At 32.8% G+C, this 134678-nt stretch overlaps 4 protein-coding genes across 4 annotated transcripts; 2 read left to right on the plus strand and 2 right to left on the minus strand.

Annotated features, from left to right (window-relative positions):
- Positions 1-26565: 26565 nt before the first annotated feature.
- Positions 26566-82969, plus strand: spz3 (Spaetzle domain-containing protein 3). The gene is made up of 7 exons (XM_077444370.1): positions 26566-26857; positions 49611-50531; positions 62881-63011; positions 79364-79488; positions 79629-79913; positions 81183-81308; positions 81441-82969. Exons 2-7 carry the CDS (start codon positions 49811-49813, stop codon positions 81595-81597), a joined length of 1545 nt encoding a protein of 514 aa, XP_077300496.1. The 5' UTR covers positions 26566-26857; positions 49611-49810; the 3' UTR covers positions 81598-82969.
- Positions 82970-84276: 1307 nt separating this feature from the next.
- Positions 84277-88363, plus strand: LOC143921703 (protein artemis-like). Its single transcript, XM_077445053.1, has 3 exons — positions 84277-84934; positions 85010-85460; positions 86521-88363. The coding sequence occupies exons 1-3, from the start codon at positions 84688-84690 to the stop codon at positions 87098-87100; spliced, it is 1278 nt and encodes a 425-aa protein (XP_077301179.1). The 5' UTR covers positions 84277-84687; the 3' UTR covers positions 87101-88363.
- On the minus strand, positions 87430-90043 carry LOC143921704 (NFU1 iron-sulfur cluster scaffold homolog, mitochondrial-like). Its single transcript, XM_077445054.1, has 5 exons — positions 89897-90043; positions 89199-89437; positions 88849-89034; positions 88582-88769; positions 87430-88474 (listed from the first exon to the last, which is right to left on the minus strand). The coding sequence occupies exons 1-5, from the start codon at positions 89944-89946 to the stop codon at positions 88352-88354; spliced, it is 786 nt and encodes a 261-aa protein (XP_077301180.1). The 5' UTR covers positions 89947-90043; the 3' UTR covers positions 87430-88351.
- Positions 90044-91022: 979 nt separating this feature from the next.
- Positions 91023-104671, minus strand: Thor (eukaryotic translation initiation factor 4E binding protein thor). Its single transcript, XM_077444389.1, has 2 exons — positions 103307-104671; positions 91023-93414 (listed from the first exon to the last, which is right to left on the minus strand). The coding sequence occupies exons 1-2, from the start codon at positions 103446-103448 to the stop codon at positions 93209-93211; spliced, it is 348 nt and encodes a 115-aa protein (XP_077300515.1). The 5' UTR covers positions 103449-104671; the 3' UTR covers positions 91023-93208.
- Between the last annotated feature and the right edge of the window lie 30007 nt (positions 104672-134678).

Here is a 134678-nt window from a genome sequence, read left to right on the forward strand (position 1 = left end):
ATCACACAACAAAATAAGTACCCCAAACCCAAGTTATTGTTCAATTTGGGTTCGACGCACTCTTGTTATTTGGGAGATGCTAGTATTGCGTCACAGAGCGTCACTGCAAATACATATATTGGGTCATCGGAGGAAGAAAGAGGGCCCCTCCAACCCTCCATGGGGGTATCCACATGGTATCCATGGTTACCCCGACCGCGACATAGTGGCGCCACAATTCCCATTCCCCGTCGCCGACTAAATTGCTTCCCCGGGGATAAAGAGGTCGTGGACACCGATTCAAATTTCCCGTAAATCAAAGTCGAAACAATCAAGTGTTCTATCATGTTGCAATGGCAGCTCGAAGCTACGCCCATTTAACACGTGTTGGGTTCATGTGATCAAAATAATGTGTGTATCAAAAATCAAAATCCTTGATAATGTGAAAAAATACAGCGATAGTGGCGTAATCCATCTCTTTCGGTTGGGAGATAAGGATGATTTGCTCTCATCGGTTTTTAGATACGTACGTTTATTTATAACTGAGGTGAGAGACCCATTAGTGGAAAATTATCTGATTTGATTTTGAAGAAGAAATCAATGTACGATTACTGTTAGTGGGTTTAGTGTTCAAATATTACTTACAATATTAGCACTCACTCATCGAACGAGGAAATGTTTTCCAATTGAAGCAAATTGAAATTCGGAATTTTCGTTTACTTATTTGCTTTTATGGTGTATGTTGTTGTGTTTAAGTTCCTGAAAATATTGATATTTTGAAATACTGTATGGAAAAATTCAAATTTTCCACGAAACTTTCTTTTTATACATAAGCAATAAGAAAGAAATCGAAATTCAGAATTTTCATTTACTTATTTACTTTTACAGTTTATGTTGTTTTGTTTAAGTCCCTGAAAATATTTATATTTTGAAATACTGTATGGAAAAATTCAAATTTTCCACGAAATTTTCTTATTATAAGTTGATAATAAAATTTTTGTATCGTTATTATTTATTAGTTACAACTGCCAATGAGCTCAAATAAATAGTCAGTAACGATATACAAATTTGTCAGTTCATTTGTCAATCTGCGCAGTAAATATGTACGATTTTATTACATATGCATGTCCATTCGTACATAATATGTATGTATGTATGTGCCATGGCAAGAATAAAACCAAAGTGACACATATGATTGGGCTATTTTTATACATAAGTTATGATATTTTTTCAAACATAACAACCAGCAGCGTGGTCTAGTGGTGAATGTTGAATTATTTCGTACTTGATGTTACGAGTTCGATTCCCGCTAAGTCTCGCTGTTGGCCAGACCTTGGTTTTGTCAAGATCAATCGTTTCTTATCAGAATTTGCCAATATTTCTAATTTTCATTGAAACGATTCCTGTAAAAATTGGCGTTTCCTTCCCAATTTTCTGTTGCGAACCTTTAGTTATTGTTATATCTTAGGTTTCGCCATATTGCTCACCATAGATGTCTCTGTGGTTGTTTATCAAATATAAAAATTCGTATTGTTACATGAAAGTTATTCATTGTTATTTATCGTATTAATACGATGTTTGTAATATCTGACCATAGATGTCAGATATTGTTTAGATTTACATGTACATATGTATCTATGTAATAATTATGTAGACCAAGAAGGCGCATTTGGGGTTTACATGTTAAGCCTTCCTGGTATATTTGTAAAATAAATAAACACACGAAAATATCAATAAAAAATGTGTTACACAGCAAATTTGTGAAAAAATCATTATGTAGGTAGCATTTTATGAGATTCAACAAACTCAAGATGTTAATAACTTGAATTTAAGAGTAACAGAGGGGGAGGATACCAATCAACAAATCAAATAAAGTAACAGAGGGGGAGGATGGATCGGTCGCAAAAATTAAGCTAAAAAAAATCGGAAAATTCTATCAGATCTGTGTTTTTTTTCACTAACTGCAATAACAGGCCAGCATCGTATTCAACTGGATTTGAACCCACGGCCTATGTATCTACTGGTATGTAATAGCTCTACAAGTGCTCTACGCTGTGGCTAATTGGATTAATCAATACTTTCATTCATGAAATTCGAAAAACATCCGCAAGTTTTCGTCTTCATTAGTATACATAAGAGCACTATGTAAATGTATATTACCTCAAAACAAAGACAGTTGGTTTATAAAAAATTCAAATAACAAACCAAAATAGGATTAAACTGACAACGTAACTAACTGGTTAAACAATTGGTTACCCGTAGAGAAAGATCAAGGGTTCAAATCCCGACCGGAATCAAGTAATTATTCGATATATGTATGTATATATGTAGGTATATTGTGCTGGAAAGATTCGAATAGTTATTAAATCCAGATCAATTGTCTCCTGTTAGAGTTTGCTAATTTATCTAACTAAATTTTTGTAACGGATCCAATAAAAACGGCATCCCCATCCATTTCTAACAAATTCGTCGCAAATCTGAATTGTTTGATTGCTAAATATACTTTCATTTTAGAATGCGCCAAGTATGTATGTACAAATTTAGCCATAGGCATCGCTTTGAAGCAACTTGTTATGACACCTATGGTTAAAATAAAATATATGTACATATGTACATACATAGATGGTGTATTACACATGTTCTTGCGAGTATCTGTATAATTCATACACAATTCATTTTGAATACAGATGCAATAATCATTTTAGTAAATAAGTAAATTATCGTGAAATTCCCCGAGTTATCATATAATTCATCAATTTATCCAGATCACATTATCACAATAATATATAAATGCATATACGGAAGTTTGAAACAATTTATGAATTATTCGGTATGTGTCAAAAGATATTATTTCCATTTAGATTTTAATATAATTCTACGAAATAAAATGAAAATACGGCTATCGACCAACAATCTTAAAAGAAATTGATTTCAAATAAGTGTAAAAAATATAATTGGATGAAGTCATAGTGTTATTGTATGTAATAAATTTAAAAACGAATAAAAAAATTTCCACAATGATTATTACGTTTCCTGTCTAACTTTCGTTGAATTGAAACAATGGATTATATTAAGCGTAATAGAGATTATATATGTATACAGTAATTGCACATTGTGGTGAAATCGTGTTGTAAATGACGAATCTAACAAATTAGATCGCATTGTTTCGTTTTATAAATTGTCATTTTGATGAAAAAAAATTTTCACTTATCTCTTTTTCAAATGTATGAAATGTAATATGTTGAATTTTAGATCTCGGTATGTATACCTATACATGTAGGAGTGTATATTAGCTCGGTAAAAAACAACGTTATCAAAATGAGTAAAAACTCGGTGAAATTGCTATTAAAAAATTACTGAAAAACATTAACCACATAATTCAAAAACAGTTGTTTTTATATCACAAATGCGGTGCGCAATCAATAAAGAATTGCTCAAGTAAAATCAAAAATGCTTGTATACCAATCCTTCAATTTGATGGTTGTATATTTTTTATAATGAAAAATATCTAAATAAATATATGCATGCATGTACAATATATAGATATAACAAATAAATCCAAAAATAAATTATTATAAACATGTAAAGTCGGAAAATGCTGGAAAAACTATTAGTTAACACCAATAACGTAGTGACATCTACCGATATTTTAAAAATGCTAAAATATAACTCATTTTTTTTAAATACAATAGTTCAATATTTTTATATAGATGTCACGATAATTAATAAGCTATGGAATAATAAAAATAGTAATATCATACTTCAAAGAAAACCATAAAATATTAAAAATTAAGATTTGATATCTAATATATAATTTCGAAAGAGACTATATATGTACATATGTAACTATCGTTGGTTCGTTACACAGAATACATGACGTTAAATTTAATAAAAAACAAATTTATATTCAAATAAATTTGAATAAAATGTTTATTATTAAATTAGCCATGTTTAAGCGGTTTATATTACAAATACCAAGCGAAGCCAGGTAAAACCACTAGTACAAAATAAATAGAAATCGAACAATTAAGAAAAACATAAAAATTACTTTTGATTTGAAAATATACAATATTTATCTTGATTAATTATAACGAATATTTAGTGTAACCAAATACTTTAAAAATAGATTTATTTGTATTATTTCAATTTCAGAAAACAAAACTCGAAATCATACTAAAAATTTAATTTATAAAAAATGCTTTGTTTAAATTCATGTATTTAATTATTTGTTTTACTTTTTTAAACAAATTAATGGTAGACAAAAATAGCAAATAATATAAAAGATTTTTATTTATTTTATAATAATAAAAATATTTAACAGGCTCTAAAAATTTTAATACCATTCAATCTGTATACGGACTATTTCACACATGACAATCGCATATACGGAATATCTGGCATTCGAATTCTCGTTAGTGTGATAGTTCCGTGTCTCTATCACACTAACGAGACTCTCGGTGGGTGGAATTTTCGGAATAGCCCGTATACCGATTGACGTGTGCAAGATTGCCATGTGCGAAATAGTCACTTAAACAAATAGTCACTAAATCGTTATACGGTTAATATACAATGAGTTTTATTTATTTCTTAAAAACATAACTACATATACATATATGTACATATGAATAGGATAAAGGCTATTTTTAGAACCGACACTACATAATACAAAGCTTTAGTTTACTCCGAATTTCATTAGAACAGTTCCTGAATGCTTTTCATTCGAGAAGTAGAGGTCAAACTGCTCGAATAAAATGCGTGACCACTCAACAACAGTGACCCACCCAATACCGGAATTCGTTAGCAAAATTCCTACGATTAAAACAAAAAGTAGCATATTCATTACAACTATTGAACTGTCATTCGACTTGGAGTAGGTATATTGAATTTCTTTGAAGTGCAAAAGGTTGCATTCACCAGTGTAATCAGAGCATTAGGTATTCCAGAGCATCGTTTCAATATACGTACATACAAAAAAAAATAGGGTAAGCACACAAGCAATCTACAGTTTTGCAGTCACGATATGGAATAGAAAGGAGACGAGAAACCTTCGATCGCTGATAAAAGTCAGCGCTCTACATACGTCAGGGGTGCAAAATTGACGGTATGCGAATTCACCATTGTAACGCTCAAATCGCATTCTTATCAATTTGTATACAAGCCGAGTTGACGACCAATAAATATGTATTATTAATGCATCGATGTATATTATTACATATGCATAGAAGTAGACCCTGGATTAAATCGCTTGAGCGCCCCTGTCTTATAAGTACGTTCCCGTTCTTTGATTTAGCACCTCAAAGTGTGCTCGAGAATTCCATACACGTTGTCGACATCGACATGAAGGTCTTCAAGTGGGTACTTCGGCTGTACCTTTGTGTCCCTTTTGAATGTGACAAAGCACGCACTGATAAACGCATCATAAGTAGGTAAGATTAGATATTAAAGTAGAAATTCGGCAAATATTGGAGTGGAAAAAGTGGGTTATCAATCAATCCACCTAATCAAAATTAAATCACTACGATTAATACTTAATAATACCAATAATGAAGATATCACACGAGGGTTTTACAATTTTATGATAACATCTAAACGCATTCGATTATATATTTTTTGATTTTTTTAGATGCTTTTTATTATTACTAAATTATGTTTACAATGCATCTTTTATCTATTTTAATAGCTACTGATCTACTGATCATTTTCTATTTTACAATTATATTTTATTTACGTTAGTAATCATAGTATTATATTAGTTAAATGTTAATGTGAGCATAATAGGAAAAATAGCTCAAAAACCTATTTACAATTCTTATAAACAGAGGCCGGATAGCCAAGGGGCCGCGTATTATTCAAATGTTGTAAATGCATTGTTAAAGGTTTGCCGAACCTTTTTTACAAAGGATTTACAACAATGGAACAATGAGCGGCCCCTTGGCTATCCGGCCTCTACTTATAAATGCTCATCTTATACATATTGTTAACTTAAGACTCTCTAAAGTCGAATATGTACCTAAAGAGTACAGAAATTCTATTGTAATCACCGAAGCTCTTCACAAGTGTGTTAGTATGGTTATTAATGATTCTGTCATAGAATCTACTAGTTAGTTTGTTAGTAATGCCTGTGACTAACGGAATATTATTTATGGTATGCAGTTTTTCAGGTTAGTATACATGGGTGTGCTATAAATTATTTTTACGGATTTATTTTGTATAACATACTTGGAGTCACAAATATCCAAGTCTGACCAGCAGCACTGCAGAAATTCTTCCGAATAAATTATTTTCAATCGAGGTAAGACCAGGGCTCGAACTCGGCAACCTCTCGGTGGTTAAAATTAGCGCAAACACCAAGCTACACTGCTATATATGTACATACATAAGTGCAGGTTCATTTTACGAATATAACGAGATAATTTCACCGTGGCTATTATGTCAAATTTATGTCAATTAGAACGTAACATTATAACCTTGTTAGATTATCGCTGTTGTAAAACATTATTGTTTATTAACGACACTTAACTTTAATTTATCTACTAACGTAACAATCGAACTCACCGAAATCTTAACATGTACTACTTTTCTCTTATATAAAATTGCAAAACATCAAACACGTGTATAAAAAGGTACGACCTGTCTGAATAAATGAAGGTACAATATTTAGTGACAATGGTCAGAGGTGATAAATAAATAATGGAATAAAAAGTCAACAACAACAACACGATTATGATAAATCTATCGGTTGTCGGACCTTGATCTGGTCGGGCGTGTGCCGTAGATCAGTCACACTGATCTAGATCGTTCCTTGGTGGTTTTACTTCCGTTTGTATAAGAGAGCTGTTAAAAAAAAAACAATCACTCTAATGTCCGGCTACCATTGTTGCATACTTGTCTCTACAAGTCCTTTGTTTTGAGCGGTTTAAAATTTAATACAACATTGTTTTATTATATCATTACTCCAATGGTTCCAAACGAAACAATACAGAAGCAATTTCAATGAGCAGAGACACGTCAATGAACTATTTGCTCTGATTTGCATTCAGCGAGGGCGACCGGCGAACAACCGCCCACGTCTCCTTATTTATTTATTTATTTATTGCCAACAGCGGGAAGTCGGTTTTCCCATGATGACCGAACCTTTTTGACAATCGGGAATGAATGTTATCAACCATGGGGATAAATTCAACATCGATTCATTCGTGTGAATAGTTTAACAAAGGTATACACAAGCAAATTTCAATTCAGAGTACATAAATCAAAGTATTGAAGTAAAGTTCGATTTTTGTTTGTTTTCTATAAACTCAATATCAATAATGTTCAAATTAATTTTTACAACTTAAAGCTTATATCTTAAATTTTATAAAGTGTTCATTCGAGATTCTTATCTCGGATAGTTATTGTGCTACGATATTTCAACCGATATGTTCTTATATTATATATTTTACGACAGTAGGGACATGTTGATACGTGGGCGGAGTACTTTAATTGTATTGCGTATTTTGTAATGTGATTTTTAATTAAATCGACAATAATATTATCCATATGCTTGTTCATATCCTTGTTCTTATATGTGATATATTTATTATTGCAAATCATAATATCCTCATAAAAGCTTTAAATTTAAATTTTCCATTAATACCACTTTCACTTTTTTTCAATATTATTGTGTATAAATGATACGGACAAAAATCAAATTCAATTCCTTTCTAATCACATTATAAAAAAAAAATCGTCACAATAAATGTAGGTAAAATTATAATTAAAACACGAAAACCGGTAGCAAGAGTTTGCTAGTATATTTGTTAAAATTTAATTAGATATTTTAATGTATATTCCATTCATTATATGAAAATAGAGAATAATTACATTTTATTTAATAATAAAATATCCGTATCTAACGTGATAAAGGTAAAAAGGTAGAAAATTATTTTACCATGTTTTCATCACGAGATTGCCCCAAAGCGACATCTATGGCCAACATTTTACATAAATATATACTTTATACATGGATAAATTTATAATAGTATTATAAATTTAAAATTATATTCAAATAATGGTGACAAATGAGAGTAGGTCGGAAACGTTTCAACAATGAAATCAGATAAATTGACAAAGTATGATAGGACACAACCTGAATCATTGACCTGAAGCCACATACCTATATATCCAAGATCTGGCCAGCAACACTGGATTAGGGCTCGAGCCCGTGATCCCTCAGTTGTTAGCATTGTACGATAACTATTGAACTACGTTACTTATTATAATAGAATAGTTAAATACGGGAAATTAAATCATATGTTCGGCAATAAGGTAAAGTTAAAAGGTAAGAAAAATTTGGATAGACTACTTAGGAACGATTAAAGTCGGAAGAATAATGTTTTCTTCTGATTAAAAGAAAGAAATAAATACATAAAAATATGTATTTTATTTTATTTACAATTTTTCCATATTAACATTACAGAATAGCTCCAAGTCGACTCTATGGCTAAGCAAAATAATAAAAAATTAGATGTGACCAACCTACGACTTTATCTATGTATTTGAGGAATATGAGAATTACAAAAATCAAAATTTGACAATGAAGCATACATACACGTTCACACATACCGGCTATGAGAGCATATTCGATGACTGGAATTGATTTTATATAAAATCAACCTTATATTAGACAAAATCCTTTTTTTTGCCGTATCCTATGGTTTATTACTTCCCTCTATTCTCTTCTACAACATTTTTTTTTAATTTAAATTATTTATTTCGACATGCATAAAATCGAAAGTTTACTTTTCACACTCGACCGATTCATCTTCCGTCGACCTCGAATTACACGCCATTGAATTTGTTACCCTAACATCTTTGCTTTTATATTTATTTGCATAATTTATTCGATAAGTATATTTTTTTCCATTCGTGCAACACGACAAGAACATCTATTGTCGTGTCAAATTTTCTGACTTTCGCCCGGTGAATTTTTGATGTGTTAATTGACCTCGTAAAAATACCACTGACGGTTCGTCGTTGATCGATTGATGACAAATAAATTGAAAGAATTTCTTATCAAGTGACGTTACATGGAAACGATGCACAACGAGGATTTCCCCCATATACGTAGGTACATATGCAATGAATGCGGAAACAATAGGTAAAGCGAAACAATAATTGTTTTAGAAATATGCGGCACAGACTTCAAGGCTTAAAAATCTGTATGTAGTGCACTAATGCTATTTTTTTTAACATCGCATAATGTGCATAGTTCAGATATTAATAAGATGCATTCGGACCGTTTAGATAACACGCGCTGAAAATACTCAGATCAATGACATCAAAACACGTAATTAGTCACATGAAGGATTCTGTATCCACCCCAAGAGTTCTATACACAAAGTAATAGTCCCAGTCTTCATCACATCAAAGCAAATTTCGGTTGAGTATATCAACTTATCTTATGTAATTTGGAAAATTTTCTAGCCATCTGCTTATTAAACAAATATCATATTATATTATTTTTAATTTTATATTTACCACGATGCCATTGCGGGTGTTTACCTCAAGGCGACACCTATGGCCTAATTTGTACATATGTACTTAACATTATTATTATAAACTTATATTATATTCAAATAATGGTGCCAAATGAGGATAGGTTGCCAATTTGTTTGGAACCGTTTCAACAATAAACACAAATACATTGGCAAACTCTAATAGGAAACAATCGACCTGGAGTCACATATATCCATGGTCTGGTCAGCAACACCGGGCTAAGGATTGAACCCATACTCCCTCAGTTGAGAGCAATATACGCTAACCACTAAGATATCTTGCTAGTATTAGATATTATTTAATAACTCGATTTGAAGTATTTTAATTTGATTTTTTCAAAAAGTGCAAGAATTTCCGTATCCACGTCACTTAAAGTGCATAGTAGTCGTCGCGATATTGTACATTTTTTCGCCAATTGCATAATTCCACATTCAAATTTAATGATCCCAATCCACTAAAATACGTAGTTGAAATCTGAACCATTTTCATATAAAGTTTTTTCCGAACATTTTCTGAAATGTTAATGGTTCAAATTGCCGATTACTCCCATTTTCCACTATTTATTTACATTCATGTTACTTATGAAGTCCAAGAGCTTGATTATTGATTTAATTTTATACACATGGTATGCAATATATGTATATACGAGTTGAAATCAAATAACTTTATTTGAAATCGAAATGAAACATGACGGACTGTGCCACATACATACATATGTATGTCCCTACGCATTAATATTTTTGAATGAAAACATATTAGTTTTTTTTTATTATTTAGTCATTAAATAAGCTTTAACGAATAGGTTTAATATACCTATTCGTCAATATGTATGTAAAATATGTAAACCCTAATGAATCACGATATTTAAAAGAATACCAAAGCCAACTATGTAATTATAGAAATTCATACACATATATGTGTGTGCATACATATATTAACCAACTATAAAAATTGCATAAAAACATTGACTCGTTAACCGACACATTAACATTTATGTAATTTTATTTGACATTTAATTATAACGATTTTAACTAATATTAAATGTGACTTTTAAGCCGTAGCACATATTTATTTTGAGATTTGGATGTTACAAAGTTGCTTGTTGGTCACATTTTTTTTTTAATATTATTATTTCATGTGATATAACTGTCGAACAACAGACGTCCATTAACCTGCGATATATACGTCAGATATAAATAATTTATATTCATTTTTTTTTTCATTGATTTCTTTTTTTTTTCATTGTTATTCTTATGGTCTATTTGAAGGTTGTCATGTCCGGACAACAAAAGACCTTACAAATACATGCATATACAAATATACAAGTTATTTTATACCGGACAAAATGTTGCTCTTGGACAATGATAATTATCTTCATACCCAATCAACATTATGAATCAGTTTTGGAACATACGGAATGTATTTATTATGCATAATAATCTAATAGTGTCCTGTAGAGCAAACGATAAAAATATAAACATATGTACATATATAAAAAAAATGTAAATTTATTTAACAGTTGATCGACAGCCTCCGCTTCGATAAAACTCACACAAAATAATATTAGCTGGCATCTACATATGTACGTATGTGAAGAAGAAAGTTTGTGTATTTGGTCATTAGTTAGTCCCATACAAGGGAAAAATGTGTATAAAATATTTCTGCCTAGTTGCGTTCGTGTATTGAACACATTGGAGAGCTTTAAGCTTAAAAATATTTCATCGCAAAATAGAAAAACACGTTAATTGGAATGAAATTGTTTTATTTGACAGGTTACTAAATTTATTCAGCAATCTGTCATATGTATATGTAAAAAATATTGATCGCAATAGTGATATTATTTCCGTCACTCAATTTCCGTTTATACATCATCAAATCATACGAATACCAGATTTGGAATGCAAATGTACGATTGTCGATAATATATCGTCTTGTTGAAGTGTTGTGGCTGAGAATCTCGCCTCGACCTTTAACAAGGAGCGAACCGAACCGGTCGCAAAGGGGTTGAACAGTCGCGACAATGAACCGATAATAAACAAATTTTTTGATAAGCGATCACGGGTAAAACGAAAACCGGTCGTCGACGAAATGTGACGTCCGGCATGTGCGAAATGCGATATTTATCGCAGAGAAATCAGGGTCGAACGCGTCGAAACAGGACCTGACCGGTTCGCGTACACCCCTAAATTAAACTCGAAACTAGAGACCATTAAATGTAAAATTTGTACTTGACTAGAATATTTTCCTGTTTCCTTTTACTTTTTAATTAATTTTCCGAGTACCCTTACTAATACTGCTATGCGTGTAAAGCATGGCCAATTGTAACCTGGTCTTAATTAGAACCATTTCTAATTGACAAAATTTCTATACGGAGTGGAGACATGGACGGTACGAGCTTGAGAAAGGCAGAACATATGTACATATAATATGTAGATTTTGAGATGGAGACGGATTCCTAAAATCCCCTAGACAGTGAGAGGAGCCATTGCCTCCATCCTGCAAGAGCTGAGACGTGAGGAAAGCGATTGGAAAGAAGAAGAACTACTGTGATATTACACAAACCAGATTTACTAGTGTCATGTTATCATAATCCTAATTACATAGGTGCACAATCCCAAAGGTATTAATTAAAATTATCAAATATCCTAACAGTTCAAAGTTCAGAAAGTTTTGATTCCACAAATTTTAACCACAAATTTTCGTTAATAAACAAAATTTATTTTCCCATAGTTGCTTGAGCAAAACAAAAGCAGGTTTTTTTAAATCAAATTTGAATTCTATACTTTGATGTATCATAGTTGGTATTCTTTATTTTCCTCGTGAGGAAGTTAGCGATTTTATTTATCTAGGTGCTTTAATCTAAAGAAAAGGAGGATGCCAATCAGAAATCTGCAAAAGAATAAGAATGATCAGTCAAAAAACGACAATTATCAATCTGACAAAGATATGGAAAAACCGTTCTATAATGATAAAAACAAAAATCCGTCTAATGATCCATATTACATTGTATGAAGTTGAGACATGGACTCTAAAAAAGAGAGAAGGAACATGTTAAACGCACATCTTCATCCTCAAAGAGATGCCAGTTGCATCCTCAAAGAGACTCCACAACGTGTAAAAATAGGAAATTCTTTCCAACTTTGGCCATATTGCCAGGAAGGATGTGGAAAGTTGAGAAGCTGATAGTCATTGGGAAAACTAAAGGAAAGGCAAGCGAGAGGACGTTTTTCCCACAAGATGATCAGATCAAATTAAAGTACTGACGGGATCATCAACGCTACTTTCGCCTTGGCACAGTACTGGGAGGAGAGATAGCAAATCATCCATCGAATCCCAGATGATAGATATAACCACATGACTCAGCATTGAGTAAACGAGAAAAAAATGGTATTCTTTAAAATTTTCAAAATTTTGGCCTATTTCTTCTTTTGGTCATAGGAACAGTAAGAGAGATGGAACTTTAAACCACCCCTCCTAAAATGTATCCATTAGGTTACTAGTATTTGATGTATAGTAGCGGAGCTATTCAAATATTTTTACTTAAATTATCTGCAGTTTGATTTGTACAAGTAAAATAAATGTCGAAAATTGAATTAACATGTTACTGGAAATTTCCTAAATAACTACGTGAAATATTATTCGATGTCACCATAGAAAAATTAATTTTAATATATTGTAAAAAGTTTCTTTCGACATGTTAAAATTGGAATGTTGACATTTGTTGCCACCATGTTAAATATTCAAAAACATGACATTAACCTTGTTCATATAACGCTACCTATTACGTTTGTGTATCTTACACCCTCTTATAAAGCACTTGAACTACAACATCACATACATACAAACGAACGCATACGACATGAAGATACGTATGTACATATCTTCAGATATCCCTTTCGACCCCACATGACATTTAAATACACTTTTATTCATATAAAACCAAAAAAATCAAAACGCACAAGATTCAAAAGTGCAGTCGACAATACCGCCATCGGAATTTCGTTGCTTTCCGTCACAGATTACAATCTGATTTGACCTCGTTGCTGAGCAGACACTAAGCCGAACCGTTTGTTTTACGGTTCAACAACAACAATTATCCTATTTATACAATATCTACCTATATCTACGTATATATTGATAATATACTATCGTGACTTATGCACGATGCGGAATTACCACATTTACGACCGTAATATAATATATATATCATACGACTAGGTTCTAAACAACTAATGTCAAATTTATGACGAATTGAACGAGGCCATCGGAATATTATATTGCTCATCTCCATTTACACACGGCTTTTTGTTAGTTTTTCTGGCCGAGAAAAAGGTGGTCGTATGAGATTTTTTAAATTCAGAATAAGAAAATTATAGCATAAATTTGCTTTTTTTATATAACTTACGATACACATATATGCATATATAAATTAATATTCAAATTCTAGGGCTGGCCTAGAACTACTGTATACTAATGATCATCTCAAATACCAGACCTGCTCCTGAATGAAAACGTATCTTATATACAAAGATACCTACATACATATATGTGCATATGTATGTTTGTACCCACTCGTCTATCGGACGCACTTTTCCATGAAGATTCACCAGAAAATTCCCAGTTTCCTTCAATCCAATTCAGTATATTTTACATAAATACATATTTTATGTGTAATATTTTGGGTACCGCATAAATATTTTGACATTAATAATAATTTTTTAAACAATCCATCATGTGAGTAAAATGACATTTAATCTTTACGAGGTGTTATTATATGTATGTTCGTATAATTTTCGGCATACAAAATAATTATAGCAAACCGCTAATTAAAAAGAAGTTTAAATGTCGCGGGATTCATGCAACCTTATTACTCTAATATTTTCCATATTTAAATATCGGTGTTGTTTTTATTATAATATTATTACTATTATGACACGCAAGGTCACAATTTTATTTGTTTATTTAGACGATAACTTCCTCGTGCTTTCAAAAATACAACATTATATGTATATTAAATTATTATTAAATAAATTATAAGAGTTGCAAATGTATCAATCGATCTGTCATTAACAGTTCAAAGCCGTCGCCGAAACCTTGGATGACGAACTATAGATAAGATGATGAAATTGTTTCCTATTTTTGCTAACCCTAATTATGTATATATGAGGCAATTTGCAATTTTGACATTTAACTTTCAATTTTGACTTTCAGAATCAATTAAACGAGAATTTCAAATTACCAATATAATTATTTACACTAGATGAAAAATTACACTATTACATTGGATATCTTCTTGTGGTAAACATGGTTTTTCTGTACCCTAATGCATTTTAATGATTTTACGTAAATATTATGTTTCAAGATAATCAATAATTTAATGAAATATCTAAAGAAATAATTTTAAATATGATATTTTTTACGAATTTTCAAATTAAATTTAATTCTGCATGACCAAATTCTTAAGAATCTCATTTCAGTAAGCAAATTTGTATTGAAAACTCACGAAACCTACATGGACATGCCTATTTATGGATAGAATAAACTTTCATTAACTGTTTGACCATTTTTTCTCAATAAATACACACATCTTTCTCTCGATATTTAACATCGTCACCGCGCGCGTCAAATGAACCGACAACTGTCAACAAATCTCCAATGTTGGATGGAGCGAAAAAAAATTATATAGGTATGTTTGTATTGTTGGCTCTCTGTAAACACTTGGAGATGTCAATACCTCGAATCGGTTCCACGACATTTACAAAAAAATAAACGTGAAAAAGTCGATATTTATTCGCTCGACGAGCGTTTGTTCACTCACTTCTGCGACGAGAATAAATTAACGGTGCGAGACTTTGTCTCACGGCGAGACGCGAGTATGAATCACGAGAAATTCAGGGGTGTGCCTAAACGTCTATTACAATAAATCGACAAAGTTTTCGATCGGTGACACTTCAATATCGTCACATCAATGTCATAGTCCAACTTCCACAACGTAATACAAAACTACCTACATCTATAATTAAACTGGTACATATTTCATACGAATCGCCATACATAATGCACTACATAAAAAAATATATATTTATATTAACTATTTGCCTATGTACTATGTGCTTGTCGTATTTTCAACATACCAAAAAAACATTGTGAAGTACTCTTCAAATATGAAATAAATAAAAAGTGTAATAAAAAATGTATGATATTTAGCGAAACAACATTGCAATCAAAATGTGTAGAAAAAAGTCGTATTAAAATTCGATTCGATATTTCAAAGCGACATCGCGCCAATATTAATTATAATAATTCGTACTTAATTTATGACTTTATAATTTTTACTTTCGAATTGGTAAAAGCGACGTTCAAATATCTTAAATTTAAATATCAAATCATGGTGATGTCGATGATTATGATATATGCATACTTAAGTGCATTCGGATTTATATTTAATTTAATTATTATTCAAATAAACTTTCTGCCAGAATATTTTATATTTAAATAACTGCATCATTATTTGGGTTTGATATACAAACATCCGCTCGTTCATATCACTTGGAATTTTCAATGAAACTATGGACTATTTTTCTTGGAATATTTTTTCCGTATAGTTTGCGGTAAAAAATAAACATTATTATCCTTAACTCGAGATCAGTCCAGTTTCAGACTTTCCATGATTCAAATCAAACCCAACAAACAGTCAAATAGTGCAAAGTTTGGACTTTCCCGAACACTCGTGACGCACTGCATACATCGTATTAAACACGTCAGTCACGTCCAACCAAATCCAGCGTAATCACCCTTAAATCTTATTTATTTATTAGTATTGCGATTGTTTGGGCCAGTGTACGGAAATGTCAATGCGCCATTGATCCTCAAACAAAGCAGACGAATTTAAAAAAATCGTCCGCCGTTAATTGTCAAGTTCCGTCACACGCGACGTGTGACTAAAATTCAAAACGGACAACCACTTCGAATGGGTGACCATTTTTGGCAATTTTGAAAAACGAAACGGCCAAATTTCACTTCACTGGGATATACATACATGTAGATATTCGATTTTCCGCAACCTTTCACTTTCACCACCGCAGACGAATCTGTTTATAATAATAAACACCATAATATGATATTTTCATCATCTACCTTTCGCATAGTGTGTATTCTCTTCCATTTCATGGTAGATTTACACTGTCCTTTATTCTAAATTTTCTCAGGTATGATATGAGAACTTACACTTACTAATCTACCACATACTCTTATCCTTTATCGTACTGCAACTTTACCCTCTTCTCATCCACGTATTTCTACACTTGTCTTATTTGATGCAATCATTAAATTTTACTCCTAATTTAAGAATTCCATATTTTTTTTCAAATTAACAAATTTATAAAGAAACTTATTCAATAACTTTCAATGTGTGATATTAAATTCTATTTGCTTTATTTTTATATCGATATTGTTAAATCATAACATATTTTTAAAATATCCTTAAGCATTCTTCGTTGTAAATAGAAACACAACAAGTTGTCATTCTATTTATATTTGATTCAGCCTTGAAAATCATGCTTTTGATTCATTTTGTCCATTTCATTCATTTCTTTTGTCCATTATATCAATTTGTTCGCTATGCTCGTACAAATTTTATTACTATAATTTTTTGTATTTCTCAACAACTTTATTCACCAGAGAAAAAATTAATATGGCAATTGTAACGACGTTGATCCATTTTTTTCCCTTATTTTATGTTTTTAAAAATCGGTACTAAACGGCTTGATTTGCATGACAATGGCCAATTCCAAACTGCTAAAAAACGCAAAACAAAAAATACACACATAAAAATGTTTTGCTACCGAAAATTTCGTGATCACTACCAAAAAAAAAAAACGTAGAGGAATATTCAATTATTCCTTCGTAAACGTGTATATTAAGCGGATTAAAGCAAATATTAGAAATCCAGTCACTGTTCGATATTTTTTGCAGCGAGAGGACGAAAAATGCACAGGATGCACGAAACGCCAAACGTCAACTTAATCGACATTACATGTACAGTATATGTAGACAAAGGCATCATTTATGTAAATGAAACGGGTTAATACATACATATTTATGTCAACGCTTTATATTGTAGATTTAACCTGTCGAAATCTGAGCCGAGTTTCCCAGGTGTCTATGTATGTACCTATGTACATATATGCCTAAAAAGGTGTTTTCCAGACTTTACAATCTGATCGCAAAAAGTACAATACATACAATAAATGTATCAACAGATCGCACATACTCATATAATGTTTGAAATTGATAGTTCCGTTGAAAAACAATACAAATGTACACAAAAATCGTGCACTCACGTTTAAGACAGCATGCAAGAAACGTATAAATTCGTGACTTTTTTCAAAATTTTATTGCACCAATTCGATCGTGCGAATAAATTTCGCACACGGTGAATCATTCGAACCGAAGAACGTCAGATGAATATAAAACTACACAGCCGCGATATTATCACGAACGCGCTACCTACAATACCCATACATACTACAGTCTAATAACATTTTTTTCGGACGAAGCGTGATGACAATACATACGATCGACTTAACACTTGCTCTTCTGATCCAGTGAGTCATGGAATTCTCATCTTGCGACTTCCGGTTGTGACAACAACAACGCCGCGAAAATCCCAATAGGATCTGCTAAGGGTAATTACAATATTGTAAATTCTGCATTCTTTTTGTTCTATTCCGAGTGGCTAATCTTCATACTATAATTGGATCGTCAGGGGGATTTCTCACATCCTACTACCGGAAATGCCCAACGGATAGTTCACATTCTAAAGTTATTTCATTCTAAAAGGGTCAATGTCATCTAGATACAATAAAGATTCTGAATAATCAAAGCTGCAGATTCCAAATATTTATCAATCTACAAGTATTGTAAAAATTACAAACGAAACTACTATTAATTAATTATATTAATACATATTATATATACATATAAGGAATAAATACATACAACAAGAGAATAAATAAAAAATTCCATTCCTACTACAATTCCAGATTTCTTCACAACGATCGGTTTGTTTCCTTACAATCTAGGAGAAAAAATTATGATCTTGTTTTTTGTTTAAGTTTTTGAATTATATACATAATTAATAATCTTTATTTATTTAGCTAAATCCTATTCCAATATCCAATCAGGTCCCTCCACAATCTTTCATTATGTCACATCAATCCTTGTTCTACCAACTATTCCCATCATTACTTTTTTATATAGATCTTGCTCCTCTCTTACCAATATTCCTTTTCATATTGATACATTTTGTAGTTCATTTTCTTGTTTTAAATTTCTATTTTTTAGTAATTATTTTTAGTAACACATCGATGGCTTGGTACACAGATATTGGATGTCCATTTTTAAATTTGTATCGAATTTTAAGTTAATAGATGCTGGAATTATTCAGGTTTTTCCTAATTTATATAGTATACATAAATTACATTGAAAGGAAAAACCTGAATTATTCCAGCATATACAAACCTAAAATTCGATACAAATTCAAAAATGGACATCCAATATCTGTGCAGCAAGCCATCGACATATCCTACATCTACTATTATTCAATGATTTTCTTCCATATTTTATTTCATTGTTGTAATTTCTTTTTAGAAAAATAAATACATTGTGATGCTGTTTGTTTCTCTTATAAAATAAAATAAAATATCATATGCATCAGAAAAAAATAAGCATTTGGTCCAATCGACCATTGCTTTGTATTCTATAGTATAGATATTTTAGATAAATAGATATTTTAAATTTTATAAAAAATTCAGATAAATAGATATTTTAAAATCGTTTCTAAGCCACATTGGTTCTACATACATACATATGTACATATGTATATATGTATATAGTTGAAAATTCCAACTGACTACCAAAAGTTCAACAAAAAATATTCCTCCTTTAACTACATATATCTCTGCATGCGAATTTTTTTACGAATATTTCTCCTATTACAACATTCACAATCTCTCCGAACACTTATAACAAGTTCATAGATCATCAAATTTTCGCGGAACCCCGGCTAAAAACAACTAATCTAGAGAATCACTGACGTTACCTTCGTTAAACATTGTATAAAGTCTGAAATCGTTGCTATTTAACTTGAGAGGTCATCATTTGAATTTATTTGCGTATTTGGCGAGAGCAAAATGTTTTGTAATTGCAATTTTAAATGATGTTGAAAAAAAATTGAAGAGGAGTTAGCCAAAGATCGACCGCAATAAAGCTATCGAGTTGTTTAAAAATATTTTGAGTCTTTTTAAGACCTACATACATATGTAGTTTGTCATTAAGATAGACCATTACTATGACAAATTACTTAACTGATCACTGCGCGAAATCCTATCATTGGAATTATGATTTTGTTTATTTTGGTAAACAGCAAACATTAGAATACAGGTATTTCCTTTATTCTAACGTACTACCCTCTATTCTGTTTATATTTATATGTATGTACAATGAATGACACGTAAATGATATACATACATATGCGAATACACATATGTATGTAAATGTATATAGGAAGCATATTCAACATGTGAAATTATAAATTCACCTAAAACTCGACATTGGCCCTGTTGAAACCGACTCAAATCGACCGCAACTAAACAAAACAAAAAAAAAACGTAATTAAACAATACCGCACGCGTATTTGCTTTGAATAATTTGTCGAAATTCGACACGCATTTGGAAATAATAGTAAGGCGAGTATTATCCCGACATTTGTCTAAGTCGTTACTGGGGAAAACCCGACCTTGTGTAAATGTATGTACATATGTATGTATGTATATCTCGATCGCAAAGATTTGTCCGAAGAAGCTCGTATCAGAATCCGGCACACAGTGACATAAGCGTAATCATTGTTCGTCTCATGAAAAGCTCTAATTGCTCTATGTAACTAAAGGCTTCGATTTGATTCACCATTGAAAAATTACATACGCAAACATACGTGTGTATATCCTTGTGTGATATTATGTATTACATACCGTCGTATAACGATTAGAGAACGTGTTATCCAACAAAAATTATGGCAAGTGAAAACAGAGTTTGAAATAATGTTAGGTTAACTAAACAATAAATAAAATTGAGAATCGACAATTCTGAATAAAAATTGTAGACGTATGACAATATAATGGATATTTTCAGAGCTAGGACGCAGACACACAGTAGTACATATACATATGTATATGCGGCACGTGTTTTTTTTTTTACATACATAGATTGCTTTGCACATGTTGAAAAATATTAGCACGCCTGATCTATGCCAGGCAAAAACTTACTCTCTGAAGTATTTTCGGCGATATATTTTACTTGTATTGACAGTGATTGATAACGGTGATTCCCATTTTAAAAGAAATGTAGGATAAACTTGTCGAATTAATAAGAGTACGAATTAATAATGGCATAAGACACGCCTATTCACAGTTTGAGTATACCTAAACATACCGTGCCGTACGATTCTGTATGTCTACGCCTTTAGTCTCACTTGAGGATACTTTTCATAATTATTTGAGTCCGAAAAAATAAAAATAAATAAAAAAATCCGGATCTCATTTGATTCCGGCTCAAAATATCTACATACATATTACATGAAACAAAACGATTTTAACAGTTCAAAACATAAAAATTACTAGATGAATCTATTGCAGATTAAAGACCTACTAAATTATGTACATATGTATGTACATGTTCACGATCAATATTATTGACGATTCCTTACTATACTGAAAATAATATCGACCACGTTAGGTGTAAATATTATTTTTTATTGTAGAAATATTAATATGGATTATCATATATTGTACATTCATATATATGCAGATTGAAAAATATATATTGCATAAATGTCATATTTGATCTGAAACTTAAAATATATTGTTGCGTAGGGGTGGGTGGAGGATCCAAGTAAAAGGCCAACAGTCGTCTCACAGCATTTATTGATGATTAAGGAGATACACGCACTGACAGTGCTCAGTCCAGAATGACATGATATCGCCTAAGTATCGCCTTATAAGGGATAGATCTCTCAGGGCATCTTCGACGTTTTTTTTTTTTACCTATTGTTATGTTCACGTACGGATGTCTTCCCACAACGTTCGGTCCCACGGTACAGGTCAATTCTGAGAAAGGATTAATAACGGTTATTGTTTAGCCTATATGCACTTAGAGTCTAGATATAATCCTGGAAGTAAGTGCAAGCACTTAGTTAATCCGTTAACAGATAATCCTTGAACGGTCACATAGTCTCTGGGTTTCTATTCGCTTAATCCGCGGCGTACGTAACAATATCAAACTAATAATGCATTACAAAAGCAGAAATTACATTTACTCGTTATTATCTAAGAAACACTGATATCGTGATAATTAATATGACTGAATTTTAAACATTTCATTTGAGGAAAATGACTTTATTGTATTCATCCCTTTTATATAACACATTACGTGTTTACTGTACGTACATATGTATGTACATATTTACTTACATATGTAGTTCATATGGAGGGTGAAAAATCGTGGCGCTACCCAGATAGACACACAAATGCATACGTCACAGATTCAGAAAGATCGTGCAATCAGTTGGGCAATTTGTCACAAACTAGCATTGATATCATACAATTATTTTCAACCCCAATCAAGCATCTTTTCAATTATAATTTTTCTGGCAAATCTTGGCATCGGGATTAAACAACCATGACCCAAATTATTAACGGTAACTATACCAATCATCTTGTTTTACCAAATCACTTCCATCCCACATTCTACCTAGTATATATGAGATTCATCGGTCTTTAGATGCTCAAACGTGACGTAATTGCGCGCCGTGCTTCAAATTCACTTTCGTCAATGAAATGGAAAGTGTTACGACGACGTTCGAAGATGTGTTTATTTTTATTTATTTACACACATATTTTTTGCTAGCGGTCTCTTTGTCGAGTGCTGCTTCGATGGCCGCCAAGAAGCAGCAGACCTCAACAGCAGGTGACCTCTGCTAAATCGCACAGGTGAAGAATAACCATACAATAAATACAACCTGACCCGATACACAACAGTGTGTTGCGACACACTCTTCATTCACATCTACGCACATGGCCGTGATTAAATTCTTATCTAGGTCCATTTTAGAAGGTGGCCATTAAATTGTGGCACTCTAGAGTGTCGGTCTTTGTAGCTAGCTACCTATTGGTTTAAATTTATCGTTTTGCGCGTGCAAACCAATATGGAACAAACCGAACGAGAAAGGGAACCTTGAGACAATTGTTCCTTAATGTGTTCGAACGAAACTTTTTCCTTAACCACTCACTGTTACAATTAAATCTTTGTTGAACGAGCTGTAACGCTTAAAATATTTTACCTTTCATTTGTGGCAATTGTGCGTGCAGACTGATTTATGGCTCATGGTCGAAGCTCTAAGGGAGGAAAAGTCAATTTATAGACGTCGAATTATATCAATTTGATTATTCTTTTGATATTAAATACTTATGTACACTACTAACGCATCTACCTTATTTCTCCACACCCCATATTAAAATAGGAAACACTTGGTATGTCTTCAAATAGAAATATTCCAATAAGTTTAGATGAAATATTTGTAAATCTAATATTTCATTCGAAAGCGTTTTTTTAGTATGTCGGTTTTTTTATCAAAATGGCCGATATAAAAACATATTACGAAATTGGCATTATTATATTTATTCTTAGCTCATAAGTATGTACATATGTATATATGTGATCATTTTAACGCATTTTTTATAAGTATAATATAATAATTCATTAGTTTTAAAATGTTATTTGCATATATTATAAAAGTGTAATGGAAAAAATTGAAGATGATCATCAATGGGCTACATACAGCCTTGACCCAAAAAGATTTGCATAAAAAGAGAAGAGATGAATACTGAGAAGAGAATAAAAGATATGAAGATATGAAAGAATAAGTTAAAGAAGGAAATGGAGGATATACGTGGAATAAGCGGAATATTGAGGAAATTTCAAAGGAGATAAGAGAGCAAAAAAGGAGGAAGGAGGAAGAGACGAGTATACATACATACATATATGTATGATAAATTATTATTTTTTTAAATATAAACTTACATACATATGTAATTTATCATACCTATTACATATCTATATGCAAAAAATGTTTTGGTCCGATCTGTTGAGTGTCTTCGGAGATAATTAAATCTAAAAACTTAAACTAGAGGACGCTTATAAGGGGAGGTACCACTTCCGGTGAACTGAAAAATTTGAAAATAAAATTACTTCGTTTCGATTAGCATTTCAATAACTGATACAAAATTTCAGTTCAATCTGACGAGTGGTGTTCAAAAGAAACTCCAAAATACACAGACACACACATTTTTCATAAACCATGTAAACGTCATCAGTGATCGATTCTGAGTTCAAATCAGTCAAAATCTCGAATTTTCGAAAATCACAAAACTTTTTGTACATACAGGGCCGCCGAGAAGAATCCCGGGCCCTGGGAAAATAAATCCGGGCCCTATGACAAACAAAAAATAAAAAATCTTATAGATTCATTTTTAATATATGAAAAATCTATCAGAACTATTAGAACATACAAGGCCCTTTTAGTTATCCGGGCCCTGGAACTTTACCCCTCCTCCTCTCGTTGGCCCTGTGTACATACATATGTACATATATATGTAGATAGTGAAAATATGTGAAGATAGACAAAATGAAAAGTATATTTATTTATTTTTTATTTAATAGCAAATTTCTTATAAAAAAAACCAAAATTACACAGTTATTAGTGTGGGATGATATTACATATTGTATTATAACAATAACAATCGCACAATCAAAATGCTTTGTTTAAACTTTAACAGCTATATGAATAATTCTAATATGCATAAATGTATTAAAAATCTACTTTAGTTTCCAATATAAACTATAAACAGCCGGAATAAAAATCAGTGACTCAAGCTTTAAGTTTACATGCATGTATGTACATACAGTGGCGGACTGGCCATACAAGCGAACATGCCCGATGGCATGTGGGCCCCACTATCTGTTAGAAAATATGGGCCCTCAGTAAAATTAAATAACTTTTTAACTATTTCACGTGTGTAAAAATGTATAGGATATTGCAACTTTAGGACCTAAAGTTTGGGTATTTCAACAAAACAAATTTCTTACGATATACACAAATAACTAATACCTGCTTTAACAGCCCAAGGATCGGTTAACTTTTTTTATTAGGCTTGAAATGTAAGTTTCAACATTTGCGTGGGCCCTTTTGCCGGGCCTATTCCAACGTCAAGATTATGTATATACCAATACCTATGTAACAATTAACTACTGAAATAAAAATGAGAATAAACAAATTTTCGTGAATAATATAAACTGAACTGCTCAAAACAATTTTGATAGGACGATTCATCATCAACCAGCGATTTAAATTTACTTCATACTTTCAAAATAACATTTGATTATACTTCGATGATATAGTAAGATTTAAATACACAATTTTAAACAGTTTCCGAATATAAAATCTATTCCTAATCTAGACACATCCATGTAAATAGAAATATAGGATAGGGGCCCCCTCCCCAAAATCCCGATTTTCGATTAACATTAATTGAAAATATTATGCATTTTTTTCAGGGACGTAATTTGGGGGGGCCATAGGGGGGCACTCGCCTAAATTAAGGAATAGTGTGAATTTAGAAAATATTATGAATTTAATGATTAATGAGATACTATGGATCTATGAATGCTACGTGTATTTCTTATGTATGTTACTTTTGGGTAACTAATAAAATAATCGCTGCTATGTGCTTTGAAAAAAAACAAAACAAAACTTTATCTAATGTTATTACGTACATATATGTACATAGATAAAGTGACAAGACAGTCGGTAGAAATTAAGTTAATTGATAGTTTTTTGGAGAATCAGTTTGATGGTCGATTAATGTTGACTATGTAAAGATTGGTGGAAAAAAATTTTCGCCTGCGGCGCTTTTTTCTCTTTTTACATAATATTTTTTTATAATTACTTTTTCAAAAATAAGCTTACTTTTTTTTCATATTTTATAACTCAATAAGGTAAAGAATATTTTCCATTTTTATTCCAATATAAAAAAGATTTTTTGAAAAAAAATTCAATTTAACCAATCTTTGCCTGTCCTGCCCCCCAAAGAAAAAGCTGAAATGACGTCCCTGATTGTTTTCTACCGAAAGTAAAAGCCGCTTTTATGCCGCATTCTTTTATGATGCATTATATTTACCTAGGACAAGGGTTAAAACGAAATATACAATATAATTTATGGATCTATTTTGCTTTTGCCATTTTTCTTGTACCTAAATTTGTTTATTCCCAATTTTGAAAAAAAAAAAAATTTCCCTTGATTTTTAGCGTTATGGAAAGAAGAAAATTTTGTTATATGGGGGGGGGGGGGACAAATTATTTTAACCCTGGGTGGGGCCCCCTTTGACTCCTGGCATGCACTGATTTCAGTCCCAGTCCGCCACTGTGTACATATGTAGTATATATGTATGTATATCAACCCAGATTGGAAGATGATGTATCATTAACTTCCAGAGAAGGAAACTCCATAATAAATTCCTAGCAGTGGGCAGCAGCTCTACCAATAGAAGATCGAATGCGCTGCAGAAGGAAGTGGGAATCCACTGCAGTATTTTCCCAAGACAATTATGGAGACCGAAACGCCATCAGGAACGAGTGAAATCATTCAATCCAAATATTATTTCACTACTACATATTTCAAAATAGCGTCGAAGTAATTCTTAAATTTGACGCAAGCTCTACAAACAACATTGAAAATGAACTAAACAAACAAAAAAAAAAAAAATCAGCCAAATGAAAACCATCAATTAGCCACCGCAGTCTAACCATCGAACGAGAGCCACTGCCCACAAACGACCCGGAAAATGGCCAGAGCAAACACAGGGGTTGGAAAACACGTCCTCGCGCGACACGGCGTCCGGCAACAGTTGCGGAAATGTTTACACAGAACCAGATCCGCGTGTCTGAGAGAGGCTGCCGAACGCGAACGTGCAATATAGCCGGTCGCGTGCCACAACGCGCACCGGTTGGCCGACCGGTTCGCGACACTTGGACCACCAGTCGTCGTTCGCGAGAGCCGGAGACCACTCGTCTCGACACTTCTCGGACAATTATTGTCTCCGGAGTACTTAACAATCGCGATATTTTTACTATTAATCAAAATTTCACACACTTTTAGCCATACTAAAGTCAATAAGCCCGAAAGCGGACGCCACGCGATGTGACTTTTCCACAATAGATAAGCACACAGTAAGTACATTTTACATATCACGTCCTTATTGCTTGTTATCATTTTGAATATTTTTTCAATTTATAAAATGTCACTGTTTATATCAAAACGCTGCCAATTATAAGTGTATCCTTATACATTTTTCTTATCCTAATTATTTATTTATATTATAATTATAAATAAATAAATATTAAATACATACATATATCCTTACGTACTATAAGGATCTACGTGACGAGCCAGAATGTTAAATTACAGAAAACACAAATATCGGAAGGCAAAGATCGAAAATCGAAAGATCTTAAGTCGAAATCACAAAAAAGGGTGCATGGTAAGCGGTACATACTCACTTAATTTGCGCGAGCAGGATACAACAGGAACAAGAGGAACATGCTTTTCCTCCCGTATTCTGCGCGCGCAACATTAATACGGGAGGAAAAGCCTGTTCCTCTTGTTCCTGTTGTATCCTGCTCGCGCAAATTAAGTGAGTATGTACCGTTTACCATGCAACATTTTTTTTTGATCTTTCGACTTAAGATCTTTCGATTTTCGATCTTTGCCTTCCGATATTTGCGTTTTCTGTAATTTAACATTCTGTCTCGTCACGTAGACCCCTATATTTGTTATCGTATTGAAAATTATTTAAATTTATAAAATGCTACATATGTCAAAACACTGCCGATGAAAAGTATATTTTCGCAATGATTTTTGTCCTAATTTCGACTTAGTGTTGTATCGATGATTATTAGGCCTCGTTTAAATCGTATTTTTTATCGTATCGTCGGTGTTTTTTTTTTTTTTTTAATATATTCGATTATTTAGCAATTTAATAATATATTGCAATAATAAGACAGGGGTTTAAGTATGTTTTGAAATATATTTTATGGTCAAAATTTTGATTCTAACATATTTAAATAAATAATTGGTTGCAAAATGTGCGATTTTATCTTCGGCGTGATGCTAGTTATAAAATTGCGATTTCGTTGAATTTAACGCGGATCGTAATTATTCTGTTGAAATGTTAAAATATTTTAATAATAATAAATCGTACTTACATGCATTCAGCTAGAACGCAGGGTATGAAGAAAATCACACGGAAAATTCCGATCCAAAGATCTTCAACAGATTGTATAATAGACACAGACAACAATTAAAAGTTCAAAACTTTACAATTCAATTTTCTCAATTAGTTTTAACAGTTTTAAACTATATAAATATTACACAAGAATAAAACATTTAAATTTTAAATAAAAATTTTGGATATGTCACGTAAATTACACTCCGACACGAAAATGTGCAATGCCTACATACATATACAGTATTGCACAATATTCAGACTTCCAATATTTATTTTAACATTAGAACCGTGCGTAACTTTCGATGACTTTCGCCGTCATTCATCGTAAAAAATCTCTTCCGAATAAACATTAGCGATATTACCACGATCTCGTGTATGTATAGCACACCTCAATACTCTTGCCCACACATATACACATTTATTGCTATATATGCATACATATATGTATGTGGTTTTTTTTAGCTCGCATGTGTCATAACGCCAATGACCTTTAAGCGGTTTCCTTCACCCATTTTGGTCTAATCTTCATTCTTGGCTGAATTGCCGTTCAACCTTATTCCGGTACGTGATGGAATTGATTTTTTGACATTTAAAATCGTCTACCACCAGCAATATTAGTGCACATTTTTTTTTGTTATAAATCAAATCGAAAAAAAATAATGAAAACACGCCACTTCATAGACAGAGCATCGCATACTAAATGCACTCAAAACATCATCAAAAATTGTAAAATAATTATTTCAATATTGTAAATAAATATATTATATTCCACCTTGTTTGAATGATAAAAATTGTAAAATAACTATGAGAATGCAATTGGAAATATTATTGTAATAAAATCTAATAAGATTTCCAAATTTAAAATGCGTATTCAATAATCACAACATAGACTTACGAATATAATAAGAACTCACAATATATAAACACTATGGTTAATTATAAAAAACCAGCAACATAGCTCAGTGGTTAGCCTATCAACTGAGGGATCTCGGGTTCAATCCCTAGCCCAATGTTGCTGGCCCAACCTTGGATATATACGACCCCTGACCGATCGTTTCCTATCAGAGTTGCCAATTTATCCAATTTAATTGTTGAAATGGTTCCTACTAAATTGACAACCTATCCTCATTTGTCACCATTATTTGATTATAATTTCAAATTTTTAATAATAATATTATAAATTTATATAAAGCACCGATGTAAAAATTTGGCCTTGGAGCAAAAACCCGTAATGGCTCGATGGTAAATGTAAATTTAATAAATAAAAAATTAAATATGATGAAAAATCAATGAAAATTAAGAGTCTGTCCAATTTTTATTTTCTTAATCAACGCACAGCAGTGTGATTTAATTTACTCTCATATTATTCGTTCTCATATTATGTAGCACACTATGACATTAAAACTGCAAATTCGTCGATTTAAATAAACAAGCATGTAAATATTAATTATTTATTTATGATCATTAACATTAAAAATTTTAATATTGTTTGTATTAAATTGATCTAATTTACGTAACATAAACATGAAGCGAATGCTTATTGGATACATTAAGTCAGCGGTTTCCAAACTTTATGCTACTACGCCTCCCTAAAAAAAAATTTTTTTTGCCGCGCCTCCCCACCTTTTATTTTTTAATAGATATAATAATATAGACACGTTTTAAATAATAAACCTTTATTTAAAAAAAAAATACTTAACCCTACAATAGACAGAATAATAAAAAGGTTTTGCTATAACATAAATTTATACAAACACGTATATTTATTTTTATAATAAACTACATCTAACACATCAAAATTTAATGCGACGGATGTTGTTGTTTGTTGGCACAAAGTTTATCAAATCTTGGGGGCAATATGGAGAGTGCCACTCGTAACTCCTTTTCGACTATTAACCTGGCTCGATATTTGGTTTTCATTGCAGCTAGTGCCGAAAAGCCCGTTTCGCATAAATAAGATGTTACAAACGGTAGAAGCACTTGCATTGCTTTGCAATACAAAGATTCATACTCTCCACTAAGATTCATCCAAAATTTAATTATGGTTTCATTTTGAAACTTTTGTTTTAGTGAACTATCGCATGATAATTCTATCAATTTTTCATTTTCGATGGTTGTCAGCTCGAATTCGTCTTCTTCATTGTAATTAAATGGATTCTGTATCCACAAAACTTTGAGAAATCAAGGTCTTTGAAATAATTGGAAAAATGCAGCACTAAACCATCCAAGTGGTCAATAAAAAGATTTTTACTTGCTTCAATATTGGCTGTGGCCCAGAAATCTTTGGAAAGTGAAAACATATCCAACTCATTCTTTTGTAAATTTGATTTCCATAACTTCAACTTTTTAATGAAAGCTTTTACTTTGTCTTTTTGAACAAATGGATGTATTTGTGATCCCTGCATTGATTTATTTAAACCGCTCAATTTTCCAAAAATTTAAACCAACTAAGCAAGTTTAACAATAAAATTGTCGTTCGTCCACAAATGTGCCTCTTCATGTTGGTTTTCTTCGAGAAAGGTTGCTATTTCTTCTTTGAGTTCAAACACCCTTTGAATCATTTTTGCACGAGATAGCCAGCGAACTTCACAATAATACAAAAGTGAGGTATAATTAGCTTCCATATCAGCACACAGCTTTGCGAACAGCCTTGCTCTCAAAGGACTGTTCTTAGTGTAGTTTATAATTTTTATAACTTTTGTAAAAATGCTGTTCAGTTCCTCGCTCATATTTTTTGACACTAGAGCTGCTCTGTGAAGCATACAGTGCGTCCAGATAGCATGTGGTGCTTTCTTTTTGACCAATGCTTGAAGACCTGCTTTGTGTCCGGACATTGAGTGAGCTCCGTCGGTACACAGTCCAACGCAATTATTCCACTTTATGTCGTTTTCTTCAAAAAAACTGTCTATTATATTAAAAATTTCAATGGATGTGGTCTTCCCAAGAATGGGTTTGCAAAATAATATATCTTCTAATATATTATTATCCGCGACATATCGAACATATGCAATTAAATGGGCATCTTTAGCTATATCAGTTGCCTCATCTACTTGTATTGCGAATTTTGAAGTACAAAGCCGAGAAACTAATTGATCCCAAATATCTTCAGATATATCATTGATTCTCCTTCCGACTGTATTATCAGCTAGTGGAATTTGTCTCAACTGTTTTGCATACGATTCGCCGAACATTATTCGAACCATATCAACAGCTGCTGGTAAAAGTAGGGTTTCTCCTATTATATGTGCTTTCTTACATTTTGCGATTCGGTAAGAGACATGGTACGAAGCCAATAATGCGTTTGGTGTAACTGAAAGTATTTTTTTGAACGTTTGCTTCTGAATATTTATCTCATCCAATTTTCTTTGAAAAAATTATATGGGCTTTTCAACGTATTCAGAATGTAGAGTTTCTAGGTGCCGTTTTATACTATCTGAAATCTGTGGTCTCATATTATCTGAAGCCAAAACTTTCGAACACAACAAACACATTGGTTTTTCCAAACCATCTATAATAACACTTGTGAATCCTAATGATAAATACGATGAACTGTATAGTCTTTTCTTCGAAGCTTTATCTCCTTGTCCTTTTTTGATTTTATTTCCACTTGTATAAGCATCAGTATCTTCATTATTGTCGACTTTTCTCTTGTAACCACTCAAAAATTTATCCATTCAGCTGAAAAATATTTTATTGATATAATTTAAAATAAATAATAATGAAATGTAATTATAAAAATATATTAACTATTATTTCGATGAACTGTATCGTCTTTTCTTCAAAGCTTTATCTCCTTGTTCTTTTTTGCTTTTATTCCCACTTATATAAGCATCAGTATCTTCATTATTGTCGACTTTTCTCTTGTAATCACTCAAAAATTTATCCATTCGGCTAAAAAATATTTTATTGATATAATTTAAACAAATAATAATGAAATGTAATTATAAAAATATACTAACTATTATTTTCAGAAAGAAATCACGATAAAAACAATATCACATCCCGACAATACGCTTCAGTTGACACTTCAGCCACGAGTGACTTTTAAATTTGAGTTTATTGTTTCATGCAACTAGCGGTCGTTTTGTGCATTACCGAAAAAGAGTGTTTGCAAAGGCGCGATTTTTAAAATCTTCCTCTACGGATATTTTTTTATAGGAATTAAATGTAGATATAAAAATGAAAGAAAGATAAAAATAAACATTCATGCATTGAATTTTTACTGTTAAGCTACGATATGAAGTTTTATTTATTTGTAGATATTATGGTATGAAAAATATTTTTTATAAAAGTTTTGGCGCCTCCCCTGGCAATAGTCCGCGCCTCCCCAGGGAGGCGCGCCTCCCAGTTTGGAAACCGCTGCATTAAGTAGATAAAATGTGTTTTAATTATACACCTTGCCAAATGCATTGCATCATAATATTAAAAAATATCCATAAGACTGCGATTATTTTTTTATCACATAATTTTTTAAATAAATACGTCTTATTTTACTCATATTTTGTTATCATTTAATCAATTCCGGTTATTTTTCGGAATATTACATCGAAACCCATTATAAATATTATCTCTTAACGCATGCAGCGAATAAGTGCATAATCGCGTAACATTAACAACGTGCAAATTACTCAATATCGATCGCGATCGTGAGACTCGCAATTTAAGTACCGTACGTACATTATACAGGTACACACTTTATAACACTACATACGTAACGAAACGGCTCGTTATACGAAAACCTCGTATAACGTCACATACCCGTTGCGAATTAGTGTAACCCCAATTTTCAACCGACAAAAACAAAAGATGGAACAAAACAACGACAAAAAGGCACAAGTGTCTCTCCCCTAGTGTGACAAAAGATCAACCTCGAATAAGGTCGTTCCCGATTCACAAAGGGGCCTTGGCTATATTTCAATACGAGCTCAATTACACGGATATAACGAACGAACAAGCCGAGCTCAAAAGGAAAAACGCTAGGAGACTACGAAATTTTCACGGACGTGTCGCCTTTGATCGATTAAAGAGATTCAATTAAAATTCGCCGCGTATTCAATTACGTGTACGTTTTTCGACGTGTTTCTGGTTACGTTGTTTTTTAGTATACATATGTATGTATGTATGTATGTATGTACATACGTCGTAAACACTTTTTTTGCAATGAACGTATCCCAATATTCAACTCATCCCATTTTTTAACAACATTTCCTTGCATTTCGATAGACAATGGACAGTAAAAAGATCAATATATGTACATACATATACAAATATGTATATATATATATATATATATATATATATATATATATATATATATATATATATATATATATATATATATATATATATATATATATATATATATAGGTCATACAGTTTCACAAAAATATGCGAGTATTTGACCGCATACTACAAAATAAATACATTTGAATTTGGATAAAATAATAAAATTTCCAATATAAAAGTTTTACGCTATTTTTTTATATACATATAATTTTTTTATTGTTTGAAGAAACATCTTCATTGCCACTAATATAAACTATGTAGAATCGTAACCTCGAAAATGGAGATCGAATTCGGCATTATCATAAATGTCGCAGATTGTAAATCAATCTGAAATGGGAGATTTAGTTACGATCTCTTGTCATTGTTTGACCCGTCGCACGATTTAACTAAAATTTACGATTGTAATTTTATAGAAACTTACTCTGACTTCACCTTGAGAAATTCGATTTCTGAAAAAGCCATAAAGTTACATTTTACACCAATAAATACATATGTATGTATGTACATACATATATACCGAATTAAACCTTTGGAACTAATAATTTCATAGTACATATTTTTTAGACTCGATACTCGAGTTCAATACATTCAAATTAGTATCCTTGACTAAGCACATACTTATTCCAATTATCCCGACACTTAAAGAAGCTGTTCTAAAGATCATTTTCCAACAAATTACGTACCTAATATTATATATAAATGTATGCAACTCCTACCAAAAACTTGAGTGCACTTACTTTTCTATATTGCATTGAAAACGTTAAGTATTAAATCCATTTTTTTAATGTCGTCGAGTATAATTAACCTTTAAGCTCCAAAATAAAAATTAGGAATTTTAAATCGTGACACAAAAATGCAATGATCTTTGAAAACGTTACCTTCCAGATGAATTCCGCTGTTTATAGAAATTTAATTCAATGATTATTTTTTGTACTAGATTTAGTTAAAAAATCTCGATAAGTCGAACATTAATATTCTATGTAGATCTCGGAAAATCATAATAAAACTAACTTTTCTCTGATGTTAATTATTTTTATCATTATTTATTTATTTATCGACTACACTTAAGCCATAGTGACATTACAGATATACTCCAAGGCGTCACTATAGCTAAGCATACATACATGAAAAAACAATTAAAATATTCAAAAATTAAAATTAAATATCAAAATATAAATAAAACGTAAAAAATAATATAAAATATGAACAATTAAATGTGAGAACACATTTACGATCTCAAACTAAACAATCCCTCAACCAGATCAGAATATTTTAGATTGAACAAATCCAAATTAACAGAAATATGGTTTATGGGTTTAATGCCTCCAGCAACGGGTGAAGAAACCATCAAATTGGTTCGTGTCCCAGGAAAAGAGAACAAACTGTAACGATATTTACATGTTGATATCAAATTTAATATTTCTCAAGGAATAAAGAGGTGATTCTCCCCTAACAGTTTCAATATATTGAGTTTTTGTATAATTTTAATCGGTAGTGTAATCATGTACATTTAAATCTCAATATTGATTATCAATTTAATTTAGAAAACAGGTTACATTTGAAGTAAAGTAAATCAATGTATGATTTCATTAAATTCATATGTATATTAAACGTATACATTGTTGGTGAAAAAGGTCTCACTTCAGCGCAAGAGACAATGATAAATGATTGTGATTGTTCGTTCGCTTGGCCGACTCCTGCCAATTTTACATTACCTGTCACCGATTATTTGCCGCCAATTGACATTTAAACGTGTCATAAATACGATCATACTTCGCAAAAACGATGGCCGAAGGTTTCATCGAAGGCAGCTCAGTGCAGATAAATCGCAAGTGCAAAAAGGAACTTGACGTAAATGTCGATCGGAGGACGCACTTTTTGATAAGCTCTTTATACTGTGGATTCTGTTGAGAAAATATTCTTGGAATTAATATTAAATTATACGCACGTACTATCGAAAATAATAAATCTAAGTATTTATGTTAGCAATGAAGAGGTAATTCCATTTATGGCGGCCTAATCTCACTCCACGAACAAGATGAGTTGATATACATATTTTTAACTTATTTACATACATATGTACATGTATTCTCTTCTTTCAATTAACATTATCGCTCAAAACCAGAGCCGTGGAAAATATCAAATTCGTCGCCCCTTTAATATTTTTTCATTAAATTTAAAGAATTTATTTCTTTTAAAAAATACACATGTATTAAAATATTTAAATTAAACATTTTAAAATAAAATTACAAAAAAAACAATTATTATTAATATTATAATGTCCCACATTGACAATTTGACAATAAATATTATAAAAGGAATCGGTGCACTTAAAACACAACTAAAATTTCATAAAATTTTATTTTTTTGTCATTTATTTATCATTTATTTTAATTTTTATAAATGTTTGTTTTAAAAATTTTTTTCTTTATCTAAAACCATATAGCTGTCTTGACTGGTAACCGATAGCATTATTAACAACTTAACCATTACTTATTACAGATACAAAAAACTAAAGACGAATTTTCCGTGAATTTGGCGTTAGCAAAGTCTTTTATTCTATTATCAAAATTTATATTACTTACTAATCCAATTTCTATTGTTCTACATTTTTTATAATATTACACTTAGATATTTTTTATAGTTCAATTTAGTGCAATGTTCAGTAACTTTTACAAAAATTTCACCTAAATTATTTTCTATCGAGCCCCTGAATTAATATCGATGATCTATAAATATCCTGTTCTTTCTGCTGAAGTGCAATGTTAAACCTTATTACATTTATCAAGTATGAGATTCCATATATTTAAAAATTCAAGAAACTTATAATTGTACATTTGAAAGTGAATGTGAATTAGCAAAATTATAATCGTATTTTATGATGTTTAAAACTGAAAGTACATACATATGTATGTCTTCATATTGATCGTGAACTGCTTCCATTGCTTTCTATTTTGAACACCGTCTCGTATCCGAATGTTTTTTCAAGCTAATTATGATGAACGATTTTATTTTTTCCCATATATTAGTAGACGATGAAAAAAAATTAAAAAAGAGTTTGTAAGGTTTCGAAAATTTCGTTTTCATTCATTCAGTCAATTTCTCATAACTCAAAAGTATTAAAAGTAAAACATGCATAACTCTCCCTCGAACAAATTACATAATTGAAACATAATATGTACGTACATATAATATGTATGTATATACAAATGAGTATTTAAAAAAACGTTGAATTCTTCTTAAATTTAATTATTAAAAAATATAAATAAAATAGACGAGGGTCGCCTTCGGCGCCCCTCGCACCGAGTGCCCTTAGCACTCGCCCATTTGCCATAGCCTCGCTGTTTTTCTGCAAATATAGTGTTGAATTCGATTTATCATTTTTTTTTCATATGGCTATGAGTAAAGCCCGGACCCTGAGGGGGCTGTATATTATTCAAATGTTGTAAATGCATTGTTAAAGGTTTGCCGAACCTTTTTTACAAAGGATTTACAACAATTGAACAATAAACGGCACGCTTCCGGTCCTACCTCTAGCTATGAGCTATGAATTTAAAATAATTATCTTCAATGGTATAACCGTACCGCAAGTAGAACGGCGGCTATGGCAGTTAAATGCATCACACAGATGCCGCAACGTAAATTTACACTAGTGCCAACAATTCTCAATTGTATACCCCTCGAAACATCGCGATTTGACAAACGAAAGAAAGCGAAAGGTTAAACAGATAAAAATCCGAACCGGTGACGTGGCATTCCTGAGCTGTCATCAGCTCAAATTTTACACCGAAGACGTACGAAATCCAGTTATATACAAATCCGGTAAATGAACTTCAACCCGGGTGCCTCAACGACAATAAATTTCGTAGGTACAAATATATACATATCTACATACATACTTATGTATAGTATCCAAACTAACGGATCTTACTAGACAAGGTCGCATTTTTAGCATTTTTACATTGAACTTTTGAATTATAAAATAAAGTCAAAATTATCGATTCGAATGTGTCAACAGGAACTGAAGGCTCGACAGTAAAATGCAACCCAACTCTTGATTACTAAAATGCTTACATCATTTTATACACGATATTCAACAATATGTACATTGTTGGAGTTACAATCGCAACAAAGTCTCAAATGTGGGTAGGTTAGGGCATCCAATCCCGGCGTTTTCTGGTACCGTGAATTCCGGTGCTGAAACTAGTCTCAAGACTTACGGTGCTGACCGAAATTTATTTAAAAATATTAATTTAAAAAAAATAATATTTATAAAACATAAAACAACGTTATATTAGGTCATCTGCTCTAAAATTTTATTTTTTATACGGATTTTTTAGAATTAGTTGTGTTTTAACCTTTGGTCTGAACACGTGTTCTGGACGCATGCACTCTTCGTTGTAAACTTCAACATTATTTTGCTAATGAAAATATATTTTTTATTTTTCGTTTTCATAAAAAATATTATGAATTATTTTGTGCCGAACAAATATTGTGATACAGCGATTTTTTGAAGTTAAAAACTATATTTTAAAGTCATTGATTGATGAGGATTCACTCGTTTCATTTGAAGAGAAAGAATTTGAATTGATTCATGATTTGGTGAAAACGCTAGAATCTGTATATTAATATATTAATTATAATAATAATAATTAAATTTAGTACTATATAATAAAAACAACAAATTTAATAATATCTAAATACATAAATACTGTGTATTGCATTTTTTTTCGTTTTATTTTGTTATTTATACTTGTGTTTTATTATATACTAGTTTTCTGCCCATTGAAATTTCTTTTGTTGAGTATTTTTGTTTTATTTTATTATTTATATTAAGTCAAACTCTGTGGACTTATCGGCTTTGCCGACTTCCATGGGTATTCTAAATAAATAAATATTTAATGTTTTTTGGAAGAATATATGTATTTCAAACGGAAGATGTTAATTAATGGAAAAACGTTCCGTTTGATGTTTTTAGCATTTACTTCCATACTTAATTTATAAACATATTATACTAGTTGTTTTGCCCGGCTTTGCTCAGTATTTGTAATATAAAACAGCTTAAACATGGCGAATCTAAATAAATATTCGAAATCGAAAACTGATTTGTTTTCGATTACCAACCAACAATACTTACAAACTTACTTACAAAACCTCTTTCGAAATTATACATTAGATTAACACCATTATATTAGCTTGTGCTGAATATATTATTGCATTTATCAATAACATGGGTACAAAAGATACAGATTAGAATTATAAATATCATACTATAGAACAACTGGCTACGCAATTTATTAAACACATATATAATACAATATAAAAGTAAAGTCTAAGCATTACAATATCATATTATTATTATTAAACGGCGACAACAAGACACAGCTCACGATTTCGTACGTATACCTTATAATACCTAGAATGCGTCGAATGCTTTGTCGCCGTTGCTTTTGCTTTTGCTTTTTGAGGCGAATTTATTATAATATAAAGAAGTCGGAAAATCGAAATAGTAAAGGTCGTTGTGCAACGGCTTCGTACACAACTTCTATAAAATACAACGTTCGAGCGTTTTCTTTTGAGCAAATAAATAATCCGAACGTTTTGTGTAAATTATATTATGCATTATAATACATCGTTGTGCATTTGAAACGGTGGCGCAACTATTCTTGTATAGGTGTAATAATGTCGAGACACCAAAAGTCACGAATCGTAAAATTTATAAGCCTATCAATAGTTGATTTTAGCCTAATCAAGTGAACTGACGCCGTGATGATTCACATTTATAATATTAGACCGACACAGAAATATTTGTTCATCCTGACGCAAATTATATAAATTCTTCTTGCCAAACGATTCTCAACCATATTGTTTTGGGGGGTGGCAGGACCGCCCACGATCTTAGGTCAAAATGTATCGACTTCTCGAAATGAAATAATAAATTAACTTTTAAAAAGACAGTCAGCAAATTAATAAATTAACGTAAATAAATGCATTTTTTTATTTTTACACTTCAAGACATAAAAATTGAAGATCAATTTTGAGAATGTACTGCATGCTTTTTCAAAAGGGGTGACCGTGAAAAAGTCGAAAATATTCGTTTATCATGCATACATATGAAAAACGGTCAGTATATATCAGTGGCGTGCGGTAAAAGTCTCTCTCCCCCCGTCGTACATCCTCACTTAATTTGCGCGAGCAGCATATAACAGGAACAAGAGAAACAGGCTTTTCCTCCCGTATCCTGCGCGCGCACATTAAATTAAACAAGGCTGTATGACAAAAAGGGAGATAATTTTACCGCATGCCACTAATATATATTATATGTATATACATAGTACAGTTTACCATGCACCCTTTTTTTATCTTTTCACTTAAGAGGGCTGTACACCCGAAACCTTAATTTTGTTACCGTTCCTTTCTTCGATATATATATTGAGTATATGTATATATTGAGTGAATGCGACAATATATATATCAATATATATATTGAGTAAATGCGACAGTTGCGCTTCGACCAGATAAAACGTATTTTAAATTGACAAATTCGAGGTTTCGTATTCTCCTATTTTCTCCTCCAAAACTGGACCAATTTTTAAAAAAAAATCATCATCGGTATAAGGAAGATACTTTCTGTACATCTATCGGCGTATTTTTTTTTAAATCGAGCGTTAAATAATCACGCTGGACTCATTTCGTGGGTGTAAAAAAGAGGCGATTTTATAGATGTTTGGCGGCTCCTAGCTCCTATAAAAAATAATTAATCAAAAAAATAAAACGATAGATGCACCCCAATGGTAGATATCCATAGCATATTAAAAAATAATTTCTCTAGTGCCATAATTGAGGAAGGGAGAAGTATAGTACGTTTGTATGGACAAGGCGCTGCTGTCCAGCCCTCTTAAGATCTTTCGATCTTTGCCTTCCGATATTTGCTTTTTCGACCTTTTCACTTTCGGTCCCGTGAGGTAGACCCTTTCAAAAGATACCTGTCAAACTTATTTTTTTGTAATCTAATTTTATATTATCATATAAAAAATATACATATTACAAATCCATTTTCTAAGATTATGTATATAACCTTGAAATTAACTCCAAGTGCAAAGCTATAATTCACTTTTATCAGCAATACGCAACCTCCGATCTATGTAATAAAAATTAATCATAAGCACCGTATATTTTCAACGAAATATCATTTCCCCATAGACTAATGGTAATGTCGATCCGCCCCACTGTGCGACATTGCCATCGCGTGAGTAAACCGCTATACATCGTACATATACTGTACATTCAGGATCTCCGCATCCGCTTCGCTCCTTTTCACTTCAATGAAAAGCGCACACGTAAACAGTACATACTGGAAATAGTCAATTCGGCGAAATGAATCTAATGCAAAAGGCGACCTTCTCTCGAACGTAAGATACGCCTTCAGTAATACGCTTCGAATGTGACGCAAGTTACGCTCTTCACGCCGCAACATAACAAATCGGAGTCATTACTCGAGTTGTACGCGCGCGCGCGAGCAATGAAGCAATGACACGAGCTCCGCTTTGCACCGGTTATTTTATTTTTTTTAATGTGAAAAAAATATTCAATCGACCGCTAAAAACAGCATTTGTCAATTGCCGGGGTTTTGTCCGACTAATCGTATTTTTTTCTCCCTAATAGCTCATATGGTATACGCGAAGAGTGCTAATGAAAATCGTACTACATGGCGCCAAAATGGCGACGCACTATGTAAATAGGAAGAAAAAACATTAAATATATATTAACTAATAAATTATAATTCAAAAACCTACTAGATAAACTGCATGATTAAAATATGTATATGCATAAGTATACAATTAATATGAAACATCATTCATTATAAAGAAAATATTTAAAATCATGCTTACACATATCTCTGAAGAAGTTACATAATAATAACTTGCTTTTTTTAATTTCAAAGGTACGTTTCACTAAGGCTCACTAATCTTCAAAATTATATTGGAATTTTCATCGATAAAAATATCAATTAATTTAAAGTTAAACGTGATTGCGTTCGACTAATATACAAGTAGCAATTCGTATGTAATCGGAACAAAATTAAACGAGACACATAAAAATTTTGAATCAATACGAAATAGCATTAATAGCTTCTTGTTTATCACCGATGACGGTTCAAAAACAATTTCACTTTTAATGAAGTGTGTGCCATTGAAATATCTATTAAAGAAACCTTCTTGAATCTCTTTGTCGATGTAATCAAAATTGAACACAATTATAATAACAGTACCTATTGTTATCCTTATGTATAAGAAAATATTACAATTAATGTCAACTCAATGATATACATATTATTATATGTACATAAAGCTACATCTAGGACTTTCATAGGCAAAATTCGCTTCCATCCTGCTAATTCATTAATTTCGTCCATCCTCTAGATCATTTTCTATGTGATGTTTTTGCCATTACCAACTTCTTAAGACATTCCTTATATTTTCTGACAATGTGTATATCCAAAATAAGTAAAACCCGGTTTCGGGATGACATGGAGTTACCCTGATTACACTGAGCAACAAAAAATATATACCGGAGCAGATACTTATCAATATTTAATAAATTTGATCTTTTTGCCTTTTGCAATCATTAATTCAAATTCTAGGATTGTTGTGCCAAAAATGACTATTGAAATCAATAGTCAGAAATTTTTTCTATTATTTGTGATATTTAGTGCTTTGAAATACTTATAATATTACGGAAAAAATAGCATATTTTTGACTTTTCAAATCCGCTAGATAATTAATTATACATATTTTAAAGAAATAAAAATTATAATCTATAGAAAAAAACATGTGACTATTGATTCCAATACTCACTTTTGGTACAGCAATACTATATTTTGAATTAGACTGCAAAAGCCAAAAATCTTTAATAATTGCTGATTTTTTTGTAAATGCTCGTATCTCTTAAACGAGAGTAAGCCAACAACAATTATTGTTATATTCGAATTCAGTGGGTCAAATTTTAACCACAGCTGCTGGTTGGTTTTGGGAAAAAAAATCAGAGCGAAAAAGGATAATCGAGTAAGCATTTTTGGAATTTCACCAGGATATGATCGGTGTACCTTGTACCAGGATAATAACTCACTCGGGCTTCCGACTATGCTAAGGCAGTGGCGTAACTACTATGTAGCGGGGGTAAGCAATACTTACGGGCCCACGGAAATAGGGGGCCACAAATTGAAAAAATAACTGTTCAAATTAAGACGCGTTTTGCGGGAATCCAGGTATTTTTCGGTTTTCTTGAATCTAGAAAAATTATTAATATGACGGAAAAAGACATTCCAGACCATTGTTTGAATCTCAGAAAAAATATCCAGAAGTTTTCTCAGATCAATTCGAATCTCAATTTACACGTGTACTTTTATTAATAAAGAAACATCTTTCTGAAACAATAACCATAAGGCAATTTTCAGAAATACTTATAACCAACTACAGTTGTTTGGAGAGTGATTTTTCAAAAGTATACATATATAACGCATTCATGCTATTTTTTACTCTTCCGTTAACTGTGGCTAGTGTAGAAAGACCATTCAATAAATTAAAAATAATTAAAGATTACAAAATTAATTCGATCGGTCAAACCAGACTCAATGAACTACATTTTCTTACAATTGAGCACAAAGAAGCAGCCAAAATGGACCTCAAACAACTAATTCATGATTTTCCAAACAGTAAGGTTCGAAAGAAGAAATTTTAAAATAGAGTCGTTAAATTATATTATGTACCTTATTAACAATAATTATATTCACATATTATATTAATACTGCGTTGCAAAACTTTTGTTATTTCGATTTTAAATTTCAAGAGGGGGGGGGGGGGGCCTTGATGATTTTTTGCTCACGGGCCCAAAATTCCTAGTTACGCCACTGTGCTAAGGTTGTCCAATCTACGATCACATCACCTAACATTCTCTAGTTGGCTTTAGGCCTTTAGTCCTTATCAACCAAAACTGTAAGACACAAACCATTCGAGTCGAAAAACAAAAAAAAACTGACCACAATTCATAAAAAGTTCGATAGTGAACCATTTGCCGAACGGAGCAGGCGCAAGTAAAGCGACGTCAACATTGTGTACGAACGACGATCGTCAGGAGATGAGGATGTCGAAAACGAAAGCTTTCACCGGCTGCTTTCAAGATTTTCGACGGCCACTATGTAGAAAACGACGAGTGTGAGTCGTGTCGTGTCACACTTTTTCGTATTAGAAATTGACGCGTCAAGACCGCGTGTGTGACGCAAAAATTGGATGATGGCGTAACCATAAGGCGCATGACGTCTCTCACATGCAAAACGTGACTCGGCTACGATCGACTTTCTACAAAAATGGAATATTTATGTACATATATTCAAGCCCGACACTTATTCATACAAAACCTTAAAAACCACAAATACACACCGCACATTTTCGCGGAAACGAAAATTCAAATAGTAGATATGCACATAATATACTATGTACATACTATCACCTTCGAGTATTCTCTGAAACGGACGGGGTCACTGTGAGTGTCTCATCTAAGTTCGACCTTCGATTAATCGAAGGATGCGAAAATGTATAACGTTCAAGGTATGCATTCAATTTTATTCATATACATATGTATGTTTGTATACTATCATAGTTTCAATGCCCTATTTAATCTGACTGTCTGAGAAATGCCAATGTAGGTTTCAAATTATCTTTTACTTAAAAGTGGGCATTCACATAGAGATAAAGGTGCAAACATGCCTCTGTCTGTTTGCACCTTTATCACGTGCTTATTTTAAAGGTTTTATATTGGTTTAATAGTTTTGCACATACAAAAACGCCAGTGCACCTAATCTGGGTCTACGTGACGAGCCAGAATGTTAAATTACAGAAAACACAAATATCGGAAGGCAAAGATCGAAAATCGAAAGATCTTAAGTCGAAAGATCAAAAAAAAGGGTGCATGGTAAACGGTACATACTCACGTACATACTCACTTAATTTGCGCGAGCAGGGTACAACAGAAACAAGAGGAACAGGCTTTTCCTCCCGGATTCTGCGCGCGCACATTAATACGGGAGGAAAAGCCTGTTCCTCTTGTTTCTGTTGTACCCTGCTCGCGCAAATTAAGTGAGTATGTACGTGAGTATGTACCGTTTACCATGCACTTTTTTTTTTGATCTTTCGACTTAAGATCTTTCGATTTTCGATCTTTGCCTTCCGATATTTGTGTTTTCTGTAATTTAACATTCTGGATCGTCACGGAGACCGACCTAATCTATGCCGTAGTGATCTTTGGCAAAACTCACACCCGGAAGAGTTCATGGCGATATTTTATCCGGGTTAGCTACAAATCGTTGCAAACGACGCGGCTGCATGCATACATGCAGCGAAATCCGCGACTGTTTAAGCATGTACGAAAGACGAGATATTCATTAAGTTGCGCAGATGACATTTCGATGTGCATTATTAAAATTGAGTTGGATCTTTCTGACAAATTTAAAAAGGCAAAAGCCGAGACAAAAGTATGAAATGAGCATGCAGCCGCGTCGTTTGCAGCGATTTGTAGCGGAGCGATTTTATCCTTGTATTAACACAGGTTAGACAATGATCGATAGCGGTGATTCCCATATTTAAAGAAATGTAAGAGAAATTTGTCGAAATAATAAGATCGTACGAATTAAAAATGACATGAAGTGCCACACTTTTCAATGTGATCGAATACTAGCTAATACAGATATATAACACACTATCAAAAAAGGCACACATGTTCGTATATACATATGTACATATGTATACGTTGATATTATATTTAAATCGCCATGAAATTCGAAAGATATCTCAACGTGTTTGTACAAATGTGATCGTTATAAAGGAAATGTAAAGGCATAGACACCGAGAGAAAATTCGAACCGGGGGAAAAATTTAAATTTAATAAAATAGTAATTGTGTGATTAATAAGCACATATAAATACTTGACTCTTTTTTTGGCAAATTTTGTCGAAGAATTCGTCACCGCTGGGCAAACGGGAATGTGTAGACTTCACTTACTATTTCGGGGCGAGCCCTTAAAAGTATCCGAGTCCCGGGAATTTGTACCATTCCCCCCCCCCCCCTCTCCTTTGAAATAATAGGATCGTATGAATTAGCAATGATATGAAGATTTGTAGTATCTCATGAAAACATTAAGATTTAAAATAAACAATAAGTTTGGTCGTCACATGTCAAAAACGTATAAATTCAAGATGTTATATATTATATCCATAGTCGCAGTGGTGTCACCCTAATGGTTTCCATGGGTTTCCGGAAACCCGTTGTTAAAAATCAAAAATTTCCGGAAACCAGTTATTTAATCTAAAAATCCACATAATTTTTGTCAAAAATTATACAAATCTTGGAAATTTAATGAACTTTCATGCTTTGAACGAAAAAAAAATAATTTAATTCAAAAAAATTTGGAAACCCGTTGTCCCAAAGTTGGGGTGACACCACTCATTTTAAATACCCAGTTCTGCATGGAATATAGCCCAGTATTGACGACCATAAGACTTTCTTATGAAAAATAGATTAAATAATAAAAATAAAACGCTACTTCATATAATACATATAAACAATTGGATATGGAATCATTAAAACAAAAATGATATTTATACAGTTTAGGAACAAACGTGCATATTTGTATGTACATATGTATACATACTGGATGGTTAGATACTGACATTAAATTACAAATATAAATTTATGTAGTGAATATAACGAGGTCACGATCTTTCTAGGAAACTAACTAGCTGTGAGGTATATACATAGGTAGTACCGTTTAGAAAAGACATTTGCCAAAAAATTGGGTTTGGCCAAATCAAGGTGAACGTTCACGTGTAGGTAAGATAGATAAACATCTATCGTAAGTATCTATAAAAAAAATGTACAAATTTCACGCAAACTTAGCTTGTCTTGGGGGGTTCGAATAATTCACATGTCATTGACCAGCTCGTTAATGACAATCAAACGTGTCTCTAAATGTCATGTGAATTCCACATGTGATCGAACCGAAAACGACAGTTTCGATCGAAACACACAAAAATAAATAAAAAAAACGTGTACAATATGTAAAATTCGTCAATAAAGTTTGCGGTCGATTTCGCAAATTCGGAAAAAAATACACGTAGTGAACTAAAAGTATACATTTGTTTATTTAATTTCGATAAAAAAATCTAAAACGATATAAACATGATTGAATGATAGCCGATCCTTCAATTTTGATGGATGCAATTTGCATTAGCATTTTGTTTGCATTATATATTATATTAGACATCAAAGATATAAAGATACATCTATTATACGCCAAATAACAGTAGTTATTAATTTTTTTTAATCAAATGTCTACAATGATTTTGGGATAATTTTATAATTATTACAATGTATAGAGAATTTAAAAAAAATCAACAAGGTATAATAATAATTTAATTCATAATTCCATTTGAAATAACTATATATGAGCCGTTATATGTAATTGAAAGTAGCATAAGTCCACTTTTCTTCATTTAGGGAAATATTTCGCAAAACAATAAATATAATGTTTTGCGCTTAACAATATTTAAAAATACTGGTGCCTTTTTTCCGATTTCTGGACATATCGAAGTAAACAGAAATAGTGTTTTTGGAACTGAAAATAGGTATTCCGCTACTTTCAAATATATCGGCTCGTATGTATAAGTACACGTATAACTACATATGTACATATATGAGGTTACATTTCATCATCATCATTTACAGCCATTCGCCATCCACTTCTGGATAAATGCATCTCCAACACGCTTACAGTTTTCTCAGCTTTGGGCAACCTCATCCATCTAATTCCACACATTTTCCTAATTTCATCCACCCATCTCCCCTTACACCTTGATCTTGACTTCCTTCCACCATTTTACATTTACATTTATACCATCACATCGTCACCTTTTACATTGGCATCATTCAAGCACTTATTTCAGCAATCTATCGTCCGTTCTTCCAGCTACGTTACCCACCCACTGCCATGTCTTTTCTCTCACCATTATTAATTTAAGAAATCGAAATACTTTCATAACTTATCAATGCTTTAAATTTTAAATTCATACAAAACAAACTTGCAAATTTTTCATACCAGATTTTCGACCAATAATAAATAAATATTTTACATCAAACCAACAAACAAAATATCAAAAACCGAAAAAAATTAAACCGCATTGCGAAATCGAAAAGGTTACATACAACCGTCGTCGAAAGGATACAATTAAAAAATATTTAATCGCTATGTATATATAAAAATTTAATCTTCGATCTGATCTTGACATTTCAACGCGTTTCGTGCCTTTTTCCATAACTAATTTTTATTTCATATAAATAAATATCAGAGAATTCTCTGATATGAAAACGGAGAGAAACCATTCGTTTCGCTTTACCAAAAAAAAATTACCCATGCATTTACACCGACACGACCACTACAAAGCCACACATAACCTTGACCCTCGAAACAATAAAATCGAACAGTCGCCAAAAATCTGTTCCGCAACTGAAAAAAAATTGGAAAAACCCTCACCAAAGCGCGTAAATATAACACGTGTAAAATAATCTACAATTACCAACAAACTACATACATCCAAATGTACAATATGATATACATACTCACAGTGAAGATAAGTGAAGAAATTTAATTTATTGCAGTTCGTGTTTAGCACACCTTGATCGCCATTCATCGACGCTTTCTTCCAGGAATTGTAAATGACAAAACCGCGGTCCGATTACACAAGTTACGACCTTGTTATGCCTGGTACACCTTTCGCCAGCCAGTAAGTAACGGGCGTAACTTACGTTTCAGCGAACGTCTTCTACACGTGCAAAATGTATGTGTGTGTGTGTGTGTGTGTGTGTGCCGACGAATTTTCCGCGACGGACCGACAGACGGACATTTGCATACTCCACGTTACATAATTTTACGATACGAATACGAATCGGCGTGGAATGTAGTTACGTAGCATCATCACTAACCTAAAATTCTATATTTTACTACAAGCTTATTCTAATGTGAAAACCTATCAAACACGACACGAATTTGTGTGTACTTATTTTTTATATTTAAATTTTACAATCTAAAATGTACTAAGATAAGTTCCCAACGGAAAACAATTTAATTTATATACATACATACATACATATTACATATGTACCTACATTTGAAATAATAAAAACACATTTACAAAACTTTTAATATTCACATAATAAGAATCAAATCGCTTAGAAAACGAATGTGCCTATCAATTTTATAATGCATATTACAATGAAAGATTATACAATAAATAAGATAAGGTGAAAAATAAAAAATATCGTAAATAAAAGAGAAATTTTATTCATTGCAACATTAATACACTAATTTCAATTTTTCAATAACAATTTCGACGCGCTGATTTTCCAATCATTGTATTAATTTTTCAGAATTTAAATATGCATTCAGTCTTCTAATTTCTTTAAAAATACAATTGTTTATTTTAATGTCCGGTATTTCTTTAGATAAAAACACAAGAGTCAATAATATGTCCAATATAAAATGCCATAAAGTCAAAAAACACCATTGAAAACTGTTATTTCCCGTGGTGTTTGTGTAAGACTATTATTCGATATATACTGAAAACATGTTTGGAAAAAATTCTGCACTGCTTTAATAAACTTTTCCGTTATGCCCGGAGTCTGGCAATTTTCTTTATATATATGTAAAAAGTAAAAAAAATTTAAAATTTAATTAAAATTTTTGATAGTCATTCAAAATAAGACTAAAATAACTTCTGTAGCTTAAATGTATTCATCTTCAATCTTTTGAATCGTTTTCTGAAAAATACATCATGTTTAAAACACATTAATATCTCACATATTTCATTATTGAAACATGATTCCAGGATTTTAATAATAGACACTTATCGACGAAGGACAGAATTTACAATAAAAGGACTGTCCTCTCTAAAGGAGGACGATTGGTCACCTTAGTAAAGAGGACACGTTCATAATTGACTAATGCTATTAGTATGAATAAATAATACTATGTATGAGATCAAAAACGAATAAAACGAAAAATCTTGAGTGGTCACCATAGCAACAAATTACAATGCCAATGAACATTTTTAGTGTTATTAAAGTCCTTAAAATACTACTTTCAATATTAATAAAAATGACAGGCATGCTCTACATTCGTTAAAATAATTTCACAAATCTTTTAATTGGACGATGCAACATTCACTATATGCAAGTTTACGAAAACCGCCAAAGTCAATAAAGAACAACCACTTGTTATCATAAAAAGATTTCAATTTTACCAAAACGACTTACTTAATTTACACTAGTGATCTTATTTATTTTATTTTTTTTATTTTTCAGATAGTTAAACGCGAGTGAAATTGAGCCGGGAGATGAGAGTTGAAACAAAAACGTCACTATCACGCAGCAGGAATCGTTCGAAAATGTCCATACGACGGTAGCCGGCGCCTAGTGCCAAGTTACACCATAGTTCCTATACCAATTAGTGCTTTTTTTTTTTGTAATATTGTGAAATGCTGGTGATACCAAAATCGTGACCCATGACGTCGTCAACGGGCACATCGTTGTTTAAAACTTACCTGTTGGTGGCTTTCGTTTGCTGCGAGCTAACGATGGCACTTTCCAACTACAGCCTACCGTTCGGAGCCAGTGCCCCCTACCTGCAGCAGGCGCCCTTCGGGCCTACGCCCCAATTGGGGCCCCCACATCCGTCCCCCTTCGCTCCAGCACCGGGTCGAACTCCCTACAGCCCTCCCACATACCTACCACCAGACAACTACCGAGAATCGGGATACAGCGAAAGGACGGGAAGCTACTACGGAAACTACCAAGAAACGACAAAGCACACAGCAGACAGAAGTGGCAGCAGTGTCACCAGTGAATATTTTGGTAGCAGAACTAAACAGGAAGCCTCGAGAAAAGCAGGCGATTTTAGAACGTACGACAATAGAGAGCAGCAGCAGCAGCAGCAGCAACAGCAGCAGCAGCAGCAGCAACAACAGCAGCAGCAACAACCGCAGCAGCCGCAGCAGCAACCCCCACAACAACAACAACAACAGCCCCAACAGCAACAACAACAACCGCAGCAACCCCAACAGCAACAACAACAACAACAGCCCCAAAACTACCCAGGAAGACCGGCTGGTTTTACTCACGTCCAAGGTGGACAGAGTGGACAGGGTGGTAAAGCTCAACTGCATGCTGTGCTAGATTATGATGATGATTATTACGAAGATGATACGGATACTACCCAGACTGATGGTGAGTTTATTTATTTCGATTTTACATATGTACTCTAATTTACAACATTTAAATTAGTTATCATTGTATTAAAAAGCTATCGGATCCGTTCCTCTACTTTCGGTGTAAGTAATGAGCAAGACCAAGACAAGCCCATATTGAACGATTGTACAATCATGGCTTTGGAATGGTATGTCCCTTGTGTATGTAGATTATGTAAGTTCACTTTATCACTGCGTAGACAAGGCCGGTGATTAAAAAATAAATCGGTTAATTTTAAGCGCTACTTGCTACGCCGCCGTGTTATACGTAAATTAATCACCTTTCGTGCTACCACAATAAAGAACGCAATGCGGAATTGTTGTCTTGTCAAAATTGATAAATCTAAACGTTTGCAATAAATTAATAGTGGTAGATATCTCCTTTGCTTAATTGATTTTCTTAATTAAAAATTAATACTTTATGTTTCGAAAAAAATCAATTATCAACATACTACTATATTGATTAATTATTTAAACATTTAGCATTTGCCGACGCACACAAGGGCCAAATACCCGATTCCTTAGAAAAAAATATTTTATTGAACTTTTAATAAGGAAATTAATGAAAAAGCTAATTTATTTATTTGATTATTCATTTGCTTCAATTTATTTTACTTTTGCATTCAAAATTTTAAGTCGATTTATCAAGGCAGATTTTTTCATATTTTCTAATAATACATTTAGTTTTTAAACTTCATTTAAGCTTGGTTTTAAGAAAAATATTTTTTTATAGATTTGCTTCATTATTCTCCCTACTAAAGAAACTATAAGATCAAAAACCGCAAAAATCCACAGTATTTTTTATTCGGCAAGATAAATCAATAACCAAATGACTTTTTTTTTATATATTATCTTAGCTATCAAGCTAATTTTAATTAAAAATACATCTTGACTTGTCCTAAAATCACAGACATGTAAGGATATTCATCATATCGTAAGGTAGAACTTTAACCTAACATATGTAAGGTGGTAACTCTGTATGTAAGGTAGAACTTTAAAAATAAAATTCACCTATTTTTTAACACGTCAACTTTAAATAATTTAATACAATATATTGAAAATAATAAAATTCCTTTAATATTAAAAAATAATAACATAACCTATGTATAGGTGATAAAGCCACATTCAAATAATTCTACTTAAATAAAAAAGTAGAAAAAAGACAATAGATGTTTTTATGGGAGCGGGTATTCAACTATCGATTTCAATAAATAATAGTGCTTTTTAACTTCAATTTTTGATCAACAACCACGTCTATGTACGAGTACACACCACTTAATTTTCCTCACTTGATTCGTTCAAGACAAAATGTTATGAATCTGCATAATATATAGCTGACTTTGACTATGACTTTCTCAGATAATTCAGTTCCTGATTAATCCGATCCCAATAAATCAAAAGTGTACAAAACAAGCATATTTCATATGTATGTATTTATTTTATAGTTCATATTTGATTTATTTAATGTCATTTTTTACGAAGCGTTTGTTTTTTATTTCACATATTATATTTATTTAAACTAGAAACTAAAAAAACTTGTCACAATCATGTAATTTCAATTTTAGAAAAAATTACACAATTTTTTTAACTAATCGAGGGAAAGTTCTGTAGCAGGGTTAAAAAAGTATCAATACTCTGTCTATGTATTTCTAGATAAGTAAATAACAACACTTTTTCTTAAAGAGTAAAAAAAATCGATTCTGAGAAAACTGCTCATAGCATAATTCGTACAACACGAGTGTGTATGTGTGTGTGTAGTGACACTGAGGAAGGCCATCACTTACCGGTCAACCAACCGGTTACAGTGATGTCTCAATAGTTTGTTTAGCCATTTTACTTTACATGGTACATATCATCGAGCAACATGGGACACCCGCCCCCGCACGCTTCGCACAATTTCTCCGGCTGCTCTTTTATGGAGCTTCACACACACCCACTCGCCGATCTTTTTTATTTATTTGTTTATTTCTACTAATATTATTATTTAAATATTATCATAATGCCGTGTGCGCGCGTATGCTTTCTCCTTGCGATTTCCTCGCTTTTTCGTCAGTTTTTTTCTGTCGTACTCCGCGTTCAAATTTGGCCATTTGGCGATATTTTCGCGCGCTAACCGGATGCGAGTGTTGGGTAATGTTTGGTCGTTCGTATGCAAATCGACGACAATTAATGTAATATCACCGAATGTGGCGAATTTCGCGCGGCGAAATTTTTCACTACATGCTTTTTGTGCAAGGAATTTAACGATGTGAAAACAGACATAAACTTGTAAAAGGAATAATTTTTTTTATATTTCATATTTTTATATAGAAATGGGGTCGATTCTTTACATATATGTACATATGTATGTGCATAGATAGTGTTTATCAACATGTCCAGTGTACTCAATGAAACATGGAATGCTGTATGCTCGGCATAACGAGGAGAAATAGGAAACGGAATACGTGGGTGAGAATTATTCCGAGGGTAGTGGATATAGTGGAGAGAATGAAAATATTGAAATGACAATGGGCGAGTTATGTATGTACGTACATAGCTACCAGAATCGACGAAAGATAGACAAAAGAAGTGCTTGAATCAGAGAAATGTTATAATAATAGAAGCGGCTTTAGGCGTCATATTGTTGTCAGGTCAGAGTAGTCCACGAACCTTTTTTAATAATTTCCGCGGCAGTCGTGTTTGATATTTGGTATTCGATGTATGTCTGATAAACATTTCTCTGTTTGTTCATATTACTCGTAAGATGGGCAAGTGCATCGTTAAAAGTCGCACAATGCATTCGAAAACTCACAATAAACAACATGGAATAAATTTTTATAAGTAAATGAATCATTTTAGTAACATATTATTCAATTAACATCATAGTTTTACAGTTTGTCAAAATGTCATGGCGACCGCCGGCATTCTACATACGCTTTCAGGGATGGCACCAGAGAAATGTAAAAATTATTTTTTAAATAAATGTAAAAACATTTCTTTTGGCGGCGCCGAATACTCAATTATATTAATAATCAATTATTTAAGTTTAATTAATATAAACATCGTTAATTTTATATTATACATATTTTTGTTGAAAGTATATATTACACGCTAATTTAAGAGTTCCCAAAGACAGACACAAAAAAGTGGATAAAAAAAAAATCCGCCAATAAACGAATTGGCTACCAACACCCAACACCACCATATGCTCAAATTGCAAATAAATCTATATCAAAATAAAACACGTATCTACATATATTCTATTATCAAAAAGGACTTTTATTTATGTAGTGAATATACGATGATCCTGATTATATTCCGTGCGTGTAGTATTATTGTACGTGTAGTATTATTGTGTAATATTATTGTACTATTGTACGTGTAGTATTATTGTATGGAAAGGGAACGAGTATTATTTTCTGACACTGGCTATTTGTCGGAAAAGGTACTTCTATTATTGTTAAATTTCTCTTACTAGAATGATAAAAGGTGAAAGGATGGCCGCAAGGAAGATAGTTAGATAAAATTAGGAAAATGTGTGGGGTGAGATAGAAGAGAGTTGTGCAAAACCGAGACGAATAGAAGCGTGTTGATGTAGATGATGGTGATGATATATGTATGTACATAATATAATATTTCGCTTTAAATTGTTTTTTTTTTTTAATAAATGAATTATCAGTAGTTGTATTTTATATACAATAGTTGGAACTATTATGAAAACAAAATTAAATGACCTTCGGAACCAATATCGATCTTCACTATAATACATACATACATATATTACAGTTTTATTTATGTATTCAGAAAATTGAAACCGTCACTATAAATAAGACTTATCTACATATACATATATAAAAATGCATTTTCAATTCGACCAATCAATTATTTTGTACATAAAATAAAAAAATCTGTAGTTCGAATTTCCGTTACTTCGTACTACGTACATATATATGTAGATGAAGTATTTAAAGTATGTTACTACGTACATAGATACAGTAATACATATATAATGAGAAATATAGAATAAATGGTACATACCAAAAATCACCAGTAGATTCATAATTCCACCATTTTAATTTGAACATAATTCACTTGTTTTATTTTAATTTATTGTAATTACTAACAGATATTATTTTCATTCGAGTTTATTCAACGCGGTCGAAATGACGTACACACACGTGCTTGAAAAATTCAAAATCATCACCGAAAATAGTCACCGCTAATCAATCACCGCACTCGAACCGATCTCGAAGCACAAGATTAGTCGCGAAATTTAAATGCAAATCGAACGATATGTCTAGACATGAATGCGATGGATTATTGTAGCAGATTCGCGAACGTACCAGTGCGAGACGTCCAATGCACTTAATTGTAAGTATGCACCAATTATTTGAAATTTGTGAAACTTCGATTTGATCGATTCGCCTTAGCGTAGGTAATTTTTCAATTGTATCGCGATATTTTTTTACGCATGATAATTCGATTGTTTTTTTTTTTTGTAATGTAATTTTCAAATTTTAATTGAAATTATTATTTAAATTCAGCGTTTTAATTATAAACTTTTAATGTGAAATTAGTGTAAACATCTTCATCGATTAATATGAACAGGTGTTCAATCTGTTATCAATAGAAATATTGTTTTCGTCGAAAATATTACCATCGAGATTTTTATCGATGAATGCGTTTTTGTTTTTTAGAAAATGTATATTTTAAAAATAGTTCGAATATATCGAATCCTACTGTTTAGTTTTAAGATTTTTTAGAAATATTAAATCAACTGGAAGTGGCACGTTCTGTTTTTTCTTTGTTTTTTATTTCATTTTAACACTGTTGAATAAATGGAGCTTAAGGGCGAAATCACACTGATATACGTGATATATGTTTTTTTTTAGATTCTTTTAAACATGTGAAAAAACGCAGCACCCCAAGCCCATATACATATGTACATGGTACATGGTACACAGTCCCAAAAATCACCACCTGGAGTGTTTTCGGTGATATTTTATCCTTGTATTTATCCTTACTTGGCAGTGATCGATAGCGGTGAATCCCATATTTGAAGAAATGTAGGAGCAACTTGTTGGTTGCATATTATGGATATGCATACACGTGTGACCTTCCAAATATATGCATTCTGCACGTGCAACTACATCCGAATTCGGTTTGGGGAACACCCACTGTTTACGGTCACAGCGAGAGGGCAAGGACACGTGACGTCCCATACCACTCAGTGTGTTTTCGCCTTAAGCTTATTTATACATACATATGTATATGTTAGTCCATGTGTACATTTCGTTCGTTCATGAGCATAATAGTTTGTTCATACACGAACAATCTGTCCATTTATAGTGTACACAAAATAAGAAATTGATAAACGAACCAGTTTGTTCACGCACATACTATTTATTAGACATAAGTTTAATTATTCGCAATTGGATTAATGTCCCATCCTCTATGTATGCTTAACCTGGGTTGCAATATTTTAAAAATGACAGAAAGCGGGCATTATAGTATTGATTTTCACATCTCAAAATTTTTGATAGCTCAAAGGTTTTGATAGCTCAAAGTTTTGACAGCTAAAAGCTTCAAGCCACGCCTGGTGAGTCTAATTGAAGATAGCTTTTGACTGTTGGCATTTAAACTAAAACAAATGTACGAACTAAAATTAGTTCATGTACGAACAAACTAATATTTACATGAAAAAATCGGAGTGAAAATTTGGACTGTAACAAATGCATATGTAAATCAAATTTTATTTAAAATGTTTCTGGAAACAGTACATTTAGTCTGAAGTTTTCAGATTTTTCAGGTGTTTCGCAAATTTTGTTGATACTTACTGATTTTTTCATCTATAAATTTTAAGCTAAGATTACGTAATATAATAAATTTGGAGATTATCCACCAACCGAAAATAATTTTCTCTTTTATAGTTTAAAGTATTTTATGCATGAGTTTCACTCTCACGTGACAGCACCTATGATATTGGTTTCATGTTTTTGATAATCTTATATACCTAAAATATATATTATATACTTCAATAGATAAAGTTATATCTACATAGATTAAACAACTGGGTTCAATGATGCCCAAAATAAGAGCCCAGCTCTTATTTTGTACAATCTCAATGATTATTGTATAACTAATATGCGAACTTACTCATTCTCAAAAAACTTGTTAGAATGGTCCTAGATATTGGACATTACTAAGGCTCTTGCTATCCTTCAGCTTTCTTTAGTCTACCAAATTGAACGAGGGAGTGGTTCACTTACGTAAAATGCCTCCGGACATACATACATATGTATGTACATATTATATTTGGCCTTCACGACTTCTGAAGTTGGCCATTGTGCTAAAACGACTGAAATTGGACCAATTTGACGCAAACCAGACAAGCAACCAGGTGCGGTCACATGTGCGAATGTCAAGATTTTTTTTTCTTCACAGCTCTTTCAAGGTAAAGCAAAAGGCATGCATAGTTACGTAGGAGGCGACTTGTTCAGGATCGACGACTTCAGAGGGTCTGCGCAACCTGTATTCAAACCGTAGATATGACAATATGGATTGAATGTTTATTATAATAATACAAGAAAAAGAAACAGTCACCTGCACTCGTTCGTGTCGTGTCGTACATATATTTAAATAATAAATCGCCATAAATAAAGATTAAACGGTTTCAATTTTAATGTCGTCTGGTTTTAACCATGTTTGTGACATCATGGTATACTACATAACCCTGTAGGTATGTTGAATTATATGCTCATCTAAAATTCGCGTCACTTTCGAACGCGTCTCTGTGATGTACGATGTCGTGAACAAGTTTCGAAATTCGATTATAGATTTTTTTTTTCGGCTAGCCCATTCGTCTCTATCGTCTCTATAGTAAACAAATTACGATTTAAATTATATAGATATTTAATTTTTTGATACAACCGACGATTCAATAAGTAATTTTACCCTGAAAATATTCCGATTATGATGTAAAATCTAGTAAGTATTTTTTCGTTGTAAATTCTAACAGGATAAATTCAGCCTCCACAAAACTAGGAATGTTTCTGAAAAATACTGCCGTTTTTTCAATATTGTATTCTCATTTTATTTCGTAATAGTGAGTCACTTTTTTTTCCGATTGGTCACTATTAGTGACCAATCGGAAGAAAGTTCATAAGTATGCATATATGTACATATATGTAATATCTTATTCAGACATTCTTACAGTTAATTTCGATTTTCTAGATATCGTCATTCACCATCCACTTCTGGACGATGGCCTCTCCAGCAAGCTTCCATTCGTCTCTGTTTTGGGCAACTCTCATCCATCTCATCGCACACATTTTTTCTAATTTTATCCACCCATCTCCCATGTGGCCTTTCTTGCACCCTTTTACATTCTATCGGGTACCATTCGAGTACTTATTTTGTCCATCTATCGTCCGTTCTTTCAGCTACGTGACCCGTCCACTGCCATTTCAATATCTTTACTCTCATCGTTATTCATGTAAGAAATTTAAACACTTTCAAAAATTTGTGCTAAAGATTTATCATAACAGATTTTCGAACAATAACACATCATACATTCTCTCGGGTACAATTCTAGCACCACTTTTGTCCACTTTTCATCCATTCTTCTACATTGCTACGTATCTCGCCCATTGCTATTTCAATCTCTTTGCTCTCTCCACTATATCAAATACCTTTATCATACTTCTCACCCTCGTATTCCGTTTTCTATCTCTCCTCGTTATGCTGAGCATATGTACATCTTTCCGTATTTCATTGAGTGCATTGGACTTAATTTCTTAATATATTAAAGGTGTTTTATATAGATATATATATATATATATATATATATATATATATGTTTTTAGACAAATTTTCATATTAATTTACTCATATTTACTTGCACAAGCATCAGAAATAACTGATCTAACAATGATCAGGGTGATAGGCCAACCGTTTAACCAGTGACCTTAGCGTGAAAAAGCACTGCTGTGTTCACAGAATTCACAGAATCTTCCACAACTCGCGGTGAGATCACTCGGATAGATTTTGTGGGTTTTGCAGTTGAAAAACTTTTTTTTATATATTAGATACAAATATATAGTTGCGTCACTACCATTTTCGATCCGGAAGCCGAAGAAGCGTCGTCGTCTTCGTTCGAAAGAAATGTTATTTTTTTATATATACATATTTTTACAGTATTATTATTCTCGTAGTGCCTTAGCAATTAATTAAAATATTTTGAGATGATAAGGAACTGGTGATTTATTATACTGACTAACATAACTCAAGCTGCTCATTAACGCAACGCTCAAGGACGGGTCGTTATTTCTTTAGATAAAATTGTATTTAATATAAATTGTTGTAGGGGTTGTTAATTTCGAATGATTCGGACAGGAAGTTAACCAGTGAAAAATTCATGTATATTTGGTGATAAAGTTCATTGCGATGTTTAAACTATTGATCATCTTCTGAGGTGGTTGTGCAAACAAACTATGTAAAATTTGAATTTTTAAGTGTTTATAAAACACTGCAATTTCGAGTGCCGAATCTTGATTACACTCGAAAGTCCTTATGATATTTTATTCCTACTGTGTTTTTTTTCTATACCAATTTATTTTTATACGCTTACATAGGTTGATCGTTAATATAATAAAGTTCACTATAAAGCTAATTTCCTACTTGTTCATATAAATTTAATGGCATTTTCGGCACATTCATATATGTATGTATATTGACCTTGATAGGTCATTGTATTTGTTGTTGACATGTCCTTCACTTACCACTCCAATTTCGATGGAAAAGTACAAACAGTGGTTTAATTTCTTGCACCTACATACATACATACATATTTATGTTCATATGAGCCGTTATAATTGAAAGTGGCGTAAGTACATGTTTCTTCATTTCGATAAATATCTCGCAAAATATCAAATTTAATGTTTTGCGTTTACAATATTTAAAAATACTGGTGACTTGTAATACGTTTATGCTTCTTTTCCGAGATTCTGGACATATCGAATATAACAATTTGTGAATTACATAAGTCAAACAGAAATAGTGTTTTTGGAACTGAAAATTGGACTTCTGCTACTTTCAAATACAACGACTCAATTGTCGTTGGAACCTACAATGAAATGCTACAGATCAGTACAATAACTCTGGCTTATTCTAAAATTTGTTTTTTACATATTACATGTGAATAAATTGATCTTATTTAACTACATATACCATTCATCAATCTGAATTTTAAAAAAATTGCTCCTAATGACATTTCGTTCAACACTGGTTTTGTTTTTATAAAAAAAAATACCCACAGTGAGCTTTGGCTTTTACGATTGACGGGGTCTATACCTACGCTACAATGGCTACGGAAGTGTTACATATTCAATATACAGGGCGACTACCTACTATTGTTCCGAGACGAAATAAATATTACATCCAACGTATTTCTGTAACATTTATAACTGGTTGAATTCGTACCTTAACCGGTGGGCGTTCATTCGCGATCGCCTGGCAGCCGGTCTCGCAAATAAATCAGTGTATCAATGCGAACAACACGTGAACACCGAGTTTTAATTATTTCCTATCTACTCGAACCACACCCAAGTATACATACATATATCCATGTAACAAACGAAAAAACAAAATCAAAACCGCGCCGAATTCAAGGTGAGAAGTGTTTCCATTTTGACGACGAGATCAGTCAGTCTGGGGCGAAACGGTTTAATTCCCTTTCGGACCGATTGATTTTGAACCAATTTCTTCTTTCCGGTCGCTTTCCTCGTGTCTAAGGGTCGTGACTTTCCCATCTTCTAATTTCCATAATGCGCCCCGTCATGGGCTCCTCCAACCCTGTCGACAAACGTTTTCCCAGTGGCAGCCCTGACCTGGTCATGCCATCTTGTTGGAGATTTTCCTCTTTCTCTGCTTCCTTCAACGCTTCCCAAAACGACCGATATTTCCAGGTTGTCCTGGTCTCTCCTCGGGATGTGTCCAAAGAACTGGAGGATACGCCTAATGCATATGGAAGACAGCCCATCACCAACCCTCAGCTCTTGCAGGGTTGTAGTATTGGTTCTTCTCGCTGTCCAGGGGATTCTAAACATCCAATTAACCAATTTAGACGATATCAAATTAAATCGACGGACATATTATACAATTTCCACGAATACTAATTATGTATATTAAATTTAAATAATGCTTATTAAAATTTTGATTATTATACATATTGTAATTTTTCCCCATATTTAATTTGTGACTTTTAAGTTATTGTATAGTATAATACTTATTTATTTATGAATACTCGGGAAAGGGAATATATCCGATGGAACCAAGAGGTTTTTTAATACAAAAAATACGAATAAGATTTTTAAAAAATCGAAAAGAAATATAAAGCACAAGTAGCAAAAAAGCTCAAAATGGAGGAAAATGAAATAAAAAATAAACAATTAAAAAAAAGAAAAAAAAATACCAAAGAATAACCTGAAAAGGAAAAAGAACTACAAAATCTCATTAACTTTCATTAATCAGTTTATTTCCAAAACCACTTGTTAAAATATCAATGGACACAACACTAGTATTTAGAAATACATATGTATAATCGCATTGTTAATTATGAACACTGGGTTTTTATTATTTTTGTTTTTAAATGCTTTTTCACAATATGTACATCTTCTATTATAACAGCTACTGATCCAGTGATTATTATTTTAAGCATTATTGTTCACTAGTGGATCTAGAAAATGATCAAGTGGGGGGGGGGCATTCAAATTAAAAAATAATACATAAAAAAGATCTTGCTAAAAGCGATAGTCCGTATTGTAAGGACTTATTTTTTGCATAGATATTAACGTAAAAGGTTACTTTCTTCTTGCATTTAGATTAGTCCATTTACCTGGAAGGGTCGTAATAAAAAACATAGATAAAGTAAAAATAATCGTGCAATTTAAAATTCAAATGGAAAGAACTAAAATATATTTTTTACACAAATGAAATGTTGTGAATAATGTATTTAACTATGAAAAAAAAATTATATACATATGTATGTATATAAAAAATTAAATTCGTCCAAGGGGGAGCCATAGCACCCATGGCACCCCCCTTGGGTCAACCTATGCTATTTTTCTTATTAGTCCAGTCTTATTTTAATGTTAATGTATACAGTACAACAGGAAAAAAAAGCTGAAAGACCTATTTACAATTCTTATAATACATTAATAATACATTGTATACATATGTATATATTATTTTTAACTGAAGACACTGTCAACTTGAGTCGATGATCTAAAGTCAATTTTGTTTAGATAATCTGTATTTATACCTTAAATTTGTTGTTAGTAAAAACAAGATATATAAATATTATATTAAGTCATTCATACCTATGTACATATATATTGTAGTCGGAAAAGCTAACCTTAGAAGATGAACAAATAATATTCCAATATTCTAGATCAGCGTGCCCGTATTATTTTAAAAAGTTTGAGTCACCTTTGCTATAAATAATATTTTTAAAAATTACTGCCAAACATATGTTGTATGTAGATATAATACATACATAGTTAAATTTAATAATTTAAAAATTGTCATTGAATTATTGTGCATGTACAGAGGGTTCGTAAAGTATGTGCATACATATGTATATACTATGTATATTTATATTCGAATAATGCAATTTTGAAATGGTTACGAATATAATTCAACGTTTATCGGTGTCTAGGAAATGCGAACAAATTTATGGTGCAATTTCATAGCAAGGCTAAATAATATCATATATTTATTTAATAAAGACCCGGCGCTTTATATTTATATTTATTTGAACGGCTGTCATAACGCGAACCGAATTAATAAATTCCGCCAAAGAAGTACTAATTGACTCGAGTCAAAATAGCCACAGTTCGTAATTGTATTTGCATACTTTACCGTTCAATTTAGTCGATAGTGGTATTTTATTATTCGCAAATACTATCCTTGAACCGCTCCCAACCCTTAGAAAGCAATATTTATATTAACGAAATATATTTAAATGAAATATATTCCGTTGATAATAATGCACGTTGCAATCGACTATTTTTTCTTTGAAAAACATTGTTGTAAACATTATAATATGTATTAATAAAACCTGTATTATTTTTTCTTATGATAGTCAAGCATATCTTTGATGTATATTAAAACGAATAAAATGATCTCAATTTATTTTATCCTAATGATCTTTCGTTTAAAAAAGAAAATAAAACAACGTATTTCCTTTTGTACTGCACACTCCACATGTGTAAATCAAATTTGATCTTTAGATGTATTTTGTCATGTATTTTTATTTAAAAAGTTTCATTTTGGTTTGTTTCTAACATCAGGTGGAGGTAGTAGTGGTCGACAAGCAGCCACACCGATCCAGGGACCAATTTTCCTGAAAAACGGAAGTGTTCCAGTAGTACCTCTATACTCCTATCCTGTGCTCAGCAACGGAACTTTCATACAAATACCAGTAAGTTCACACAAACTTTATTAAAACTAAGGATCGGGACAATCTTAAAGACCAGATTAATTATAGCAAAAGGTGCCTCTAGCAAATCGTGACTAGAACAGCCTGTCCCTTACGCAAAAACCATTGGCACAATCAACACTACCACTTCTTATATCTACATGTACCTACTTACGTATGTATGTATGTATCTAATACGCAAACGATCCACTTTTTGTCTCGGCGTTTTGTTTTATGCAGATTAATTAGCATATTCTTCGGCTCACTGACCCAATCTATTGAGATCGGAATGCTTGTACTATTAGAATAGTGTCACAAGTTGTCACGATTGTTCGTATGTGCATATAAAAGATCTCTATCTCAGTTTGACAATAAATATTTGATAAGCCCGTGGCGTACGTTCTCCTTTCAAGGCTTCGATAGTGATAACAAATCGTCAAGTTTATACTATCAAATATCAAATCTACGTAAGTTCTCTTTCATAAGCTGTCTGCTTTCACATGGACAGCTTGTGGTCAGTTGTAAGAAAGCTTAGTATACTTTAAATGAGTTTTGTTAGTTGTTATGTGTGCAGATGCGAATCTGCAGATTATCGACGTCTGTGAGTCAATATATATGTGGTTTTCAATCATTATTGTTTCATTGGTACCGCATTTATGATACGCAACCATGACCCAGTATAGAGGCAATAAACTTGTGGAGCGGAAATTCCAATATCGAAACTTCTAAACTACTGTCGATTTTATTATTACATTAAATTTCGCTATGCGATTTTTGTCCTTGCTAGTTTTTACTACTCAAACGTTCAAATTTGCCACTCTCAATTTGGCCGATGTCAATCGTAAAGATCTCAACCGATCGTATGATAAATGGTGCAAGCGTTGAATATTATTTATAGTTAATTATTATACTGAGCGTCTCATAAGTCTCCTCTTCAATGTATTCGAAGAATATAAAAAGTATAAACAACAAAATTCGATAATGAAACATACATACACGTTTACACATACTGGCTATGAGAGCATTTTCAATACAAATTGAGCACAAATGTAGAGAAACTTACACAAGACAAAAGTTCTACTTCCGGTTATCGGATTATGTTCAATTTTTTTTATTACTTAAAATCACTATATTTATTATACACCAATAAAATAAAAATAATTTAAAATGTCAAAATAAAATAATGAAATACTGTTTTAAAAAAAATTACTTACAAATTCTGACCAAAACCATATCAACTCTAAATTAGTATATAAAAAATACAAATATAAATTTTCAGCTTGATACGTTCAGGGGTGTGGAAAAAATCGTGTCTTCACAATTTTTTTGACTTTTCAAAGTGGAAAAAATCCGACTTCCGATTTATTAAATTTAATGTTTTTTTTTTATTTTCATCACATTGATACAAGGATTATACGTGAATTTTCTCGTGAAGATCACACATATTTAAAGGGTCGAAAAAAATAAATATATAAAAGAAAAATCGAACAAGAGTAAACTGCTACTTCCGGTTGACGGGTGTTCACCAAATTTTATATATAACTTGGTAGTAAACTTAAACATATATGTAGATATAAAATTTAAATTCAATACACCAAAAAGTTATATTCAATTACATTTAGTTTTAATAATAAATACTGCATAGATTAAATTTCTCGTTAGCAGGAGAGCATTCTGAATTTGACGACCGACCACCCACTAAACCGATTGGTCACACAACCGAGAATCGATAAATAGAAATGTAAACGTCCGAAATACAATAGGCAGTAATTTCTCTACGCCTACGAATGAAACACGAAGTTTAAGATTTACAAAACGTCCTGCAGATCGCATCGTGCAAATTTTACCCACTTGATCGGTCGGTCCAAATGTTGAGCAAGTCATCTCTCACGGTGCGGTGGTGCAGCACACATCCGACCCGAATCGAGAGCAATAGTCGCGTGGGATGCACCTTTTCTCGGAGGATAAGTGTTAAAGTGTAGTTTCTCGGGTACGTTTATTCCTCACTCGATCGTATCTGGTAAACGGCCAAGTGTCTCGTGGCAATACGTAAGTACGTACTCTTACATACGACTCGTTACAAAACTAACGATTCACGAATCAGACCTCACAAAGGACCTACGGCCGCAGCAGCTGTGCATGCAGTGGTTGTGCAAGCGCTGAGATATGGATCAAAAAGAAACTCGCTCGATGCATTTTGTGCCTTGAAACGTTTATGAATTGGTGCAAAGTGTCGCGGATGATGTGATACAGTTGAAAGTAATATTTTTCTTTTCTTTTCATTGGACTGAAAAGTTTTTAAAATTATTATTTTATTTTATTTTTACATAGATATACATATGTATATATATATATATACCAGGAAGGCCTTACAGGTAAACCCCAATGCGTTTTCCTAGACAATTAATAACAAACATTGCAGCATTTTTTATTACATAAATCGCTGTATTTCTATAGGTTGAAGAACAAGAATTTAATCCATAAAGACATCTATGGATTTAGACTTGTACAATTTTTTTTACATATTGTACATAAATCAAATTCAGATATTTGCGACATAGCGGGTAGGATAGTTTTGATGGAGGAACCGTTTCAACAATGAAATCATATTAAGGAGGCAAACTCTGAAAGGAAACGATCGACTTGGAGTCACAAATATCCAAGTCTGACCAGCAGCCAAGGCTGCCGAGAAGGGAGGGGAGCTGGGGTTAAAGTTCCAGGGCCCGGACTACTTGGGGGCCCCCTATTGGGACGTTCGACTGATCGATATTGATATTTTATATTATTTTACATAAAATACTTTTAAAATTTTCTTTAATGCTAAATGTTTATAATTGATCCGCATATTCTTTGTGTGCATGTGAAATCGTACCTGTTATATCATACTTTCTTATTCGATTATTGCAAAAAATAGCATTTAACATATAGGTATTTTTCTAATAGTTCTGATAGATTTTTCGAATATTAAAAATATATGTATAAGATTTTTTTTGGTTTGTCATAGGGCATGGAATTATTTTTCCAGAGCCGGAAATCCTCTCGGTGGCCCTGCCAGCAGCATTAAAGATTAACACGGGATCGAACCCGATAACCTATCAGTGCTAAACATAAACACAACCACCGAGCCATACTGCAGGCTTATATATAATATTAAATCAAATTAAAATATATGTTTTATATTATAAAACTATACATTATAAGCATTTTAAATAATATTGAAATTCTCTCTGTGTGCTGATGTATAGCTTATCTATAGATATACTTAAGTGCTGGACTCCAAGAGAGCCGAAAATAATTATTGCTTATTTGCTACACCTTGCAAGTATGCATACGCTAAGTGTTCTGACAGTTCTTCTTCTAGAAGACTCTCACTTTTATCGAGTGGGCGTACATATATATGGCCTTCTTGCGGTACATTTCCGCTCGATTTCCCAATAATTGCACACTCGTATGTCTTTCTTGTGGAAGATGTTGCGCTTCTGTCAAGGTTGTGCCCGATAGAAGTACTCTTACACAAACGCTTACGAAGAATGTCCACATTTTTTTGTTGTTCCTTTTTCAACGTGCTAGGAAACCTCGACCTTTACACGAGATACAAATCCAATACATATTAGATAAATTTGGGTTGAATTACGACGTCGTCGTCGCTGATCTCACGCGAGCTCCTAACATTTAGCAGATCGTTACCAGTCGACTTCAATTATTTCAGTAACGGTATCCAAATCGGCGATAAACTGGTTTCCAGTGTGGTGTTTTTACTACGCACATAAATAAAAGAAGCGCGCAGACGAAACTAACCAACGGTCACTTTCACTCTCGAACTTCTAAATCCTCTCCAACTCTTCCTAGACCTATTAGGATCAAAAATCTGCTTCATATTATATTGAGCTTGATGCTTATGACGGATTTGATTGAAATTGACGCAATCGTTTGTTATTTTCGTAGAAGAAAGCGTCAAAAATGTCCTTGTGTACGTGAAATAACTTGCAATTAACCTTCCGTTATTATTGCTGTCGTTGCTTCCTCGTGTCTCCTCCGCTCAGTTTGCCTTGGCGTTCTCCTCGGCCGCCAGATTTTACTCCACATAATCGATATGTCCTTATTAAAAAAAAATTGTATGTATAATGCATTTTCATTTCACAACGATCGCAGCATTTTACAATTAAACACAATCAATGCAACCACTAATACTTTGAAAGATGCAAGCGAAAATATTTATGGCCAAACAAAAAGAAGAAGAAACTGCTAGAAGAGCGACCAATTTGATCATAAGCATACATCGATCTTTCTCTTTAACGGCTCATTAGAAAATTCTCGTCCTCCTGGTGGACCAATCCGCCTCTGAAGAAAACTGGCATAGTATGTTAATTGCATCCTCAATTCACAAGTTTGCATAAGTTGAATTTATGTTCGATGCCTATTTGACCTAAAGATCAACACTTCCACTGACATAATGGCCTTTAGACAAAGAAGAAGAGATCGAGCAGAAATTGTCCGCTATGCATTAGTTATCTCGGCCGGTTACTTCATAGCTATTGCGTTTGACCTACGTGACCAAGATTGGCGTAAATTGTACGTCAATTAACTCGGACAATGGAGTCTGCCGGTTAACCGGTTGATAATGATGGAGAATCTGTAAACAGGCGAGTCAATTCAACTTGATTTGTTTACTCATACAAAGAAGCAAATTGTAAATCACAACACACGCACTAAAAAACAAAACAAACTATGTAGTGATCTTTTTATTTTTATTTTTATTTTATTCGTTAACCCAACGAATAATAAACTTCGGCTCCAAACGGAAACGATAAATTAATACATATAAGGCAGTGTCTTATCTGAAGTGCCAATATAATTTTAAAAGTGTTTTATTTTTATTTGCTCTCTATTTGTGTGTATGATTATCATTAAATTCATACAAGTTAATCCACTCTAAGTTTTGACACATAAAATGTAAAACATGGATGCTAAAATATAATCATTCAAGTATTTCATGTTATATACCTATATATATATATAATACATATATATTGACCTTTTCAAGTTTATCGCAGTTATTAAAGTTATTTAACTTATAGGCCGGAACACAGCCAAATTGGCAGCAACGCATTTGCTTTTTTATTTATTAAAAATTATTAATCATTCAATATTATACATACCTACATATATATATATATATATATATATATATATATATATATATATATATATATATATATATATATATATATATATATATATATATATATATATATATATATATATATATATTATATTATACTTAAGTATCATTATCATTTACAGTCATTGATGAAGTCCTCTCCAACACGCTTCCACTCGTGTCTTTTGGGCAACTCTCAACCATTTAACCCCAGTTTTTTTTTATTCCTCCACCCATCTTCCTTGCGGCCTTTCTTTTACCCTTTTACATTCTCTCGGGTACCATTGCATGACTTATTTTATCCACCTTTCATCCAAACTTCTATCTACGTGACCCACTCATTGCCATTTCAATCTTTTCACTCTCTCCACTATATCTACTACCCTTGTCTTACTTTTCACCCGCGTATTCCGTATCTCTCTTTCTTCAGGCAAAAGTGGAGTTTTTCATTTGATTTTTGATTTTTAAATGCTTTTTATTATTACTAAATTATGGTCACAATTCATCTACATATTATATATATAAAAATGAATGTATGTGTGTGTGTGTGTCTCGAATAGGCTGCTAAACCACTGAACCCATTACGATGAAACTTTCAGGATTTGTTGTGTGCATGTCCGGGAAGATTACTGTGAAAAAAAACGGGAAAAAACGGGAACGGAAACGGGAAAAACGGGAATGAGTGTCATTGCAACGCAATAATGTGTTCGCTACCTGCGTTTTTCCGACAAATTGGAACGGGAAGAAGAACGGGAACGGGAATTGCATGCGTTATTGTGGCATTGCAACGCATGCCGGTGTTCAGCTAGTCTTATATATACATATATTTTAATAACTACTGATCTACTGTCCTACTGATTTTCTATTTTAAAATTTTATTTGTTTTACTTTATTTTATTGATGATTATAATATTATCTTATTTTAATGTTAAAATACAGCATAATAGGAAATAGAGCTCAAAAATATATTTAATAGCGGCTTTCATCTAAAAACGACGTTCATTCGCCCAAATGCACTTCATCCTAATTTTGTGGTCTCTTTTTTTCCTCTTGTTTACTATGGGACATGTTTATTATTTATCCTAAATATAATTACTTTTACTGTTTTATCATCTGATGAAATACTATCAGTCATGCAATAACTATTGAACATCAGTTTGATCTTATCTACGTTAATTTTTAATCCCACGTTCTTACTTTCCCTGCTGAGCTGTGTCTGTTAAGTAATATATAAACAAAAATACTGAAATCCTTGATCTACCTTATCATGTTTACATAGACAGAGTCTACGATATTTCAAAGGGTATTTACATACATATTTACTTCCGTAATCCGATTTCTTTCTAAGCCGATGACGTTTCACATAAAAACAGTCGACAATTTGAATAAATTTTGATACGTTTCGATGTCAAATTTAGCTGAAAAACATCTAATATATTAAATTTGCAGAGTCAAGGTGCGTCAAAACAAGACCAATGACACTTGTCACGCTCGCGGTATATTATTATATCAAATGCCGCGCGATCCAAATATATGATGACGCGTCGACCTTTCACAGTTTTATTAATTCGACCACTGAGGCTTTGGTGGTAGTAATAAAAATAAGAATTAATAAATGAATAGACGGAGGAATAAACAATCGGGGATTTGAACTCGAGACCTCCATGTGGGCGCCATCGACATTCTAGTTTGGCGCTCTGACATTATCCTGACTGACTGGTCTTATATTGTTACGCAAAGGTCAAAGTCGACCCGTTATCCAGGGATTATAAACCGGCGGGTCGTATCCATTCGAAAATTTCATCGTCGAGCGTGTGCTGTTTGTTTATTACATATATTCGAAAATTGCTTATTTTTTTGTTGTTGATATTGTTCAATCTAAATTGCCCATCATCGTCAAATGCGTGTTCATTATTAAAATTGTTTTGGTATGAAGTCATAGTTGGATGTGTGTTTGTGCACTTTTTGCGACGATAAAATTTTTGTAATAATTATTTCACCGTTTGCAACATTGAGAAATTTCGACTCGATTAAATCACCGTTTATAATATATTTTCGTGTACGGTGAAGGTCGGTCAAAATATGTATTCGAAACGCTATACCGACTGTAATTTATGTTCATCGTGTTTGTATTTATTGTCTGTTTGCGAACAGAACGGACGGGAAAGTGTTAACGACGCCTGAGAATATTTTGCGTACGCGAAAAACAGTTTTCACTTTCGCTTTTAATATTTATTTTCAATAAAATGTTATTGCAAACCTGTGGGCGAAAATTTAAACTATTTTTTTTATTTAGTTTTACTTTTATCATATAGGTGGCAATAACTATATAGTGTAGACATACATAATTACATATCCGTTTTTATTAAATGCTTTATAATACATATGTGATTTAAAGTAGATTACAAGACTTATTTCGAATACTGTAATCAGTTTCGCAGTCTGATTTCAAATAAATATTTCGAGCAGAATCTAATTTACGAGTATCAATCCGCATTTTCCCATCAGTTTTCATTATAATTCTGATTTTAGTAGTCATTTTCTAATACACAAATCACAAAAATATTGATAATACATACTTTTGTCCACTCATTCAGTTTGAAATATCACATAAAATGTTTCTATCTACATATTGTATATTATATATTTTCAATCTTCCCACTGTTTTAATAAATGATTCCATTATTTTACTATTACATGTTTCTCTCGTCTATTCAAAATCTTCCTTCTGGCCTCTCTCATATTTTACTTTCACAACATTAAGTTCTGAATGATTCCACTATTTATTTATTTTATTTTTTTACAATTTTGCAATGGTGACATTACAGAATTGCTCCAAATCGTCAGTAAAAAAATGAGATCAGTTTTCGGTTCTGAGTTCAAATCATTCAAAATATCGAGTTCAAATTTTCGCATGATCAAATAACTTCATCTATTGTTATTATGTACATACATAGGTAGAGCTGCCAGTTTGTCCCGGTTTCAAGCCTCTAGTCCCGGCGTCTTTCGGGACAGCCAAATGTCTCGGTTTTCGATAGCAGCTTATTGACCTTTCATTGTTCAGAAATACCGACCCCCGCAGTTATTAAACTGCTAGAAAAATGCACAAACCTCAATTTCATGAAAAAATGCACAAACCTCAAAACCTCAATCCATGATTAAAAAAGAAAAAAAAGCGAGATTGATAAAATCAAATTTCTTTTCAATATTCTTTGACAATATGTAATTAATTTCATTTAATATTAAAATAACCAAATAAACCTAAAAATAAGAAAGGAGAAACTAGTTTATAAAAGGAAGGATCTTAAATGTATGTAACTTGTTAAGTTTACGCTTTTTACAAAGTTTTTTATTATTCTTGTAATATCTTTGCCTGGGGGGGGAATACAGTTAAAATGTCCCGGTTTGGATACCAATAAATCTGGCAGCTCTATATATAGATAAAGTAAATAAAAGGATACAAGAATAAATATGGATGCAAAAATAAATAAGATAAGAAATAGTGATAAAATATGAAACAAATAAATCAATATATTTACATGTGTATAAAAACAAATTCAATATTAGAACACAATTACATCAATCAAATTAAACAATAATTCAACAGCTTATTTTATATTAAATAAATCCAATCCGAACATAAATCTAGTTGAAAAACTTGATGACTAGACTAGGGATCAGTTTACTATTGCTAATTTCTTAGATTTTCTAATTTATTTTGCTTTCTTGCTTTGAACACTGATGGGTCGGTCTATTGTTATTTGCAATTGCCCCGACGGCTAATATATTATACATGAATCTATTGATGACCCTTGCAACAGGTGACGAGGCTATCAAATTGGTACATGTCACAGGAGAAGAGAGCAAAATCTATCTATTATTTTTTTTTCAAGAATTCTTTGCCCTACAATGATCTTCCTATCTTGATCCTAAGTAATTTCAACAATTCATAAGCGTCATACGTGTGATTCCCATATTCTTAAATGGTTCCCCACTATTTTCTCATTACTTTTATAATAATCTCACTATCTGAACAAGTATTCAATAATGTTCCCTTTACCTTTCAAATCATTTCACAATCTTTCCACCATCCCTCTGATTCTACATGTCACAAAATCCTACGTATATGTACCTACCATTCATCCGATCGTTGACATCATTAACATCTATTAACCTTTACGGCAGACGGACTAATTTTGCCGCGACATTTATTGTTAAAAATTTGCAACAAAAAAAACTTCCCGTCGGCCGGCGCCATCTCCTAGCCGAAATCCTCATTGACTTCGATGACGCAACCAACAAACACAACACTGACAATGAGTCACACTAGTTCATCGGTGACGTAGTCAACGTCATCGTCGTCGTCGTCGTCGTCGTCTTCAAACCTGATTGCACTGCATCATCAAACATACGCTAGGAACGAAGTTCAACAATTCGGCACACACGGCATATACAAGACGAAGATAAACAGATTTTTTGTTGATCCATTTATTTTTATATTTGTCTTTATTCATTAAAAATACAATTTTCGGATTTTGAAAGCATGCATGAGGTAATAATTTGCGTGTTTGCACAAACAAGATTATGCATGTCTTACAAACCGATATACATATTGTACAATATGTATGGATTTGGTATGGTACTGGTTGTATGTATATTGCAGTGAGATTTTCAGGAAGTAGAACGTTTCTGATTGCTTTATAAATGTATAGGACCAGTTCAGCTACGGATAACCGGTTCGCTAAAATGCTAACCGGTTCAACGAATTTCTGAACCCATCAATATGTCATACGTTTTATCTTGTTTTAAATAATTATAATCTATAGTTAATTTTAAAATTTTCTTGGGTGATAGTTATAGAAATTCATTACCTCAGTTTCTCAAACTTTTTTAATACCAAATATTAATAAAACGAATATTTCCATATATTTATTATCTTCAAATGGTGTGTTTAATGGGTCTACCTCACGGCACCGAATGTGAAAAGGTCGAAAAAGCAAATATCGGAAGGCAAAGATCGAAAATCGAAAGATCTTAAGTCGAAAGATCAAAAAAAGGGTGCATGGTAAACGGTAGTATGTATATATAATATATATGACTGGCGTGCGGTGAAATTATCTCTCTTTTTGTCATACAGCCTTGTTTAATGTGCGCGCGCAGGATACGGGAGGAAAAGTCTGTTCCTCTTGTTTTTGTTGTATCCTGCTCGCGAAAATTAAAGTTTTACCGCACGCCACTGATATATATGTATACTAACCGTTTTTCATATGTATGCATGATAAACGAATATTTTCGACTTTTTCACGGTCACCCGTGTTTAATATATCTATTGATGATACATTTTTTCTTACAATGTTTCGTTTCTTTTAATGAAAAATAATGTCCAATAGCCTATAATGCTATAAATATTACTTAACTTTAAACCAAACTCTATATCAATCATATTTTATTACTTCAAAAAACATTTAATTTTGTTAATTAGGATTTCCGTCACCAAATTACAAAAAAAAACACCTCACACGCCATATTAAATAATTACATTCTCCCCACGCATTTTCAATTTTTTATTTTATTTTGATTAACAACACGCTTATGTCATTTTTAATGTCTTTAATATTTTCTAGGATATTAAAAGCCGGACCTGGTGGGTCGTCACCTAGCGTCATCGTTATCATAATCAGCTTATGAACTAACCGCAATCGGTTCGTTAGTCTTCTGGAACCGACTGCACACTTTTTGCACATGGCAAAAAAGTTGGCAGTGACCGATTAATCCGACAGATTGGTTCGAATTTACAATACAATGATTACTAAACTCATCTTCAAAGTTGCGATGATTTCGCTCGATGACGCGTGCAAGCGACCAAACTTCCGTCTCCTGTTGAGTCAAAATAAACATTACGTCCTACTCATGATGCTTAATATATAATATGTAATATGTGGTTTGCTGAAAATTCAACTTTTAATCGATATTGATCGTTCGCCATTATTAGTTTACTGTTTTATTTACGATATCATATGGCAAACGAGTGTGCAAGAAACTTGATTTTGTGTAAATTGCTTAATTTCGTACGTCTAGTCGCGTGCAGTGTGTAATCAGCGTAATGTGTGTGTTCAATTACGCTATTATTATCCATAGCCAGAACAATTTTAACTAAATTTATTGTTGTACGAAATTCAGGGGCTTCAAATCTTGTCTAAGTTTACCGTGAGATAGTATACAATGCATCGTGATATTCATTTTAAAATTAGATTTGCATAAATGGCAAACAGGCACACAAACAAAATTTCACTTGTATTCATATTATATAGAAAATAAAAAAAATATGTACATACTAATAAGCGCAGACACACAGAATCGTACGGCACGGCATGCCTAGGTTGGCTTCAGCTGTGAATGGACGTGTCTCATGTCATTGTCAATAGGAATCATCGTTATCAATCACTGTCAAACCTATGTCAATACAAAGATAAAATATCTCCGAAAACACTCCAGGGGGTGAGTTTTGCTATGGATGGCCATAGCATAGACCAGGTGTGCTAGGACTAGATAGCTTTACGTGTGCAAATATAACTAAAGAAACAACACATGCCGCGTACCACTATCTGTGTCTGCACCCTAATGGTAAGAACACACTGAAAAGCTTAAAAAGGGACGTCCTCGTGGTTTCCAGCTGTGATTGGGCGTAACTTCATGCCATTGTTAATTCGTAAGATCTTATTGTTTCAACGAGTTTCTCCTACATTTCTTCAAATACGGGAATCACCGTTATTTGCATCACTGTCAAACTTACGGTCAACACAATGATAAAATAGCACTGAAAACACTCGAAGGGGGTGAATTTTGTCAACGATCACGATGACATAGATTTGGTGTGTAACCATATTTTTGCATGTGCAAAATTTATTCAAAAAAATGTGCCGCGTACCACTCTGTCTGTCAGTTTCTGAATATTTTCACTTGGAAATGGAACCAAGTAGAATATTTTTTCTTGTTATTAGACATTTCTCTACATATAATATACATATGTTAGAGTCCCAATATTCTCTCCGGTTCGTTCATGAACATACTAGTTTATTCATAAACGAACTATTGGTTTTAATGCTGACAGTCAAAAGCCGTCTTCAAATGAACTCATAAGGTGTCGCATGACACTTTTGAGCTGTCAAAACGCCAAGTATTTAAAAGGGAAATCCTATGGAGACCACATTACAACGTTGCTATAATTCCCGTTCCCGCTAATATTAAAAATATTGCAACCCAGGGTAAGTATATATGTACATACATATACATAGAGCAGAGCATCGTAACCTGTGCACCGCGGTAATATGTGTTCTCCGAACAGCACTTCGGCCTAATGCGTGCGAGTGAGATCGCGTGTGAGGGAGAAAACCGATTTTAGTTAGTGTTTTGTCCCTATGCATATACGGAATAACTAGCAACTGTCGATGAAGTACATATGTATGTACGTAGCTGACAAACTCTACGAGTCGTAAACAATGTGTGCCGCGAATATTCAAAGGTAACGATGCTCTGACATAGAGGATGGGATAAACGATTGAGATTACTTAAACTTATACCTAATAGTTTGTACATACATATATGAACAAACTGGCCAGATAAGTTCGGGTATGAACAAACTAGTGTGTTCATGTTATGTTGCTTCTCACTGACAATACACAAATGTGAAAATAAATTGTGTGTTCGTAAGTATTTAGAACATTTAGAACAAATTCACAAATAATTGACTGAAAATATTCACAGTGGTCATCTCGTAATATATTGTAATCCCAATTCGTCACGACATATTAATCCACATAATGGTATAATATCTAAAGTGGTGTGTACATATTAGGACAGCAACGAGCGGTTAAATCTGAACCAGTTATCCTTATAGGGTTAATATGTACCTGTGTACTACATCTTTTACGGGCCGATCTTGAGCGATAAATTATTGCAAAAAAATTATATACGTATACATATCTATCCAATACATAAATTTATACAAATGAATAAACACGAGTTCGTACGTATGTATGTGGGTCTAAAGAAGGCTCCTTGGCCACGGCGACCTCATCCAACACCTCTGCACGGCTCGACGTTCGGTTTGCAGTCAAAACCGACGGTGGCGAAGTGGTATTCCCCTCCGAAGAAGTCTTGGCTCATTCGACTATACACCTCGTCTTCGTTTGGACGTGTTCGTCTTTGTAATTTTTACCCCTTGAGTGATTTACCCCCTATCGAGCATCGAAAAGTGCGCGAAAACGTGTTGAATCGAAAATAAATCAGTGACCGTTCAAATACATATATTGTGAAAGTATTATATCATCGCAAACATAATGTGCAATTAAATTTTGCAACCGGCTTTGAAGTCAAATTCAATCTAATAATAATAATATATTGTTACAATTTCGGATCGGTTCGGTTGGATAATTTTTGAATATTGCAAATGATCAAATTTGCACAAATATGTTATTGCTTTTGCTATAATTGAAACATTCGATATTATATGTAAACGGACTGTGTGCCATGTAAAAAACGAATAATTCGAAAGTCCGCCATTATACTAGGAAAGGGATTAAATCTTCCCCGTTTAAGAATAATTTTACTAAAGCAATAATAATTTTTCGGTGGTTGTTCCAGTATTCTCAACTGAATACTGAAACTGATTTACCAGTTAATGATTTTCAAAACGTATACATATTTTCAAATGACTTGTCCCGGATAATCCACTTCCATCTTCATTATTGAGAGTGTGCTGTTATATTATTATATTAATCGCTTGATATTTTTTTATTTGGTTATGAAAAGTGAGACGTTTATATGTGATACGTACTTAAAATTAAGTAGACCAATTTTCCACTTACATACATACATATAATGCATACGAGTGTAATATTTCTTAATGATTATAATTATGTATCATTTATTATATGCACTCGTATATGTAGATATTATTCCTGCATGCAATTTGTGATATAATATAAACAATAGAATATTTCATTAATTATTTTTTTATGGTTATACATATGTACATATACTATGAATGGGGTCTACGTGACGAGACAGAATGTTAAATTACAGAAAACACAAATATCGGAAGGCAAAGATCGAAAATCGAAAGATCTTGAGTCGAAAGATCAAAAAAAAATGGTGCATGGTAAACGGTACATACTCACTTAATTTGCGCGAGCAGGATACAACAGGAACAAGAGGAACATGCTTTTCCTCCCGTATTCTGCGCGCGCACATTAATACGGGAGGAAAAGCCTGTTCCTCTTGTTCCTGTTGTATCCTGCTCACGCAAATTAAGTGAGTATGTACCGTTTACCATGCACCATTTTTTTTTTGATCTTTCGACTTAAGATCTTTCGATTTTCGATCTTTGCCTTCCGATATTTGCGTTTTCTGTAATTTAACATTCTGTCTCGTCACGGAGACCGACTATGAATATACATATGTATAACCAAAGTTTAATTTTTTTTCTAGAAAGCGAGATATTTCTATGTATTATAACTATAACTATAAGTATCTATACATATTTTGTTTCACTCTTTTAAAATGTGCATAATGAAAAAAAAACAAATGCATAAAATAATTTAGTATCTTTTATTTAAAAACTTCAACATATTCGATATTGGATTTTTTGTCTTTTTCTCACACGTAATTTTGTACGGGTAAGAGCGAGATGCACTCGTTGTATGCAGAATGTATGTAGTATGAATTTTTGAAGTTTTCCCGCGCATATATCGATCGCCACATATCGAGGTTGTACATAATAATAAAAGTTGAGGTCAAATCGAATTCTTCGGATGTTTTTGTGGTGTGTTGAGAAAATCGCGAGTGACACGAACGAGTGGGTACGGGAAAAACCTCGCATCCGTCTACCAAAATCGGAATATCAAACTGTGTGTCGCATCGGCGACCTTGTTGTCACAAATAGTTTTAAAAGCACTGCAAAATACTATCATAAAATAGATAAGACATCCACTTGAATGCAATCCATTGCGCAACATTGCAAAAATTCCCAGGCCGATTTGATAAAATTCTATATACGATATTCGATAAAATTAAAAAAATTGCAACTTGTGTTGGTATTTCTTTTACTAATCAATTTTACCGAGACGTGTGGCGATAAATTTTCCACTTAGGTACATATGTCAGTTTCGTTGATGGACAATGTCGTCTTCTTCCACTGCAATGGTGCTACTATGGTGCTATTTTGTGACATGTGTGTGATACTTTCCCGCATTGCATAACAACTGTCAACAGGTGATTAATAGAAAAGTCGCTCTGAGTGTTGCTAAACGCGTCTTCGGTTCGGAAATACAAATTTTCCCAAAGCGTTCGTTGCAACCGAGTGTGAAAATTAAAAACGCCGTAAATATTGATGCGACACTGCGTTTATAGGACCGTGCTGAATGCAAATATTGAATGCCAAAAATAAAATAAATAAAGAAAATATTATATATGTATATATACTTAACATATAATATTAGTCATACAGTGTAATCGTTTCTTGGGTTTATGTATTGGAAAATTCCAGTTGGTTGATTTTCTCAAAAATAGATTAATATAACTAGATAATTTTGGTGATGTATAACCTTTTTAAGTTTAAAAATTGTAAATTATTGTTGGAACCAAGTTAGGTTAATAAATTAAAGTCTTGACTATTCATCAAATCTTTACATATTTCTACATTCAATAAAAAGGGTTTTAGATGAAGTTGCATTATTTATGAATAATGTAAGTATAACACGCTGTCCAGTTCACGCATTCGCCAAAGAATTTGCCGAATCCGTGAACTGGGCAACGTGCTTGCATTTTTCACGCATTCGGCAATTCTCTTGCCGAATGCGTGTAATAGACAATTTCACGGATTCGGTGTAATATATACATTAAAAATAGTTTATTTTATAAGAAACCATAAAAGAACAATTTAAGTTAGAAATTTTACGGATAACATTATTAGATCACTCTCAAAATAAAAAAAAGTTATGCATCACCGGTATATCGTCTTAATTAATTAAATATTGTGTATATTTAGATTGTGATTCAGTAAATTCATGTGATTATAATTATTATTAATAAAAATGTTCGGAATCACTACATACAAATTGGTAAATATTTTTAAATTGCAAAAATGATGAAAAACATACACAGTTTATTAAAAATGATTTTATTATAATTTCAGATATTATGGAGCGCTTTATCAGTAGCTTTGGGGTTGGAGGTGCGTGGTCAACTCATACGAGGAGTACCATGCGTCAAACGTTACCATCAACTATTTTGTCCGACAGCTGGAAACACATATCCAATGTAAGTTAGTGAAAATGATTGTTCCACACAAGAATTAGCGAAATTTATTTCCAAAAATATACTAAAAAGTTTGTATTGTATGAATTTGGTATTAAATATTACTTTACTTTAACTGCATTATTATTAATATAATGTTTCAGAGATCGTATAGAAAATTTCATAGATGAAAACAAAGCGTTGATGAAACGTATGTATGGAGATTTTACAATATACACCGAGTACGGTCTGCCTCCGGTTGGTCCAGGAAGAAGCAAACGTGGTGCTCCTGGAGTTCCCGATCCCATGGACGACACGCTGTTTTTCAACGACGAACCTAGCCAACGAAAAGCCCGTCAGTCGAGCAATTTCAATACAAGGAACCCTCAATCTGGACCATCTTCGACACCTCCGTTCCTCAACAACAATCAAGGAAATTCAAGTGGAAGGTAATTTCAGTCAAAATTTTGTGTATGTATGTATGTATGTACATACATTTTCAAACTTTTTAAATTACAGTTTGAAATTTGACTTAATTTTAAGTACATGTATCAATCAACTTAATTTCTAATGTGTCTTACTTAGTTTCTTTAATGTCCATTTATAACAATGGTAACATTTTTAATACCCCCTAGCATTGAAAATATTTCAATAGATCTGTAGCAAAGATATATTGATTTGTTTATTATAGTTAAGCTCAAATGCCATACTATTATATCATAATCAGTGCCGGTTTTAGGGGGGGGCTGAGTCGGGCGGGGCCCGAGGGCGCCAAATAAGCGCCTTTGGTGCCACACGATGCACCAAAGGCACTTTAAAATTTAAAATTAGAGCGCCAAAAGCCATTCAAAATTTTAGATTAGAGCGCGAAAGGTGAAAGTTTTTTCTAAGGGTGTTTAGAAAAAATTGCCCGAGTGCGCTATCGGGTGTAAGGCCGGCACTGATTATACTTTATATACTACTAGCGGGTACAGAAAATGGTCAAGGGCGGGGGGGCATTCAAATTGAAAAAAATATATATATATTCTTAAAAGCCCTAGGCCTAAATTGTAAGAACTTATTATTGTATAGATACATTTTTGAAAGTTAAATGCGAATTAGGAAAAATTAAGACATATGTATGTACATATAAATATGAAATTAAATTCGTGCAGGGGGGAGGTCATGGCACCCACGGCACCCCCCTTGAATCCGTCTATGATACATGCATAGACTTGCTAATTGGAGTGGTCTTCCCTTATACTATAAGAAAACATTTTAGTTTCTCAGAATGTATGTAATTTCATTGTTAATTATGGCAGAACATAATATATGTACAGAGAGATGTAATAAGAATAGAGGGGCCCTTACTAATAAATAATTGTAGTCAATTTTACGCGGTACGTCTCTATAAATACGCTACATCGCATGGAATACAATCGGATCAATTTACTTATAAAAATGTATCCCATGTTGTGTTTTTGAATGTATTGTGCAATTTTTACCGATGCTTGCCCATCTTGCAAGTAATATAAACAAACAGAGAAGTTTTTATCGAACATACGTCGAGCACCAAGCGTCAAATACGACTGATGCTAAAATTATTTAGATCTGTCCGTGGACAGAATGTCACTTGACAACAAAAGAACACCTAAAGCCACCTCTATTAATATTACATTTCCATGTATATGTACCTATACATATATGTGTATAATACAAGAAATTTATTTTAATTTCAGGATCGATGCTTGCGAGTCAAAAATGGAAATAGTAACACCCTACTGGGCATTAAATTCAGCGGGGAAAGTACGAGCAGTTGTTAACACTATGCACTTTGAACAAGCTATACATCAGGAAGTGTGCTCGTAAGTTTATTATATATACATACTGATTAATTACAAAATAGTTCAAATTCAACCACGTGTTTATTATATCACTCTCAGCAGTACCGATGATATTCATATGAAATTTTTTTATGTGTTTTTTTTATAATTCAGAATGACACAAACAAATCGTTGTGCCGGAGATTGTGGTTGCGAACAAAAGTACAAATGGCACCGTCTCTTGGCCTACGATCCTGATCAGGACTGTGCTGGCATATTCATGGATTGGTTCCTGTTCCCTTCTTGCTGCGTCTGCCGATGTGTACCATAATACATCACTTATTGATGTGACACCATTGAAGACAATGCAAATTATAAATTAATTAATATAAAATGTGCCGTTAAATAAATTTGACGCAATATAGAGAACATTGATATTAAAATAATATATGTGAATACTAATTTATATAAATAATCATTGAACGTTCAAAAAATTAAATTAAAAAAAACGAATTAATCGTGTCGTGTGCTAATGTGTCTCTGTATGTTTGTGTATATATTATTCATGTATGAAATGTATGTAACGATGCGTTTCTACTGAGGCGCCGACAACGATGCCTGCTAATTTTTTAAGCAAATTCAGTCACTGCCTACGAAATATGTACTTCTTAATGATTATCGCATTAAAATATGTCTAATGGTATACAAAACTTCTCAGAAATCAATCGATGCATGAAAAAGTTTAGACTAAAATGAATCCTATAGTTGAAATGTTGTGTATGTATTTTAATGTTAGAGTATTATTATATTGACTTTTATATGAAATATGATCATTCTCGTGTTTTACCACGTTATTCAATGGAATCAGGTTCTGGTTAATGATAAATAATGATTTCATTCATATTAGTGCGAAAATTGAGCATAAATAAACTTATTTATTCATCGCTTTATTACAACACATATTTAGTCATTTGTTACCATTATCATTAATATTATTGATAATTTAAAAAAAAAAACAACTATTTTTTATAAGACAAATATAATATAACCATCCCACTAGAAAACTATAAATCTAGTTAATCTAAATGAATAGTTTATAATATATCATTACTATTATACAACAAACTAGTGATCTCCATCACCATTTCAACAAAATCACTCAAAAAAATATATGAAGACAATCATTTTTTTAAACTTAAATTGCATAATATATGGTTCAAATATGAAGGGAATCAGTTTAATTGATTTTAGTGAATATTTTATATGCCTTAATTGTATGTTATTTAATAATATATTTGTTTCATTTGAAATATTGTACATTTAGTATATTATTATTTTAGCTTATAGGATTTACATAGTTGCCATCAAAATAAAATATTGTACATACATAGATATTAATACAATATTTTAACATTTCATACATAGTAAGTTTTTTTATAAATAAATCAGTTCGTAATTTTTTTTAATATTCTTATGAATTATATTCCAATGCATTCTTACTGCTAGTCTGTTTATGATCAGTCCAATTCGTTTTCCTAAACTAATAGAAAAATCTAGAAATTTTTAAAATTAATGACATGGTAATATACAACCAAGAGTAGCAGTAGGTGATTTGACTATTAATTTATGTGTATTATATTAATTAAGTTAAGCTATTTTCATTTTATACATATGTTTCGATAGAAAAAAGACAATAAATAATCATTTTTATCGATTTCTTATTCCTATTGATGATGCTTACTGCACATAAATTTGAAATTAAATTACAAAAAATAAATATGAAAATACTCGGAAAACATACAATAATCGCTGAACACTTGACTTAAATCAGTAACGCACTCTGGAAGTGGCAGTAAGGCTCGGACTCCCAAATCTAAGGAAGAAATACATAGAAAAACACAAGTCTCACATTTATATAATGATAATAAAACTGAATTTTATTTTTTAGATATTTTATTATCACTTAATACATAGCACTAAATTTGCAAAAACATATGTTTACCTTTTTAGATTAAAATATTACTATTACATAGATAGGAATGAACAGGAACACTGAATAATGTGACAGAGTTCTTATTTTTTAACTTTAAAATCCAAGTAGTCAATGAGCTATGATCTTAGCACGGCCAACAACCATAGAATTTCTCCTGGAAAATCATCTACATATTTATGTATTTATTTGATTATTAAGTATCCCAACCACTACGTGTGATGTGTTTCTTTGTATCAATAAATAAATAAAAATAATTTCAAATTGGTCCTGTACGAATGAGAATTTTATAATTAACAACTCGATCATTATGAAACTAAGGATATGTTACCGATGCTAATCACTATAGTCTGAGAAACAGTTTGTAGGAATATAGAACAGCTTACAGATGGCCAGTGTACAGTTATTGGCCACTTGACCCTGTAACATGACTAAGAACCTTTTGAACCCTCAATATTGGTCCTGTTACTACAAACTGCTACATTATTATACCATCAACTGGTGCATGTGTTTTCACTCGAGTGTTAATAATGGTGGAAACGTAATGTTTCTACTCTTTTCTCGGGAACGTCATTTCAACTTTTTCCAGGAGGATGGAGAAAAAGTTGACTAGTTGGTAGTTGTGATCGACATGTTTAAACTTATTGTCGCTTCTGCTGTTACTGGCCTACAAAAAGGTTTAAATTGTTGGCTGTACTTTTAGTACTGAATAATCAATTTGATTGAGATCCATACATACTTCAAATGACATGCTTATTCCTGGCCGGTAAACGAGTTACATCCCAAATGTGAATCGCTACCAGAATAACCGCCGCTACGAAAATCGCTCGCACGGCTTTCCTATTGCACGAAAATTCGTCGCACAGGAAAATTGCCTTACAGACTGCCCAAAAAAACTGCCCAAATATTGCTCAAAAAAATGCTTTTTTATACGATATTTGGGCAGTTTTCTGTGCGGCAATTTTCATACGACAGGAGACACGCGCGAGTGATTTTCGTAGCGGTGGTAATCCTGAAAGCGATTCACATTTGGGATGTAATCACCGAACCTTTTTTGCCTGGCCAAATCTAGGAGGGGGGCAAAAACTCCCTTCTGAGCCCCCAAGTGACATCCAATCTTTATTCTATATTAGCTGAAGTTAACATAGGGCAGGCTTACATATAATATTAGGATACTTAGTTTCAATATATAAACAGTTAGATTATAACCAAATTAAACATCTCTGAAACGTGCTGGATTTCGTAGATCACACAAAAAATATTTTTTCTATATAAGTTTTGTCATGGCTATGATTATTTTGTTTAAGCCCCTGCTGCGAAGATTTCTGTCACATACAATGTCAAGTTGACAGCTTCTAGTACTCATTCGATAAACAGATATTAACATTTTTACTCTTCAACTTATTTTGATTTTAATGTAAACTTTACAAAATGAGTACTTTTGAAGGAAAACTATTAGAAATTGATGGAATTTCGGTAGACGAATTCACCGGAAAAAATATAACCTCGCGCGCTTTTTTTCTATCGCACTGTCATACAGATCACATGAATGGTTTAAATATTGTATCAAACCATCTCAATAACGATTCATTTATTTACATGTCTCCAATAAGTGCCATCATCATAAAACGTACTTATCCGGAACTGAAAAATTTTATTAGACAGCTAGCAGTTGACGGTGAGTATCCAGATTTCAACATATTTTTTTTTAAATTAGTTGATATCAATATAATTTATTGCGTTATTTTTGTAGAAACTCATTTGATCAGGATTCCAAATGACGAAGTTTCCTACAAATGTGTGGCCGTTACATTAATACCAGCCGGACACTGTCCTGGCTCAGTGATGTTCTTATTTGAGAAGTGTGATGGTATCAGAATTTTATACACGGCCGATTTCAGAATGACCGTCAGTACATTGCAAAAGATCACACATTTCCACAACGACGATGGAAGCACAAAAACCATTCACAAAATGTATTTTGATTCTACATTCTGGAACGAAGACTACACGAATTTTCCAAGTCGCAGTGAGAGTAGTGATTACATATGTAGCATAATAGAAGAATGGATTTCTAAAGGCAAAGAATACTTCGTATCTTTGAGCATATCCGCTAAATATGGTTCAGAGTATCTATATAAGGAAATGTACGAGAGATTAAAAATGCCCATACATGTTAGTAATTTCATGTATGACATATATAGGTAAGTGAGAAGTGTTTTAACATGCCCGAAACAAAGAATTATTCAGATTTTTTGAAGTTTTAAATCGTTATTAAAAAAAAAAGGACTTGTATGTGGTGACACGTAATCTCGTTTACGGATGTTTCGTTCACCGACGGCTCACTTACAGCATTTAGTTCACCTCCATCTCGTTCACTGATGCTTCGTTCACGACCATTGATTCACAAATATTTAGTTCACCGATATTTTGTTCACGAATATTTATTTCACAGACGTTTCCTTCACAAATATAAAATAACTTATGGATGGTGGAGAGTCCTTATCATTTTTTCCATAATTAAATTATTATATCGTTTCGCTAAGATAATTTTTGAAAAAAATCGCTATTTAAAGTAATTTCAAAGGTTGCCACATTAGAATCTCCCATCCTATATTAATTGTTGAAAATTGTGTTTTTTATATTAATATTTAACAAAGATTTATAAAAAGAAGTTCTTCGGTGCTAATCTGGAGGTATGGTGAACGATTTTTTTCAGATCTAACGTGAATTTCAATCCCAAAATAATTATTGATTCAAATACATATATATAACTCGATAACTATTTGAGTTCTGAAAATGAAAAAAAAATAGTATGTATTTTTATATATCGCCAATTCCTTGTTGCTGCTGCACTGCATGGAAAAAGCCGAAAAAAATGAATCGATAACGACTCTAAACCGTTCACTTACGAGTTATTTTATATTTGTGAACGAAATATCTGTGAACGATATGTCCGTGAACCCCAAAGTCGTGAACGAACTATCCGTGCGCGAGATGTTGGTAAACGAAGTGTCAGCGAACGAAATATTGTGAGCGAGCTGTCGGTGAACGAAACATCCGTAAATGGGATATCGTGTAACTCTTTTATTTATACTAAAATTTTATTTTTACATTATTATTTCAATTTTACAGAAAATTTATTTCTACCACTAATCCAAATAGTAAAATTTCAAAATGGTCGAACTAAAATAATCACCTTTGATTTCTGTTATTTTATAAAAATAGTATTAAAAAAAAATTTATGTTTGCATTTAATTTCAGTCAAGTATTGGACATGCGACCTACGGTAACAAACGACCCAAAGAAAACTCAAATTCACAGCTGTTCCACCAATTATTCGTGTTATGCTCATAATATATATTGCTTGGACAATATAAAACAAGCCAATGTGCGGCACGTGCGGCCAAGTGCTCAAATTTGGAATGGATGGGATGAAAAAAGCGACCTATTTAAAGAGAAAAACGATGAGAATTTCATTAACGTGTGCTACTCTAGTCATTGTAGTCATAACGAACTCAAAGAATTCCTTTCGTATTTAAAACCCAAATGTATTGAACCATGCGTTGTTCCAAAGGATAATCCTCATCAATTTTACCAGTCAATAAACGAATATGCGAAAGATTTCATTGAATCGCCTTGCATTTATGAGAAAAAAAATCTGAAATTGAATGTGAATGAAACGGAAAGTTTGTGTGATAGTAAAAATATTTTTTTAAATAACTCTGACTCAGAAAGTGAAGAAGAATCTCTACAAAGAAATACAAATAATAAAATGAAATGGGAAATAACACCAATTCGCGCATTAGTATCAAACAAAAAAATTAAATTATTTACCTTATAAAATGTGATATATGAAATTTGCATAATAGTGAACAATCAAAGATAATAATAACGTACATGTATTTTACATAAATAACAATAGATGAAGTTTTGTGATCATGCGAAAATTCGAACTCGAGATTTTGAATGATTCAAACTCAGAATCGATCACTGATTACGTTTTCATGATCTAGAAAAAATGTGTGTGTGTATTTTAAGGATTTTTTGAACACCGTTAGTCCTTTCGAACTTAAACTTAGAAATTGTTATCGACACGACGTAAATTTTTAAGTTGACCTGAAATGGTACCTCCCCTTATAGGTGTCCCCTTTTTTTTAAGTTTTTGAATTCAATTATTTTCCAAACCGCTAACTGAATCAGACTGAGTTTTTTTTTACGTATAATAGAAATTATAAATTTTATGACCTAATGTTTTTATCTGAACCGGAAGTAGTACTTTTACTGTAGAAAATTGAGGTTTCTTATCTTTTTCTCAGAAACCTTTTTGTTTATTGAAATGAAATTTCATATCTAAAAGTTTAAGCTTAATAATACCCAGTTATTTTTAACATTTGGTAAGCATCCGTCAACCGGAAGTGGAAGTTTACTCTTGTTCGATTTTTCTTTCATTTTTTTCAACCCCTTAAACATGTGTTATCTTCACGAAAAAAATCAAGTATAATTCTTGTATCAATGTGATGAAAATAAAAAAAATCACTAAATTTAATAAACCGAAAGTGGGATGTTTTCCTCTTAGAAAGGTCAAAAATGTTGTAGCCACTATTCTGTCCACACCCCTGAACGTATCAAGCTGAAAATTTATATTTGTATTCTTTATGTATTAACTTAGGGCTGATACGGTTTTGGTCAGAATTCGTAAACCGGAAGTAGTATTTTTTTTTTAAACATTTTCATTATTTTATTTTGACCTTTTAAATTATTTTAATTTTCTTGATATTTATTGTGCATAATACTGATAGTGAATTTAAGTAATAAAAAAAATTTACAAAATCCAACAACCGGAAGTAGAACTTTTGTCTTGTGCAATTTTCCATACATTTGCGCTCAATTTGTATCAAAAATGCCGTCATAGCTATTCGTATTTCATGATGAATATCGAATTTTGTTTTGTGACCTTATTATATTCCTCAAATACATAGATAAAGTCATGGGTTGGTCACATCCGAATTTTATTTTTTTATATGTATGTATACATTTGTACTTATCCAATATGCATTTAAAATTTTAACAAACAGTAAATATACTACACAAATTATTTGATATTATTTTTGCTTTCAAACTCTTCTAAAACCTTTTTTGACACACGATCAGCTTCATCTTCGATTTGTTCCACAGATAAAACTTCTGGGATGTAAAATTGCATCATATTTTGTACCTGAAATAAAATTAATACTGTGTAGATATATGTATAAGGAATGAGGAATATATATAAGGAATGAGGAGAATTTTGATAAAAATACAAAATCAAATATACTGTTTTACCCCATTTTTGAGTGTGACAATAGAACTAGGACAAGAGCTACAAGAGCCTTGCATTTTCAATCGAACTATGCCATCTTTAAAGTCAACAAACAACACGTCACCTCCATCTTCTTGGACGGTTGGGCGAATTCTGGTATCCAGTAATTCTTTAATCATCTGTACGACTTCATCGTCATCTTCATGTATTTCTATATAGAAAAAAGCTCTAGAATTTTCATATAAAGGTCAACTATTATAATAAGTCTAACAAAAAAAATTATACTCAACGAGTATCTCCAGAAGGTTGAACATCTGTAAGTATAGGTAAACCGGTGGCAAAAAAGTCCATAATAGTTGCAAAAATTTCTGGTTTGAGAAGACGCCATTCAACATCTTCGTCTAATTTAGTGACAGTTACAAAATCAGATCCAAAAAACACAGATTTCACACCTTCAATCCTAAACAACATTTTCCCTAAAATTGATAAAATTAATTTAAGTAGATCATAAATATTACTAAATACACTAAAAATCTCTGAAATAATAATTTCGATTCTTGCCAGTAGGTACTTATTCTATGATGGTGTTGTAAATTAATTTTTAATACGAGTCATATTTGAAATAAATTAGACAAATTACCCAATGGACTACAGTAAGCGGCAGCAGGATTAGGGAAATCCATAGTTTGCCCCGGTTCCAAAACTTTTACTCCTGGTAAAAATTTCAAACTGTTCGGATTTGGTGTATCTTGCGTTTGAATGAACATGTTCCTTTTTTGCAATATATTTGGAAAGGAGACGGCAGGGAGTTTCTTCTGCAAAATCTTATTTGTTGTTAACGGAGAATTTGAATGGCATCGGCATTGTGCATAAGTCGGTCTAAAATTATTTAGAATAAATATAATAGCACGTGATTGATGTGATCAAAAATTATAAATCAAACTCTTAGGTTAAACTAATTATATAGATGTGCATTATGATTATGATATGGGTCAGTTTAGTTATGAATGCAGCTTTGATCATGTTTTCACATTCTTTTAAAGCATAATGATAGATTTTCAAAACAGCATTCCATTTTTTTTTAACGATACACTATGTAACAGCTATAAGATTTAACTTTAATTTAAAATCACGTATAAATCAATTTCCAAAACCACCCATTGAAATGTCAATCGGGCAAATTAGTAATATAAAAACTACATCAATTTATAATTGAAAGATAGTAAACCTGAACGAATTATGAAAATTTATCATTTTAATATTCAGTCCCTTCACTTATGCAACCTTAGCACTTAAAAAACGCAATATACAGTAATAAAGTGTTTGAAATTTACTAACTTAAGTATTCTATTTGCTAAAGCAGTAACTCTCCATACGTTCTTTAACATTTTGATATTTCAATGAGCTACCAATGCGTAGTCCATTGACAGCTGTCAAAACGCAGTTAAATTAGACACAAATAACTTTTTGGCCCTAAGCTTTAATAGATCGGTCATATCATTTTCCATTACATACATACTTTATCAGATTCTTACTTAGATTTTATAATTTATCATCTATTTCATTCAATAGACGTTTACGCCTATTATTAAGACATTTATTATTTATAATGTTAAAATAAAATAAAATAAAAAAATGTAGATATACTCACTCACCTAATAAACGTCATATATTTTCCTTCTGCTCTTCCCCTCTTTATTTATAATCTACTTGTAACTAATAGAATTGCACCAGTGTTCAACAGTTTTGCATCGTATTTTTCTCATAGTACATGAATCTATTTGGGCAGTTTTATGTAAGGCAATACGTTGAATGTATTTGGGCAGTTTTATGAGCCGCAATTATCCTGTGCGACGAATTTTCGTGCGACATGAAACCCGCGCAAGTGGCGGTTATCCTGGTAGCGATTCACATTTGGGATGTAAGCCGTTTACTACATATAATATGTGGATATACAGTATATTTATTTACAGTGAATTAATTTATCCAAGCACACAAAAGTATTGAGTGATGTGCCCAAGGTGCTACCATATGTAGATGACGGTTCAATGATTACTGGTCACAAAGTCACTAAAATCTCTATAACGGAACATCTGGCAGCCGAAAAGTCCATCATACTAACTAGAACCTGAGTGCCAAATATTGCGTATTCGCGATTTTAATGGCAAAAATTGTCTTTGTGACCACCACAATGTGACTAATAATCCAATTACCGTAGATGACAACTTGGGATTATTGGTCAGTGCAACTTCTTACATATTCACTCACTCAAGCGTGATCAAACTAGATTAATTACTCATAAGCATAAATTAATTCCTATCTAATTATAATAAAATAAATATTTACTGAAAACATACATAATTAAAATGTGTTTCTCTAAAATTAAATTACGTTGGGCATATGTATGCACAATTTTTTATTCCCCAATATCTTTCATCGAATTTTTATTAGAAATAAAAAGATAGTCGACTGTATGAATTTGTTTTATTGGCACCAGTATGTATATAAATAATATACAATAAAATTATTGCATCAAAATTGCGATTTTGAAATTCACAAGAGAATGAAAAAAAGTATAATTTACTCATCCTCAGAATCATAAAAAATACTCCATACAACATATTCTTAAACAGAGTTCATTTACAAAAGGAAAGAAACTCCAATGGCTTTTTGAATATATAAATCATTCACCACTTAAACCTAGACAAGCTTATAATCTTAGAATACTTAGTATATATACACATATATTTATCACAAAATTCAAGTTGTAAAAGAAAGATCGATCTATCATCTTGCTCTCAAATGTGGACTCCAAAAAGCTTCTATAAATTTAAATAAGCGTAAAAATTTTCTTGTCGAATCTTCAAATAAAAACTGTAAATTTAAAGTTGATTCTAAAAAATGAATGTGTCCTTTACAAAATGTTTGAAAGCACAACTATTGTATTTTTGTCAAGGATTTTTTTTTGCATTAGATGAATAAATACAAACGAAGTAGTTTAGTGATATTAAAATGCGATAGTGAAAAATGGACTAGTCAAACATATATATGTACAATTACTTTTAAAGTCTTGCGATAAAGCCTACATTTAAAGCTGGACAGTGAATATGTAAATGCATTACTCGAAAACAAAATACGATGAACATATGTAAATTCTTATATAATATTTTGATGTTAGGACGAGCAGCTTACGCTTACCAAATTTAATAATTACAGATAATTGTAATGCGAATAACTCGTTCATAAATATTTTTAAATCCATGATTTTTTGCAAACAGTATAGAATACACTTCTGTAGTCATAGGTGAAATTTTAAGTAATTGTAATAACTTAAAATCTTTTACATGTAGTCAGAATTTTACAAAAAAAATCACAAATATTAATCATCTTTCTAATATTAGAAAAATTAAACTCTATATAACGGTACAACAATTAATAATTTTGGATAAAAAATTAATAATTCATAACTTTGAATATATACGAATTATCTAAAACATTTATAGATACTATAATTCAATATTTTCTACATCCAATGGCGCAAAATCTATTTGAAAACATTATATCAAGTGTTAATCTAATATTCCAAAAACCAATGATTATAAACAGTTATCTAAATACAGATCCCAGGGATATTTACTGATGATCATTAAGAATTTGTATATCGTAATTTCCAATTTAGCTGTTGATACATACAATATGTATATTTTTAGGATTCTTTAAATATCCATTTATACGATAAAATATCTAATTTTATCACAAAGCATATTTTTGTAAACAGAATTGTCATATAATTGGCTTACGATTCCATATTTTAATGTGTTAACTATTCTCAGGACAATAATATTGCATCTATATTTTATTGTTTATAAGATTCATAAGAATGTTTTAGAAAATTCTATGTAACATTAAGCCAAAATACTTATGTATTTTACAAAATAATTCGGAAAACAACTCTGGACGTTTGCGAAACATTTTTTTTAATATATAACGGCATATTTGCAATGGCAAAAACAAATGCAAACATCGTTTACAATTACCAAGAGTATTAAAAATTATTATATTTATGCAGACAATTCCTAAGCTATTTATTGTTAACAAAAATATTAAAATCAACAAATCGAACATTATATCAAAGTATCTTGTTTTCTGTCTACATTTTTTTTATCTTATTGATTTAAGAGACTAAAGTCTTTAGTATCAGCACTGTAAAATGCATAAATTGTCCAATAATTTGTACTTCACATTCTTGGATTGGAACTTTATGTTTGTGGTCATGTTCATCATCGATAACACACCATAAGAACCGTGGAATGATAGTGAAAAATAGTACTAGAGAAGTGACTACTTTTCAATACATTGAGAATGTAAGAAATACAAAAAAAAAACTCATTATATTTTCCTTTGTTTCGGTTTACAAAATCATTCTCTGATATACATATATACTAACAATATAAATATCATTTCAGTCACAAAGTAACGGGAACAATAACAAAACTTGAAGTTTTTTTTTAAACGAACATAAAAACGAAAACTGTGGAGTGAAATCTATCGTATTCATATAATAGTATCGAGAGTGAAAATGCAAACACAATTGAGAGCATTTCGACAAAGCGTAGGATAACGCATACTTTTAAGTTGTGAGAGAAATGTTTACAGTTCCATATCGAACTGCTCGTCGAGGTGCGGATCTTCAATCACCGGAGCGTGAGCCACAGCCGGTGCACTCAATGCTGACGGTGGAGACGAAGGTGCTCCTCTCATCAAACCGGCGGGCAGTGAGCACCGCGGTGGGGTTTTTGAGATCGGAGAATTACGAAGGTTCATCATAAACGCACGCTCGTATACTATGCGTGTACCTGAAATTAAATTAAAACCAAAAATTAATTTTTTGAATCTCCACTTAACTCTACATATCAAATAACTGTAAAATATAAGTATAACACGATAATACATTACAAGGCTTAATAATAATAAATAGACATTCAGACGTTGATAAGATATCAGATCGTAAAATGTCTCACAGACAAATGAGTCGTCTAGTTCCAAAACCCGGTATCTGCATATTTGGTCAAAACTGAGATAAAAATGTATTCCGATTCTAGGAATATTTTCACACAATACTGTACACTTGATTTCATTCTAAAACCAAGTTAAATGACTAAAAAAAAATATTTAAAATCTTGTTTTGTTCCAAAGAACGGCAAAAATTCTTTCTGTTTATTCGAATTAACGGCAAAACTGCCGACAGCCAAACAGAACACTGCATATGGCAAGATGGCGGTCATTTCGGCTGGTTACCTAGGTGCAACTGTCATTCCGCATTTCCTTCGTAATTGCTGTTATCATGGACAATCTGTCTCGAAGTATGGAAGAAACCAAAGATGGAGATACAAGAAAGAAAGCAATCTGAAAGAAATCGTGAGCAAAAGAACGGAATCGCCGTGAAAGGACAACTCGGGAACAAACACCGGCAAAATCGTTTTCAAGTCTTAATATTTCATTAAATCTCAAAAATTTTCCAAAAAACTGAATTGCAAAATAACTTAAAATCGTATATCTTCCATTAAAATAAAACTTTGTTAATGAAATCCACTAAATAAAGTTGTGGCAGAAAAACTGCGTTTACCAACAAATGAGTGAAATGCTTCTACCGGGTTTTGGAACTAGATGACTCAAATGTTTATTGTCATAAACTCAATACAATTTACCATTACTTATTAACACTTTGGTGGACACGACTGCAATTGCAGTCATTTTTTTGTATGCTCGTGGGACACGACTGCAATTGCAGTCGTCCGTGCGTGTGTGCGTGCATCCATGCGTGTGTACGTGCGTCCGTCCGTGCGTGTGTGCGTGCATGCATCCGTGCGTGCGTGCGTGTGTATTTGCGTGCGTCCGTCCATCCGTGCGTGCGTGCTACGATTTCGATGTGTGTGTGTACATGCATGCGTGCGATTTTGATTTCGATGTGTGCGTGTGCGTGCATCCATGCGTGCATGCGTGCGTTCGTCCGTCCGTGCGTGCGTGCGATTTCGATTTCGATGTGTGTGTGTGTGCGTGCGTGCGTGCGTGCGATTTCAATGTGTGTGTGTGCGTGCGTGCGTGCGTGCGATTTCAATGTGTGTGTGTGCGTGCGTGCGTGCGATTTCGATTTCGATGTGTGTGTGCGTGCGTGCGTGCGATTTCGATTTCGATTTCAATGTGTGTGTGCGTGCGTCCGTACGTGCGTACGTGCGTGTTTCCGTGTGTGCGTGCGGTGTTACGCGCACAAAATTTCAATCACGCGACAACTGGCTCACGGGCATTACCGAATGTGCCGATACTGGTGGTATCAGTATTTGACCGAAAACAAGCCTTTGGAACTACCGGTACTACAAACTAAACAAATGCTTTTGAAAATCCGCAGATTTGTCAAAATAACTGTTGTGGGCTTTTGTCGCGTGAGTGAATTTTTGTGCGCGTAACACCGTTGAGTCCGTGAGCCAGTTGTCGCGAAACCGTTTGTAACGAACCGTCCACTTGTTTTTTGTATATATGTATCAGTGGCGTGCGGTCCATGGATGCGGTGGATGCGGCGCATCCCCTATAACTTTAAAAAGCCAAGAGTATTTTTAATAAATATTTGAATTTCGCTTCGATGTATTCTTAGTGATGTACGTGATTATTTATTTATTTATTTATTTATTTATTTATTTATTTAATAGTTTTGGACCATTGTGGCATTACAGGAAGAACCTAATGCGCCACAATGGCCTACATTTGAAAAATATATAAAAACATGATATAAAAACAAGTAAACTGTAAATAAAGGAAAAAAGCAAAAGCAGAAAACATGGTAAAATAAAATTACAAAAAAAGTAACAAAAGGAAAATAATACATCATTCAGAGAGAAAAAAAAAATAACAAAAGTGTAAAAATTAAAAATAAAATCCATAAATCCCATTCTTTGTTTACACTGATCAAAATTAAAATAGTATATAAAAATGTACAAAAGAGAAAGAAAAAATAAAATAAAATAAAACAAAATATGAATAAAAAATAAAATCACAGCGAGGCCCAAATGGAAGAGAGTAGATTAAGATTCCACTCATTCATCACATTCAAATTAAGAAAGTAATGATGAGCGCAGGTTACCAGATAAATATGTTAAGATAATATCCGACAATCTACGCTCCCCAAGGTGGAAAATATCACATTCAGGGACAGCAGCAACGATTTCATTGAGAAGTCGAATAGCTCTTGGAATAGGAGCCATTCGAAAAAGAACTGTGCGAGCAGCAGGTACAACCATTAAATGATGATGTCTACCACGCACATAATTATTAGGGACATAAAGTCCCAACTGTTCCAGCAACAACGGGCATGACGTATTACCACGCAATAGCTGGAGAACGAAACGAATTAACGAGAAGTTTCTCCGAAGTTCAAGGGAATTATACCCAAGCATGCCCAAAAGGAAAGGAGTAGGATAGAGATATGGGTAGTACCCATACTCTTTCTTATAAAGAAAACGAAGAAATGCTTTTTGCACTTTTTCTATAATAAGAGAGTAGTTTGCTTCGTGCGGATTCCACACAATTGCATTATACTCTAGCTTACTTCTAACAAGCGAGTTGAAAAGCAAGCGAGAAGACAAGGGGTTGGAGAATAATCTAGCATATCTCAAGACAAATCCAAGTCGACGAAAGGAAACGTCAGCGATTGTCTTGATGTGGTTGTGAAAGGTGAATTGAGGATCAAAAGTGATACCCAAGTCGACCATTGATTCCACGCGCTTCAACAATACGGATCCAATGGAATATCCGTGACAATAGAGCGAATTCGCACGTCCATAACTCATAATAGCACATTTACTAGTATTCAGTTCAAGCCCTAAACTGGAACTGAACTCTAAAACAGCGTTAATATCAGCTTGAAGGAGAGAGGCTTGCCTCTCATCCTTAACAGCAAAGAATAGTTTAACGTCGTCAGCAAATACATTATGATGTAGTATATGATATATATTTCACATATCACGTGTTTTTTGTTACATGATGCATTATATAGGATCTTTTGATAATTTTTATTAAGGATTCGCATAGGCCGCATTCGCATAGGCCGGCCACAGGCGAGTGACGCTGGCGAGTAGACGCTGAGTGAAGTGCGCGCGCGTCATGGATTCGGAGTCGCGACCGATCCCATTTGCGCATGCGCACAATGAGGCTGTCATATTCGCGCGGACGCGTTGACACTTGTTTAACCTCTACGGTGGATTCGGTTTCTCTGTTTGCTTATCTATTGAGTTTCACTTGGAAGCCGCTGTTGATCGATATTTCCGCACGCTACGTCCCAAGTTATTTATCAAAAAGCTAGCCGATTCATTTCTTTAGACGAAGTTAATCATTTATACTGTAAGTTGGTTATTTTTTACTTTTGAATTAAGTTTTCATTTAAATTAGTTTCGTCTAACTTTATTTTTAGTTTACTGTTCCACTACTTACGAGTTTTCATTATTGCCTTTAATATGGATATCGAAAATAACAATGAGAGTGGACTTGTCGTCGAGATCAATAATAATTGCAATTGTTTAATTGAAAATGTGCTGAAAAGAAGATTTGCTTCTCTCCCATTTAATGAAAAGGAGATTATTGTTAAGAGCCCCAAACCCACACCAATATTAAATATTCAGTCTAAAACAAAAACATTTAAAAGGTATTTTAACACAGAAACATACGAAAAAATTTCATGGATTTGTGGATGTGCTCACTTAACGAAATTATTCTGTTGGCCATGTATTTTATTTTCTCAAGAAGTGAATGTCTGGAGTAAATTTGGATTTTCTGACCTAAACAATTTAAGTAAATCGCGCAAGAGACATGAATGTTCTCAAGCTCACATATGTTCTGCTGCTCAATTTAAAAAATTTGGAAAGGGACCTCGTATAGAAAATTTTTTAAGTGCTCAATTTAAAGCAAATATTGAAATGCACAACAAAGAAGTTACTGCAAATAGATACATTTTGTCGAAATTAATAAGCGCGATCTGTTTTTTAGCAAAACAAGAACAACCTTTACGAGGACATTTTGAGCACCAGGAATCGGAAAATAGAGGGAATTATATTGAATTGCTGTATCTGTTGAGTGAATCAGACATAAAATTGAAAACTCATTTAGATAACTCTACGGTGTTTACTGGACTATCGAACCATATACAAAATGACTTGGTATCCGCAATATCAAAAGTCTTGCTAGATGAGATTAAAACTGAAATACGTGCATCAAAATTTGTTTCCATAATTGTGGACGAATCTACAGATATCAGTCGCAAAGCTCAGCTATCTACTATTTTTAGATATGTAGATGAAAATAATGAAATTCAGGAGAGATTTGTTGGATTTGTCGATGTTAGTCCCAATAGAACAGCTAATGCTCTTTTTCAGCACATACGTGAGACCTTGGAAGAATTTGGTTGTTTGGACAAATTAATTGCACAAACGTACGATGGAGCGGCTGTAATGTCCGGGGAGCATAATGGAGTGCAACGAAAAATTCGAGATATTTGTCCTAATTCTTTATTTGTCCATTGTTACGCTCACAGATTGAATTTAGTTTTGTCGCAATCTGTTAAACATATATCCGGATGCAAACGTTTTTTCAGCCGTATGTTGTCATTTTCAACTTTTTTTTGTAAGTCTTCAAGAAGAATTTCCCTTCTCGATTGTCAAATAAAAAAACGATTTCCCACTGCTGCCCCTACACGATGGAACTACAATAGCAAAATTTTAAATATGATATTAGAATATCAAACAGAATTAATGGAAATATTTAATCAAATAATTAATGACGAAGACGAATGGGATACTGATGCTGTCATAAATGCTGAAGTCCTTCATCGTTATTTAAAAGAGTTTGAATTCAATTTCAATTTGCATTTATTTTCTGCAATATTTAATTCGGCAGATTTTTTATTTGAAATTTTACAAAAAAAAACCTTTGACATATCGTATTGCGTAAGTGAAATTAAAAAATTTGTAAAATATTTAGATAACAAAAAAGACGATTTTGATTCATTGTGGAACAAAGTAATAACTAAAAATTTTAATAGAAAAAGAAAATATGCTGAATGTGAAGAAGATGTGAAAACAACGTATAAACTTCACTATTCTGAAATTTTAGAAACTCTTTCAGTAAATACAACCAATCGATTTCGAGATATCGAAAATTTAAAATTTCTCGAATTTTTTAACGTCAAAAAATTTAAAGAATATGAAAATAATTTTCCAGATTTCCTATTTAAATCACTCCACCTAACTTATGGAAAATACTTTGATTTTATGAAATTAAAAAGCGAATTAATTTACATGTACTCAACGCAAGATTTTCATTTGAAATCTATAAATGACGTAAAGGAATTAATTGTGAAAGATGATCTAATAGACGTTTTGGAACAAGTATTTAGTTTAATACAATTAATTTGTACGATACCTTCCACGAGCGCATCGGCTGAACGATCATTTTCGACTATGAAAAGAATTAAAACGTTCACCAGAAGTAGTCAAAGTGAAGAAAGACTCTCTGGTCTTGCTTTAATTGCAATCGAAAAGAAAATAATGTCAAATTTAAAAAACAATAAAAAATTCTATGATGCGGTTATCGATGAATTTTGTAAAAAGGAACGAAGAATAAAATTAAATTTTAAAAAATAAATTGGTCGGTTTTTTTTTTCAAACAAGGGACAGCATCCCTTGTTTGAAAAGTCACCGCCCGCCACTGATATGTATGTACATATACATGTTTACTGCGCCCGACAAGTCTGTGCTTACAGGCGCGAGTGAAAAAGTAAGTTGGTATGCCTACACATCACAACAGTGTATTTCAGTTGTTTTTCACAATAGTGTTTTTCAGTTGTTTTTCACGACAATACATACGATTTTTTGTATAAATAAAAAAGTTAGAACAACTGCTTATGATTATTATTACTTTTACTACTAGTTGATGTTTATAATATGTATGTACTCCAAGTCGATGTATCGCAAAAATCAAATTATTCACCAAAATTAATGTATCTTATTTAGAAATTAGAAATTAAAATTACGAATTTGTACGCCCCCCACTTCCTATGCTGAAATCAAACATCAAATCAAATACGATATGACCACGATCACCAAGCACGACCATTCGCAACGGCGACCGGTGGCCTTCTGGCGAAGTAGAAGCGACTATAAGCGATATACGATAGTTGTGGGTTTCAGTGATGGTTTATCTATGTTTTAAATGTTCATGAAATGCATCGATAATTGGTGTCCCACGCGAGGCGCAAGTAATTTTGAAGTGTTAAATATGCCGCATGTTAAATATACGAAAGCGTTAAATATGCCGCACATATGTATGTATGTCGAATCGAAACGACTATTACAGTACGGCGAGCGTTATCGCAGATACACAGACACACAGAACAGCGATATTATAAATATGATCTACTATTTACTATTGTCTAAAAAATTTCCCTTTGTAGAGATATCTATAAAAACTGTACTTTTCCATGTTAGTTATTTGTATCAATTTTACGAGATTATTTAATGAGTCAAATTAAAACATAGTATAATAAAAAAGATGGATTTTCAAAACAAAGGTAAATAATAATAAAAAATTGTAGACTATTATAGACAGTATACTCTCGATTATCCCATATATACCTATATTTAAATAAAATAAAAGCTCGTTGAAAACGATTTACTACTTGTTGGCATAATTTGTTTCTACACAAAGGTTAACCAAAAGAAATAAAAATTTTGGAATTAAAAATCGCGTATACACTTTCATCGATCATAATTGTTATCAAAGGTCTCCCCATTGTCTGAACGTTTTTGGTTAAGGCTTCTAATACGGCATTAGTCACAACGCAATATCAAATATTTGGAAATATCTTTGGAAAAATTCAACTAATGGGGATTGGAATACAAACAGAACAAAAGATGTTAGGAAAATCAAATTGGCGTGTATATATAAACAGACTTATGCATGTATATACATACATATCATATGAGCATATGTAGCATTCAGAACGATGACAAAAGAAACACCTATCGATCTACACGTACGGATTAAATTCGCCTGCGCTACTTCACCCAAGTAAATGTATTGGTAGGTCAGGAACGAAGCTCGAACGAAAATAGACCTTCTAAATGCGATATCCCTTGTCTGAATAACCAAAATTGCATGAAATCCAAGGTTTATTAAGTTCACATTTGATGTACAGACAAATATAGCACCTGACATTAGGGTTGTAAGGTGGAAAATCGCTTGCTCGATATGAACAATAACATGCGTCAAACCTTAATCGGGCGCAGATATAAACTATGCGCACATCGAGTATCAACAATTTTAAATTAAAAAAAATTATCAATGGGATTCGAAGCACGTACAATGGACCTCGCGAGTAGTTACACGTCGGACTTATCATTGATATTATATTATACACGTAGGCGTTAATGTCAGTGCACTTTCGATGCAGACGAAACATGGCAACGCCGTAACATCGACGAAGACAGGTAGTCGGCCATGTTGATGCGATCAGACAGCAAAACGCAACAGACATCACAATGTTACAGTAATCTATTACGAAATTTTTTAAAATGCATATTTTTTAAGATTGCCTCGGCAATTATAGCAATGATAAAATTAACAAAAAAACTTTTCATTTCGATTGCACAAAGAAAAAAAAGACTGGTGTTGACTTGGGTGCCATAATTAAAGTTTTATACTGTAAACGAGTTCAATTAAGAATAAAGGCGACTCATCCATCCCGCAGACGTTTTACAACAGTTGACGCCAAATACAAACAATACTGTAGTACCCACACATGTCATTATTTTTATCGTTCAACAAAGCATGAACGTGTATTCAAAATTTAAAGAATCTTATCCCAGAAAAATGAAATAAGAATTTAAAATGGAAAAAACAATTTGCTAGTAGAATTGATTTTCGAAAAAAAATGTAATAATGAAATTCAAAATCCTGTAATCAATACAAATTACAATGAACCAAACTAATGGTAAGTACATATTAGTCACAAGGTAAAATAAACAAACATAAGGCAACGCGTATTTGCAAGGCAGCACGTAGCCCACTCTCGACTAAAAAGCATCAGAAGGGCAGAGAAATGGCATCGATAAGGTTAACATATTTATATTATATTTAGACCACAATCTAAATATGTATAATACATTATTGTTATTGAAGACTTGAAATAAAAATGTGTATTTAAATGAGGAAGAAAACGTTTTACATACAGTATTTTACAAATTCTGCTGATCAGGTTTAAATCGATAAGAAAATACATACATGAAATTGTAAAAATCTTATGCATATGTATTTTGGGTACATTCATGGGTTATTTCGTGGGGGGGAAATATGTCCCTTTTACTTAAGTGAATTTTGAAATAAAATACGACCTGATGAGATAAAAGCAATGTATCACTGTATGTACTTGTACATATAACATAATAATCTATTTTTACGAAAAACGAATAGAAGCAGGAAACAAAAGCCGGCAAGAAAACTGGAAGATGTGCGACTTTCGCCATTTCACTTTCAGAGTAACCTTGAACGTTCACTGACCGTGACCTGAGAGCAAAGCGTGAACTAAAACACATTTCTTTGTTTCTGAATAAATGCAAGCGAATCGCCATTTCATGAATCGGTCTAAAATTCATGAATCTCCAATACATTCACCTTCGACGAATCTGAACAAATTTCTAAAACACAGCGGAATTGAAATATTAACGGACAACTTCAATAACATTACACATTTATATAATCTCGCACATTTGTAGGTCAGCTATAATTATGACGACATTACAACAGTTGTTCGAGTGGGGTTAAAAACCGGCGAGCATGCGGCCTTGGAAAATAGCATGCGTCTATTTACTAATTTATTTACAGTCGAACTGTAGTAATTCTTATTAACTTTTAGTAAATTGTAGAATAGATGTACCTTTCAGAATGTGAATGGGTCTGTGGTGTTTAATATTGTAAAAATTAATTAGGCATCGAATGAGAGAAAACTACTCGTGCGGAGCGGCAACGTAGCTTACAATAAAAAAATTCGACAGATCAAGGTTTACGCAAGAATGACCGAATCGAATCGTCGATTCCAAAATGGTAAATAAATAATGCATTCTATATATTTTTTTATTATGCAGATCACAATCAAAACAAATTATTAAACTGATAACGAACACTGACGGAAATGCTTTTATACAATTAAAACAAAGCCGCAGAACGCACCGGCACGACTATAAAACCAAAATATAATATGTAATTTAAATACACCCAAACAACTTCTCAGCGACCTCGCATTTTCGCATCGACAGTCAACGCGAAACAAATTATCATCAGCTTACACTGGCACATTTTGAAAAATGAATAATAAATTGTGCAAATTTTAGTAGGCGAGCTTTCGCCTTGCATAGTAACACAAACACACGCACCGGCTACAAGCTATATTTACTAAAACTATTTATATTCGTCGCTCGCATGGTGTGCACAATAATTTTAGAACGTTTCAAAATAACTAAACATACATGTATTAAAATCTTATAAAATAAAGAAATACGCGAAAGAACGACTGCGCACTAGCCGAGACATTCGCGTACCGGTTTTTTTCTCCGTGTTTGTTCGCCAGCGCTGTAAACACGCGTAAAATAAACACTCGGAGAGGAATTTATCGGCGTAGGAATTTTGGAGTTTTTCTTTGGCAAAACTCACCTCCAGGAGTGGTGGAGTAGAGGGTTCCTCCCGGCGTGCTGGAGTAGACGTCGGGCAATTGAGACGGGTCGGTGACCAGCATCCTCCTCGAGGGGATGACCTGGCTCTGGGTGACCTGTCTGGCTATGGGAGACGCCGACATTGTCGCGGAAATACTTTTTCGGAAGGGATGAAGCACTAAAACGTGCCGAATTCGAGGCGAGGCTAATTTTCTACAACGAAAAGTGAGGATCGAGTTGGCAGTGCGTTAACACGCGGTCGCAGTTGCGTAACTCGAGATAAGTAGGAATCGAGCGAACGACCAGCGACAGACGACAGGCGACCAGATTTGACCGAACTGCAACCGCAACCGCAACCGCAACCGCTACCACCAACGACAACTGGCAACTGGCAACTGCGTAGTCGTCGAGGCCGTTCGATAATATATACGGGGAACTGCTTCTCTGCGAGCGAATCAACTGTGGCTCGCGGTACCCACTCAGGGGGCCCCTTCCATGTCGGGCTCAGATAAACGAGCGTGAACAGTTACTATATAATTTCAATTTCATTTTATAACTGCTGAAAGTATTTTTAGGCGTGCCTGTAAATTTAATTAAAAATTAGAACATCAGTGCAAAAATGGGCCCACCATTGTCGTTAAGAGGGCTGTACACCCGAAACCTTAATTTTGTTACCGTTCCTTTCTTCGATATATATATTGAGTGTATGTATATATTGAGTGAATGCGACAATATATATCAATATATATATATTGAGTGAATGCGACAGTTTCGCTTCGACCAGATAAAACGTATTTTAAATTGACAAAATCGAGGTTTCGTATTCTACTATTTTCACCTCCAAAACTAGACCAATTTAAAAAAAAAATCATCATCGGTATGAGAAAGATAGTTTCTGTGCATCTATCGGCGTATTTTTTTTAAAATCGACCGTTAAATAAGCACGCTGGACCCGTTTCGTGGGTGTAAAAAAGAGGCGATTTTATAGATGTTTGGCGGCTCCTATGTCCTATAAAAAATAATTAATCAAAAAAATAAAACGATAGATGCACCCCAATGGTGGATATCCATAGCATATTAAAAACTAATTTCTCTAGTGCCATAATTGAGGAAGGGAGAAGTATAGTACGTTTGTATGGACAAGGTGCTGCTGTCCAGCCCTCTTAATTCTATGGTCGACCTTTTTATTTTTGCTCTCTAGCTTTGTAGTTTGCCCTCTTTCACATGATCAGTCTAAAGCCCGGACCCTGAGGGGGCTGTCTATTGTTCAAATGTTGTAAATGCATTGTTAAAGGTTTGCCGAACCTTTTTTACAAAGGATTTACAACAATTGAACAATAAACGGCACGCTTCCGGTCCTACCTCTAATGATAACAATTCGAACTAAAAAAATGTCTGAAGTACTTAAAAGCTTTTAAACTATAAGTACTTAATTTCAATTAGCTTAGTTAATAGGTATTCTGACTAATAGTAAGCGTATATGCTTTAGCATATACGCTTATTTTATTTCTATTAGAAAAGTGAGCCTACTATCAAGGAGAATGAATAAACAAGGTGTGACTTTTCTTATAGCTTTAATAAAGTGTGATTAAGTGATAAGGTGTAATTTTTCTTATAGCTTTTTTAATGTAATAAAAAAAAATTTTTTACGGAAAAATTTAAAAAAAATTTGTCCATCATCCACAGTGTCCAAAACTCTCCTTCGGTTTTTCTATTTTTTAACATGGGATGCACATCAAAACGCCTCCGTGCTTTTTTATTGCCTTCTTGAGCTTCTTCTTCCAACAACAACGCGATTATACATCATTTTTCGTTCGATAAACGCCGAAACATTTTTGTTGATTTGTATTCTGACGCGTAGCTACGAATGCACGTGTATGCATTAATATTGTAAGTACTCGACAATACGACGTAAGCAATATTGCGCCGTATCGTCATGGCCTGTAATGTATAAGTAAGCCGATTTTGCCTTGCACTCGGCCAAAGTGCGGTAAACGTGACGTGACCGCGACGTGTAGGTAGATATGAATAGAAATGTAATAAAATGACATATTTGAAACGGAGTCGTGCAGTGCTGAAGCCGTGCAGTGCTGTTAAGTATGAACAGACCTTTACCGGCGTGTTTTTGTTTTATTTCAATTAAAATTTTTGACTTTGTGTTATGAAGTACATATATAAATAAAACCTCTTTGAAAATTCGTTTCATAATAAGTCTATTCTTTTATGGTTTATTTATTATTATGTTTAATTTTGTTTAATCATTATCGCCTTTTCGTATTATCTCCATTGTTCGTTGGGTGACATTTTTTTTAAACAAAGCTTACAATTGCATTGTTTAATTTTGATTTTGCAAACTTTTGTATCGTCATTTAACTATTGAAACGTTGGATGAAGTAATTTAAAATTTTCAACAGAATAAAAAAGATGATTGAAAAATATTTTTATTTTTATTTTGCATAAATATATTTTGATATTATCCAGTTAAAATTATATAATCCAGCCAGCAGCGTGGCTCGGTCGTTAAGCTTCTGCTTAACACTGAGAGGCGCCGAGTTCGATCCCTTGAGCTGACCTCGATTGAAAAGAATTTTTCTGAGTATATCTGTAATGCTGCTGGTCAGACCAGGATTTGTGACTCCTGGTTGATCGTTTCCTATCAGAGTTTGCCAATTTTCTCTGATTTCATTGTTGAAACGATTCCCGATTAAAAATTAGCTAAAAATCCTTCCTACCCACTATGTCACCACTATTTGAGTATGATTAATGTAAATATTACAATAAAAATGTATGTACAATTCATAGATGTCTCGTTAATTGTCGAGTTTAAGTCAGTGTCTCGTAATTTAGCGACTTATATAATAAAAAATGCTGTATTGTTTGTAATTTGGCCAGGAAGGCGCATTGGGGTTTACCTGTAATGCCTTCCTGGTATGAAATAAAATAAAAATAAAAAAATAAAAAATAAAATAATAATAATACATATCTTATTTTCTTCTATTTTGCTTAATGCACATTTATTGATCATTTAAAAATAATTTTAAGTTAAAAAATGAGTTTTAATTGCAAATGTAAGATAATTTTCAGGTCAAATGAGGTACTGCAACACAATCTTTTGACAGTCACTGCCGCACGTACACAAAGTCACCCCACCGACGTACGCAAGCCAAATATAAGGTCTTGACAGCTAACCTATACATAATAATATTTTCATCTTTCGATAATCATAATTCAAATTCTTGCAAACGTCAAAATTCTCTCAAATCCATTATGAAAATAGCGAGAAAAGCAACCTAGCAAAACGTCGTTTACGACCATCATGCTTTCGCACGATCAAAATAAACGAGCACGTGGTCGGCCGGTCGCCATATTCGTGGAAAACATTGCGCATTTCGCACACACTCAAAGCCGAAATCTACTATTGCGTCACTTTAAATAACGCGATAATATATGGTCGACAATATGCTGAAGATTTTTCGCTATTCGTCGACATTTTTTTCCTTTTGTAAACATAAACAAACCGAGCTTGCGTTTAGGTTATGTTTTGAAACGTGGATGTTTAGTAAGCACAGCTGGCCGACGTGGAGGGGAGGGGAAGTGGAAACGGCAAGTGTGAGGTACACTGGAAAGTGGGGGGGGTACTACCGTCCATTAACAATATAATGCTCACAAATTATGTAATTTACATAATTTAAATATTTTTTATAATAAAGTGAATATTCAAATTAACATAACGACGCTAGCAAGTGCAATGGATATGTTTACGCATTTATTAAATACTTAAAAAAATATATCCGTGTTTTATCGCGCGATATGCGACCACGTCCTACCCAATCTCGTTATTTATGCGCGTCATTTTATTACGGCCAAAAAATTTGTAAGTAACTAATGTTGTTTTGGGAAATATAAAACTATAATTTCAAAACAAATAGTTTCATTATAATAAGATTTTATGATTTCAGCTAAGATTTAGTATTTAGACACATTGTACTTACTTACATACATATATACTACAAGTGCACTTACGTAAAAGTTAGGATACGCATAGACTAAATTAATATGACCCATATTACTTATATAAAACGTGCGACAGATGGTTTATGCTATAAATTGATTCGCAAATTTGCATTGAATATTTATATACTGGTGAATTCCTCGCGTACGCTGAGCGCAATTTAAATTTAATATTGAATTGCGCATATTAAATGAAAGTAGTATAATTTAAGCACAGTACATATTTGAATTTATTTGAAATGTTTGATTATTTTATCTATTTACGTCGTTTTTTATAAGTTTCAATGTCCTATGTTTAATACTTTTTTTGTCTACGGCAGGGGTCTCTAACCTACAGCCCGCGGGCCGGTTTCGGTCCGCGAGCACTTTTCATCCGGCCCTCGGCTCTTTTGACCAGATTGAGAAATTTTACACGAGAAAAAATATTTTTAAAATATTCCTTTCACGATTTGGGTCAAAAATATGGCTTTCAGGGTTCCAGGTAGTTAAGCCCAAATGTCTCTTGAGGGAATCCTAAATAACGTTTGGGATTCTATAAATTGAGCAAAAAAAAAAGCGACTTTTTGGAAAAGCAGTATAGTTCATCTTTTGCACGTGCACACTGTGAACATTCAAGTTCTCTGAAAAATTGTCTTTTATCACTTTATCAGGATAAGTGACGATTTATCCGAGTATTCGGACATTTCTTCCAAAATTCATTTGATATTGATATCAACGATCTAAACGTAGAATATTTTCGATTGGAATTAATCGATCTTCGAGCAAATGATGATTTAAAATCATTATTTTAAAAATTAATTCTAGTCCAGATTATTCATAAGTAAAAGCATTTAAGGAAAAAAATATCAATTTTTGGTAGTATACGCGTATAGATGTTTTCCAAAATTATTAAAACGATATATCGATCTTGCTTAACCGATCAGCATTTAAATTTAAATTAAATGTTAATAATTAGTAAAAATAGTTGATTCTTTAAAATAAGAGAAAGCATCGCATTAAATAAAATATACAAACATGTACATATGTACATATATACATATATATCCATCAATATATGTACATATGTATACTAGGCCCGTTTTTTCGAAAAAAATTACGTTTTCTTTTTCAAAATCGATCAAAATTCAAAATAATTTAAAACTAATTTAAAAAAAGTTAATTGTAGAAGTGAGAAAGAATGTTTAAAGAACATTGGTAATAAGAATGGAGCTGCGCCAATACTGACTTTAAAGGTACGCTGGACAAAGTTTCTGATTTTTTTCATATCTTAGCAATATGAAAAAACATCCTACGTACGATTTTTACTTTATATGTACGTAGTACTTTACGTAGTACGTAGTACTTTTACTTTTACTATGTACGTAGTAACAATTAATGAAGTTTTGTAATCTTGCGAAAATTCGAACTCGAGATTTTGACTGATTCGAACACAGTTTTTAATATGAAATTACCCCGTTTATACGATAAGGGTAAATAAAAAAGACACTACTAAAGCGGTGTTTAAATTACAAAAAAAACTTCGAAAATCAGTAAAAATCATCATTTTCCCAAACTTTAATGGTCTGGCGGCAGTGCAAATATTTTTTACAAAATTGTTATACTATTTTTTACGAATTTTCCATGATACAGAACGTCTTCTCCAACTTAAGCTGTTCCGAAATTCCAAAAATTCGTTGTTTTCGATGTACACATTAGGCATAAATTCCTTATGCAAAATTATTACACATGTGCAAATTTATTCAAACTGGATTCCAATAAGATATTTTTCATCCGGCCCACCATACATTTTGAAATTCCGAACCGGCCCATTTCCCAAAAAGGTTAGGGACCCCTGGTCTACGGTATCGTTTCCTATCTGCGCGTTATATAATACGAGATATGTATGTATACAAATGTATTCTACGTATGTACCTGTAGTCGTATTTATCGGTACGATTGTAATTTGAATTAAATCAATTTTACACAAACAAATTAACAACGCATATACATAATCGATAATATTGTTTACAACAAGAATATAATAAGAAGAGGCTAGCAAAAATAAACTGTCAGTACGAAGGTGTTTTCATTGTTATATGTTTTGGATTGTTTACATTTGATATACATAGGTGTTTTTTTTTTCAATTTAATATACATACATATATAATTCACATTACGTGAGATAAAGGGCTTTTACCTCACAACGGTATTTATATTTGACAATTAATAAAAAGAGGGTTCTCGGCCTCCAAAAACTGTCTATGGGTAAAAATCCCAAGTAAAAATACATACTTTTGAATTTTGATTTGAACTGGACGACTACTTAGAGAGATTTGAAAGCTGAAAAGTACTACAAATGAAAGATAAAATACCCGACTATAGATTCCAATATTCATTTTGAACAGGAATTTGACAGACTTAGAGACATCGACCGAACAACACCAAGATATAGAAAAATCGCGCGATTTAAAAAACACATACATATATCTCCGAATCTCGAGCCAATCAACATTCTTTATTACCAGATTCGTGTTTACTGGGCATAGATGTATAAGAAAAGTCATATCTCGTCTCTTAACCAAAAAAAAATCGTCATTTGTCGAACAGTGTTATTAGTGCAATTTCAATAAACAATTCTATACTTTTAAAACCTGCATAATCTACATATATATGTATATGCAAACGATGCTTGACATTAGAATAAGTAATTTAAAATTAGAAAACATAACAGAAAAGGGAAATAGAAATATAAAAAATAAATTTCAAACTATGAGAATGTGTATTGATTCATCTTCGATTGAATATTACGATCAAAAATTGTAACATGAGTCTTTGTTGCATTTTAACAATGGTTTCATGAACATGAGCCATCATTAGCTCTTGTTTCTTGAACAATGGCATCGCATAATATCATGAGGCGATTAAACGAAACAAATAAAGGACCGACGCGTTTTATACAGACTGCGAAGATATATACATATGTATGTATATTGATTTTCACGCAATGCTGCAGAATATCACAAGTAAAATAGACTGATTTCAAACTGGACATGCTTATCCTCGTAAAATGTAAATCGTTTGTTCTCACACGCGATTATAAATGTTTCGAATTTAGAAACTCATTAACATTTATAAAAGCCCGAGGCAGTGAAGAAAATTGATTTGAAGTAACCCTTAACATTTTTAAAAATAGTGATGTCATATCTACACTTTATTGCAATTACTGTGAGTTTATCATTTTTTACAGTGTTTGTAAACAATTAATACACTTTTTTTCTCGTTGATAAAAGGTCAATGTGCGACTTTACAAAGATGTGTCCAAATTGTTAAAATTAAAATATTTTATCGTCTGGTCTGTATTATTTTAAAATTTTTGTAACGAATGCAAAGATAGCTCTTTTGGAATGTTGGCGACACATTTCAATGCAAGATACACAATGTTTGTGTATACTGTATGTAAAATGTCAATATACTTAAATATTTGATTTAGAGTTTCATTTATTTCGAACATTCGCTAAAAGTATACTTGTGCTATGTATGACCAGACTTACATACATGCATAAGTTAGGAATCGGTGCAATTTCAAATAACAATAGACCGTTACATTAGTGTTCAAAGCATGAGAGCAAAAAAGCGTGGTTTTTTAAAAAAAAAGAATAGCGAACTGATCCCTAGCCTATGTATACATATAGTTATGACTAGAGATCGTCTCAGGACGGTGCTTTTCCAGGAAAGAGGGCAAACTACACAGCTAGAGAGTAAGAAAAAAAGGTTCACCATAGAAATGGACAATGGGGTGCAGGGTCGCGCCGGGCTATAGTTATGACTAGGGGGTAGATAGTCATTACAGCAATCCCAAATAACAATACACGTTCCAACAGTACTGAATGAAAATAATAATAAAAAAAGAATTTCTACGAAGTTGACAATTGCTATAATGAGCCAAAAGCGCATTGCCCTAATGCCCCTAATCACTCTCCGATGTCTAGTTATGACTTAATAATAGTCATAAGTTATGACTAGTCACCGGAGCCTGAGGGTGCCGTGTATTGTACAAAGGTTGTAAATGCATTGTTAAAGGTTTGCCGAACAATGGATAGCACTGTGACTATCCTACCTCTACTTATGACTATGGATTGTCTAACCCTAAAATATAAATGTTATCTCTACAGATTTAATATTCTTACTATGCAGTACCATTTCTTGGGCTATTATTTCATGGATCTAACATATGTATACCACGGCCGTAGCCAGGGGGGAATATGGGGACTTAACAAAAATAATACATATTTAGAAAAAAAAGAACAAAATCAAATTTGCGAATAAATATAAACTCACCCTAATTTTTCGCGAATTCTAGGGACGAAAAAAGCATTAAAATAATATTTGAAAAAGATTCAACAATGTTGCTAGCAATAAAAATACATCGATACATATTCAAATGAGGCAGACGTGCGTGTACAGCATTCATATAATACGTACAATTTGTAATTTAAATTTGCGACAGTCAGACGTCGTATGTTTTTGCATTTTGATGCAAATTGGCGAAGACGAGGGAATGTTGGAAAAGAGAGAAAATAAGATAAAGTACTAGACTACTAGCTGTTGATTTGATGCAAAAATTGCAGCCAATGTTATTATTAATTAATTGCATCGATCGATAAATTAAAAAAAATGACGCATAATATTTATTCTGCGCACTGGGCAGAACGATGCAGCTGCCATTTTCGATAGACCCAGATATGAGAATGTCGTTTGTTTGTCTTTGGCGCAAATGACCGACAAATATACACAAACAAATGTCGAACGGGTTCGCCATTCTGATGTGGACGTAACAAGGTATGGAAACCTGTAGGGCTGACGTCAGCCAATAACTGTGACCGAATTGTTTTCACAAGTTCCGCTCCCACAGACTAGCCCACGCTATTTTCACATAAGAGTTGATTCAAGTTAAAGAAATATCATTTATTATACTTAGTGAAGGAGAAATTTGTCACAAGACAAGTCTCTTGTAGAATTTCTCTATGACAAATTTCATAGTCAGAGAGAGAGACCCTAAGACCAAAATCACTTAATTTCGTTTCTAATTATCTGAGAATAGGAAAGCAAGTAATTGGCTTGGTATATACATATGTACCTATAGTACATAGCTTTACTAATAGAATATGTGACATTACTTTTAACGTGATGTAATGATGAGAGTAAATATATTTAAATAGCAAAGGGCGGATCACGTAATTAGAAGAATGGACGATAGATGGGCTAAAGAAGTGTCCATATATCGGATGTTGAATGGTACCAGAGAGAATGTTAAAAGATGCAAGGAAGAACAAGATAGATGGATGAAATTGTGTTGAATGATATGGATGAAAGTTGCCCAAAGCTAATACTTTCATCTTGCAATTTATGACGAATGGTTGTAAGTTATGATTATGATATGTACATATGTATGTAGATTGGTATAAACTAGATAAATTACAGGGGTCTCTACAGTGAATTTTTTAAAATTAAAATACAAATTTTCGTATGGAATGCATATGAATTATTGTGGTGGTGTGTGTGTGTGGTATTATTTGAGTTAAGTTAAGTTAAGATCCCACTAAAACTTCCTCTATAATTCGTAATGGCGTTAGTTACGTCATCGGCATCACCAATTAACTCGAAATTCATATGCCTAATAGACTAATTTCATTGCATGTAGAAGAGAAAGGTGTTGACTATGAAATACATACAAAAAACCTGATATTCAACACAAAGTTAACCTAACTGGTCGAGATGGTATACCTAATACTATATTATGTATCTAAAATAATAACGATAAAACTATAATATAAACGATTTGGTGATTATTCCGTCACTAAAATCTCGATCACGGAACATCTGGTACCCAAAAATTCCATCCATCGATAGCTACCCACGCGAACTATCAGAGTGCCAGATAATCTGAAGATTGGCACCGATTGTCGTGTGCGCGATTGCAATGTGCGAAATAATCCGTTTGCCAATATAAATATGCAACCATGATAATCCAACTGGTATATGTACATACATATACATATGTACGTTACAGTCAAAGTTTATTTTCAATTTTAATATAATCCAACTGGCGTTACAAGTAATTCATATTCAAATACAATTCAATTAGTAAATTGTATCTCTATGTACAAGCGCAAATACAATTTCAAAAATGTGCGCTTATTGAACATACATATGTAATATAACAGTTGAGTTTTAACAGTTCTGATGTTTTTACGAATACTTTAGAATTCAATAATGCGTTAATATTTGCTAGCTTTACTAGTCGAGTGATGTTTTCACGGAAACCTGACCTCTCCATCTAAATTGGTACCAACTTATGTATGTATAATTGAACTGTATTTTCAGTTGTAATATATTTTGACCAGTTGGAATGTACATACATAATTCTCCATATGAATCAAATTACGTGGGTTAGACAGAATATATTCCAACTAGTCAAAATATATTACAACTGACAAAATACACTTCAACTGTAACATATATGTACATACAATGAAATTCGTTAAACGTGGCAAAAAAACAACATGCCATACTTACTGTGAAATGTTTGTAAAATATGCAGGACTTCTTGCTTAATAATGGTCGGCGCCACTTCACTGATCATTGAATATTAATTTATAGTGGTAAAATTGTCTTCAATCGTGAAGGCCAGAGCTTGATATGTAAAAAAATACGCGTCTATTCATCTATAGTGTGATACTAAATACCATATCAAAATTCGGTAAATGTTGTAAAGAGCAGTTTGAAATTTGATTCAATCGAATGCAACAAGTGCTGGATAGAATTTTAGCCGCATAATGCAATATGGGCAATGCATTGATTGCAAATGGACGAATTAATGAGTAATAAATTGCACTGCACTTTATTTGGTTGTCTGGTTTATTGCACTTTATAAGTAAATTACAAAACCACAAATCCCAAATTTCTATTGTAGATACATGTAACATACATATGTATGTATAATACTAGTTACCAGATGCACTTGATATATGTACATAAATGAGCAACCGTTTTAAAAACCACATATTGTCAAAATAATGCCACAAAATTGAATATTTAACTAAAGAGACTTAAAGGCACACTGAATCGTGCCTTTAAGTCTCTTTAGTTAAATATTCAATTAAACATGCAATTAGACTCCAGCTGTGATAGGCGTATCCTCATGTAATTGTTAAATTTGTAAGATCTCATTATTTTGACAAATTTCTCCAACATTTCTTCAAATATGGGAATCACCGTTATCGATCACTGTCAATACAAGGATAAAATGTTTCTGAAAACATTCCAGGCGTAGAGGTTGTCTAAAATCTCGTAATCTTAAATCTCGTCTCTCGATTTAAGATTGATACTCGTTTCTCGAGAATATTTTATTATGAAAATTCGAGATTCTCGTTTCTCGAGAATATTTTATTATGAAAATTCGAGATTCTCGTTTCTCGAGAAATCGTTTGTATATCGTGAAGATTTTTAATTTATCACTATATGTTTTTGTTCAATAAACTGATTGATTTATATAATATATTTGTTAACTCGTAAATAATTTTGTGTGAAATGTTTAGTATGAAGCATGAAGTTTTTCTTACCCGGCAAAGATCTAGAAGTTTAAGCGTAATAACAAGAATATAAAATTTGGTAATCACCCCTCAACCGGAAGTGGCAGTTTACTCTTGTTCGATTTTTCTTCCACTATTTTTTCGACCCCTTATATATTATATATGCCACTCATATATATTATATATACATAGTACCGTTTACCATGCACCAGTGGCGGCTCGTCCTAATGGGCTGCCGGGCTGCAGCCCCTCCTATAAAATTCTAAAATATATTAATAATACATTTAATATTTTATTTATTAATGATATTTTTTTTATTAGTTGGATGGACGAACTATTGGGGCCTTCGACAGAGTAAATATTACTTACAATATCACCCATATCCAAAAGGGTGATATTGTAAGTAATGTTGACCGTTTCGAAGACCCCACTAACTTGTATGGTGACAGATGATTTAAAATGTTGTTGTACTGGCTGTAAAGTTTTACAGCGCCGCCCTGAACGCCACGCAGCCCGGAGTTGCGGAACGAGAAAGAGAAAGAGCTATTTGCAACTGGCAGATAGCTCTTTCTCTTTCACTCACTCTGGCGTTTTGGGCTGGATAGTCGGCAGCCTTCGCCTGTTAAACGACATTCATCTGTCAGTTTGTTTAAGATTTCGCGCGCTTGATCTTACATTTGATTAGTTGAATCGCACGATCACAGCTTTATTCGTTTTCGTTACTCTTAATTGGTTGTGTACGAGCCCTCATCAAATCTTCGGTGAGTCGTTTTCATTTTGATAACAGCAAACTTTTTTCAAATCAACTTTTTCTCGTAATTTTTATTTAAATATATTAAGTTTTTTTTTCTTTTAAAAATGGAAGAAAAAAAGAATTCAGTAAAATATTTACAAAATTTGCACTTTTCGCGACTAGAACTTACCGAAAAAGTCGCTATAAAAGCATTAGGCTGCCTCACGCCCAATTTAATTATTTCACAGCCTGCAACTAGTAGATCTTTTAGTTACTCGCGAAAATTTAATCCAGACATTTATAAAACAGGAGTTATTGACTTAAAACATTTAAACGATAAAATTAAATAACACGAGGGAAGTGTCGAACACTTAAAAAATGTGTGTAATCTCACGATTTTGGGATCGGCTAACATAAAAACCCATTTAAGCGAAGCTTGTCGGCGGGAAATAGATAAGCATAACGAAAACGTCAAAAAAATCGGGATGTTTTATTTAAAATTATTGATTAAATTTTGCGGTAAATTTGAAATGCCAATGAGGGGACACGATGGAACAGATAATTCAAAAAATCCAGGAGTTTTTCGGGGGCTTCTAGAATATTCACAAAATTTCGACGATTCTTTAAAAAAACATTTTCAAACTTCTTCGGTTTTTAAAGGGACATCAAAAACTATTCAAAATGAACTTTTAGATTTTATTTTGAACGTGTGTAGGGAACAAATAAGTGCTGAAATAAAAAAAAAGCAACTTATCTAGCTGTTATGGCAGATGAAACAACCGATGTATATATGTACATTGTCAACAGGTTAATGTTTTTCGTTACGAATTAGGGGGTAAAGTTTTTGGGGTTTTTTTTAATCCGGAAAATAAGAGCGCATGCATTACTGAACAATTAAAACTAGTTTTAAACGATGACAATTAAAAACTTATTGCTCAAACTTACGACGGTGCCGCTGTAATGAGCGGAGAGAGGGGAGGTGTACAGAAAATTTTGAAACAAACTTATAAAAATGCACACTTCGTTCACTGTTATGCTCATCAACTTAATTTAGTTGTTGAGAAAGCCGGGTCGCGAAACCAGCAAGCGCGAATTTCTTTTAGAAATCTTACTGGAGTAGCAGCGTATTTTTTGAAATCTTCATCGCGTTTGGACGCACCCCTTTAATGGGTGGTGAATTTTGCTAGTTTTTTTTTTCAATAGTACTTAAATCCACATGTAAGTGGTCGTACGCTAAAAATTGTGCTTATTTTGTCCTGTTATGACATGATAGAACAATTATGGTGACAATTTTTAGACATCTTTTCAGTGCAGCCCCGCCACTAAAAATTATCACGAGCCGCCACTGCCATGCACCCTTTTTTTTTTGTTCTTTCGACTTAAGATCTTTCGATTTTCGATCTTTGCCTTTCAATATTTGCGTTTTCGGGCTTTTCACTTTCAGTCCCGTGAGTTAGACCCAGCAGAATTGGTCTTCACGAAAAAATTCAAGCATAATTCTTGTATCAATATGATGAAAATAAAAAAAATCACTAAATTCAATAAACCGGAAGTGGGATTTTGTCCACATCCCTCAACGTATTAAGCTGAAAATGTATATTTGTATTCTCTATGTACTAACTTAGAGCTGCTAAGGTTTTGGTTAGAATTCGTAAACCGGAAGTAGTATTTTTTTTAAAAACAATATATATCATTATTTTATTTTGACCTTTTAAATTATTTTAAGCTTCTTGATATTTATTGTGTATAATAAAGATAGTGATTTTAAATAAAAATAAAAAAAAAATCACCAAACTTAATGAACTGGAAGTGGGATTTTTTCCTCTTAGAATGGTTAAAAATTTTGTGGCCACTATCCTGTCCACACCCCTAAACGTATCTCAAGCTGAAAAATTATATTTTTATTCTTTTTGTACTAACTTAGAGCTTTTAAGGTTTTAATGTGAATAATGATTTTAGTGATTTTAAGTAATAAAAAAATTTCGAATATAATCCGACAAACGGAAGTAGAACTTTTGCCTTGTGTAAGTTTCCCTACATTTGCGCTCAATTCGTATTGAAAACGCTCTCCTAACCGGCATGTGTGAGCGTGTATGTATGTTTAATTATCGAATTTTTTTTTGACTTTCTTATATTCCTCAAATACATAGATAAAGTCACGGGTTGGTCACATCCGAATTTTTTGTATTAAAACTTAACATTATTCTTTAACAAGACAAAACGTCCAATGTTGATATTAACAATTCGACAACGCAATACTCGGTCGGAAGTAGACTTTTCGTCGATCGTGGTGCAATTTTTTACAACTCATTGTCTTGACAGTAAGATCGGCAACATAGCGAATATTTTACTACTGAGTGGCTCTTCTAGACCGCTAAAAAACCATGTGAAACGTATAAGAGGTTAGTAAAAAGGGGGAAATCGTTTACATATTTATAACTAGTTTTAAGATTCTCTTTTCATATGCAATTTCAAATACATGTACATGTAGTGGAGACAACCGCTGAGGTCACTCTTCTTTTCACACCAGCATATGTATGTACATATTGCTAGTGTAGTTATCTATCTATCATGTTCACAGCATATCGTACGTGTTGATAAGGGATAATATTTAGAAACAGCACATATTTGTAGTTCATAGAATTGCAAAGCGTGAATTCATTTTAATCTACATAAATACCTCGACGTTCAGATAAGTTGCTCTCGAGCAGAACCGCGTGGTTCGATTTGTGAACGAGTGATTGGGGCCGACTTGTGGCATTTAAAACATTTCTTTTTCGTCATCAAATGTGGTATATAAACATTTGTACAATAGCAAAACTGGTAGATTATGCGGACGACACACCCACAACGAAACCAGCATGCAATACTCCGTCGGAGGTGTGCTAAATGACAAAGTTCACTCTCGAACGATACCTAAAGCTCAAATTTTGATCTTTTTATAACACTGATATTGAATACAACTACCCTATGATAGGGAGGTATTTTGAATATCATACTATCAGTCAATATACCTACATACGAGTATGTACACACATTATCAAACAACTTTTTAAAATAACAAAGGGATAGATAGAGACTCAGTATTTGAATTTGACATAATCTTCTACTCATTAAAATATTCTGCTAATTTACCAGAGAAATGTTATAATAATAGACTATAGAATGCAATATTGTACGCGTATGCGTATGCTGTTGCCGAATGCTAGCTGTCGCCATGAAAACTTTTATATACGATGTTAATTTAATAATATGTTACTTAAATGATCAATTTACTTATAAAAATGTATCCCATGTTGTTTATTGTGTGTTTTTGAATGCATCGTGCAATTTTTAACGATGCACTTGCCCATTGCCCTTGCCCAGAGAAGATTTTATCGGACATACGTCGAGCACCAAGCATCAAACACGACTGATGCTAAAATTATTTAGGAATGTCTGTGGACAATCGTCACTTGACAACAATATAACGCCTAAAGCCACTTCTATTATTATAACATTTCTCTGTAATTTACTCAGTTGTTTTCTCATTGCTAAGGGTCGTAATCAAAAGTGATAGATAATAGTTATTTCGACGTTACTTAAATCTCCGCTTTTCTGTCAACTAATTTATTGTCATCTTAATAATTTGGTGATTTTTTTTATATTTCTCTTCCATGACATACTTCATTTATACTTATGTATGTATTAAATATATATAAGTTCGCATCAAAAGTACTCTACCGGGTTCTTATGTACGGTACTATGACAACTGAACTAATGACAAGAAAAAACTGTCGACGGCGCCACAACTGAATACATGACTGTTGAACACAGCGACAAGTTCATACACTGATAAGTAAAGCCCGGATAACCAGGGTGCCGTTCATTGTTCAAATGTTGTAAATGCATTGTAAAAGGTTTACCGAACCTTTTTTACAAAGCATTTACAACAATTGAACAATGAGCAGCGCGTTTTGGGTCCGTACTCTACTGATAAGTAAACTTAAAGACCACTAAACACAAACTAGCAAAAAGTTTGAAATAGTATGTAGTCCAAATAAAATAAACGATAAAAATACTCACGTTCTTTTCACCTTATTAGATAGACTTAAACCAGAAATTTTGTTCATTGTACTAAAATTTTCACATTCTATTTTACGATTAAATTTACTGATATTTACAAAAAACCAAACCCAGCCGCAATTTTTACATGCTAAAAACGCACATTCGCGACAAGGCCACGACATGACGTTTCGCGGTCACAATAATTACCTTCGGCGATGAACAATGACTCATTGTTATTCTTCTGCGACAATCATCGTAAACGAAATCAATGGTCTCAAAAGGTGGGAGAACTCTTATAAATTTAATTTTTGTATCAATTCAGCGTTTCAGTTTCAAATTACATATATATGAGTCATGGTAGAGATATGATTGTGCATTTTTAATAAGAATGTATCTATTCTTTGTATCAGATCAAATTGAATTACAAATGGAACAAACGTTTTGTTTTCGATAATTTCTAAGAATTGACAGAAAAAATTAAACAAATATACACTGTTCAAACATGACCTTCACCTTAATCAGGTGTTGATAAGTTGTTGATTACCACAATCGATGAAGGAGCAATTTTGTTTTAATCAAAATAATAATAGTATCAATGCGAGACCACGTTATCGGTATGTAAATATGTATATGTACTTATCCGAAAACCAGTCAAAACCGGTTCAAATTACCAATTTTACTAAAAAAAAAAATACATAGAAGTGGTAGTAGTAGGAATGCATAAGTAAAATGTAGATTTAAAATTTTATAATAATCATCATTTGATAAAGTAAAATGTGTATGCATTCGAAAGCGAAAATTACTTACACTTTTTCTATGTGTTGTGGTATTTGTTTTCATATTGTAAGTTTTCTTTGAATGATAAACAGCAGACGTTTTGAATTTATAAAAAAATAATATTATGGATAATCTGCTTCTGTACCGGTTATAACCTGTTTAATGTCACATAGTAGTAACACTTCCGCAGTACATATTGCTAAAATATATTTGTACCTACTTCCCATGTGATCCTAAGGTTACATGTACATATATACGTATGTATGTACATATGTATCATATTTTATTATAATAAGTAATACAGATAATAAATTGCTATAAAAAACAAAGTAAATATGATAGTTGAAAATTATTTCACACAATGCTATCTGCGAAACATTCTTAATGAGTACTGCACATATGGACATACATACATACAATGATAAAACCAAATATTTTGTTCAAAAGAAAAATTCTCAGTCCGTATAGCTTTATATCGTTACTTCTGAATTATATACAATTTTAAAAATTACATTATGCCTGAACAACGTGGCTTTTTTAAAGGGAGATCGGTAGATACCAACCTACTTAGATTCACCAGTACTCTCACATTTTACATATGTATATGGACCAACGGATTCAAGTGGAAATCGTTTATACGGATTTCTGTAAATCATTCAATAAAATCAATCAACACCTACTTCTTAATAAACTTTGGTCCTTCGGAATCCGAGGAAATTTATTTCGCTAGATCTCCTCGTACATTTTAAACTGTCATCAAATTATTACTCTAAATGATTTCAAATCCTCACTTAGATCTATTCCCTCTGGAGTCCCACAAGGATCGCATTTAGGTCCCTTATTTTTCTTACTCTATATTAATGATATTTCATATATCTTTAAATACCTATTTACACTATATACGACTGTTATAAACTGTACGAAGATTTGGGTACATTTGCCTCGTACAGTTTATAACAATCGTACTAAAATAGTTTGCCTCAATTATCTGGCAAACTTTTTATATATCCCATATAAATTTTATTGAAAAAATCCAACTAAAATTTATCAAATCCTTACGTTACCGTTTTACTATCGACGCCCATACTACTGTTCCGATATTTTAAAACTATTATCCTTAAACAATCTATCTGCCAGGCGACGACTAACTGATGCTACATTCCTTTTTAAGCTCCTAAATGGTTTCCTTGATTGTCCCGATTTACTGAGTAAGGTTGGTTTCAGGATCCCAGTTAGGTATAATTCACTTAATCCTTTCAAAACCAAATTCCCTAAAATATTCCTTTCTTCAGCGTGTTTATCGTATGTTTAACGGGGAGCTGAATGACGTTGATCTATTCGATATATCTTTACATCAATTCAAGACTGCCATCGGGAGAGATTTGATTGATTGATCCATTTATATTTCTAGTATACCTACATATATAATCTATATCCAATATTATATCACTTTATGTTTAGTTATGCACTGCTCTATTTAGCCATGTTTTGATTTTTATTCTTTCCTTTTTCATTTGTTTATCTCAAAGTACCATTTTATGTAATTTGAAAAAATCTATAATTGGGCTCAGGTGTTATTTTGTTACATTTATTCTTTATTTTTTTACATTTCTACATCTGTTGTCTGTTGATTTTTCAATGAATATCTTTATATTATTAGTTTTCATTGTTCATTGTTTACTATTGATTTGTGGCATAAATGTATAATACACAAAATTGTACATTAAAAATCTAAAAAAATGTCGTAAAACGAGCAATATATTTTATCTGTGTATACCATTTATTAAGATGATTTTCAGAATTTATTTGGTATTTTGGACGACTTGAACTTTAAAGGTAAATTACACACAGATATTTGCGGCACATGTTTTTTTACAAGCTTTTTATTAGCGACTGGAGTAGCATTTGCGTGAATCTCACTCAAACTTGCGTTGGTCAGTAAATAAGTTGCAAGCAGCGGTTGATCGCTTCAGAGTTCGACCTTGACTCAATCGCCGATGTTTTCGAGATCGAAACTGATTTGATTTTGGACGAGCTCGTTCGAATTTTAATCCAATGCGATGGAGAGATGTTTTTGCGTGCGACGTGGTCAGCACGTTGTCACACTGGACAAAAGCCAACAAGCACTCGACGTGCTTATTCTTATTGGATCAACGGACCGCAACAATATTTAGAAGTCGAGATGCCAACAACCTGTATCGGAAATAGGTTCTCGGATGCATTTCTTCTCTTGTACACAAACATATATTATAATATATTCACGTGCTCGTTTACTTTACATTTTCTCCGGTATCAGCAAAGTTGTCAATAACGACTGCTTATCTGCGCTAACTTCGTGTCGTTAGCACGTTTCGTACAATGAATAACGATTTATTAAACTACATACATATATAAATATGTGCGTGTGCGTTACAACATTATGCCGTTTGTGTTCAGTTGGTTTATCACACACCGATTGGGTCAAAATGGTCATAATTTAGACACCGATATATCGCTTGCATGTGTCGTCATTGGGTGCTACCTCAAAATGAAGCTGTTTTAACTGGTTTTGCGAATTTGGCGTGTGGATAGAAACAAATGAGTAAAAGCGTAAATGTCACCATGCACTCGTTTTTATCGGAAAATGACGGTGTAGACATGGGTAATGGAGGTGTAGACATGGGTGATGGAAGTATGGACATTGGTGATGGAGATGTAGACAGTGGTGGTTCGCACAGAAGAAGTCCTTGGGACTATGGAGACATATATATTTTATTATATATATATATATATATATATATATATATATATATATATATATATATATATATATATATATATATATATATATATATATATATATATATATATATATAATGTAGGATATTAATATAAAATGATTATAATTATGTATAATGATGTGGCTCATGCCGAACAGTTGGTATTATGCACTGTATGTATTAATGTTAAGGTTGGTACTACCGAACCGTGTGCGGTAGCGACAGTAGTTGGCGTCGCGCCTTGACGCGCCGGTTGCGTACGCGCATCGATTACCTATTGTTCTAAATAAACATAAGATTGAATTGAGATCGTCTTTACTTGTCTCTCTCTCCTGCAATCCTCCCTACTACCCAGCGGACTTCCTATAAAATGGGGGCTCGTCCGGGATAGGGATTAAGATTGCGAGAAAGGACGCCGACAATCTGACAGGTGGTCGCCATTGAGCACCACGACGACGACATCAGCTGTGACGTCACGAGACGGGCGCGAAGACAGCTGTGTCGAGAAAGGTTTCTTTCGCCGAAATTCACCACATTAGCAAATGACTAGCTAAGACGACCTGATGACTGATGACCGATGACCACCACCACGACGAGGATATCAGCTGCGACGATTTCATCGAGAGCTGATCACCTGATGCTATATCAGTGTTTGTGTGTGTGTTCAGTGCTGTGTGCATAAGTCTATATGCCCCACCGTATATTAGTGCAACGATTTTGATGAGTTGTGTTGAAACTCTTTAGGTTATAATTGACATTCTATTTGTTTATTTACCATTCTATTTGTTTATTTGTCATTGTATTTAATTTTATTTGCAAAATGGCGACTTTAGAATCGTTTGAGAATGTTAAGCGGAGTTTGAATGAAGCGGAACTGATTGAAATAAGAGAGTTATATTTATTTGTGTTTGGAGAAGTTGGAAATTCGAGACAGTTGAGAAAGAATTTGAAAGCATTTTCAGGTTATAGATTAGATACTTCATCGGAAGAATATGAAAAGATAATAGAAAAAGTAAAGAATATGCCTGTAAATAATCTCATAATGATATGTCGGATTTTAAATATAAAAATGATCGGGACAATGAACGATATTGCCGATCGTATTGGATCATTCTTAAACAATTTGGTCCAAGATGAAGAAGAAGATGAAGAACCGAACCAAGATGAAGACGATGAAGAAGCGAACCAAGCTGAAGACAACGACCAAGAAAACAAGGAAGAAGATGGACAAAGCTTAGGAAGTTTTAAGCAGATCCAAGTATCAAGACGAGATGCGCCTTCATTGTCATTTCGAGATGTAGAAGACTCTATATCGCCGTTTAACGGAAATGAAGACTATCCTGTGGAGAAATGGATAGCAGAATTTGAAGAGCTGGCCCAGATGACGAATTTGGACGACTTAAGGAAGCTCATGTATGCCAAAAAGTCATTGACGGGAGTAGCAAAGTTGTTTATACAATCTCAACGGGGAATAACAACATGGAAAAAATTGAAAAATATTCTAATAGAAGAATTCAAAACAGTTACAAATAGTGCATTGATACATAAATTATTAATGACTAGAGTAAAACGCCGAGAAGAGAGCATCAAAGAATATATAATAAATATGCGAGAAATAGGTAGTCGGATAAACCTAGAGGCAGAAGTAATCATCCAGTATGTTATTGATGGCATTCAAGACGAAAGCTCAAATAAAATAATTTTATATGGAGCTAAAAACTTTAAAGAATTCAAAGAGAAAGTGGAGACATATGAAAAAATTAATGTTAGAAAAGATGTTCCCTGGAATTCGAGGAAAGACGACGGAGTGTCAAACAAACACATGTATCAAAAGAAGGATACAGAAGAAAACAAATACAGTAGTAGTAGGCGTCGCGCCTTGACGCGCCGGTTGCGTACGCGCATCGATTGCCTATTGTTCTAAATAAACATAAGATTGAATTGAGATCGTCTTTACTTGTCTCTCTCTCCTGCAATCCTCCCTACTACCCAGCGGACTTCCTATAAAATGGGGGCTCGTCCGGGATAGGGATTAAGATTGCGAGAGAAGACGCCGGCAATCTGACAGATGGCGGCCATTCGTGTTCGAGAATATTCAACGGGTGTTCCGGAGAAATTGGAGTTGGCGGCTATCATCATAGCATAGTAGCGGACGTGTGCTACGAGGACCCTGATGACTGTGATGACCAACGACTACCAAGATGACAAGGACATCGACGATGACATCAGCCGCGACGGAGTATGACGCGTCAGCGTCGAGGACGGAGCGTGACCTCACAAGCCGCGCGCAATTTGACATCGCACGCGACGATGACAGATGACGAGACGAGCTTACAGACGACCATCAGCTGAGAATCATAGTGTGATTGTGAGTGTGTTTGTATGTGTTGTTCATTGCGAATATAGTGAAGGTAAACGCGTTTTGTTGGCGGTGCAGAGGCGCGTCGAATTCCAAGGCTGATGATCCACGGGGATCTATCACGACGGCTTGTTGGCACGGTCACTCTTCGAGGTTTCAACAGACGGTTGGACCTGATGGTGCCTGAGGGTTTTTATAGGGGATCGGTGTCAAGGGTCGGTGGTGCCACGTGTGAGGTGACGCTGAAGAACGAAGAAACGCTAATGTATGGCTACGAACCACGAATATTTTTATTGTTTACGACGAAATATGTTATTTTTAATGCTGATAAACAATTTTTATTTTAAATGAATAACGAATGAAAGATGAAACATTACAAAGAATGAAAGATGAAACACTACAAAGAATGAAAGATGATTTGTGTTTTTTCTTCAATTATTACATATCACCTGTACTATTGATTATGTACTACTGTAAATCCGAGACGTATTTATGTCAGGTATGGCCGAATGTAGGATATTAATATAAAATGATTATAATTATGTATAATGATGTGGCTCATGCCGAACAGTTGGTATTATGCACTGTATGTATTAATGTTAAGGTTGGTACTACCGAACCGTGTGCGGTAGCGACAGTAGTTGGCGTCGCGCCTTGACGCGCCGGTTGCGTACGCGCATCGATTACCTATTGTTCTAAATAAACATAAGATTGAATTGAGATCGTCTTTACTTGTCTCTCTCTCCTGCAATCCTCCCCACTACCCAGCGGACTTCCTATATATATATATATATATATATATATATATATATATATATATATATATATATATATATATATATATATATATATATATATATATATATATATATATATATATATCAGTGGCGTGCGGTAAAACTTTCTCTCCCCCCATCGTACAGCATCACTTAATTTGCGCGAGCAGGATACAAGAGAAACAAGAGGAACAGGCTTTTCCTCCCGTATCCTGCCCGCGCACATTAAGCAAGGGTGTACTACAAAAAGAGAGATAATTTCACCGCATGCCACTGATATATATGTATATTATTACCCACCCGCACTTCGGATAAACTACTTGTAGTGAGCTTCATCAATAGATATATTAAAGAAGACTTTGTTGCGACTACCCGTAAACACAAGAATCTCACAGTTAATGATATAGGTGTTGGTGTTGATAATACCAAAATCTACATAAATGATCAATTAACCATTGCCAATAAACAACTTTTGACCAAAACAAAATCCTATGCTAAAGATAAGGGGTTTCAATACGTCTGGGTAAGAAATTCAAACATACTTTTAAGAAAAAACTCCACTTCAAAGATTCTACACATAAAGACTTTGGACGACCTAAAAAAGATTATATAAATATTTTTTCAATGAATAAGCAATCAATTCTAATTTTTTATTTATATTTTTCTTACCTTCTCTTTTATGTGATAATTATATTTACCGATCCTGTTATTCTCTTCTCTATATTTTATATCTACATTTCTTACTTTATTTTTTACTGTATTTTCCACCATATTTTTTACTATATTTTCACTTTTATTAATAATAATTATTTTAATATAAATATTATTATCAAAGAATATACACTAACTAATTCCATATTTTATTTTACTAATACTTATTTCAATTCAATTGCTATCATCAATAATTGTTGTTTGATAATTGATTCTATATCTTCATTTATAATTACATATACTTGTACATGCAATTACATTTTTTACTGTAATTTCTTCCATACTTTTTGCTCTATTTATAACTATAGTTTCACTTCTATTATTGATTATTGTCTTAATATTAATATTATTGTTAAAGAATATAAACTGGTTAATTCCATATTTCACTTTGTTAATATATGTTCAGATTCATTTACTACCATCAATGATTATTATTTGAACAATAGTTCTATATCTTTGTTTATAATTATTGATGCATGTTCATTTTTATACATATGTCTATGCTTACCTACGCATGTAGGCTTATACGTCTATCTTTACGCACTCTATCAATTCTGCCCATATATTATGGTTTTTGTTTTCATTATTAATTATTGGTTCTTTCTTATATTTCTAAACGCACTTTATTTTCAATTCTATCGTCAATTGTCATCTAAATCATTGTTTATTATTATATTATGAACAAATACTTGCCAAAAAACTATATAATTCGCTTTATTAATTTTATTTTAACTCAATTGGTATCACGAGTGATGGTTTGCTCGGTAATTCCGTATCGCTTCTATGGATGCAAGTATGTATGTGTATATTTATATTCATATACACATAACTGCTGATATTTATGCTTCTGGATATCTACACGTCTATCACTACGTACTCATCAATTGCCAATTCTATTTACGTTTTATAATTTATCTTATTTTTATTACATTGCTATATTTTATTCTGTGTACTTTCCATGTTCCTTATTTCCATGTGCTTTATTTTCCTACTCTTTTCTTATTTTAAATGTTTGAGCTTTTCTTTTTTTTACCTATATGTGAAAATTATTAATGGTTTACTTAACATAATTATATTTTTTTTACTATCAATCTATGTAACTTAATAAACTGTAAATTTTCCAAATAAATAAATAAATAAATATTATGTATATACATATACATAGTACCGTTTACCATGCATTCATTATTTTTGATCTTTCGACACAAGATCTTTCGATTTTCGATCTTTGCTTTCCGATATTTGTTTTTTCGATCTTTCGACCTATCGATGCCGTGATGTAGACCCGACAATGATTTGAATCCACCATGAAAACAATTTGAATTGAAAATTTCTTTTATCCAAGCGTGTCAAGGATGATGTTTGGTATATAACATGAAAGCGGAATCCTGACCTAATCCATAGAATATTTTATTTTATAGTTAGTCCGTCATACATTAACCGTTTTTTAAGCATATGTATATACATGAGTAATTATAAAAACTCGTATATCAAATCGGAATGAATAAAAACAAATGATTCTACATAAGCAAATAAAGTACTTATATTTTTGTATAAAAAATACATAAGTTGATTAGCAAAACTTAAATTTTTTATCTCGGTTTGAGAATCACTGTAGAGCATCAAATGCCATTTTCACAAATGCTTTGTAAATATTATGCGAACCTTACGTAATTCACGTTCCGTTTTGTTTTCATTTCACGATTGAACGGAAAAAACATGTTTACCATACGAAACTTTAACGAGTTATAATAAACTATTTTTTTTTAATATTTATTTCTTTACGATTATTAAATAAAACAATCTAGAATCACAATAGTACTGTTTAACCTTGACTTTAATGTGGACAACAATATTAATGCCCTTTTAATGCACGAACAATTAATTTATATTGTTGACGACAGATAAATTAAGAATCTACATTGTACTTCATGATATACGCTATGAAGAGCACGTATGCGAATGCGTTTATTTTAAGTGCAAAAAAGTGCATACAAACTCAACAGCACATCGCACATACGTGACTCAATTGAGTGCAGAAACCAGACCAAGGATTTACTCACCACAATGTTTGTGTATTATTTTTTTTTTTAATATTTCATCAAAATACTTCAATTATAATCGTACGTACACTCGTTATAAAATGACAAAGATGTTTGTATAAACAGCTGGATGAAGGTCACAACTCCTGCTAATTATTTATTTTTCCTAATATTATTAGGAATAGAATTGTGGGAGTATTAACGCCTATAACCAGAGTCAAAGAGACGGGGGGGAGGGGAATACTACCAATTCCCGGGTCCCGAATACTTTTAAGAGCCCTGTCCGAAATATGTAGTAAGCGATATAAACGAAGCCTGCAAATTCCCGTCTACCCAACGGTAACGAATTCGTCGACAAAACTCACCAAAAACAGCCAAGTACTTTTTTCGACCATTGTGGCGCATTGGGGATTCCTGTAATGCCACAATGGTAAAAATGATTTGTGTCAAATATGTACAGTTATTTTTATTTTATTAAATTAAAATTTTACCACGGGCCCGAATTTTCTCTCTGCGCCTATACCTATACCTCTCCTCTATAAGATCACATGTGTACATACATATGTGCATGTTGAGATATACATATGTATAACCGGTCTCCGTTCCTCCTGTATTCTGCGCGCGCACATTAATACGGGAGGAAAAGTCTGTTCCTCTTGTTTCTGTTGTATCCTGCTCGCGCAAATTAAGTGAGTATGTACCGTTTACCATGCACTCTTTTTTTTATCTTTCGACTTAAGATCTTTAAATTTTCGATCTTTCCCTTCCGATATTTGCGTTTTCTGTAATTTAACATTCTGGCTCGTCACGTAGACCCATGTATAACATGTGTGACTGTTTGGATAACATATTATACATCTTTATTAGATAGCATTCGTCTGCATAATGGTGAAAGCCAGTGGCGTGCATGCCGTACTTACCAGGATATAAAGGGACTCGGTATGACGTCACCTAGTCCCCTTGTATTCTGCTCGCGCACATGTGCGTCAAACTATGCGACAACAACAGGGAGATTTTAACGGCACGCCACTGGTAAGAACACACTGAAAACTATGACATGGGATGTGCTTTTGATTTCCACTGTGATGGACGTATCTTCATGACATTGTTAATTCCTACAATCTTATTATTTCGACAAGTTTCTCTTACATTTCTTCAAATATGGGAATCACCGTTGTCGATCACTATCAAATCTAATTCAATATAAGGATAAAATATCACCGAAAACACTCCAGCGGATGAGTATTGCCAAGGATCACGATGGCATAGATTAGGTGTGCTACTGTTTTTACCGCTTTTAGGTTTAACCCATCGAATCTCAAAATATCTAAGCCATTGATATTTCACTATTGGTACAATAAGCAAACTGTGCAATGCCTTCCCTAGTTCATAGTGACCTTCTCAATTCAGACTCGCCATAGAAGTTTTGTTTACCGGTTGTTTTCATTAAGCATACCTACTATTTACAATTAAGCGCAATACCTGATAGGTATGTTGTTATTCAAACTTGGTGATTCATATACACAATAGACCGATAAAGTATGAGGCCGCACGCTTATGGTCTTTGTAAGCAAGAAGGTTCAACATTGATATCAATAGCTTCAATTGACACTTCATACTTGTATTTTATTCTATAAATATCCCATTTATATTTATGAGACTTGGTTTTAAACTAACCAATTTCCAATATATATGTTAACTTTCAATTAAATAAACATATTGTAGTACCCATTTTCTCTATATTTTCAAGGATTGTTGTTGCAGTTAGGTATGTAAGGGCTAGGGATCCCAAATATTCGAATATATTCGAATATCGAATGGTTTTAAATTATTTATTTGTAGTTTTAAGAAATTCCAGATATTATTAAAATTTTAAGAGAATCGTTATCTGTAAACGTCAAATAGAACTAAATGTGCTGTCGATTGAAAATAAAAAAATAACCCCGTATAAAATGTATTCGAATATTCGGATTTGGGATCCCTAGTAAGGGCAAGAGATTAGTGATCTAAAATCAATAATTTTTGTCCATCTACTACAGTCGTGGACATAAAAAATGCCGCATTACTGCATATTACATTCAATTTGGGTTTTTTCCTAGAATTATGTATGTCTCACTGTATGTGAAAACACATTAAATAGTACGGAACGCCACGTACTTGGCTCCATACTGTGACATATGTCTCTCCTACATTTCTTCACATATGTAGATTCGGGATTTGGGATTCACCGTTACCGATCACTGTCAAGCAAGGATAAATACAAGAAGAAACTATCACCGAAAACACTCCAGGGGGTGATTTTTGGGACTGTGTACCATTTATATGGGCTAGGGGCGCTGCGTTTTTTTCGCACGTTTAAAAGTATCTAAAAAAACACGTACCACTCTGTGTATTTTCACCCTTACTCGCTTGTGTGTGAGCAGGATACAAGGGGACTTGGTATGACGTCACCTGGTCCATTTGTACCCTGCTCGCGCTTATGTACATAGTGCACTGTGCGACAAAAACAGGGAAATTTCACCACATGCCACTGCTATTTTTAGTCAATCAGTATCCTACACAGAGGTAGGCGTTCGATGGATGCTTTTCGAACAAAAAGTGATCCACTGTTGTCATTATCAATTTTTAAGAAAACTTTATTTTCTTAGATCAAGAAAATAAAGTTGGATTTATTAATTAAAAAGACTTTTATAATCATTTTATTGAATTTGCAATAAAAATATTATTACGTACACCGCGTAAGTGCAATCGGATTAAGCCGAATAGAATCCCAGAGACGGTGTGACCGTTCGAGGATTATCTCCCCCGTATGCACTTAGCGGCGATAGCATTTCCGTGCAGTTCTCAGAACTAACCCATACCGTGGGACCGAATGTCGTGGGAATACATATCCGAATACGTGACTATACAATAGGTAAACAGATTAGACGTCCTGAGAGATCTACCCCTTATAAGGCGGTACTTAGGCGATATCAGGTCATTCTGGACTGAGCACTGCCAGTGCGTGTATCTCCTTAATCATCAATAAATGCTGTGAAACGACTTTGGCCTTTTACTTGGATCCTCCACCCACCCCTACGCAACAATATTTTATCGATCAACTTGCCCACCCCTAGATTGAATCCTGGATGCCCCCACTGTAGTCCTTTCTTGGATATTGGCGTTTAAGCGCACGAAGGTAGGCATTTATAGAAAGACATTTATATGAGTCACGTATAAGCGGAATCATATACTTTTATTTTTTCTATTTGAAGTTCATCCAGCGGAATGTTCCTGGGTCCCAACTCACGCGAACCGATGTGGTGTCGAGAGCCTTGGAAGTGCCAAAAATAAATAGAGAATACGAAAAGCAAGCAAAGTTTCGGTAAAATTAACACACGAAACCAGCACGTATACATATTGTATGTAGGTGGCAGAATATGCGGAAGTGTATTTGATAATAATAAAAAGGCACGGAAGACCAGCAAACCTGAACCGAACCATTTGTTTATTCAAATTCGCTTTAGGAGTCAAGCATTGCCAAAACCAGAAGCTGCTTGTCGGTTTTACGAATTGTGTATAGTATCGTATCGTATATTCTTGGCCAGTGTTTTTCATGGTTCAATCAATTTCAGCTCATGAAAGGTTTCGTGCAATTTTTCGTCGTCCCTGAAACCGTTTTATGATAAAACGTAAATCTTAGTTTATGAAAATATTGTACGTTGTTTGGCATTGCATTGAGCACTTCAAATAAACATATTCAAGAAACGCAACCACAATAGGAAGAGGATGTGCACGAGTTTAACGATATAGTAGACTAGACACGCCACTTTTTGGCTCAACCTCTGGCACACGAGTACATTGGTCTCGGCCTTGAACGCTCGTCTCCATATTATCGCAATAGTTACACACATGTTTTATGAATGAGGAATGTAAAATTTTTCGCAACAAATGTCAAGGGAGAGTGATCACTTTTGGCCTGTGGTGCTTAGCTATCGATGACACTAGTGACGCATTACTTTGTTTTGGTTTGTTAATATGTGTTTTTTTTTTCATCCAATCAGTCGTCTGGACGATGAGATCAGAAAGTGACGTGACATTTACACCACTCGTCAAACTCATTCTATTGAAATATGTACACGATCAAAAAATACGACAAATGAATATAAAATATCATAAACAATGAATACCTTTATTTTGCTGCGAATATATTTTAGCAATCCTGTTATTTTAATATTTCCTTCATATATGTAGCTCCAAAATTCATACAAGACAAGCCTGCTACTCGCAGCAAGAGCTATCAGTTTTAAAGAAATGTATTAAAATATATGGTCAGTGCCGGTTTTAGGGGGGGGATAGGTTGGGAGGCGCCAAATGAGTTAGGGCGCCGAAAGATGCACCAAAGGCGCTTTAAAATTTAAAATTAGAGCGCCAAAAATTCATTCAAAATTTTAGATTAGAGCGCCAAGGCGAAATTCTTTCTAAGGATGTCAAGAAAAAATTGCCCAAGGGCGCCATCGAGTGTAAGGCCGGCACTGTATATGGTAAACGGACAGTGGCAAAACGTGAATTCCAGGAGCCCCCCCGAAAAATATTTTAAGGCACCCCCCTTCCCCTTATTATTTCCTTACATTTATAAAAAACTTTCCAAAATAATAATACATACCTTTTTTACGTGGAAAAATCTATTCTTCTGCATTTTAAGTCACTGAACCTGCATTATGTTTGGCTATCAATGGTTTAAAAAGTAGATCATAAGTTGCCACAAGTTTAATAAAAATATAAATTTTCCAGGACTGTTAGAAGATACCAAACTGTCTTATAGGTTTTTAAGCTCTTTTCCTATTATGCTGTAGATTAGCATTAGAATAATATAATACTATGATTACTAACCAAATTAAATTAAATTGTAAAATAGAAAATGATCAGTAGATCAGTAGCTATTAAAATAGATATAAGATGTATTGTGAACATAATTTCGTAATAATAAAAAGCATTTAAAAATCAAAATCAAACTGTCTTGATATCCTCAAAATGTCAAATTACATTTAGCCAATTTTAATGACATTAATAACACGATGAATGACTTGACGTCAATAATCTACACGACTTTGCAATTCTGACGAGATATATTCTTCAATTGTCTCTGAATTTTTCCACAAATCGTATAGCTTCTTAAAGTACCTGCATTTACAAAAACTTTATACGGATTTGAAGACCAGTTTAATGACATTTATTTTCATTTGTAGGACTAAATATTGAGGAAAAAAAAATAAAATTAAGGTTGTGGCTATTTGCAGGTACTATATCTGCAAATTATTGGCTATTTGCAGGCACTATATCTGCGACAGACGCAAAGCCTTCTGCGCATGTGCGTGAACTGTCACTGTCAGTGTGTTTACTGTTAAAATTTTGTTTTTAATCTCTTAAAATTTTGTTCGAATTCGTAAAGTGACGTAGAGTAAAAAATATAATCCAAATTAGTTAATATTATTAATTGTTAGAAAATTATTATCATATACAACGTATAATACCTACATACAAGTACAAGCCGCGAACTAGCTAAATGATATAAATCTATTATAATAACGTGCGAAATTTATTTGCC

The sequence above is a fragment of the Arctopsyche grandis genome, chromosome 13, assembly GCF_051622035.1.
Source record: "Arctopsyche grandis isolate Sample6627 chromosome 13, ASM5162203v2, whole genome shotgun sequence".
NCBI lineage: Eukaryota > Metazoa > Arthropoda > Insecta > Trichoptera > Hydropsychidae > Arctopsyche > Arctopsyche grandis.

What these genes read in the sequence shown, in the direction of transcription:
- Thor (XM_077444389.1), bottom strand. Translation starts at nt 103,448, where the DNA reads ATGTCGGCGTCTCCCATAGCCAGACAGGTCACCCAGAGCCAGGTCATC. An exon ending in CTACTCCACCACTCCTGGAG is followed by an intron (nt 93,415 to 103,306) that starts GTGAGTTTTGCC and finishes ATTTAATTTCAG; the next exon opens with GTACACGCATAGTATACGAG.
- LOC143921703 (XM_077445053.1), top strand. Translation starts at nt 84,688, where the DNA reads ATGAGTACTTTTGAAGGAAAACTATTAGAAATTGATGGAATTTCGGTA. An exon ending in TAGACAGCTAGCAGTTGACG is followed by an intron (nt 84,935 to 85,009) that starts GTGAGTATCCAG and finishes TTATTTTTGTAG; the next exon opens with AAACTCATTTGATCAGGATT. An exon ending in TTCATGTATGACATATATAG is followed by an intron (nt 85,461 to 86,520) that starts GTAAGTGAGAAG and finishes ATTTAATTTCAG; the next exon opens with TCAAGTATTGGACATGCGAC.
- LOC143921704 (XM_077445054.1), bottom strand. Translation starts at nt 89,946, where the DNA reads ATGTTAAAGAACGTATGGAGAGTTACTGCTTTAGCAAATAGAATACTT. An exon ending in TTAGCAAATAGAATACTTAA is followed by an intron (nt 89,438 to 89,896) that starts GTTAGTAAATTT and finishes AAATAATTTTAG; the next exon opens with ACCGACTTATGCACAATGCC. An exon ending in TCAACCTTCTGGAGATACTC is followed by an intron (nt 88,770 to 88,848) that starts GTTGAGTATAAT and finishes TTTTCTATATAG; the next exon opens with AAATACATGAAGATGACGAT.
- spz3 (XM_077444370.1), top strand. Translation starts at nt 49,811, where the DNA reads ATGACGTCGTCAACGGGCACATCGTTGTTTAAAACTTACCTGTTGGTG. An exon ending in GAACTTTCATACAAATACCA is followed by an intron (nt 63,012 to 79,363) that starts GTAAGTTCACAC and finishes TTATAATTTCAG; the next exon opens with ATATTATGGAGCGCTTTATC. An exon ending in ATACATCAGGAAGTGTGCTC is followed by an intron (nt 81,309 to 81,440) that starts GTAAGTTTATTA and finishes TTTATAATTCAG; the next exon opens with AATGACACAAACAAATCGTT.